Genomic DNA, 139,488 nt, shown 5'->3' with positions numbered 1-139,488 from the left:
CGTAACCCGGATAAATTTCATCTCAATGGTAATGTCAACATCTATAAACTAAATTTACCTATTAGAGCAATTATATCCGGCATACGAGTTCTGGTTCACCAAGTCACGCATGACCTGTCAATTCTTATTTCGAATGATATCCGTCAAATGCAATATCGTTCTAGTTGTATGTGACCACCGTCTCAACCTTCGTCCTGCACCGACCACCTCCCTCCTCTATATCGAGGCCTCCCTCTCGCTTTCAATACTCAGTCAGAACTCCCTGGTTTAACCCTCCCCTCCCGAACGAAATTCTTGGCTACCTTCCTGGAAGGGTCCATGTATTTTGCGTAGCATTTCAAGAGTAATACAATGAGAATAGAAACCTTAATTATTGAAAGGCACGAGCATACTATGAAAAGAGACAGAGAGAAGGCGTCCATTTTGATTATGGGGAGCAGACATGAAATACTGATTATGTTTATAACTGATGACTTCAGACTTAACTATGTGAGACCTTTCCATCATGGAAAATGAAATAAAAAACGTTTTTCGGTCCCCTAATATATTTCATAAGACACGACCGGTTTTCATAACAATTTAACATGACGATGTCACTATGTCATGAAAACCGGCTCGTGTTTTCTCAAATATATTAGTGAACCTAACAAAGTAAATTCTTTCATTATCAATGGACTCATAAAGTTTTTCAACGGAGATATGTAACGGAGGGCCATTGATACGAGGCCGAATGAGACCGAAGGTTCCTAACTTCGCGCCAAGTTTGAGTGGCGTCACCTATGCTGAAGAGAATTTTGGAGTAATAGAGGCGATTTTCAAAGCACTGAAGGAACAAGTGACTTTGTACGCAGTCACGCGCACGGGTGCAAAGTTAAATACACCAAAGGATGAAGTTCGCCATGAAAAAATATTTGACTTAGCCGGGATTCGAACCCGGATCTCCCGATTGCCGGTCAGGTCAACCGGTCAATACCTGACCGGCAATCGGGAGATCCGGGTTCGAATCCCGGCTAAGTCAAATATTTTTTCATGGCGAACTTCATCCTTTGGTGTATTTAACTTTGTAATAGAGGCGGCCTAGCCCCAAAACCCGTGCCTTAACTAAACTGGCGCTCCCATAATAACAAAAATATCTTAGGTTCCACTGTCCGAAAGAATGATCGGTGGAGTCGATTTTTATCCGATATGACCCTCATAGTAACGGGGCTGAACTATGGGGTTTAGGACGATTTGGCGTCAAAGCCCAAAGAAGGGTAACCATAATTATATTACTTTTGCTATGAGAATTTAAAAAATGTAGTTTGACATCGATATAAATTTTGTTAAATACTTTATCCCAATCACAAGAGGAAAGTCCGTCGTGGAACCTAACAGCATTTAAGTTTTCCACATACCGAAATTTGAAAGTAGGCAACTGAAAATGCGGGAATTTAAAGTGATAGCATTGGTATGGCAATCAAATCGTGGGCAGAAAGCAATGTCATTAGTGGTAGAATTCGAAATATGATGCTACCGAAGAATGATAAAGAGAAAGTGGTTCGCTCGAATAAGAAATTCGGAAGTGGTAAGAAGAGTGGGGGAAAAGATAAAATATTTAAATAATCATCCGAAGAAGGTGTAACAACGAAATCTATCGCGTCATGACGTCTACGTAATGGTGTGCAGTCAAGCCTATAACATACTAGAGAATAATATCATCCGTTACACTGAGGCCAAAAGAAGGACATCGTTAGCCAAGAATACCTTTCAATTAAAAAAAAAGTCTCTTCGTAAAGTTCCGGGTTAATGGTACTTTGCTGGGTTCCCCTAAGGAGGAGAGTTATAATAAATTGGTTGAGCGACAGAATATTAATTTAGAAATTACCGCAAGAAGGCCAATAGGAAAAAGAACTAACGCAAAAAATCAAAACAAGAAAGCTAGTCGTTACTTACTGAGGCAACACAACTTCATACAGAATATTACAATTGGAAAAACTTTTGGCAAAAGACAAACGATGACATGAAATATGTAGAAAGAAAAGGTATAAAATGGAGTAATGTTGTAAATTGTGGCTGCAGCAATGAGGAACAGCATATCCATGATATAATATAAACTACAAATGGTAATTTCCAATACTTAAATATAAATTCCATTACCTAATAACTACGTAATACTAGTAAGGCAGTTAAGATTACGTTACCCATATTTTAAATTTTCTATCAAATTTCGCGTAGCCAATCTCAACGCATATTTCAATAACCAGTGCTTAAAGTTCCTAAGTACGTTAATCTGTGCCGTAAATCACCCTCTAGGCAGTAGAGTTTTAAGTTGAAGTGTTGAAATTAACATTTGTAGTTTATATTTTACCATGGATATATCGTATTTCCACCATGTGAGGCCTGAAAAGATTACATACGAGGTACAACATCTCCAGAAAAGAAATTCTGCAAAATCTGCAGAAATATATGTGGAATGTAGAAAGTTTTACCATTTCTTTACGAACAGTAAAGGTTGTCAAGGTTTCGCTGAAAAGCACGCCCTTCTTGGCCATCGGAGTAAGCCTGTACCCTCCCCTTCATTCTCCCATTCCCTTCCCCTCGAGAGTTCAGCATAAAAAATACCACGGATATAAGGCGCCGCTGCTCAAAGGGTACCGGCCGAAGAACATTCGACTGGAGCAACGAGGGAAACATTTGAAACAAGAAGGATCCAACAAACCCGTCTTTCGAGCTGTCAAAGCTTTTCAGAAGACTAAATGACCACGTCAATTACTCTGATGGTCACCTTCTCTCTTCGGTAAAATTCAGGAAGCAAAGATGTGAGCAAGTAAGTTACGATTATTTAATCGCATTTACTACCAAATTTTTCAGATCATTAAGTTTTATTTTCAAATTGTGGAGGCAATGCCTATTTAAACCTAAAAAATGGATGTATGTGACACCAAAATTCCTATTTAAATATCTTTTGAAAACAATAAAGTGACCATAGGTACTATAAACATACTATGAAGTGACTACAGGCTTAAAAAAACAGCCAGATATGTTATGTAGCTGCGACACGAAAATACCTATAGCAAGGATCTCTTAAATATACAGAATCCTCAACTGAACTAATATCTTAATGCATTCGGAAGAATTGAATGATTAAGGTAGGAGTCATTACCATAACTTTAACCATACCGTAGTTATTAACGCAAGAAAATATCCAAAGCTGTTGGAACTGCAAAGAATGGAGCTCATTTCAATAGAGTTTCCGTCAGTTTCCACAAGACAAAAAATATTAAGATTATTTTATTAGGTTTAAATGTTGTCGAAAGCCGTAGAACCGTAGAACAATAAGTAGCATTGGGACATAAACGTCTTAATGTTTCAAAGGAACCAATCTACTGATTCACCAAGTGTCAACATACTTAGAAGATCACTCGTCAAGCGTATTCAGAAGACGTTGCTATTAATAACGAATACACAAGTGTAGTTAAAATTCGAAAGCCACTTTTGAAACAAGTTAACTATGCAAAGGAAATCCGTCGCCTATATCTATAGAATTGCATCAAAAAACCTAAGCGCACAAATTCCCACGTATCTGTTCAGGTATGTTCCCTGGAATTTGAAATGTTTAAGAACTCTTTTCAAGGCGGAATAAGTCAAATAAAAAATACTATTTGCCCTAGACTTAAGTATATAACCCCGTGAAGAAATATTCTAACTCAAGTAAAGACTAAGGATTAGCAATGGCAACAATTTGGCATAGAACTTAATAAAATGTGTAATATTGAAAATTGAAGTTAGCTCACCATTTATTCCTCAGGATCACTCTCCAATGTACAAGAATTCCAAGAAATATCACTCGCATAATTGACAGACCAAAACTTGGACATGGACGTGTTATACTGAAAATAATGAGAGAAAGAGACATGTTAACACAATGCTGTTATCATGCACGAACAGAGAGTACGAAATGCATAAAATTTGAATTCTGAAATATTACCGCGGCCATCATCCGGCTATTACGATGATGGAAAATTTTAGATAAGAAAAGAATTTGGTGAAAAATGATAGTTAATTAACTAATTTATTCGATAATACTCCCTTTGTTATAGTTAAGGCCAAGTAAATTAATGGTCGGGAAGAGAAATTTTAAGAAAAAACAGAAAGGTCTTGGTTGGTAAATTCCGAGGAAACTCCCCGAAAAGTAAAGCAATTACAACCACTTGCCAATTTCAACAAAGGAGACACGTCTATTTCAACTCTGAAACGAAATATTAAGCAATATATCTTGAAGTATCTACGAATAATGCCATGCCACTGATAACTGAAAGGTTAGGCAATCTGCGGTAAAATGGTACAACCTCACAAATATTCAACTATCTTGGTGACGAAGTCCCAAAAAATTCTTTCACTATTTTCTTGCGACAAAAACTTCTTCGTTTCAGAAATATTAAGCAATATATCTTGAAGTACCTACGAATAATGCCATGCCACTGATAACTGAAAGGTTAGGCAATCTGCGGTAAAATGGTACAACCTCACAAATATTCAACTATCTTGGTGACGAAGTCCCAAAAAATTCTTTCACTATTTTTTTGTCGCAAGAAAATAGTGAAAGAATTTTTTGGGACTTCGTCACCAAGATAGTTGAATATTTGTGAGGTTGTACCATTTTACCGCAGATTGCCTAACCTTTCAGTTATCAGTGGCATGGCATTATTCGTAGATACTTCAAGATATATCTTGGTGACGAAGTCCCAAAAATTCTTTCACTATTTTCTTGCGACAAGAGCTCCGACGACGTGACAACTCGCTCACATTCACCTCTAGCCAACGATGGGAAACAAATAATATTTTAGCTGTTCACAAAACCCTTAAAAAATCACTTAAGAAGCACGTACGATGACCTTCAAGCACTTCGTCGACGATACACAAATACTCAATTCAGATAAAATTAAACAGAGTAAACATTAGTAATTAAATTATCACAATATGACCACTGTATCGCTGCAATGGACAATTTTCCGTGATCTGATACATGCAGAAAGCATTACTGAAACTAGATTACTAGATATCGTTCTCGATGAACATTTTAGACATATCCCGTATCACAATAGCAATTGGACCGTGAAAGTGAATAAGCGATAACAATAAGGCACGCATAGGAAAAATATTCCCACTATCCTGGCATCTTAGGCAGGAACAATGAAACATACAAATCACTGGCGAGGATATCACGAAAACACTTCCTTCTAATCTTGAGGCTCTTTGCTAGTGTAATACATGTTCTTAAGCGATATAGAGCTTAATAACGCAAACAGCTCACGTATAATTATCGGTATAAATCACAGTAAATTCACTGATATCTTAAACACCAACATAAAAAAGTAACGGCGTATATGAAAAACCGGAAATTTAAACATGGCTTGCGCACTTACCTCTTAACTCGAAGACGACTATCACCAAACTGAGACGGGTCGAGGCTCCCGGGGATTCGCAGTTCGAACTGGCACGTGATTGGATGATAGCTATGACATCAAGAAAATAAGGTTGATGTATTCTCGTAAATATATTATAATAGACTTTCAGTTTTAAATAAATAAATTGGCAATCATTGAAATTAATTTTAATATGCAATGTTTTATATTAATACATTTTAAATAATTTATTTTTCCAAAGAACTAGTATCCTTTCCTTGCGTTGCGTAATAAGTTCGCTGGTTTCATTGCTTGGCCGCTTTTGACTCCCCAACGGTTTTAGTGCTCTATTCAACCAGACGTCGCTAAATTCCATTATCGATCCTCCCCACTCCCTAGCTTAGGAGGAATTTCTTGTCTTGTTAACCGTCAGAAGACTATGAATCATTCTCTCGTGTCATTTCAAAAACTACTTCCACACTGTCAGTGTTGCAGTGTCTACACCAACGGACCACCGGGCTTCATCTACATAAGCGTGCATACAGGGCCTGCTTGAGAAATTTGAAAGGAGTGAAACAATTTGTGCATGTGAGTTTGGAGCAGGATAACAATCTGTTGCAAACAGCGGCTTGCCGGGAAGAAATTCACGTAATTGACCGTGATTTAGTGAGTGAGTATATTATTATTATTTTGTGGGCCTTTCTTGGTTTCGTAATCTCTTAATTCCATTTCTTAGTGCGACGGTTGTCGGAAAATCACTATCATATTACCAAAAAATATGGTCGATTTTAGCATTTTATGATTTAGTAGCATTATTTACCTATCCACCCCACCAGTGGTGTAACACCCCCCCCCCCCCCCCCCAAAGCCTCAGAGAAATGAAAAAATATTTTAAACCATTGTCTAGATTTGACATGTAATGACTGCATCTTCTTTAAGTTAAATTTTAAGTGCCAAAATTATGTAAAATGTATTTCCAGGCGTCAATTTTTTTTCCGGAACCCCCGTTGCCTGTAGGGGGGGAGGGTGCCACCCCTAGCCCCTTCATCCCCCCAAAGTGTATTCCTAGTTACGCCACTGCTCTAAACAACTCCACCAGGAGTTATACTGGCAAAACTGGTATTGTTTAAAACTTCATTATTTAAAACTTTGTCATTCTCCGATTGACTCAAAGGAAAAAAATCGTCTTAGTTTTTTTTAAATCTCTCTCCTATTTTTTTGTATCTATCTTTTATTTTCTGTGTCTTATGTGCATTTTTGCAGCAACTTCTCTGCAACAGTTGACTCGGCAATGTTCCTCAAGTAACTGCATTAGATCTGTTTTACTGCTCACAGAGAATGTGAGTACGGATTAAGGGGAACATTTGGTAAGGACGTGTTTCAGGAGCAGAAATACACGAGAGGGATCATGATTACGTGAAAATTAGTGTGCGAGCCCTATGAATTAATTACCATCGTCATAGATCAGCAAACCGAAGATGGGTTTGACGCAGCTCTCCACTCAGTTCTCCTATGATCTATCATTTTCATTTACGCCTATCTAAACCAACCTTCGGTCTGAGGCATTGAGTGAGCGATGACAATAATTATATTTTTGTAAACCCCATCAAATACAGTTGTACGCCTCATCCAAAATTTTCAATGGCGAACTACATGCCGTCACCATAGTAATGGGCAACCCCAATTAATATTCCCTGAACTTATCAGGGTGCATTGGATGGATATCTGCATTGTTTTCCACCGCTTAGTCTCATAAGAGTTTTTAATATTACTTCGATTTCTCGGGTTACCTACCTGTTTCTCATAAATATTTAATTAACATCCAACAAATGTGGTCAGTAATTGACATTATCAGTTGTCGTTTTTCGTATTTAATCATGTAATCATAATTGACATAGATATACATGATACTTCAGAACTAATAATTTAATCAAACCATAAAATTCATACTATAATTATCTGGTATACCAACTTCCAAAACCCTTTCTCATATTGTTCTCTTTTGTATGATTTTGCAGCAACGCTGAACCAAGCGTTTTCCTGGGTATTAATCCTAGTGTTCGTCGGGTATACTGTCACAGATATGAGCATGAAGTGAGAAGGAATTTGATGCGAGAAGAACGTATGGTACGAGCAAGCCGGTGGAGCAGAAATTCACTGGAATAATCCTGGATACGTGAGTGAAAACATTAATTTTCACATAAATTCAAGTGACATTGGAGTCGCTAAAGGGCAACCAATCCCATTCCTGGTTCTACGTCTGTATGTATGTACGTACATTTTAGTCACTTCATCTTATCTTCCGCTAGATAAGAATCCACAGTATCAACGGTCCATTGTTTTGACATACGGCTTTTTAATGATCTACTGTACTTCAAATCCCACAAATATTCTCTTAAATCGGGTAGAAAAGTTTATATACAATATTATAAAGTGACAAAGCTCAATCTCATGTATTACAGGCTTTCTATATTGTGACTTAAACAATATGTTTATGTTAGGGATGTAAATTGTAGAAATTGTAATTTCGATATTATGGTTTTCAACAGCTCTTTAAACGGACTTCTATAAAGCAAGTACATAATAGGAATCAAAATACAAAAATTAATATGAATGTATCACATAGTGTGTGAATCAAACATAACCTTATATTTATGAATGTAAGTGAACTTGCTTTTCGTCAAATGTCAATCCGTATTTTCGACGTTCGTATTAGTAATGTGCTGTACTGCAATGCTAAAGTATTTTTCACAAGAAAATAATCAATTAACTAATTATGGATCAAAACAATCATTGACTTGTTCTTTAAATGACAGAAAAAACCGCGCATCAGTCCTGATATTTAATTTAACAGACTTAAGATCATTAAGATTATTTTCATTAGGTAGACACAGCCATCTTACCTGCTACCCGATAAATTCCAGATGGATTTTTGGCTTATATCAACTCATGACTACGCTAAAGCTAAGATACGGAATTTTAAGTTGTTGTGAACCATTAATACCTCCTTTAAGCATCTCATTCCACTGCTATTTCAATGCGCGAAGGAGAATACGCCGAAATTATAAGCAAAATATTACAAGTGGGCCTATTTTTACCTGTAGAGAACCTTTAATGATTAAACATCCAGTAAAAGTCTCTCTGAATTTATGGACGTTTTATAGAAAAAATGTAGGTGTGGATGCATGCGGTGATGACAGCTTGTACTATGTATTTTATAGAAAAATGGAAGCACATATGATCGACGGAATAAGGTTTGGTAGAGTGACGGTTCCGTAACCACTTTTGTTCCAACATACGTCAAGCGTCGACGGTAATTCGTTATTGCATCACGTGACTTCCATGCGATCAGCGAAAGGGTTTATTTATGGCGGATTATTTATGTGTATTTGGGTGCCGAGAAATTTCATTCAAGGTAAGCTTAGTAGCCTTTCATCGGTGAGTCGATTTTAAAATATTTCAGTGTACTGTATTTCATTTTTGTGTGTTCCTAATTTTACCCCGGGCTCATTTTGTTTCAAATTCCCTCGTCACGTTAAATATTCGATAATTACATGGTTTATTAAAGAGATTTCTAGCTATACGACCTCTCCTAATTCTTACTCTAAGACGGGAAGGCAGCATACTTAAAGAATGGAGAAAGTAAAGGGTACGTAAAGGAGGAGGAACGACGAAGTGCTGGAAATGGAGGGTTAGGAGAGAAAGCTTCTAAGTAAATGAAATACGGATCAGGGTATGGATGGGGGAGTACTTAGCGAAGAGGTGATGTCGAAATCAATGTTAGAGGATATAGAATGTTAGGTAAACGGGGGAGAGGAAGGCAGAGATTGGGATTTTTAGATAGAATCCAAGGGAGTAGGCCTTATTGTGAATGGAAGAGGGAAGTTCTTGAAGGAAGGGAAGGCTCCCAGAATGATTTATAAGTGCTCCAGGCAAACCTATCTTAATACTTTAATAATAATAATCCACCAATAACAAAACGATGAACAGATAATAAGTAATTGGATTCGTCTCTGGCATGAACTGAAAGATAGGTGGGAAATAAAACCTAAAAGTCACATATTCGTTCGCTCAGTCGCGGACACAAATATCACTCGGGAAGCGAATAGTTTCATCAGAATTAACTAATTATAGATCAGATCAATCAATGACTTATTCTTTAAAGCATAGAACAAACCGACCATTACTTCTTAAAATTGAATTTAGAGGACTGAAGATCATTAAGATTTTTTTCACTAGGTAGGCACAACAATCTTCGTTAATACCCCACTATTTCAAGAGGAATTTTGACTTATACAAGCTTAATACTATACAAAGCAGAGTAACGGAATTTTAAGTTCTTGCGAACCAACAATACCCTCTATAATGGGGAACATGCACAATTGTTTTAAAGTACTGGAATAAGAAGGCCTCTACCTCAAATGTCCTCGTCGAAAATTTCGCGTATGAATAATGCTTTTTAGCTGAGATATGAGTCTTTAAAAATTGATCTTCATTGGCCGCTTGAAAACACGACGTCATCGGAGCGTGACGTCACGGAACGGTATCCACTGATGACAGACTGAGGAAGTGGATAGAAAATCGAGCTACGAGGGCTCAAATGCGATAATAATTGCAATTTTTACTTTAAATATCTTGCATTCAAGCCTCTAACACTCTACTCTCTAAGCGAAGTGAATGGTGTACCGTGCGATGACGCCAGAAGGCGTTTCAGGTCACGTGACTTCAAGCGATATTCGAGCATTTTTAATTGGCATTTATTGACGTTTGTAGAGTACCAGGAGAGTTTTGGCTTATATATTTGGAATCGTGAGAAAATTTTCTATTCAATGAGACCAACTAGAATGGTGAACAAATTTCATGCATGTTCCCCATTGCAAGGCCGCTGAACCACGCCTCCGCATCGGAGAACAACAAGCCCACTGAGTTGGGGTAATGGTAGGGTCTTTTCTTCGGTATACGGTCTAAAAGGAGTATGTTGCTCATCGAGGAAGGGAATTTGACCATCACAATGATTTTTATGATGGGGCGATTCACGTAAATGCTTTCCGCAGATGAAATGAGGGCTACAGGCGACTTCGTAACTCAACTGCGTGCGGAATTCACGCTTAATAGGAGGCCATGACTATTGCGCACCCCGTCATGACTGTCACTTTGTGGTCAAATTCCATTCCGCGAATAACTACATACTCATTTTCAACTGCACAAAAGAATAGGCTTTCCCTCCCAACTCATAGGGTTTTTCGTTCTCCGATACGAAGGCGTGGTTCAGCGGCATCGCCAATTCGGCGTCTATTCTGGACAACAATTTCGGCTCCTACTTTGGTAGTGTGCACTGCCGCCGGGAAATTTTTGTTTCTGTGGTATATTTTAAGTAAGAGGAACAATGTAAAACATTTTCTTGCATGAAAGGTCTGAAAATATTTTTTTCACATAGCATACGTATCTTCGGTATTCATGTACCCTTCTTCGTCTCAGAAATCAAAATATACCTTTGGGCTATTTAAAAATCAAAGAACGGGTGAAATTTAATTTTAAAAATATATTTTTAATGCAATGATATCGTTCTTTCTATAAAAAATGCGATGAAATATAACAATCAAATATTTTGCCCGTGGCGAGATGAAGAAGACACCGTTTCGCCGTTCTCATAGCATTTCGCGTGTTCTTCTGCACTCTTTCGACCGTAGAAGTTAACATTTAATGATTCATTGTATCAATCAATAAACAGTATGCAAACCGATACATCACGCAACCCTCCAGAGCTTCGGCAGAATTTCATACAAATGCTTAAAGTTCAGCTTTCTACCTTTTTTGTGGCGATAGTAGGTGATTTTTGTGTCCGGGATGTACTAATGCTACACCGTGAAGGTGAAGAGTTCTAAATACTCCGAAAGTGATAATAAAGGCAAATTAATTGTTTTCTCCCAAACAAATGTAAAAAATATAATAATTACCAGTAGTTTTCAAAGGTGAAAATTATAGTTACTTGGTTGTTTCTTTTGATCAGGAGTCAGTTGACTCTTTCCAGGAGAATGAAGCCAAATCCTAAGATCCTAGTAACATTATTCCTCTTCTGTAACCCTAATGGTAACACGAGAAACTGCACATTGTAACTACACATTCACCACAAGATGCTTCCAAACGTACACCATCCAACATGCTTAACAATATATCATGCACTGAACCAGTGATTTCCGAATTCAGATATTTTCGTACTCCACACAAACCAATGCACTTCATAGTGCCTAACGAACGATTTGCGTGTTTTAGATGCACACATTACTTCCTTCACGTTATTGGAAATAAGAACTAATCACTTCATAAGACGGAAAAGGCAAACCACTCAGAAATGAATTCCAACACTATCGTACTATGGTTACCCAGCAACTGAACTATTTTCTGAGTGGCTTCGCACTGATTCCAAATTTTTTTCACCCTCAACACTGAACTGCGTCATGCTGAAAGCCCAAAGATACGACCTCTTTCTACGGGTGGTATAAGACGGCAGTTCACAACCTTTTTAAACCCTAAGCAAGAAAGCAAATATTACGGTTGAGCAGAAGTGATGCGTCGTTTTAACCGCATGAGTAAATGCTAGCGATTATCCATGATGGCTTTTTACGGAATCCAGGGTGATTTTTTCCCTTCGAGAGCATTTCCAATTATAATATGAAGCGAGGGATGAAAGACTAGCCCTCACCGCGGCATACGATAGAGTAAACTCAAAATTGAAGGCGTACGGTGAGACGGGGACTCCCATACAAAGGAATAACGAGCGCCATATTTCACCATCAACAGAAGCATGGTCACCCATGAGACGTAAAGTAAGTCAGGCAGTTCACCAGCTGTTGTTTCCACTTAAAATAAAGGAAAGACAGGAATTTAACCGCACGTGCAAACGCTTGCGACTACTCATGAAGCTTTACACATTGCATGATGACCCTCCATAACGAACTTCTTCTTGACCAAGGGCGGGCACACAACACACTTGGTTAGATAGTAAAAGAGCTGAACAAAAGTGAAAATATGGAGCTTACGGGGTAGAGTTTGGTCTAATTTTGAAAGGGAAGCAGCCCATCTTTCTCAAGAAGGAAGAAGAGCCGATAGAGAACTTTTTCCTTCAGCAGCTACACGTCTGCTAAGAAGACCACTAGCCCAGAGGCAACCGTCCTCTGACCCTCCATTTTTCGATATATTGATACATGTCATAATTTCGGCCAATAGCCAACGATGAATTTAACTTCAGGTATTATTCAAGCGAAACATACAGCCGAATTAATGAAATTTTTTGCCTCCCAAAAGACGCAAATTACCAACAAAATAACAGTATATGCAACCAAGGGCGGATCCAGGATTTTTTAGTGGGGGGTTTAGTTCCAGGGTCTGACTAGCAAATGATCTTCGCATATTTGAGATTAAAAACTGCATGCAACAATTACTCACGATTTATATTACTCACGAAAAGTTATTAATATGCATATAAATGTAACTTTTACATTAAGATATAAAATATGGTAATATTTGTTTAAAAAATATCGTCTACTTTTTAAGCGTATGGGGTTGGGCACGTGACCCCCCCCTCTAAATCCATTATCACATCGTTAAAAAGCAGATCACGCATCAGAAGTGAATATCTCTCGCAATGGGGATAGGGACCAGTCTTCATATATAGCTATACGTTACTGAGTGGAAACTACCTTCAAACACTTGAAGGCATGCTTATTTCCGAGAATTTGCCTCGATCTTAGGTAAATTAAAGCTTGGTGCATCATTATCTACCAAGACTTGAACTTTTAAACTGTTCTGCTATCACCCTAGAGACCAATTTGACATTATGTCACCTGCGTTACATTATACTTCGTATAGATAAATGCATGTCTAAAATATCAATACAATAAGCCATTCCTCTTGGGATTGAGGATGTAAACAGATCTTATCTACTCGTGTTATCTTTATAAAACTGGTTTTATTTTAATTTTTTCCTCCATGAATCCACAGTCCATATCCTTACTTGCCGATAACTTCTTTGCCTCTTTTAGATATGACTGAAATAAATCGAAACAATGATAAATTTGCAAATGGTTCCCTCTGAGTGCATATACAGACTGTCCCAAGGGTCGTGTGTCATTTTTGACCTGTAATTTTAGTATCTTTCCATAGAGCAATGTTCATGAAAATTGGCACACTTATGGGGAAAGGTCCTAAGTTTTGTTGAATGTAAGCGAAATTTTACAATTTTGACCTTTTGACCTCACAATTTGGGTCCAAACCAAAATTTTGAATCTGCCTTATGGGGTTTCAATGTTAAAAAAATCGAGATAGAAAAATGTCTGAATTTCATTGACCAAGATGTCAATTCTTAGGGTTTCGGACCCGAGAAACCCGAAAATAACACTTTTATTGACAAAAATTCAACCGTTGACCCAGTAAGGTCACCATCAAGGTCATAAGGGTGGCAAAAAGAATAGCATACCGACAAAGGTGTCGATCTATGGGTTTTATAGGGTGCCCAAGTCATTGGTATTGTCCAAATACCCGAATTATTCACTAATTGACCTCCGAGGGTCACAATGGGGGTCAAAGGTCATAGCGTTAAACGTTGGGCCATCATGGCAACCAACGTGTCAAACCATAGGTTTTGAAGGGTGCCAAAGTCGGTTAGGCAGTTCATAGATCGATAGTGTTGGTTTTTTGACCTCTGAGGGTCACAATGGGGGTCAAAGGTCATAGAGTTAAACTTCGGGCCATCATGACAACCGACGTGTCAAACCATAGGTTTTGAAGGGTGCCAAAGTCAGCTAGGAAGTTCATAGATCCGTATTGTTAGTTTTTTCCCGCGCAAAAGGAAATATTTGCGATTCGTAGCCAATGACAGCAAACGTAGTAAGGGAAACTAAATTTCCTCGAGAATTATAAGTGGCCCCACAAACTTTGTCCTAAAACTTTTGAAAGTGACTGTAACTTGTTTATACAACATGTTACTCATTGGAAACGGAGCTTTACTAACTATTAATTTTATTTTCATGATTGCGCCTTCATGTCTCTCTTGGGCATTCTCCTTGTATCTGGTCTGACCCCGTGTTTTTATCCTGAACGCTTGGCCTGTGTCTAGCGAACGAGAGCGTTTCTGAGTGTTGCATACCTAGTGTGATACCACCCCGTGCCACACACCCTGGTCGAGGCTTGCAAGGTACCTCGTAGATGTAGACGTACCTCGATGATATTTTCTCTCTCAAACCACAGGATAATAGGGTAGTTTCTTTCATCAAAGAAAATGAAATAATAATAATAATATGTACGTCTTTATTGGGCGAGATTGGGACTAGAAAGTCCCATCTTCCATCTAACCCCTAGGCATTGATTACGATTCGTTACCCACAATTAGTGTATTCATAATAAACAAATTATTTGGTTTTAGAAACCCAAGTGTAGACGAATGTTAATGGTCAATTTTAACCTCAAAAAGGCCAGATTGACGCCCATGCGATGCCACTCCAAGTGACGTCACAGGGGCCAAGATGCTATACGAGTAGTCAGGAGTTTTACACCGTCTGAGATTACCAATGCATGCATGCGGCACAGAGCTCAGGAAAACATCTCTTAATGATCACCTATTAAAATGAAATTGCCTATGATCGGAAAGTTTACTTCGTTTGATAGGGTATTAATAATCCTTTTTTAAGCCAAGCGCTACGTGCTAGCAGAGTACTCTGCTACCTGCTAGCAGCCTACATCGTAGCGGCGCTCATAGCATCGCACCAAGATGGCCTCACACAGCGGCAACCGGAACCAGAATGACGTCACACGGGCTTTTCCCAGCATTCATACTTAGCCGTCGCATTTTCGCGCGCTTGAAAATTGACACTTTTCATTAAATTGCGAAAAATAGATATTGTCATCTAAAAATCTAAAAACTTGAAATACGTACTCCAGGAGTAATAATATTTCCATTTAGGCAGTAAAAAAAGAATAGGAAACCACCTTCACTACCACCTATTCTATTTCAACGTAGGATGATGACAATCGCCATGAAGTAAAAACGACAAGGAGTACGAGAAAGGCTCTTATATAAACACAGATAGCTGGAATGGGCTTCATCATTTCCTGCGTGAGGAGGATAAGAAAATCTTAGGGTATAATTGCGAAAGTTCACTCGCGCAGTCCGAAGGTTTCATAAGGAGCTACTAGGAACAGTGGCGTAACTATGGGGTGGATGAGGTGAGGTGGATGAGATAGATCAACCCCAAAAGCATTAGAGAAATAAAAAAATATTAAAAAATATTGTCTAGTTTAGGCGTATAATAGGGTAGTTTCCTTCATCAAAGAAAACGAAAGGCATTGATTGCGATTCGTTACCCACCATTAGTGTATTCATAATATACAAATTATTTCGTTTTAGAAATACCGGTTTAGACGAATGGCTATGGTCCATTTTTATCCTCATTTGAAAAGGGCCAGATTGGCGCCCATGCGATGCCACTTCACGTGACGTCACAGGGACCTAGCTTCTATACGAGAACATCTATGCATGCATGAGGCCCAGAGCTCAGGAAAACATGTCTTAATAATCACTTATTAAAACTGGCTAAGGTCGGAAAGTTTTCTTCATTTGATAAGGTATTAATAATCCTTATTGAGGCCAAGCGCTACCAGCCAGCAGGGTACTCAGCTACCCGCTAGCAGCCTGCGTCGTATCAGCACTCAACTCGCCTCAAGGTCACCTCACAGGGCGGCAGCGGGAACCAGAAATACGCCACATGGAAAGATCTCCCGGCATTCATACTTACGCGTCGCGTTTTCGCGCGTTTGAAAATTTTCACTTTTCATTTAATCGCGAAAAATAGATATCGTCATTTAAAAATCTAAAAGCGTGAAATACGTACTCCAGGAGTAATAATCTTTCGATTTAGGCAATAAAAAAATAATAGGAAACCACCCTATTACAGCATCTGCTTAAAGTTCAATTTTTAGGGGCAAAATGATGCAAAAGGTATTTCCAAGCATGTCATTTTTTTTATGTTACCAGATTTCGTCACCCCAGACCATATTTATTTATTTATTTATTTATTTATTATGTTTAATGTTCGCCCAACATGTACATAATTATAGGGCGAACAATACATGATTATAACTACAAAAAATAGAAAATAAATTGGTCACAGCCACAAAAAAGTAACAATCATGATAACAAATGGTAAAAATATTAACTAAATACTATCACAGTCGCGAAACACATTCTTAACATCTTTTAAAAAGCAGTTTTTCTTTTGATACAGGTCTAAATAATTGAAGTTTTTGTTATATAGTACACAGATCCTTCGTATTGGCGTATTGGAACAATAATTTGTTTTAACCTTAGATATGTAAAATGTTCTTTTGAACCGGCTATTAACATTTGGTACTATTATTTTTATTTCCTTAAGCAATTCATAACATAGGCCCTTATTAATGACATCATGCAGAAATAGCAGGTCGTTTATGGTTCTTCTATTTTGCAGGGTATGGAGACCAAACACTCTTAACAAATCACTATAACAAACATAATTCTCGAAAAGCGGATACACATGATATAATACAAAATATAGAAATCTTAAAAATCTCTTTTGAACTTGCTCTAGCAGTACAATATGTTTCTTTAAATAGGGATTCCAAATAACTGACCCATATTCCAACTTACTTCTTACATAAGAGTAGTACAATGTCTTAAGTACCATCTCAGAGTCAAAATATTTTGACATACGGTGTATAAAGCCCAAAAGTTTACATGCAGTTATGCTAATATTCAATATATGTGTGGTGAAATACATTTTGCTATCAAAGGTGACCCCTAGATCCTTCCATTCATTAGTCCTATTCAATTTGGATTCTTCCATATGGTAATTGCATTTGATTACATTTTTTCTCCGTGAAAAAGATAAAACAATACACTTATCAACATTAAAAAATAAACCATTTTCATGAGACCAGGTGACCAGACTGTTTAAATCTGACTGTATCTGGAGACAATGTTGTAAGTTGTTCACCTTTCTATATATTTTAACATCATCTGCAAACAATAGACATCTTGAATGATGGATACATTGTGGCAAGTCATTAACAAATATCAAAAACAGAAGTGGACCCAGGTTCGAGCCTTGAGGCACACCAGACACAACAGAGTATTTGTCAGACACCACGTTTCGATGCACTACGTATTGTTTTCTTTCATTTAGAAATGAACTCAAAAGAGTTAACAAAGAGCCTGCAATGCCAATACTTTTCAGTTTGCTTAGCAATATGTTATGTTGTACAGTATCAAAGGCTTTTTTAAAGTCTAGGTAGACTGCATCCACCTGAGAACCGCTATGCATGGAATTCATAACATAATCAGTTAAGATAGCTAGGTTGGTCGTTACTGACCTATTAGCTATAAAGCCGTGTTGTGTATCACTTATCCGATTTTTTAATAGAAAGTTAATACGCTTACATAAAATACCCTCAAATATTTTTGAAAAAACAGACAATATACTTATAGGCCTATAATTTTTTATGTCGTTTCGTTCTCCCTTTTTAAAAATAGGACACACCTTGGCAGTTTTCCATTTTGTGGGAAATACTCCACTTTTTAAAGAGTTATTAAACAACTGACATAAAGGTTGAGCTAAGATCTCTTTACAGCCTTTTACAATATACGTAGGGATATTGTCAGGACCAATAGATTTTTTGGTATCTAAACTTTGGATTGCTTCAAGCACTTCATCCATGCTAATACTAATAATGATTATATTATCATTGTTTTGGGCAAGGGTTTCATTAGCATACTTTATCTTAGAGGGATCTACTTGAGTAACATAAACAGACATAAAATATTCTTTAAATGCATTAACTATTTCTCTTGGTGAGGCAAATTCACAACCATTTAGTGTAAGCACTTCAGGGATATGACCACTAGCCTTATTTTTTCTCACAAATTTCCAAAAACTACTATAGTTCCCGTTGACAACTTCATATTTGATATTTTCCAAGTGAACACTTAAAGCTTTATTAATATCTTCTCTAACTTCTATTCTCAAAGTATTGTATTTTGATTTGTGATAACTTGACCCAGTTTTCTTGAACAGTAGTCTATGTCTATCTTTCTTCTTTATTTTTTTAATTACCTCGTAATTGTACCACGAAGGATACTTGTACTTTAATATTTTACATTTTGGAATAGATATATCAATCGCTTCATTTAGGTAACTGTAAAACATTTCCAAACCAATATTGACATCATTAGTAGATGAAATTGCGTTCCAATCTTTACTCCGCAGCTCCTCGTATAATTTCAAGTAGTTACCTCTTTTAAAGTTATATGAATTGGCAAAATCATCTTTTGTTTTTTTTGTAATACCACAGACATAATGAGCGGTTACTGCTGGGTGATAGTGATCTTCTTTAATCACTGGCAACGTACAGCGAATCACCTCAATATTACTCTCGACCACATTAGTAAGAACAAGATCAAGAAATTTTCCGTAACTGTTTTCCACATTGTTCTTCTGTTTCAGACCCAATAAGTTCATGAACATCAACAACCCAATACATAATGGCGTTTTCGTCTCAATAGATGACATGAATGAGGGGCAATTAAAGTCACCAAGGATAAATATTTCATTATTAATAATTTCACTATAGGTCAATTTGTCAAAAAAGTTAGTATATACTTCAAGCATAGCATCTGGAGGGAAATAGACAACACATAAATACACCCATTTATTATTTTTCACCTGCACCTTGATCCAAATATTTTCATCACATGTCTCTAATTCTCTTAACCTCATTGACTTATACGTATCCTTCACCATTACCATTACTCCACCACCTAGTTTTTTTCCAGTCAAAGTCTCATTTCTGTCTTTCCGATGTAATTTGTATCTGCCACTCATGCATACTTCTGAATCACTTATGTAATTATTTAACCATGTCTCACTTATACATATTATATCATGGTCAAGATCACCTAACGAGATGTTGAACATTTTTAACTTACTTCTCAAACCTCTCACATTCTGATAATAGATCGAAAGTTGTTGATTCAATGCACAAATTGTTCCATTCCGATGTTCCATCCCTGGTAAACAAGGATCGCTTCCTCATTGTAAGGTTTCTATATCAGAATCACTTCGAATGTTTATTCTATCCCCGCCTTCACTTTTGCGAACAAATATACGACCTCCGCGCACCCATAAGTACTTTACCTTACCATTTCTTTTAAGGTCTCTTGCTAGGGCATACAACCTTTTGTTTGCTTGTGTTAAAGCTTCATCTACAAAAATTGGGCAGGCCGCGTTAACATTCCCTGTGTTCAGGTGAAGGTCCGAGAGTGAAAGATTTCTCTTCACCCTCCTGGATCGAACAAATTCTTCCGCTATGCTTGACTGGGCAAAACGTACAACTAGCGGCGGATGCTTAGACCGGGTGGAATGCTTCTTCCCTACCCTATACGCAGCTTCAATATCACTCCCATCGAGTTTAATACCCAAGGCAAGACCTGTTTTACACACGATTGCTGAAGGAGCATCGTCATTTGACATCGGAACACCATGTATTTCGATAGTATTCCTGAGTGACTCTTGCTCCAAAGTATTCAACTTGTCCTCAAGGTCACAAACTCGTTTACTCAAGGCAACGTTTTCCCCAAATAATTTATCTAATTCATCACTCACTTTACTAAGGTTACATTGGACTGCTTCTATAGCTTTTGTTTGCTCACTTAGCGTCTTAGTGTGATCATGAATGACGCTATTCCACGAATTAATTAATTGTTTTAACTCACTCTGCTCATTCTGCATCACCGATATCTTCTCCAACAGTTCACGCAGCAGGATCACAAATCAAGTTTTGCGACATCATTTATAAGTATGGGAGTTTTCTACTAGCTTTTCTTTACCCCGTGAATGCTACTGTAACAAATAGATAATTCGACATATCACCACACCTACCCACCCTTCCCCAATGCTTATTCCTAGTTACGCCACTGACTAGGAACACAAATGAGTCGCTTCAATCGAGCACGTAAAGTTATGCACTGAACATATCCAATGAGAGTCAATGGCAAAGTATAAAAAAAGGGTTCGTCATCATTATCACCATGAGTAATCAATTCGGATATTGGTTTGTCGCAGCTCTCCGCTAACTTCTCCAATCAGTTCATCTTTTTACACTAACATAAATCTTTTTTTCATATCCTTCACCACCGGCTTCATATATCCCTTTCGAGGCCATCCTTTCCTCTTCTTACCGTCCATTTGTCTTAACGCTTGTTTTCAACACACCATCTTCTTTCATGATCCGGCTGATTAAGCTGTCCTGGTTTTCACGACACTTCCCTCCCATTAGTCTTAAAACTTCCATACTACTCAACGATCTATCGATTTGATGTTCAGCGCCCTTTCCTACCACCATATTTCGAAGGCTTCAAACTGAACTTAGCTACTGTTTCGTCAACTTTATATTGTAATTGTAATTATAGTAAATGTCAAATCAATACCTCACTATCCTTTTTAACGTTTGGCTACATACGCATAATTCATTTAGCTAATTCATTTTACTATAATATTTTGGCAAAGGAAAAAACAGACACAAATCCGCACCTCAGTCCGGAGTTTGGTCTGGATAGTTGTGGACAGGACTCACCTATGGCTACGCCACAAAAATGAATATCTCTGAGGCAGGGTATAAGGGGCCAATCTTAAAACCCGGATAGCCTGTCCAGGAGAGCACATATAAGAAACATTAGCGGCTAAGCCCTGAAGAAGCAAAAATAGCAACTTTTCAGGAGAGCAAAAAAAAAGATTTATTTTTTTAATTGCATATAATTTTAATTAAAATAAAAAAAAAACAAAAAAGATAAAACTGAAAAAGAAGCGTTTTTTTGCAAATAAAGATTTGATTTTTGCTTCACTTTTATTCTTTATTAACAGTATTAGCAGTATTAACTCAGATCGGCCAAATTTTGAGATAAGTACGTGTAGTTAGAATTTAGCCATCGATATGCTCGCTGGATATTCAAGGTGTGATCGGACGAGTGTGAAATATCGCCTTTCTTTTATTTTCTCATCCGAAAAACTTCCCACAACATGCTTAATGAATGCAGGCCGGTGCAGAAATAGGGGTATATAGGGCGGATATAGGGCTGGGGGGCCGCGTGGCCCCCCCACCCATATATCCGTCTATGACGCTTAAAAAATAGACAAGATTTTAATACGGTTACCGTTACGTTCGTTTTGTTTCGTGTATTACGGAGTCATTAAACTTAATAATAACAACTTCCATATCAATATAAAGAGAATATTCTCTACAGTAATTGTTGTATTTTGTTTTCAATCTAAAATATGAGAAGACCTGTTAGACCCTTGCAGGGGCGCAACGAGGCGGGGGGGAGTTTTGGGGGATAAATCCCCCCCGCAAGCAGATAAATTTTAAAATTTAAATCATTTCACTTAATCGGAAAAAATATTACTCATATGTAGAATAGTATAAGGTTTAAAAAACAATATCCCTCAGAAAGCCGTAAAACTCACCATTTTGAATCATTTCTATAAAAATTTCTGGGGGAGGGTACCCGCACTTCCCGTATTCCATACCCCTCAGTATTAGTTGCTCCTCAAACCCCCCTTAACCTTAATTCCTAGCTGCGCGCCTGGAACCTTGAGGCCCCCAGGAAAAACCCTGGATCCGCCCCTGAACCCCACCACACATCTACTGGGGCTTGCGGGGTAGTCAGTAAGTGTAGAATTCTATTCCCGAGCCCTAAAGTTAACAAGACACTTAAGTTATATGATGAAAAAAGCGGAAAATATAGTAATTAATCCATATATGTAACCCCGAAAGACGCCTGAATAGGCGTGAGGAGTTGGGAGACCGAACGTTGAGGATAATCAACCCTCGTAGTGGTAATAGCCCATGTGCCTACAATAAGCCCCATTCATACTATCCACGACCTTCATATGTACTACACAAACAAAATGTTTATTTGTTTAAACGAAGCTTTCTTTACATGAGGCCAAAAATTTACAGCTGTTTCAACAAATCCAATCCCATTATTTTTCTTCCCGGCATCACTGCTGAACATTGCTTGCATACCAAAAAAATACCAAAACTCATCTAAAAGACATTCTTGTTATAAAATCATGTAAACAGTGTTACGATTGTTTCCTGAAGGTGTTCCCGCGAACAGGCAAAAGTCCCTGGAATCGCTTTTCGGATTTCGACTACGTTCCAGGGCTTCACCTGGGGTTTGAACCCCGAACCCTGCGTCCCCCAGCCAACCTCTCATTCCAGTAGGCTACAACGCTCTTTGAAACTCGTACCCCACTCGTAAAATAAAAGATGTTTTAATGAAAGTCAGTAACTCCCTGAGAACTCTATGGAATTATTTCCTAGAAAAACAGGCATTAGGTTTAATGAGTTACATTGGATTTTCAACGCTTTTAGCCGATACGCAGTTAACAAGTACAAATTAAATGGTCTCATAATCAAAATTAGTATCAGGGATTAGTATCAAAATTAGTGTAGGTAGTGAAAATACTAATTAGATGATAATAAGGCGCCCGAGTCAGTTTTCCTACATTTCATTCACGAGAAGACTTCTTAAAAATCAAGCCTTTGCTTAGATACGAGAGATGAATTGCTATTTTTTGGGAAAGAAGAATATAGGACCCACGTCGGCCGGGCTCCATCGGGCAAGCAAAACAATCACTGATAAGCACGTCAATCACAATCCATCGACAAACAAAAGAACACGATTCCCGAATCATTCCTCTTTTATTCACCCTAAGAGCAGAGTCTCCATCTCTCAGCATTTGCCGGAGTCAAGAGCAATGTTTGCCTCCAGCACAGCCTTTCCCCTTTAACGACGTTCAAGGACATTCAACTGGGAGCGCTGTGGCTCTTCGACGACGGAGCGCTGCTGCGGACTACGCGACCGTTTCATAACTTGAATTTATTTTTCACTCGTCCCGACCTTGCGAAGGAACTAGGAAGCGCGGAGGGGAGCGGTTGTTTGATGCTCTACTGCTGCTGGCGGTGCGAAGCCGGGAAGCAGACATCACGACAAGTAATTGGCCTGCCTCACCCTCGGGGAAAAATGAAACGTAAGTCCTGCATACGTAATAACATTTATGCCATTTCGATATATCGAGTGTTCGAAAACAATATCGAAGTCTTGGACCAAGGGGACTGCGTAGAGGAGGCCCAATTCCATCCCATTGAAGGCTGATTTCTGTTGCCAATTCGGTTGGATTGTTATCGGTTTTCAAAAATGTCCGCGGCGCGGTGATGAGTGCAATGCGATCCTTTTTTCCCAATAATTTTCAGTACGATGTTGGTAATTGGAAGGAATGACAATGAATTTAATCAGTCACATCATCATGAATGTAAATTTCTATTAACACCCCTAATTGTACCTCATTTCCCATTGAATCTCGGATCACTTTGTCCGTCAGCGACGCGAGTGGCGACTTTTGTAAGCCCATTTAAATGCACGGTGGGTGACAGCCAAGGAGGTTTAAATATAGTGGAGGGGGCACCACAGGTTCCGTGGGTGGAGCGGAGTGTGGCATGAATGGGGGTGCTTGAGTAGGTTAAGCCACCTACTTTGACCAAAACATTGGCAATCCCATATCTGTAAATGGTTACCATTAGGTGAATTTTTGGCCACAAGTCGTAAATATATTAAGATAAACTGTGGAACGCACAATGTAAACCTTTTTTTCTTGCTTCATAGGTAGGCTAAGTGAAGGAATTTCTCAAACATTTTTTTCCGAGGGAAAAGTTATTATCAATCACCACGGTTACGTTCTACAGTGGAAACGAGACTCCAGGGCGGGCTCGCAAGGTTACACTCCTGGGGCAGGGCCTGTAGGCGCGAGCTTTTTACCTCTGCATTCAGAAGGGGAGGGACGGGAAGGAACAAAGAAGGAGGCGCCGCCGCGATAGGAGCCCGACGACGCCTCCTGGGAGTTTTACGAGAGTTAACTAGTTATTTAACTGCACTTATACTGTTATTTAATTATATTATAGCCAACGAAAATCTAACAATTACAGTAAAAAAGTATATTTTCAAGGTTATTCCCACCAGCAAAGTTGTAACCGGACACAGAGTTTATACATTATTAGAAGTACCGCGAATGATGGAAAAACTCCGTTAACAGTCAGCGCATAAATGCTAACAATTATGGTAGCATTTTTCACTTAATATTGCGCATTTACAGAGCAAAACTCAGCCACCTCAAAATATCAGTCGGATACTAATTGTTAGACCAAAAATTGTCAGACTAAAATGGCGGAACTTTGACCACGCCAAAAACTCGGAGACAGCGCCTCCAGATATCTATTTACAACCTCCTTAGTGACAGCACATTTAGAGGCCGGCTTGAGGATCCTCAAAATATAATTACGGTTATAAAATTTGTACAAACTTTAGGATTTAAATAAGAGCTATACAGACGGTGAGTCAACTGAAACGCGTGAGTCATAATTAAGTCCTAGTAAGTGCTATTTTTTCTATTAATATCGAGGTTTCGATGCTCATTATGTAATATTCGTGAGTTGTACAATGTTATAGTCGCTGATGGCTCCCCAGGTTAATGGTGCAACACGAGTGCTTTATTGTCGGCTTCGAGTGGTAAAGCATGAATTCCAAGTTCATTTTTTCCGTCTATAGCTACAGCGATCGCTCCAATTATGACGGAAAAATGACCGTTACACTCATTCATTTTCCACGATAGTTCCAGGGATGGAGATCTCGTCCATCTTTTCATCATTCAGCACGTCCCTTTTCCGTAGCTTGCATACCTGGTGCAGTCACTGGTGCCTGCCGTCTTTCAGCCAATCAGAACGCACGGCTGCCAACAACGATTGTAACGCCACGCTTGGCTTTTAATTGAATGACAGTTGTAAATACGGAAAATGAACGGAATAAGCTTGGAAAAAGGGACGGTGGCAATGACCTTGTGATTCAGAAAATGATGGCTCAAGCGATCACTGTTTTGGTCCCTGAAAACCTATCGCTTGAGCTATCATTGTAAGGGATGGAAAAACCGCTAGAGTGATTGAGGCTTTATCTATTATCGACAGCTGCTAATTTTCGATGATAATCATTTACTTTCATATAGGTGTCGATTTTTGTCAGACAGTCGGCGAGCATAAATAAAACGAAGACAAAGATACGAAGTTAACAACTGATTATCCGCAGGTCACCGACATCAACAACTATAGATAACCATAATCTCCATACCTACTTTATAACTTCAAATAAATATCTAGGTACTATATAATGACAATCGCCGTATACTTGGCTGTAAATCAGCAGATCAGCTGATGATATCTGCCATATTTGAAATGACCTCGGCCGGTATGTTTTACCTATGAAATTGTCGATTAGACTCATAAAAACTTCGTGTGTAAGCAAAAGATAAAATTTCGGCTAAAGTACTGTCGCAGACGAGTTCAATAACCGATTCACTAAATTGCTAAAAGTTAGTAATCGGTCAAATAAATGGTTCAAATCTGATTGTATTCGAATATCCATCGAGATCTGTAGGATTGCGGGTTCTCAATATTTTGTTTACGATTAGAGATAGAGTACTGTATTCTGCATACCGTAGTGAGAGAGGGTTCAATTAACTGATAACTTAAATCTTCAGTCAACAATATAGCCCATCGATTGTTTGTTGTCGTCGACAATCGGCGGCAAGAATTGCCCATCGAACTAACGTAGGTGGCTATGGAATCAAAACAATGGAGTGAAAATTCGGAAACACGATTGTTGGTTGTTATGCACCACTCTAGGGAGCAATGTATCTAGATTGCAGCCCGTGTGACCTTGCAAATACGTACTACTCTCCAAGGACGTGCCCAGGATCATAACTATGGGGGGGAGGGGACAAGCCATGCTCTAGGGGGTGGGCAAGGAAAGTTGTGACATTTTAGCATGGAAAAGGTGAACGGAATCAACATTGTAAGAAAATTATAACAGCGCTTTATTAGTTTATGAATTAATTCCTTGAAAAAATAGTTTTATTTTAGTTACATATCTTATACTAATACATATCATTTTTCGTGGGTTTAAAGAAAATTTGTTTAACACTTTCGTTTCAATTCGGTACTGATTTTGCTAAAAAAAAACTGTGATTTTTGCTTTTAGGGGGGCGGAGTAGCTGCCCCCCCCACCCCCCCCGCCCCTCGCTGGGTACGGTCATGCTACTCTCATGTATTTTAGTTGAGAATGTGTGAATACTTCAATTGAAATATATGAGAATTTTAGTTGAAAAAACTTCTCGTCAGGCACATAGGAAATTGATATTCTAAGTCGCAATCCCATGTTATGAGATGAGAAAAATATTTTAATAAAATTTAATAAATCATTAATGACAATTAAAGTTTTTGTTACACATCATTACTACAAAAAATTTTATTAATTTTGATATGAGTATTTGCAAAAAATCAATACGGGAGTAGTATGGGAACTTAATTTATGTACATTTAAAAACATTAAAATGGCCAATAAAATAACATGTACATCATATGGACTAATGTCTTGACTTCAACTGTGCCAAGTTTGAACTTCCGCAGCAAAAAAAAAGCAATAGGAAGGTTTTGGCTACGTTTTTTTCCACGCCATACTACAGTGTACACTGTCGTTTATAACCAATAAGCAAATGCACCTCAATAGGGTGGTTTCCTATTATTTTTTTATTGCTTTAATCGAAAGATTATTACTCCTGGAGTACGTATTTCACGGTTTTAGATTTTTAAACGACAGCATCTATTTTTCGCGATTAAATGAAAAGTGAAAATTTTCAAGCGCGCGAAAACGCGACGCTTAAGTATGAATGTCGGGAAATATCCCCGTACGTCGTATTTCTGGTTCCCCCTCCCGCCCGGTGAGGTGACCTTGAGGCGAGGCTTAGCGCTGATACGTCGCAGGATGCTAGCGGATAGCTGAGTACCTTGCTGAAAGGTAGCGCTTGGCTTAAAAAAGGTTTATTAATACCTTATCAAACGAAGAAAACTTTCCGAACTTAGCCAGTTTTAATAGGTGATTATTAAGACACGTTTCCCTGAGCTCTGTGCCTCATGCATGCATTGGTAACCTCAGACGATGTATAACTCCTATCCTCTCGTGTAGAAACTAGGTCCCTGTGACGTCATGCGGAGTGGAATCGCATGGGCGCCAATCTGGCCTTTTTCAAATGAGGATAAAATTTGACCCTTGCCATTCGTCTAAACCGGTATTTCAAAAGCCAAATAATTTGTGTATTATGAATACACTAATGGTGGGTAATGAATCGCAATCAATGCCTTTCGTTTTCTTTGATGAAGGAAACTACCCTATTACAATTGTCTCGCCAATAGTTGTCGAGGTTTTTTAGGGTATAGTCCATGTAACTTATATTCTAAAAATCGCAATTTTGTTGTCGGAATTTCATCCAAAATGTATGAGTTGAGGAAAAAAAATCGAAGTTGTGCGATTTTCAATGTATTTAAAAGTAGCGCTATTTTAGAGGTCCTTCTCAATATGGCAAAATGCGCAATTTCTGGACTTAAGTTGGGGCGGGCGTATCAGTATTCCATTGTTTAGAGTTCAGTGGTAGCAGGACTTCCATTCCTTAGGAGAGCGAAGGATGCAATGAACGATGCAACGAGACAAACCAGACTCTTGGCGCAACAAGGACACGACGTGATGTCACCGACGTGGCATCCTGTGATTCAAAATTGCGAACACATATATTCTTTCAACTGAGACCCAATACGAATCCGTGCAATATGATTATTATCTAAAATAGATAAGCTCCTAAATTCCTATATTATTATCTCAAATAGATAAGCTCCTAAATGCCAATACATACCTAGTACTTAATATTTTTTTAACTGGCGACCGCAAACTATTTTCATACTGATACCAGGTACTGTTTAGATATCGGATGACGCCTTCACACATTCCAAAATGAAATATTCGAAATGCGTGGTGGCCCCAAAAAAGGAACCGCCCCCCCTTCTCTGAATTAGTGAAATTCACTAGCCTGTGGCCAAGAAAATTAATCTTGACTAAAATCAAATTAGAAACTTATTAATCCTGACTTAAATTAAATTAGCAATTTAATCCTGACATATAAATTATCAATTTCTAACTTGCATAAATTAAATTATTTTGAAACTTAATCTCGACTTGAATTGAATTATCAAATAAATCCAGAATAAAACGATCATTTTTCCCGAGCTATTTCAAGCATACCTACAATGACAAGTTGGGTGCGCTGTTTGGTATATCGATGTTTGAGTGTCGACTATTCGTGTTTGAGGAATAGAATAAACCATGATTCCCATATCTAAACGATTCAAAGAAGTAAATTTAGCATATTCATGTTCGACAGTAATCGGGTAAACTCTCATTCAGCTGTTTCCAGCTTGCCCATCAACACATCCTCCCATAATCGTCCCGGGGGCGAACAGGAGGGGAGTAACAGGGATCATTAACACCCCAATGTTACCAATCAAAAAGTTTTATTTATATAAGCGATTGTAAAAATTATATATATATTATACTTCATTAGTTTAATAGTTTATGTGTCCTTGTAAAGGAGTAGAGGGAGAGTTAATGAATGTGCATGGCTGCAAGTCCCAAAGATGAGGGAAGTTTGATTTGGTTTTATCGTATAGCATAGCTCTCCCTACTGTAAACTCGCCTCTCTGCCGGTGGGGGGGGGGGGTATTCCACGCTCCCCAGACCCTGGTCATGACACCCTCCCCCAAATTTGAGGCTGAATCCGACCCTGAAGCTAAACTCACCATTGAGCATACAGAGATTTTCTCTTAGATACCATCCATAGGAGGACGAGCGTCAATGACAGAAAATTCTTACCGATTTCCCATTATTTGTGAAAGTCGTGTTTTCCTCCCTGACCACCTGTCGCCAACAATAAATCTCAGTTCTACATCTACATCTACATAATACCCCGCAAGCCGCCTAAAAGGCGTGTGGCTGGGAGTGTTGGGACACCAGCCGTTTACAGCTAAAAAAATGAAGTGCTCGAAGGAAGTTGGGACTAGCGTTTATTTAAGTCCTTTATGGTTCGGGGGAAAAACGAATTCCCATATCTATCCGTTCGGCAAAACATCTCTCTTAATTTATCGCTTCTCTCAGACCTGGAAATATAGTGTGGCTCTAATATTATGTTCTCTGTGTCGCTCTTAAAGATATCCATTCTCAATTGTTCAAGCAATCTAAGCCTAGCGCGCAGCCTCCGAGTCTCCAGCGGCTCCCAGCCTAATTCGCTTAACATCTGGGTAACACTCTACGCCCGCAGCAGTTTTTGACGAAACGCGCAGCCTTCCTTTGTATTTTATTCAGTTCGCGGATTAAGTCTTTCTACACCGGATCCCATACGCTCGCTGCATATTCAAGGTGTGGTCGGACGAGAGCGAAATAGCACCTTTCTTTTACTTTCTCATCCGAAAATCTTCCCACAATACGCTTGACGAATCCTAATTTCTTCAGGGCTATGCCGCAAATATTCTTTATATGTGTTCCCCACGTGAGGTTCGACGTTATCGTAACTCCCAGTTGCTGAACAATTACTCAGTGAATCAACTCGAAGGGTGGTTTGTTGGACCATCATACTTGCGACAGTTTACCTCTAGGATAAATATGCATAGACTTGGTAAAATACCCTCTGCATGCGTTTTTTAATAACTTATTACACAAATACATATGTAAATACAATGTATATGGAAATATAAACTATCTGCATGAGTTATTTGGCATGTTACGACTTACTACGATACTTTTCTTACTAAGTTAATAAGACACTTATTACGATAAATTTACGTTTTTCTATTGCTAACTAGTAGTTTCATTATGGTTGCATGTTCGTTACCTTAGAATTTACCTCATTTCTGGCCTACCCGCACGTCGTTGTCCTGTTTGGTTGGCCTATGTCCAGCGAACAAGCGCGTATCCGATTAAGGCTAGGAAGAGTTCTGCATGCCTGGTGCGGAATCAGCCCATGCAAGACACCCTGGTGGTATATGTAAGCAAAGTAAAAAAAAGCACTGCAGAAACAAGTGACTTTGTACGCTGTAACACGCACGGGAGCAAAGATATATGCACCTAAGGATGAAGTTTGCCATGAAAAAATATATGAGTATATACTTCTATAATATAAGTAAAGTATATGAATGCATGATAGTTGTGTGGTAACCCCAAATTCTCGCCATTTTGAACAAAATTTCCGAAAACTGAATCCCTCTTTTAAAGAACTCAACTGAAAACTTGAAAATGGGGTCACTCAAAAAACATAAAATATGCCTCAACATGAATAGATAGCCATTTCCACAAATTTCACGTCATTGCGCTCCTATTTTTCGCATACGTCAGATTCCTTCGAATAACAACCGGGTATCTGGATATGGACGATGTCGGTGGACAACTGACCAGTTGGCGCCGCCTGGCTTCCTTAACGTTCGTAATGTATTGACGGAATTTTCTTGGAAATGCGTTGAGCTGCTTGTTTTGGACTAGCGACGGCTCCGACCAGAATAGGTCAGCTGCATGGCTCGAGAAACTGATAACAGCCAAAACAACGCACGCGAAGGATTCCTTAGGTAATGCATCATCCGCTATCTGAACTGCTATTCAGGGAACGGTTATAAAATTTGTACACACTATGCGATTTAAATAAGATCTATACAGACTGTGAGTCAACTGAAACGCGTGAGTCGTAATTAAGTCCTAGTAAGTGCTATTTTTCTGTTAATATCGAGGTTTCGATGCTCAGCCAACATTTTATATAAGCGGATAACACATTTATTTTATATGTAATTATTTTTTTTTCAAAATCCGCGTTTTTCGGGGATTTGCAATGGCACATAAAATTTACATCGGAAGACATGGCTGCACAACTATTAGGGTGGCTAATTTGGGTCCAACGAGTAGCATGACGCTCTATTGAGGAAGGGACCGAAAGATGCCACGTTATAGTGGCTGTTCTGCATTTTGAATAATAGGTCGCGACAAAATTGCTTTTTAATCGTATTCTAACGATGTAGTACCCAATGAACCTCTAGTTCCCAATGAACCTCATAAAAATGCCTCCCGCAGAGGAACTGATGCGTCGTTTAGACGTCCAAACAATTTTCTGAATTTAGCACTTATGAGAATTGACTTTTTACACTTGAGAATTTTTCCGAAACCCATTTATATTGCTCCGTATGTTCAGTGAAAAAGTTAATTTCCTTTCAAATAGAATTATGTACACTCATTTTGCTGATTCTTTTCTGGTGTTAGTGTATGGGACATTCCATCTCATATCACTCAATATAAATAAAATATGTTGCTCAGCTTTTTTAATTTTTCTGATTTTTTTATCATTGATTCCACATAAGTAGAAAATCGCAAAACACTATTTGAAAAAAATTTACAAGCCATCCTTTTTTTTGGCGGCCATTTTTAAAAGGGCGGCTGCGCAAATTTTGATGAAAAACTTGATTTGCATAAAGTTTAATTTCGAAGCTATTTCAAAAGATATCAGAATAATTGAAAAACCAGTGTGTTCAGCATGAAAATAAATTTAGAAAACCATTTTTAATGTTTATCTATCATAACAGAAAATCAGTCAAAATTTTCCTATAGAAATTCAGGAAAAATTTGTCAATGCTAACATTTTAACGCCATACATTTTTATGAAGGAAACGAGGCTCACTAATAAATGTTGAATAGTTAGAAAACTACTTGCAGTATAAGGTTTAGTACAGAGAATGCACTCGATTTTCTGTAGAGGTTGTCAAACAATGCCGACAGTCGTTTAAGTCGTTTTTCGCAGGTCAATATCTAAAAAGGGACTGAATGAAAACAGGTGAAAATTTTACACATGAAAATATCTCACAAAAAATTATGACTGAGACTGTACTACATTTAGAGTAGTGGAGTCGTGAATTTCAGAAAAATCGCAACCATTCTACATGCTCCTGCAGTGCAAACAAGGGCTCGGGCAGTGCAAGATAGCGCTCAATGGCTTGATTAAATAATTACATAAACAATAAGTTTTTACTAAAACATTAAAATTACATTTAAAATTGTATCAGGAAAATTAAAAATGTAGAGCAACATTGCCTGGGTGATTTGATATGTATTGACCCGTATGCAACCTAACAACTCCTTAATGTATCATAATCTAAACCTAATTGAAAAATTTGGAAATTGCAATTCCACCTTATTCCACAAAGCACACCATATTTAATATGATCATAGGCTTTCCCAGGGAGCTAGTTACGGGAATTCTTCCGGGGTTCTCCAACGAGTCAAGTTTTCCAAGGGCGACGTTCAAACGATAGAATCGCGTATCGTCAATATCATTCATGCTTGCACTGCCCTCATCAACTCATCCGTCCCGATGACGAAGCACGTATCGAACTTATCGAGACGTCGCGTCGGCCGTGGAAAACTTGAACCGGTGTAAAGCCCGTTCAGAATTCCTCCCCCTCATTTGTTACTAGTAAATAATAAATACGCAAACGTTTATTATCGTGGACTCATTAGTCCTTAAGACATTGATGAATGAAAAACCAAAATAATTCTTGCATTTATATATCCAACGAATGAATAAATCAATAAGAAATACAACTCAAAAATATTGAATAATGTGAATAGATAATATAACAATACATAGAGTGAATGATTAGTCGTAGCAGTATTGTGATTTAGGGTGCGTCGACGGCTAGGTCATTTCGCACCGCTACTATATCATTTAATTCTGATGTTTCAATGGAATTATAATAAAAAGATAGCCACTGTACATTTTGACTTCGTTAAAGGGTGAGTAAGCTTAAAGTTTATTAAGAAGACTTACTTCCTTGAGGAAACGAAGGGTATTATTGAAATTGGTAGGGTGGTCCCCTAGAAGGGATTTTAGGTCTCCACCTAGATCAATCCGTTTCCGCGCGTCGCGGTACTTATCACATTCTATGAGGATATATCGAATACCTAATGGGCATCTATAATCATTGCATTGGGGAGGTTCCTTATCTTCAGTAAATAGATATGTATGAGTCAGAGGGCAGTGCCCTATTCTCAACCGTGTGATTACTACCTCCTCTCTCCGAAAGACCAGAGAAACCAGACCAGTAGGTGTCCGGTTTAACGATTTGATTCTCGGGTGCGATTTCAGGCTGCGTAAAGTGTATCCTGTTTCGTACTCGGTACACCCCCCTTGGATGACTCCCACTCTGGTTGTTAATATGTTTTACGAACTCAATCGAAGAGTGAATGATAGTACAAAAATATAAAATGTACAACAATCGATTTCTCTTTTCACTTCAGCATGTTGGACTTTATTAAATTGTAAACTTTTCTTTTAAAACTTGCCATGGATTTAAGCCATCATGTAAAAACTTGTCTTGCAGTGATGTGCTGCACGATTCGGAGCATCGCCTGGGCTGCGGTCCTCATGGTTGCCCTTCTAAAGGCAGAAGATACAAGGGCAGCGAACATCCTGGGTCTCTTCCCCATCAGCAGCCGGAGTCACAACAATGTCTACAGCACCATAACAAGGGCGCTGGCTCAGAGGGGACACCGTTTCACCGTGGTGACGTCCCAACCTCTTGACTCGCCACCACCCAACTACCAACAGATAGACGTAGGCCATCTGGTGAACCACCTCATCGGATTCAACGACACCAAAGAAACGGGACCCTTGAAACTCTTCAGCAAGCTCGGGGACATGATTGACGACATTTGTGGAGTGTTGAAGTACGAAAAGGTGCACGATCTTATCAAAAATGGAGGCGAAAAGAATTTCGATCTCATTATAATGAGCAATTTCTTTTCCGAGTGTTTTTATCCTTTCGGGCACATCTACAAGGTTCCCATCGTCATGATCTCGCCGTCCGGAGCGATGCCTTCGACGTACAGCGCGATCGGGAACTTCAGGCTGCCCTCTTTCTACGCCGAGCCTTTGATAGGGTACAGTGACACGATGAACTTTAAGGAGAGGCTCCTGAACACGATGCTCTTCGTCGGTTTCTCTGGCTTTTACAAATACTACATCCAAGGCAAGATGGAGATTGTGATGCGGGAGGCGTTCGGCGAGGACACACCGTCGATTTCTGAGCTTGAGCAGCACGTCAGTCTCGCCCTCCTGAACAACCACTTCGCCCTCAACCAAGCAAGGTCAACTGTACCGAGCATGGTCGAGGTTGGGGGACTGCATATCAAGCCACCGAAAGAACTGCCAAAGGTGAGGTATTTTGTTATCCCTTAACCAGTGACGCGAAACATTTGTTACACTACCAGTGACGTGCGGTCTTGGAGACCGCAATAAATCAAATATTCATAAAATGTTGCAACGCCATTGCTATTGTTTTGTTTAATTTTTGTTTGAATGATCAACTATTCTTAAACTAATATTAAAATTTTTACACTCCCAATACGAACCAATTTGTCATTAAAAATTGTGATTTGAAGCAGGCTCAACTGAAAACTGATGCCCAAAACACTTGAGTTATAATTATTCTATTTATGCATCAATATGTTGCCAAATTAAAAAAAAGTCTTTAATGCTAAAGTTGGAAGGCTAAGTAGTAAGTGGCTATGGAATTTATCCAGCTTATTCCTTTCTTGATGCTTTCTTATGCTAGCGACGTACGGTCTCACAGACCGCTAATCGAATTGAAATTCAAATTTACATAATTTAATAAAATGAACATTAATTTTTAAGAGTGGGATGTCCTTTTTATGCAAAAATATGAAGCTAACGAGAATTATAGATATTTTGAAATATTAATTTTGAAAATATTCATAATTTTAGAAACGCAGCGGTCTCTCAGACCGCACGTCACCGGTTAAGGGTTAAGTATCATAAGCATATATCTACATAATCTCCTGCGAGACAATTTCTACATTTATATACTACCTCGCAAGCCGCCACACAATGGGCGTATAGCGAGGGGGGTGGGGGGTGTTAGGACACAATCAGATAACAAAGAAAGAGGAACCGCTGTAACGAAGTTCCACCTAAAATTTCTTTAAGTCCTTACGCTATGCTGCGCTGAAATTTCGCGGGCTTTGATTGTAGGTATTTAGTCCCCAGCTGTTTTAGATGTCTACTGAGAAATTCTGCACTTTCGATGGTTTCAATTGATTAATTTTCTCGGTATGATTATGGCATAGCGTCGTAAGCTAGATAAAATGGGGGTGGGAAGGGATAAGGGCAGTCTTGCGGACTTTGTGCTTGGCGGATGGTGATGGGGTATAATCCCAAAGGGATGTTAGGAGTTCATTGTTCGTAGCACGGAAGGATTTCTCGAACCGGGGAAGATATGATTTCAAAATGTCTTTAAGTCCTTAATTTTTCGGGGGGGAAAACGAATTACCATGGCTATACGTTCGGTAAAATATTTGTTCGCCTTTATGGCTTCGTTGGACGTTTAACATACATCCATGTAAAGCTTTCTCTAGATCCATATCAGTTTTTGACATAATGCGCAGCTTTCCATTGTATTATTTTAAGTTCACGGATAAAGCCTTTCTGCACCCGATCCCATACGCTCGCTGCATATTCAAGGTGCGGCCAGACTAGTGTGAAATAGCACTTCTCTTTTACTTTCTCGACCGGAAGTCTTCCCACTTACCGAAGGGCGTATCCAGGATCAAAGCTAGGGGGGGGCAGGCAGCCATGGTTGTTCAAGTTGTAGGTAAGATTTAAGCAAGGGAAAGGTGAATGAAATCAACATATCAAAGAAACTGTAACAGCTCTATATTATTTTTTCAAATTATTTTCTTGAAAAAGCATTATTTTCCTTAAGAACATTTGCGATTTTTGTTTCTAGGGAGGGGGACAGCCCCTCGCCGAGTACACCCGTGCCCCTGACGAATCCCACCTTCTTTAGGGCTCTGCAACATATATTTCTTATGTATTTTCCATTGTGTTGATACGGTCGAAGTTATCGTAACTCCTAGGTACTTCAGTTCATCTGTCACCTTTATGTTTATACCATCCACAGTACACGGGGATATTTGGACACACTCATGGAATCCCGAGAAAGTGTTATGCAGTCTATTCTCAAGGAAAGAAACATTTTTTTCGTGTTATTTCTTTCCAATTTGTGTAATTTTATGTCATATTATCAACATTAATCCGCCGATATTCGTCTTTTTCCCTATCATGCAGGACCTCAAAACGTATTTAGACGGAGCCGGAAAGGAAGGTGTGTTGTATTTCAGCCTGGGATCTGTGTTGAAGAGCGCTAACCTCGCTGACGAAAAGCGGAATGCGTTCGTCACCGCATTCTCGAAACTTAAGCAGAAAGTGCTGTGGAAGTGGGAGGGGAAGAGCCCGATTCCGGGGCAATCGAAAAATGTGAGGACCGAGAAATGGTTGCCTCAACAGGATGTTCTCGGTGAGTTGAAAGGAGGGATTATTATTATTAATGCTATTTTTTCATTAAATTTTCTTCATTTTTCACTCAGTTTTATGCTAATAGAACTGGCTCTCACCAAATTAACTCTTAACTGTTGCGTTGGCTTGAGAAATGTTCTCGTGATGTAGCGTTTTGAAATTATTAAGGCCTTTTGCAGTTTTATTTATGTATTAGGATTAAAACTGAGTATTATTTTTATTGTCATCGTTATTTTCATTAAAATAATCTCGCGATTCAGGTAGCTTTCTATGGAGTAGGAAAGAAATCCCTTACCTTCGTGGACTTCCCTGTTAAATTCACATAAGACCATCATTAAATCTAAAAAAATCGTATTCTTTTCCTACCTCACCCTCGTTAACCCAAAATTCAACCCTCCCACACTGTTTTACAATATCTCCTCCCTGCTCATCACTCACCCCATGCATACCCTCTATCTCCTCCGTATCTCATATATCCTCGCCCACCATGTCCAGCACTTCGTCGTTCCTCCTCCTCTCCGTCCAATTCATCTTATCCACTCTTCTCTATGCCCACATCTGGAGCCTCCAGATCTCCAGTCTTATATCGATCTCCTTCCCAAGTGTCCGTGTTTCCGTTCCGCAAAGCGCTGCACTCCAGATCAGGCTCTTCATTAGCCTTTACTTTTTACTTTAACATAACGGTCCTCTCATAAAATTCTTCTTGGCCATGAACATCCTTTTTAATGCAATTCTCCTCCTGATAGTTTAAATAATTTATCTCTTACAGGTTAAGTAAGCATTAAGTATTTCTCCATTCACCATTTTAATGATCAGCAAAAAAATCTGAGATAGATTTTATGGAAAATCCTCTCTTTTTCTGCACAGCAACACTATTATTCTCCTAATTAATTTTTGCCTTACGCATGACCTTTACATGTTGTTTACATGCCTGAGTAATTACCATGTCTTTTTCAAACCGCGGTATGTGTTCTTGGCCGAAGGTACTTACTCCTAAAGCCTACTATTTCATGTAAATGATGATTTTTCCGATATAAAAATTCGAAAAATACTAGTACACAGGGCACAAATTTGTCACATAACTTTCCTTATCCTAATATCTTCACATTTAAATCCAGAATTTCTAATGGTATGCGGTATTAACAAAATGAGTTTAGTTTCATGCATGGATATATAATGTGATGACAGCACCTGGGTGGAGTTCGAAAAAGGGTTGCGTTTTTTTGTGTCTGGCCAGTGGTTGTTAATGTACACTGGTCAATGGTCAGTGACCAGTGTACATAATCAACCGCTATAAAGTGATTATAAAATTTTTTGAGTGAGCTAACAGAATTAAACATAGCTACGTGGTTTTCACAGAGATGATTACATATTTGGGTCATAAATGACATATTTTCCAGCCCATCCTAACGTGAAGGCGTTCATGACCCACGGAGGACTCCTAAGCTTCCAAGAGGCGTCGAACAGGGGTGTGCCGCTCATCGGAATCCCGCACTTTGCAGACCAACAGGCCAACATGCAGAGAGTGGCCGACCTTCAAGTGGGAGTGAAGCTCGATGCTAACAACTTGACCGCTGACAACATCCTAAGCGCCATCAACGAAGTCCTAGGAAATCCCGCGTAAGTATCGATTTTAGAACATTGACCGAGGTAATTTTAAATATTTATATCTATTTACTGCAAATTTCGACGGAGGCTTCCGCAGAGTGGTTCAGAAGCCGCAGATAGGCTTCCGGGTTGTCCTCTTCGTCGATTTATTTTCATAATGACAGTTTCACCGGCGTTGCAGACCTGAAGACGCCTGCAGCGGAATAAAAATCTGAAGACGTTTGCTGCAACGCTGGCGAAACTGTCCCCAAGAAGATGAATTGACGTGGAGTGCAATCCGAAAGTATAGCTCCGACTCTTTTATGTAACAATGCAAGCCACGCTGGTTTTTTTTTTTAGAGAATCCAAATGTCTTATCTCGTAAATAACTAAAGTGGATAGGTATGACATTACCAAACATTAATCTGTACAGTTTACACGGCGGATCTTTATGCTATAAGGAAAACTCTAGAAGCCCTAGGTGACGACGCGACGGTGGCTCCTTCGTCATATGAACTGATTCCCTGAGCTCGCTACAAGCCATCCCTGGCTGCTCACCCGTGCACCCGATAATACAAGAAATACTCTCCCTGCTGCTGACCCTTACGAGAAAGGGTTTCAATATCCGTTTTTTGTGGGTACCGGGACATGAGGGTATAGCCGGGAATGAGAAAGCAGATGCTATGGCCAAGGAAGCTCTGAGTGACGAAGAGTTTGCCTCAACGCTGGTTCCCTACGAGGACCTAAGAGCATCACTAAGAAATGCGGTATTAGAACAATGGAGGCCGTCGTGGAGGACTCTGAACAACAATAAGCTCCGTGGCTTCAAGGACGTAATAGCAGCGTGGCCCTCCTCTTCCCGTAGCAATCGGAGAGAGGAGGTGGTACTCACATGGCTGAGGATAGGGCACAGCCCTTTGACCCGTACGTATCTCTTTACTGAAGAGGAAGAACCTCCCCAATGTGGTGATTGTAGGTACCCGTTAAATATTAGACATATCCTGATAGATTATGTTTAGTACCGCGACGCGCGAAGACGGATTAATATAGGGGGAGACTTAGAAGCCCTTTTAGGAGACCACCCTGCCAACTTAAATTATACATTTCAGTTCCTCAAAGAAATAAATATATTTAATAAATTCTAATTATGCTCACTCTTTGTGCGAAGACATCATATGCAGTGCCTCTCTTTCTACATAAGTTTTGGAATTAAATGACACAGTAGTGGTGCAAAATGACCTAGCCGTCGACGCACCCTCAATTTAAATACTACTACTATTAATGCTTGCTCAATTTTTTCTCTCTAGCTATTCAAAGAACATGAAGAAGCTACAGTCGATAGTGGCGGACCAGAAGGACGATCCATTGGAGAGAGCCATCTACTGGATAGAGTATGTGATGAGGCACAACGGAGCAAAGCACTTAAAGCCAGCCGTCTTCTACCTCCACTGGACCCAAGCCTATATGCTGGACGTCTTGCTCGTGATTGCTGCGGTGGTTTCGTTAGTTACGATATCCTCCCTCTGGATCTTATCGAAACTGCTCAAGAAATTATGCTCGTGCAAAGGAAAAGAACAAAAGTCCGAGAAAAAGACTCAATAACAATATGTTTATGTGGAAAACAATGGCCATATCGTGTTTTCCCTTTCATTATGTTAATGTATCATTCTTTTCTATGCTTTTTTAATAAAATTGAGAAACATCACGCTTACTTACCCCTCCAAAATAGTAATAATGCCACGTAACACTGCTAAAATATTTTGATAAAATATGTAGAATGCAATCTTAGTAAGAGTGAGGAAAACCTGTGAGTTGGATATCGGTCAATTTTAATGTTAACAGCAACGTGTTACGTGAAGATGTGCGTTGGCTGTAATCATTGGAGAGGAACTACGTTCATTTAGTAATTTTTTCCTCCACTTAAGTCAACAAATACAGATCCAAATAAGTGCCTGAAACGATGCGATGCCTTGAATGATTACCTCATAATGGAATTGAAAACTGTAAAGAGAAATTTTGAGAAATAATTCACACGCCTGCAATAATTAATGACTTATTGAAAGCCATTCGATACAACCATATAAAGTAGATACACTGATATGGGATACAAAAAAATTGTGTTTGTATAAAATGTATTTTGAAATCAAAGTAATACACAAAAGCGCTGTACATATATACGTTTTTGTGAGATAGTGGTTTGGTTTAACCCATTATAACCCAATGCTGCTTCTAAGTAACATCAAAAAAGTATATATTTTCTGCTCTAATCAGAAAATATTTTAACTTTGTGTTATCTAGTGCTCTAAAGTTCATTGGCGTAATATGTAGCTGCCACAATAATTATGATTGAGAAGAAAATTTCCACATTTTTAAAATGAGAAGCCTTAAAATTTCATTTCTCCCAGAAGCAGCTTCGGATTAGAAAGGGTGAATGACGAGATTATTAGATTCGAAGAGGAATAAAAATAATTTTCAAGCCATGCCGAGGTTAGTTGGTGGAGGATAATGTGTTATAGAGTAAGTTCCCTCGAATGGGACATAGAGGTAATCTAACTTATTGAGATACCTTTCAACAAAAACCTTAAATGCTATCTCACTATAAACATCATAACTTCATACGACAGTTTTTAGGTGATGCGCGATATCTCCGGCTGGAATCAAGGACAATATATTGTCAACGGACCGAGTAAGAAGAAGAAAATGAGAAGAGCCACTTCCCATTCAAGATTACGTAACACTTGTCAGCGCAAAGGTTTTTTTTTATATCCGTGACTTGACTTTGAACTCGATCGAAAGCGATAACACATTCTACTCCACCGCGACTATCACACTCCTGATGACTGCAACCAGAATCGCTTCTCTTCACAAAGGTATGTGGTGTACTCTTAAAATAAATCATTCATTGAACTATTCTCACTCTTAGCTACGACGGCGTCATGTGTTAGGCGACGTTATCCACTACACATTTAGGTGTATCGAAAAATCTCCTTTATTACACTTAAATTAATAACCCTGATTTTATTAGCCGTCATTTCTAAATAATTAAGCATCTTTTCTTACTCTTATTTCCCACGGATATTCATAAGTATTGCGTAACTTATTTTGAAAGCCCTTAGAAAAGAACAGAATCGCTTAGTACGGCACGCGGGAAAACCTCTAGATTTCTGTGACAACATCGAGGATCCATTCTTTGCTAACACACGCGAATATGAGATGTTATATCGTATTATTGGAATCATAGATGAACGAATGTGCTTAATATTTACTATAATCCTACCCTTCACCGTTTCGATAATTAGAAATGAGAATCAATAACTGGATCAAGGTCAGAGTTCAAGGTTCCGTGATTGATATGGGCCGCAGTGATGGCAAACACGATATTTCTCAATTTGAAATTGAGTTTAGCAGTAATAGGCGAAAAAATGAATATAAGAAGAAGATACAATAATATGACCAATGGTATGGTGGCTTCCGTAGTTGTTTAATGACCGTACTGTGGTCTCTTCGGGTTTTATTCTCAAAAATGAATCTACGCGGAAATAACAAATAGAACGCGATAAAAATGACGAACTATTTTAACAATTTTAGCTGGAGAACTTCAGGAAATAATCAATATTTTTCTATCGAGCTGTACTGTTGCTTACGAAAAAGTAAATTCCCAAATTCATAACCGCCCGTATTTGCGAGAAATTCATTTTTAGTGAGAAGTTACTTTGGTGTTTTATGAATGTTTGAAAAATATTTCCACGGGATCGTGTTTCAATGATACTTGAGCTCATGAGATTTGTACACATTCAATAACATTAATAGTATTACATATTTTTGATATATTTTCTACGGTATTGGTCACCGAAAGAGGATGCACCAAAGTTTAAAAAAGAATTAGATTACACTTTATTTTAATCTGAACTTCCGAAATTTTTTAGCGTATCCGGCTTGCAGAAATACTTAGTAGGAAACGCTTTATGTTCCACGCTGACAATATATTACCGATTATGGAGACTAATTTCACTATCAAAGTACCTTGATAATGGCATATGTGTCGATAGCGTGGTCATTAATTGTCAAGTGTGAAAAGTACGAAGAGAATAGGGTGATTTCCTATTATTTTTTTATTGCCTAAATCGAAAGATTATTACTCCTGGAGTACGTATTTCACGCTTTTAGATTTTTACATGACGATATCTATTTTTCGCGATTAAATGAAAAGTGAAAATTTTCAAGCGCGCGAAAACGCGACGCGTAAGTAATAATGCCGGGAAAACTCTCCGTGTGACGTATTTCTGGTTCCCGCTGCCGCCCTCTGAGATGCCCTTGAGGCGAGTTGAGCGTTGATACGACGCAGGCTGCTAGCGGGTAGCTGAGTACCCTGCTGGCTGGTAGCGCTTGGCTTAAATAAGGATTATTAATACCTTATCAAATGAAGAAAACTTTCCGACCGTAGCCAGTTTTAATAAGTGATTTTTAAGACATGTTTCCCTGAGCTCTGCGCCTCATGCATGCATTGGTAATCTCAGACGATATAAAACTCCTATCTTCTCGTATAGAAACTAGGTCCCTGTGACGTCACGTGGAGTAGCATCGCATGGGCTCCAATCTGGCCCTTTTCAAATGAGGATAAAAATGGACCATTGCCATTCGTCTAAACCGGTATTTCTAAAACGAAATAATTTGTATATTATGAATACTGTAATGGTGGGTAACGAATCGCAATCAATGCCTTTCGTTTTCTTTGATGAAGGAAACTACCCTATTTTACTCTTCGAAACTGACCTGAATGTATGGCACGTGAACCTTAAGTCCATTTTCGATGCAACCATAAGTCCTGACGTAAGGGTAATCCAAGCACCAAAAATGTAACACCACTGGTTTAAATCGATAGACTTTGGGCAAAACGGGCTAAAAAAACATTTCTCTCTATTGAGCCGGTTCATCGTATATGAATCACGTGTTTCTCGCGTATTCCTTTTAACTTCAATTATCAATCAAGACTTGTGCCGTAGAAAAGATATTAGATAATAATATTCCCATAAATAGCATTGAAAGTCTGGCATACACATCTGATAAGCTCACGTATCAGTGAAACACGATGCCGAGGAAACATGTTTCAAACATCCATGAGACACCACAGTAACTTCTCACATAAAATGAAATTCTCACAAAAAAATTTAATTTGCGCTATAACGTTTCTTTGTCGTTAGCATATAACAGAGGAAAAGAAGAACTGAATTCTTTGAACACTAAGGATAAATGAGGCCGATATGCGCTGCATTGATAGTAGGAAAAACGGTAGTGATAAAAAATTATCAACTTATCTTGGATATCTTATCGCGGGTTTTGTATGAAGCTGGAAAATCATGTTCCATGCACTTTTACAGTCAGAGCGCGCATGCAGTATATCATATTTAATGCAAATACAATAAAAAATATCCAAGCAAATAAAAAATATAAACGTAATATTAACTACTGGAGGACGTCTTTGATGGTACATTATTTAGGTACAAAATTTAACCATGGTGCTCAAACATTGGATCCTTGAAGTTCTCATATGCAAAAACCAATTGCCCATTTGTCAAAAAGTTAAAAAAACATGCAAATGAGTAACCAAATTCACTCTCTCAGCGGCTTCTTCTGCCTTGCGTGTACTTTCCAAATCTGGTGAATCGAAAAGACAATTTTACGCATTATTTCCAAATGTTAAGAAAGCTTTCGATGCGGTACCTGACAAAGAAACTTTTACACAAATTACAGTCGTGCGGGTTAAAGGAAACAGTAGTAACCTGGATACGCAACTTTCTGAATACTAATAAGGATACAGTAAATCTTAAGGTAATTAGCTGTGATGTAGCAAATTGTCATCAGGTGTCCCACAAGGAAGCGTAATCGGCCCCCATTCAATCATTATATACATTAATGACCTTTGCTTCCGAATTAGCTGTAAAATACGTTTATTTGCTGACGACGCTGTCATCAGGTATCTTGAAATTATTGATCACTACGTCCTTGAATTTAATCACCGGATTTAAACAACTGTGGTAGTACATTTCTTGCGTATGCCGTCCAACTATCCCATGTATAGGTTGTGGATGGTGATAACAAAAAAGTAAACAATGAAGTGAAGTATCTGGGAGTTACGATAACTTCGAAACTGTCGTGGGGAACATATACAAGAAATATTATCGGCAGAGCCCTAAAGAAACTAGGATTCGTCAAGCGTGTTGTGGTAAGATTTTCGGATGAAAAAGTAAGAGAGAGGTGCTATTTCGCACTCGTCCGGCCATACCTTGAATATGCATCGACCAGATGAGATCGGGTGCAGAATGACTTAATCTGTGAACTTAATAAAATACGAAGGAAAGCTTCACATATCGTCAACAAAGGAAACGGGCGCATAGAAAACGTTGCACAGATGTTAAACGTTAGTTAGGGAGCAGCTAGAGACTCGGATAAGGATAAGACTGCGTGGGCAATTAATTATTGAACTTTCAGAGCGACACGGAGAAATTCATATTCGTACTCCATTATATATCCAGGTCCAACAGAAGCGATAAATTGAGAGAGATATTATACCGATCGGATGGGTATAGGAATCCGTTTTCCCCCAAATAATTATTGGACTTAACTTAAAGCTTGGCGGAACTTCGTATGCGCATATCTTTTTATTTGTTAACGGTTGGTGTCCAAACACCCCCTGCAATACGCCTATTGAGGCGGCTTACGTGGATATATGTAGGTGTGGATGAATTGCTGCCACAGGATTCACTGAATTAATAATCTGAATATGTAGCAAAAACGAAATATCACATTGCTCCAAAGGCTTCCACCATGTAGTGAATATGAATTCTCGATAATTTAGGGTATTTCACATTCTTTGGTATTCTTTACATTTGCGCTAAATTTACCCCTATATGAATTATGATAGGAGAGCTAAGACTCAACAGTACATTAAACTTGAACCCTTTCGCCATAAAATCATCGTACACATTTTTTATAATGTTTCTCCGTAATTATTCAAAGTCCTTGAGAAAAAAGGTATTCTTTCAGTGATATTAAATTGAGTTAGTTTTACTTTCGTAGAAAAATCTGCATAACATGTTAATATAATGCAAAGTATGACACAGCAGGCTGAAACAATAATAATGTTATGGTTACAGACATGAAGGCGAAGAGATGGCTGTGCAACTCGGCTTTGGCCATCCTGTTTATCTTCCTAAACGTGGACTTTGCAAGCTCCGCCAACATCCTTGCATTGTTTCCAGTGTGCAGCAGAAGCCAGACCCAAGTCTACACAAAAATAACCACATCACTAGCTGCACGAGGACATAGTATCACCGTGGTAACGTCTCAACCTCTAGCTTCGCCACCCCAAAATTACCGCCAGATTGACGTGCTGGACATAGTGGCACCGCATTTCAATGTGTTCAATGTTGCAAGCGACGTAGGCATCCTAGAGTCCATAGGAAAGCTCAAGAAAATATCCGTGGACGTTTGTAGGGATGTTTTACAGAGGGAAGAGATCAAGGAATTAAAAACATATAATGGAAAGAAGAAATTTGACTTGATCTTAATCAGCAGTTTTTTCGGCGAGTGCTACTACTCTTTCGCGCACATCCACGACGCGCCTATAGTGCTTATATCCCCAGGAGGACCAATTGGCAACACCCACGTTGCCGTCGGTACTGCTCCACTACCCTCATACTTTGCCGAGCCCTTCATCGGGTACAACGACAGGATGAACCTGAAGGAAAGGATCGTGAACACTCTGGGTCACTTCGCATTCTCTCTGTTCTACAAAAATTTCTTCCAGAGGCAACTCGAGCAAGAGATGCGAGCTGCATTCGGTGAGGATACGCCGTCCATTTCGGAGCTGGAGGAGAGAGTCAGTCTGGTGGTGCTGAACCACCACTTCTCCCTGAACCAGGCCCGAACGATCGTGCCTTGCCTGGTAGAGGCTGGCGGTTTGCATATCGAGGCACCGAAAGAGCTTCCCAAAGTAAGTGCAAAATAGTGTATCGCTTGGAACGTAGGCTTTGTCTGCGAGATTCATTGATGTCGACGACTTTCGGGTGCAGCTGCGTATTGCAAGTTGTCGTGCAAGCTTTCGCAGCCATTGCAGGTGCCTCAAGCCTCATTCATCGCCTGATGATGTGACCTGCAATGGCCGCGAAAGCTTGCATGACTACGCGAAACACGCAGCTTCACCCGAAATTCGTCGGCATAAAAATATTATAAAGTTGTATTAATCCTTAGTTGCTATTTGACAAAAAGCTTGCAAAGTCATATTACTAAAGCTTTCCCGGTCCATGTTCGTCAATAGTGATGGCTTTTGCGGATACCTCCGTTAACCCCTTGGGCTGTAATGACGAGTCTAGCTCGTCATAAAGTTTTGACGCCAAACCGCGCAATGACGAGTGTATCTCATCATCGACTTGGAAGGATTTAAATGATTTTATTAGAGTAGCGATAGGTGTCTTCTCCATGTTTAATAATCACATTTCATTTCACGGTTCTACATTTATTACAAATTACTAAATATCAGTTCATTACCTACCATTTAAAAGAGAACCACAGAAAAATAAATAGAGAATAGGAGCACGATATTCGGAAAATTAATCGAATTGGAAGGGGTTAAGACTTAAAAATGGCCGACGTTTTCTATGCCAGGGACTTCATCAGGGCGTGCGAAATTATCCCTGCTGAGATGTCCGGCAAAGAAGAGTGAACGTTGGCCATTTAAGTCTTGACGCGGGTTATCTAAAAGCCGTTAATATTGAATTGCTTACGAAGTCAACAACATTAAATAAAATATTTCGCTCGATATGGTCATTACTAAATTTTGATGCTGTCATTTGTTTTTTTCCAAGACAAGCTTTCCCATAGTTATCACGAAGCAATGATGGGAGATCGCAATGACATTTCCATTCGCCATAGGAAAAAAATCCTCTTGACCGGAAAGTATAAGGTTTAATTCCCTGTCCAGGAGAATATTTCCTCGTACCAGTTAATGTAAATTTAGGCCAAATTGAAAAATGCCGTATTTGTCAATCATTAAAGTATTCTATCGATTAAGGTTGGTTTCCATAAAGTACTTAAGAATTATTCTGGCAGTCTCCTCTCCCTTTATGGAGTTACCCCGTCAATTCACAATAAGCCCTACTTCCTTTCATTCTATCTAAAAATCCTAATCTCTACCTTCCTCTCCCTCGTTTACCCAACGTTCTACCAACAAACACCGTTTTCAACCTCCCTCCCCACTCAGCACTCTGTCCATCCATACCTTCTATCTCCTCCGTATCTTATCTAGAAGCTGCCTGTCCTCACCCACCATGTCAAGCACTTCCTCGTTCCTCCTCCTCTCCGTCCACTTCACCTTCTCTATTCTTCCCCAGACCCACATCTCGATCACCTCTTGTCTTCTCTCGTCCTCCTCCCTATGTGTCAATTTTTCCACGCCGTAAAGAGCAACACTTCACACCTGGCTCTTCTACCAAGTGTCGAAAAGCCTGGTTACACGATACATCTACACACACGATTTATGCCTAAATGTATGAACGCGTAAATGAACACAAAGATACGCAGTGTAACCACTCACAGCGCAACTCGTACGTGTTAATGTATCGTGTAACCAGGCATCAAGGAGAATCCAATTTTACATTATCCTCCTTTCTGTATAGTATGCAATATATTGCTCAAGCTTAGAAGACACTATTTTGCAGGATCTCAAGGATTTCTTGGACGGAGCCGGAAAGGAAGGAGCCATATACTTCAGCCTCGGTTCACATCTAAGGAGCTCCAATTTCTCTAAAGAGACCACGGCTGAACTAATAGCCGCGTTCTCATCACTCAAACAAACAGTCCTGTGGAAATGGGAAGGCGATGGCCCTCTTCCGGGACAACCAGAAAATTTGAAAGTCGAGAAATGGTTGCCTCAACAAGACGTCTTAGGTCAGTCTCTCAAGAAAACTCCTTCACCTCTTCAACCTTATACTTTCCTACGTTAATGTTTTTCTTAGCCTCCTCTCTTTTGCTGCAAAAATCTCAATTCATATTCATTTGAAATACGCAAAAACTGGGAATTCCTAAAAATGTTTACGGCATGCCATCTTATTTGTCAACTCTTCCCAGCCACTCACGATAGGACTAACTAAAGACCAGAATTTCCTTTTAACCGTTTACAGCTCAATGTTCCCAATTGGGAACAAATTTATAAAAATTCAGTAAAATTATATTCCGAATCTGATTATTTTTATTACTTTTGTTATGTAAGTTAATTATAGAAGTATTTTTTAATGTGAATCGTATGACTTGTGTATACATTGGTGGTTAATTATGCCTTTTCAAAATTGGTTATGTTCGTCACCTCTGTAGTGAGTATGCGATATATTCGATATTATCCCCTACACTTGTTCTCCTTTCGCAAATGCTCATTAATTCAAACGATCACAAAATTTTGCCTTGTTAAATTTAGTTTTTTTTTGGTCGAGTGTATATTTATTTTTCAATCAATAGCAAAACTTTGTCTCGTATTCTCATTTGGGAACATGCTTGAAAACGCTTATAAATTTTTTTTCGTGTTTTCTTTCATAATAGCTCTTAATTATTTGTGAAACAAATAGGATATGCAAAAAATGATAAAAATCAGTTGGCATGTTAGTTCGGTCTTTGAAGGGTTAAAATTATGAATAGGAATGTAACTGATAACTTCAGGCTTAGCAATGTGAAACATTTCACTATGGATAATAAATCAATATAATTTTGTTAGATTCATAGGAGAGGTTTATGGGATTTAAATCGCGTGCGTCCATCAGTGTAAACGATTATTTCGCCGGCATTTGCTTCTTCAGGTCACTGAAGCAGGATTTACACCGCTTGCGTCCAGCAGTGTAGACGACTGTTTCGCCGGAATTGCGGCTGGCTTCTTCTAAATATGCCAAATTGACACACAAGGTGTAAATCCTGTAAGCCTCTCCACTGAATCTCCGTCACATCGCGAAAGCCGACACAAGGGCTATTTTTGTTCGGTTCACTAGTAAATTTTATCAGGCACGATCCGAGTTTCACACCATATTTACATCTTCAGTTATAAACGCCATGCGGAAACGAACGGCTTCCGTAAAATGAACGCGCTGGGAAAACGAACAGGTTCAGAAAAATGAACAAAAGTTCGAAACATTAGAGCATTCGTACAGCTCAGCAGCTAAACTGTTCGTTTTCGTGGACGAAGGGGAATTGTAGGTAGGTAAGGGAAGGTGGTCGGTCGTCTATGACGCACTTCGGCGGAATTGGATGGTATGCATCGTAACTCCCATCAGTCGTGACCACTACGCACTTGTTGGAGTAAGCTGCAGATCAAAATACCTCGTCGTGAGCATACCTGTTGGACCGAATACGTCGCACTTTTGCAGCGTAGATATGAACAGTGAACAGGGATTTTTAGAGAACTGTTCGTTTTCTAACCGGTTCATTTCAGTGAATAGTTCGTTTTGGCAGTTAGGTTCTTTTTGACCCATCCCTACACCCAATACTAAGTCTAAACTCACCCCACTCCTTTCCGATGGTTACTAGTCCTTACAGTCCCACCCGACAAGTTATAAAAGGAGATGCATAAATGATCAGTCCCATGAAGATGTAACTATGTCATGAAACTCCGATCGTGCCAGTTAAAGTGTACTAGTGAACCAAACGAAATTGTACTGTTTTCTTTGTGTATGAATAAGAATTTTTCGTCCAGAGCACCTTAAATAACAAAAAAACACGCTTCTGGTGAGGTGAAGACCATTTGAGGAAACATTTAAAGCATCAAATAACACATTAGATGAGTACGGTTGGCATAAACGTGGTATTTGTTCTTAGGAATTTAATACTAGGGACTACGAGAGAAATCAGCTAAATATCAGCTAAAAGAAAAAAAATGTCGACATGTGAATGGTATCTTCCACTTGTTTTTTGTCTTCTTTATCTATTATCCCCGAAATATAAAAATAGATTCGATAAGACACCGCAACACCTTCCACTATGAGTCTTCCAATGGAAAGGGATTATATTTTGCTGGTATCGCATGAATGAATATGCGGTTTTCTCGGTGGATGATGAAAGTGAGCCATAAGTAAGCTCTCCTCGTTCATGAGCGTGAGAAAATACCCACAAGTAGTTGGCCAGCACTGCCACATATTTCAGATCGTGAACTGATTATAGATTTTAAATCCATCGATTATAAAAGATTTCATTGGTAAGGCGAAATTTTTTCTTCGATACATGAGCAAATATCTAAACATTCAGCCTCTTTCAACGTCAAAAAATAAGCTTTTAATGAGAAGGGAAAAGTTCCTAATCTCGTCACACATATATTTTTAACCTGGATGATTTAGTATTTAGTGATTCCTGAAGGTCAAGTAGTAAGTGTAAGGGTAAACCACACGATAAAAGTAAATTAAGTACCTCAAAATCAAAATTAATTATACGAAATGAATACATATTTATATTAATATGGTTCTGATTTGAAATTTCAAATCCTTTCTGTGATTTTTTCTTCACATAAACATTTCAGCTCACCCAAACGTGAGGCTGTTCATAACTCATGGAGGACTATTGAGTTTCCAAGAAGCCGCCAATAGGGGAGTTCCTCTCATTGGAATACCTTATTACGGAGACCAGGTCATGAACGTTAACCGAATGCTTGACCTCAAAGTCGGGGTGAAGCTTGAACCTAAGAACATAACGACGAGCAGTCTTCTCGATGCAATCGACCAAGTCTTAGGAAATCCTGAGTAAGTATACATACACAAAATTGATAATTTCTTGGTAAACTTTAGGTAAACTGCTTTTCTTACCTTTTAAAATTCAATCCTCGGTAAGTTCGTACGCATTTAGACACGAGAGAGCTTGGTTGAAGGGGTAACAGTCAGTTTGACCACTCGTCGTTTCTCCATTGATAATGTTTCGCCAACTTTTCTGGAAGCGTCTTAGGTTCCAATTTTCCTCCTTTAGGTAAATTTGGTGGCTAACTAGAGTAACAGAAGAAGAGTGTCTTCTTCAAATAAAACAGATTCAAATAACTTCATAAATCAATTGCGTTTCCGCCATTAAATTATTTTATAAACGATAGTACTTCCAAACTCTCTCTCCTCACAATATAAATGCTACCTGTGAATTCTTGGGTGCAATGTATGATGTGTTCAAAAAATCAATAAAAGCATTCACGAGTGGATTGGGACATATCAGAACAAAGTCAAGCTCCCGCTGACCAATACCTCGTGATAATTCTGGTCGAAGTAATTCTGCGGAAACAGATTGGGCTCTTAGTATCGATCCAAATTTCCAGGAGCACAATAACTAACTTCTTGATTAAAAATAATAAATAAATAATAATAATAAATAATAAAAACATACAACGATATATATTAAAGAGGATATTACGGAATTATTTTCTGTATTTCATTTCAGATATCTGAAAACTATATTGCAATTGAAATACATAAAAAAACTTTATTTTTAGAAAAATCCTTCCCAAATCATAGAAATGGAATATAATGTTATACCTTCTGTAGCTTCTGGGCGAACTCACTTAAGGGTTTTCCCGATATAAATCGGATTGAGCTGCATTAAGAGCAAAATTCAACAATGTTGTTGTCATCATTCAACAAACGACGATTAAGCTGCGAAAGCCGATATACCCTTTACCTGAAAACTTTCGTCACAAAATATACGAACTGACTAACTACGCTGGCTTAGTGAGGCGTTATACTCCTCTTAGTTTATACTCATTATTTCCAAGGTTTTTCGGTTAGAAAACTTGGCACGGAGGTGAATAAAATAAGTAAAGTTCTGACCAAACTCATCGGCCGCCCATATTAACAAAATGTTTCGAACCGAAGGAAGGGTTGCATTAATTTGAATAGAGCTCACCCCGAACCTTATAAATGTGGAATATGGTGGTTTCCTTTTATTTTTTTATTGCCTAAATCGAAAGGTTATTACTCTTGGAGTACGCATTTCACGCTTTTAGATTTAAAAATGACGATATCTATTTTTCGCGATTAAATGAAACGTGAAAATTTTCAAGCGCACGAAAACGCGACGGCTAACTATGAATGCTGGGAAAACCCCGTGTGACGCCATTCTGGTTCCCGCTGTCGCCGTGTGAGGTGACTTCTGGGCGAGGATATGTGCGCCGGTGCGATAAAGGCTGCTAGAAGGTAGCGCTTGGCTTAAATAAGCATTATTAATACCTTATCAAGCGAAGGAAACTCTCCGACCATAGGCAGTTTTAATAGGTGATTATTATGACATGTTTCCCTGAGCTCTGCGCCTTATGCATGCATCGGTAATCTCAGACGATGTAAAACTCCTATCTACTCGTATAGAAACTACGTCCTTGTGACATCACGTGGTGTGACATTGCATGGGCGCCAATCTGGCCGTTTTCAAATGAGGTTTAAATTTACCATTAACATTCGTCTAAACTGGGATTTCTAAAAAGCAAATAATTTTTATATTATGAATACACTAATGGTGGGTAACGAATCGCAATCAATGCCTTTCGTTTTCTTTGATGAAGGAAACTTCCCTATTCATTCATTCAGGGCAGGGGGGCCAGTTACTTTCCGCCGCAATTCGAAGATTTGTTTGCGAGTATCCTGAGTCTTCATCCGTGATAAAATTATGCAAGTAAAATGTTTGTTATTGGGACCATGGATATCCGAAGACGTCACTCTAGATTAGAACCCGGCACCCCAAAATCAACAGCCAAGCTCTCTACCCACTAGGTTACACTCTCCCTTTTATGCTTTGTTGATATAGTAAAGGTACTGTAACAAACAACTAATTTTATTTCGATAAATATTTCTCGGGCTTGCTACCGGGTGAGACTATCCTATTCTGCCGATCTTTCAATCGAATACTTTCCCTTCACCTTCGGGCCCGATTGATGCCGAGTGCTCAGATGATAGCCTTATGTACTACCGTGGGTACTTTTTCGAAGGTAAGAATCACTCCTTTTTACCGGAAACTCAAAAGGAAGGCGAGACTCTTTACGAGTGTTGCTTTCTTCCTCATCAGGGCTCATGATCTCGATGCAGAGATTATCCTTTCCTTTACAATTGGAGGGTTCTTTTTGAGATTCCAGGACAACTTGTAGCCAACTGTCAGGATGGCCGAGCGGTCTAAGGCGCCAGACTCAAGATATTCTTGCCCGCTATGCGGGTCTTGTGACTTCTGGTCCTCATATGAGGGCGTGGGTTCGAATCCCACTTCTGACAAACTTTTTTAGGCTCAGATTGCTTGAAAAATTAAGAATGGATTTCTAAGGAGAACATAATATTAGAGGCACACTATATTTTCATGTCCGATAGAAGCGATAAATTAAGAGAGATGTTTTTCCGAACGGATAGATATGGGAATTCGTTTTTTCGCCCGAACCATAAAGGACTTAAATAAACGCTAGTCCCAACTTCGTTCGAGCACTTCATTTTTTATGCGTAGACGGCTAGTGTCCTAACACCCCCTGCCACACGCCTTTTAGTCGGCATGCGGGGTATTATGTAGATGTAGCTGAAATTGAGAAAACCAGCCACATCCTCGAAAATGGATTTTGTTAGTATAGATGATATAGTATAGATACTTTTTTTCAGTTTTCGTCAATACATAAAAGCATTTTAAAGCATACCTTTTTTCAGGGATCACCCTCTTTCAATAATGCATGGCATATGCATCACGAGTAGTCGCTACAAGGCATAAAAAATCGGGGGGGGACTGATGCCCCCAAAGCCCCCCCGCCACCCTGGCTACGTGCCTGACGACAGTATACAATAGTCGTTTTACACAAAGCACGTAATTGCGCAGGTTATAACTGCATTTATTTCATATTATGTCATGAAATGGCGCAAATGCACAAACGAAATTAGAGCCGTGATTATTTTGCCGCCTCACGTCAATGCATTCTCGCATGCGTCCTGGCAATTCACCGCTTTGCACGACGCAATTTTGACTGTGCCTTCGAACACACGTCAAATTGTTTGTCAGAGCTTGGGTGTTGTTGCAATCACGTGCCCCGTGTAAAACGGCCTGAAGGCCATCGCCATCTATCAGCCCTGAAGATGACGGAAAAGAATACCATTGAAAGGTCGGCAAAAATGGAGGGCCTCAACTGAGATTAAGTGCGATAAACATTAATCGCAGGAGTTCACCGGTAAACCATAAAACCATTCTAAACTTTTATTCACCTCAGGTATGCCGAAAATATGAAGAGACTGCAATCTATTGTTACTGACCAGAAGGACCATCCTTTGGATAGGGCCATCTATTGGATAGAGTACGTCCTGAGGCATGACGGTGCTAAGCACTTGAAACCGGCAGCATTCTACCTTCACTGGAGCCAGATCTGCTTGCTGGACGTTTTGTCCGTGATCGTCGTGATACCTTCCATTTTAATGGTTATATTTTTCCTGGTTCTCTCAAAAATCATAAAAAAGTGTCGCACATCCAGAAGAAAAGTGACGAATGCAGAAAAAAAGGCTCAATGATTTGGATGTAGACATTTAAATGGAGAGTAATTACGGCATTGTAATGTTTCACACAACGTTTATTTTACCCAACCCGTTTCAACCCTAACTAGGTTTGAGCCTTAAAAAGCTTTTAGAAGAAATCAAGCGCTCAAACAAAAGCTATCGCTGTAGAATATAACGGTGATCTATAGAATGAAAGAATGGTAATGAATCCATCACACGGAGAAACGGTAGCATATGTGCACAATATCCCAGAAGTAGTCGCATCTGTCCCCAAATATATTTACTTTTCGATAACTCCCTGGCAACCAGTTTTTCCGGCATGAACCTCTCATGGGTCTCATAGCCTCATTTTCGATTCTCAATACTAAATTCTCAAATATTTCCTCGATGGACATAAAAATAAAAAAAATTATTTGGCCTGTTTCATTAATTCCTTACGTAAAAATAATGAACCATAGTTCATCATTGATTTCTATACCAAGAGAAAAATATTGTCTAATGTTGTTACTACAGCTGAACCCAGCTATCTTCATAAATTTGCCAGCCTCGGTGGCGGTGGGGTAAAGTCCTCGCCTGCCAAACCGTAGGTCGTGGGTTCGAATCCCACCCTTGTAGGTGGTCCCTATCCAGGGCATAGATGTTTGTGTTGTGTATTGTTTATCCTCCGTAGTAAAGGCCTTAAAGTGCTGTTTACGGGGAAGTTTGAAATAAATAAATAAATATTTATTGCTCCACAACTTTTCAAAAAATCATAAACCGTTGCCACACCACAAACATAGAGCAGTCTTCTTAAACCAATCTAAGACGATTCATTCTTGCAAAAATTCAGAAAAAATATACTTATTTATAACTAGCCAAACTTAATTGACCACTTCAACACTGTATAATCATGATTTCTGTTTTGCACTGTTGTATAGTTTCCTTAGTAATTGATTTTTTGTAAATTAACTTGTAAATTTAACTTTGTAAATAGTTTAATAGGACATAAAACTGAATTCTGAGCTTTAAAATGTTTAAAATCAATGTTCCTATCGGTTGTAACAATCTGAGGAGAATAAATTATGCTCATTACGTTTTGATAATACGAAGTTAAATACATGTCCACTATTAATTATTATTACTTGTTTCCCGATATCGTCCATATTCTACATTGATTCCAAAAGTGTGACCCTGAATTTCACCTTTAGGCACGATCTTTCCCTCTTTGAAGAGCATTTATTTTTTAAAGATCATAATATTCGAAGAATTTAATTTAGCGCGATTTTTCGTGCTGCAATTACGTATTATGAAAAGTTTAAAGTAACGATGTTTGATCATTTTGTTAGGAGTACCCGTGAATGGATTTTTTAAATTATCGCCAAATGAGGAATACCGATAAACAAGATAATAAGATAAAATAAGATGACATCCATGTAAGTCATAATTTCAATCACCTTGGTGTAATAAATTTTTCTGCATTAGTCTTCTTCATAGTAGCTCTAAATTGTCTGACAATAGTGAAAATTCAAAGGTGCTATTTTTATGGAAAACGGAAGGCCAATGGAAGAAATCGAATAGGTGTGGTATGAAATGACTGAAAAATGAAATTAATTCACTTATTTAACATGAAAGTCATATTCTTTTTTAATTTGCAGCATAATGTAATTTACTCCAATTCCTGGCGTAACTATCATAAAAACGGAAGTTCAATAGTATTAGAGCACGACAAAATATCATCACACTATCGGGAAGTCCCCAGAAACAATAGTTAATCCTTAACTTTCTCTTTTACCGGTTCCTCACGATTACTCACGGTACGTATCAATGATCTACATGCAAATACACCATATGGATAATTTATCTGAAGAAAAATGGCAGGGTAATACCAAAACAAATATTTTACTATCTCTTATTATATCTGTCACCATGGTTCCGGACGATTACGGTAGGACTGGCAACCTTAAGCAGCTTCTTGATATCAATTGTTCACTATGTGATCCTTGGTGACACCTCTTGCACAGGGTACCCACAGCAAGAACTGGTCTCCCGCTTGTGACATCTAACAGGAACGAGCATCAAAAGGTAATGAAAATGTCTACTTTATTTTGTGAGGAATTTAGGCTGTGCAGTCCATTCTTATTTTCAATTCTGATGATCACTCACAAACTTGTGCGAATGCATGCACATAAAATAGAACATGCTCTAATTTGGTTTATGCATTCGTACATGTTCCGTTCCGGTCCACCAAAATCATTCTTGCAAACGTACATTAACTCGTACGTGTTAATTTATCGTGTAAACAGGCCTTTAGCACTTATTGCGTTTTTTACAACTTTTTATCTCTCCAATATGCCGTTCTACGATATGTCTCCAGAAAAAAAGTTGAATTCATATTAATATGGCGTACCGATGACGTTTCCGATATTGCGATACGTCTCCCAGGCGTACTCGCGGTAATTTCTGGTTTCAGCGATGTGGAGGAGCGGTTCGTTCTCCGGAGGCTGTCTACCCCTGTTCGCCCTGGGCGCGTGCCTCCTCCTCTCGGCCGGGGGCTGCGAAGCCGCGCGGATCCTCGGCATGTTCCCATTCTCATCCACCAGCCACCGGAACGTCTTCGGCGCCCTGACCACGGAGCTGGCGAGGAGAGGACACCACGTGACCATTGTCACGCCGCACCCCATCGAATCTCCCCAGGGGAACTTCACGCAGATCAACGTCGCGAGGGCGGTGGCCCCACACTATTCCGCGTACAGCCAAACGAAGATCATAAAGGTGACCGATTTAAATGCATCTCGAATGCGATTCGCGAGTCATAGACTCTTGTTATTAAAAAATTTTATTATGTTGGTATACATGCCCCTGAAGTAATATATAATTGACAATTAGGTCTCCCGACGTTGCTCCAGAAGGATAGTAACCAGAGAAGTGGAAAAATTGAGACTCGTATTTCATGATCATATACATAGTATTTTTATGTTTTCTCCATAAATACTCTACGCTTACGCGCTTCAGCTGCCCACCCCTTCCTCTCGCTGAGCGGTCGTCTCGTTCTGTTCCCGCAACTCGTCGCACGTAACGCTATTGTTGTTCTAAACATTGTTAATTGTGTTGCGGATACCGCAGTTGCAATTTAATTCATTGATATACCGATAAATATGCCTTTCATTGTGTAGAAACATATAAACAGGGGCGCCGACTTATAAAAAATATTGGGAGGGCCCATATCGGGGGTCTTGCCCAGGGAAGAGATTAAATTCAAGTGTGTCACAGCACCGAACACTATCATGATTCCACAACACATAACACAACGTGTTTTCGGTTGACCTGCTTACTACGTCATAATTATTTCATTTGACACATTATTGAACGTATTTGAAAAGGTAACTATCGTCAAACATGGGAAATAAAAAATACCAATATATTTTTGTTATTTCACAAAGCATAATATAACTTTATTATTTTCTTGAATTATTGAGGGGGCTCCGCCCCCCCAAACGAATCTTTGAGGGGGCTCGGGCCCCCTCAGGCCCCATGGAGTCGGCGCCACTGCATATAAACCTTATGGTTTTCTCTTAGAGAGCGTCAACACCTACCCAGCAGGAAGGCCTACCACAGAAGTTGTATGACGTGACGTAACAAACAGTAATGAGTAAACGACGCAATGGACGCATCAGACACAACCAGAAGTAGCACTACGGGGTTTCGGAGTATGAGATGCTTCGCAGCGGAGAAACCACGTGCTTCACTTTCGAGCAGTTAATTTTCGACCCACACACAGAGTACGAAGCATGGTTGAATGAAGTATAGGTTCGATCTACCTGCATTATTGAATGAAAATTAAGCTTTGTTTTTCCACATAAATAGAGCAGAAGTTGCTTATGTGGAAAAGTTGTTTAAATATTTATGTGGAAAAACAAAGTGTAATTTTCATTCAATACGAATAAATTCCACGAAGTAACGCCTCAAACCATCAACTACCGCCATTACATGCATGGGGAACTCACATTTTTACCACTAACAGGAGATCGGTCAACGCAAACTGGCCACTCGATTTTTAAGCTTATTGAATTAACCTCTTCACAGTATGTCAAACGCAGTGGATCCAAACTATTCCCTCGTATCCCCATCCACCCAACTTTTGGGAAAGAAACTTAACTATGAGCAGCGGTGCTTCGATTAATTTAGTTTCGTTCCCGGGAGTAAAGTTTCGTCTCGGGTCGAAACTAAACTCCTAGGTGATTTTAATTTCGTGCGGGAACGAAACTAAACCTAGGCCTCGTATTTTCGTTTCCCTCCGTGCCGAAATAAAACATGTTCGTTTCGTTTCACTTGCCATCCCTGATAAAAGGTTGATTCTTAATAACGTATTGAAAATTGTCGGCACTGGGGAACAGATCTACAGTACTAAAGTCTGATCGGTAAGTGAAAGCTTGCTTCCTCTGTTTGTGTGATTCATCGATGTAATCTTCTAATTGATTTTTAACCCACTTCTCATAGCCAGATCGGCTTGAACTAATGCACACTTGCTTACTTCTGATAACAATTCAATGTTCAATAATCAGATTTTTAAAGTTTCTCTTCATTGCACTCTAATCATTTAACTTAATATCCATGCGAAAAAATATTTTTAAATTTTCTAAAGAGATGACTTTAATTTTACAGTTGTGATAGAAATATCTTTAACAGCTCTGGTTTAATTGATTGCATAATTCCCTACTAAAAAGTAGAAAATTAAAAAAAATAAAACGATATTTAGAATAAACAGGTTTTCACCAAAACAGTATCAATTGTACTAAAAAGTAAATAATAAGGCTTTTGATTCACGTCGATAGCCAAGCAAAAGGAGCGTACAGTCATGCTGTACCAGCGAGCCCTTTCTCACCCCCAACCAGCTGGTTTACTAACATAAGGAACATGAATAAAATAGCGCAATTTATATCGTTTCTGGCGTAAATTGATATTTGTGAGAAATAGAAACTTTAATCTCAAATTTTCAAAAGTTCAGAAGCAATTGTTCAATACAATACAAGCTTAATACATTAATAATTGAAATAGTTATTATTTTTTTAGATTTTGTTTTCATTTTTTATTCTTTTTTGTGCCCATGTTCTGGAAAATTTCTTTTGTATTTTATTTTTTACAATTTTCATGCGAAATTGCAGAACAGATTTAATTGGTTTTCTTCACTTAGGGATAATAAGTGTGGGTGTGGGTGGGAGACCGACTAAAGTTCCCGTTATTTATCCTATTTCAGGTGACTGACGTCTTGTGGAGACTCCATAACACGACCACGCGAACTTGCGAAGACGTCCTGGACCTCCCCGAGATGAGGCAGTTGATGGACCCCAAGTCATACGGACATGGTTTCGACGTGTTACTGACCAGCGCCTTGTTCAGCGACTGCTTCTACCCGTTCGCTCACGTTTACGACGTCCCGATCATCCTGTTCAGCCCAAACGGACCCCTGCCTAACACGGACCGCATCGTGGGAAACCTGGCTCTACCCTCCTTCGTCCCAAGCCTGTTTCTGCCCTTCTCCGACCGCATGAACTTCGTCGAGAGGGTCGTTAATTTCGTGAGCGTGCTCTTTTACGAGTACTTCTTCACGTACGACCTGGATCCGAGCTTCGAGGAGATCTCCAGGAGGTTTTTCGGCGACCATCCACCGCTGTTCGAACTGCGGCGCCGCATAAGCCTGGTCTTGGTCAACAGCCATTTCGCCTACGGCTATCCGCGCACCCTGACACCGAACGTAGTGGAGGTCGGAGGACTCCACATCAATCCGCCTAAGCCATTACCGAAGGTGAGTAAATAACCTGACCTTAATAACCCTAGTACACACCGAAAGGAATATACATCTACATAATACCCTGCAATCCGCCTCAATGGACTTGTGACGGGGGGTGCAAGGACATCAGACGTTAAAAAAATAATAAGTAAATGCTCTAGCGTAGTTACGCATAGTATTTCCTCCTAATTTTTGAACGCATTAAAGTCCTTAATTGTTCGGAGGAAAAACGAATTCCCGTACCTATCCGTTCGGTAAAATATTTCTCTTGATTTATAAGACGGCCGTTTTTTTCAACCTTCAATGTATCATAATCAGAGCCCGAAGTGATTGATTAAAAATTATTTCACTGCTAAATGTTGAGAACACTTGTGGTATCCTTTCGGTATAATCGCCTCACCGATTGAGGAATTGATTATGCCTGTGGCCAAGCTTTATCTTACTTTCTTCATGGAACATTGCCGCCAATGACTTACAATGAATTATGCCTATGCCCTGAAGCTCATCGCCCGTTTTAAAAGCGCCTGGCATCTAGCCACATCTTCATTTCAGCGAAAATATGGAAGCTCCCCGGCACTAGGTCGGCATTGCACAGCGGGTGATCGAAAATGCCCCATTGATTTTCTCAAGGAGGAGTTGGGCTGCATCAGCGCTGAGATGACGGGCGTTGTCACTTCCATAAGTCAGCATGTTTGTTTTGAATGGGAATGAACGTAATTTTTCACAATATTTCACACTCTAGCCACATTGCAGTTTTTAAAAATCTCTTTTATCAGCAAGAAGGTCAAGGCATGTTATCATATTTAGCTGCAAGGAAGGTCAAGGCTGAAGCCATTCGGCAAGTCTTTTGGCTGTCTCCCCGCAGTGCACACTTGATGGGAAAAAAAGCAGTGTAGTTAATGAGATTCCGATTTACCTTATACTAGCACTTACGGTCAGAAATGACTTGAGCGTGTGGTCCGGAGGACGTGCATTTTCCCTGCCTGCGCAGTACACGCTTGTCGCTTGCATGATGATTTTGATGAGCTGTAGGAGGTTGAAAAAAAACTCACTCGTAGTGTCTCTAGGATCTGGAAGTGTAGTGAGGTTACATTATGATGTTTTCATTGCCGCTCTGAAAGATATCCATTCTCATATGCTCAAGCAACCTAACCGTAGTACGCACCCTCCGAGTCTCCAGCGGCTCCCAGCCTAATTCGTTTAGCATATGTGTAACGCTTTCTGTACGCTCGAAGGAATTTATAACGAATCACGGAGATTTCTGGTATTTTACTAAATTCACGGATTAAGTCGGTGGGTCGGGTTCAATCACTAAGTGAGAGATATAAAATATCAAGTAATTGGCTTCGGAACCTTGGCATAAAGTAATTACTTTTCACTTTTGCCCTTTTCTTTTCTCAGATTTCAACATACATAAGTCAATTGTGTCGGGTCTACGTCAAACCAAGTTAATCTTCATGTTATTTTTAGTTATTTCGCCCTCATAGTTTTGTATTTCTTTACCATAGGACATTTTGGTTGGAATTTGGTTGATATTTTACGGTATTCTCGATTATTATATTTTTTCGTCCTACAATAGTTTTTACCGTAATTAGGCTTTTGGAAAGTGATTCTGTTACTATGTCTGTTATTCTTAAAATCTTGGGTACAATGTAAACTAGGTTCATTTTCCGGATACACGAATTTTATTATTATCTTCTCTTCAAGGGAATAAGATAGGTAAGCATGGTAATTTCCATGATGTGAGAATTCACTTCAGTGTATATACTGTCGCCAGGACAATTTCTTGCGCAAATTACCTTATGAATGGCGACTAAATTTGCTAATCAGAACAGAAATTTCTACTGATCTTTAAAAATTTGACTTTCTCAAAAAGCTAATCTGAAAATAATGCTGACTTGTTTCTTTAGCCCTTTTGTGAGCATATTCAATCGATATGTCTCTAACCACATAATATATTGCCAACTCGCGCAGTTTTTGAAGTACGAGTCCGATTGTTTACAATCTTCATGGTGTAATATCTCTAATATGTGGTCACTTGTTCTTATAGAATCTCCAAATGTACATGGACGAAGCGACCGACGGGGTGATATACTTCAGCATGGGTACCAACCTGAAAAGTGTTAACTTCCCCGATGCAAAGAGGAATGCCATCCTATCAGCCTTCTCTGAGCTCAGGCAGAGGGTGATCATCAAATGGGAGGGAGATGGACCATTGCCAGGACAACCGCCCAACGTCAGGCTGGAGAAGTGGGTGCCTCAAACGGATTTGCTCGGTAAAAAACACCAAATGGCCATTCACAATCACGCTTCCCTTCGAGATGTATATTTTCCAAGGCATTGATTACCAAATTCTTATATCCACCGTGAAAAAACCACTCGTATTGTCATAAATTTTGGGGCGGAGGAATTAATTGGAAGCTTAGATAACATGCTAGTTTTTATGTTAGACTGTTTTTTATTTAGTTAGCGATATTAGGACTACACAATTCCTATCTTACATTCCACAAGTTTGATAGTCTCAGCATCAAAAAAATCACATACATCATGTAAAACTAATGAGGTGCGGAATGAATAGCTCACGTCTCCTGTCCGTTTGCTATCTCTTCCATTGCGCAAACAACTCTTGGACTACAATTGAACACTCCAGGACTGTCAAAAGGAATTTTAATTTACCATGCATCTTTAACAAAAAAAATCACATTCACACATAGCAAAGTCCAAGCCTTTTGCCACAAATATGAGTTTTACCTAATTACAATGAAATATATGCTTGTCGGTAACCGGTTGTAAGGCGTAACAAACCTCTACAGGGATAAAACTTTGCGAGACGAATTTTGTGGTATTGAATTAATTTTGCATTACCTCAAAATAGTTTCTCCAGCTTTCTTCACCACGGAGTTACATTGTTCTCTTGTATAATAAATGACATTTACTTCGCTTATCTGGGAATGAAAAAAAAGTGATAGAAAATCCAATATCATCCTTTTTGCTACTTTAACTTCGGACTTAATATAGGCACTGCGGAAGGACATGAAAAAATTTAATAATAACATAGAAATATGCTCAGTATTTTGCTGATCGCAGCGATTTTTTAACTGCAAATTTTCGAACACATATCTTAAATGCCTCTACTTAACATATATGTATAGGTGTATAGTCAATAGAAAAAGAAATTTAGCGCACTTTGAAAAAATAAAATGAGCGGCCTCTAAGGAATTAGTTTTCTCGCAATCCAGAACTAATCCACGAGGAATCTTGAGACCTTTAGCAGCTTGACGAGCTTCAACATCTCCTTTTCGATTAAGCAAAATGTGAATAGCATTGATTCATCGATCCCGTCCTCGTGAAATATTGTAATTGGAATGATCTAGCGAATATGAATCATTCACTGTGTAAAACGGAAATTTCCTGTCGTTCGAATGAAATTAGAACTTGTTCTAATTTGCTTGAATGATTCCGTGACTGATATGAGCGCGCGATGTCCACCTTATGCACTGCCACCACCTCGGAATTTTAAGACCATATTTAACAACTTTGGAAGCCTATTAACGCAAATGATGGCTCAAATAATTAATACATATGTGCTTTGGGAGCACGCAAATTTCCGCACATCAATTTTCTAGAGTTGGTCGGAAAAAATATGGTATTTTTAAAGAGTGAAAACGTCGTTTTTCTTCAAGGTTGTACCGACATTATTTAAAATTTGCAATTTTAAAGGTTTGAAATATTTATCGAACGATTAATATTAGAGTACAAAGTGAATTAATTTGTTTATCGTGTTTCCACGCAGGGAGGTTATGGCGAGTTACTTTAGGCTGCGTGAAACTGACAGCTATCTTTGCCTATCTTCAGAAAAAATCAAGCCTTATTCTCTTCGCCGTACGTGATTGAAAGGTTTATGTCAGACCGATGGACAGAGGAGTGGAGAGAGGGAGGGACGTTAACCGCCCCTAGGGGCATCATGTCATAAAAAATCGCGAGTAAATATGTCATCCTCCGCGGGCTTCAAAATTCTCATTGACCGGCAGGGAAGGACCTCGCTCGGCACTTGTTGTGATTGTCGCAATTTGCAACGGAAGCGTGGTTCACCGGCATTGCAGACTCGACGTCAAGTCGGGAGTTAGAAAATCTTTGGCTCCTGAGTGGTAAAAGTTCTCTTTCTGGGACCGTACATTACTTTAAATACGGAATGAAAATAAACCAAATAAAATCATAAAATGATCAGTTTTTCTTAGTTTATGAAAATGAGGTTAAACATAAACAAGCAGGTTTACTCAGGTTCAGTACAATCAATTAATATATATCTAAATAACACGTAAAAGGAGAACGTACATACTGCCTCATCAAGTTACTCTTCTACGATTCTTTCCTTCGCCTTTCCTTCTTCTAGATATTTTCAGTTTTAAATCGTTACATAAGAGAATTGTTTGATGAATGTTTTTGACGTTTTCGGGGAAAAGGGGTTGATTATCTCCCCGCATTGTCTTAAATGCGTGAAGAGGGATCCGAAAAAAAACTTACGTTAGATTTGTTCTCGCTGAGAGACATTTCAGATGCTTTTGAATGAAATCGAGTAGATACATCCTCTCGCCCAGTGGCGTAACTATGGGGGGGATAAGGGGATAGATCTCATCCCCCTCCCACAAAGCCTCAAAGAAATTTTTAAAAATATATAAAGATATTGTTTAGTTATGGCAAGTAATAACATCATCTGCTTACAGTTAAATCCTTAGTGCCGAAATTATGTAAAAATGTATTTCCAGGCAAGCCATTTTTCAATAATTTGCCGTCGATCCCTTCCTCCCCACCCCCGTCGCCACCCCTGGCCATGCCATCCCCCCAAAGCATTTTCCTATTTACACCGCTGCTCTTGTCAATGATATATATTACCACAAGCATTACTTAATCACATCAGCACACTATGGACGCATTTTGCCACTAAACCAGCTAGCTACAATGTCACCGAGGTTTGAATGAAGCTTCCTTAAGCTTCTGAAATTAAATGACCCTATAGCTTCGCAATGATCAAATTCAGGTTTTAAATGAGATAGCACGGAGAGCCGGAACTGCCAAAACTGAGATTGAATTAAAAGTGGTAACACACATATGATGTCTTGTATATGAATGAGAGGGAAGGAGTTAGCTATAATCTGAATCTATGAGAACAGCAGCATTGCGTCCAACGAAAAAAATAAACTGTAGTTACTGATAATTAATATTAATCTCCTGATTCATAGTACTGTTTTTCGTTACCCTACCTCAATTTCATGTGAAATTGTACGAGTAAAACCTATTACATGACCATGCAAGCACATCATTTTTCTCTACCTACAACCAGCAAATACCATACATTACTCTTGAGTACCCTCATAAACGTTGTAGGGTAGGGTTTGGCTAGTCTCTCTTGCTTTCAAAGCTATTGAACTGATTTCCAATTACTTGTAAAAACTAAGAGAGATTCATGATTTATTCCAGCCCACCCAAGCGTGAAGCTGTTTATCACACATGGCGGTCTCCTAAGTTTCCAAGAGGCTGTCGCCAGGGGCATCCCAGTCATCGGAATTCCTTTTTATGGTGATCAAGAGCTAAACATGAAGAAAGTGGTGCAGATGAGGGTTGGGATAAGGCTTTCATACACGGATCTGACCAAAGATACTTTATTAGAAGCCATAAAGGAGGCCCTTGAGGACACAAGGTGAGTTCTATAAAAGTAAAAGTGTATCTGTATTAAATATAGTAGAGCGTTTATAATCGTCTCGATTTAGAGTTAATTTGTAATTTCTATTTTGGTAGATTCTCAAATATTTTGGTAGGCCACGTAAACTATCACAAATGCTAGCAAATTCAAGCACCTTTGTATTTTATTCAGTTCGCGGATTGAGTCTTTCTGAACCAGATCCCATTCGCTCGCTGCATATTCAAGGTGCGGTCGGGCGAGTGCGAAATAGCTCCTTTCTTTTACTTTCTCATCCGAAATTCTTCCCACAATACGCTTGACGAATCCTAATTTCTTCAGGGCTATGCCGCAAATATTCTTTATATGTGTTCCCCACGAGAGGTTCGAGGTTATCGTTACTCCCAGGTTCTTCACTTCGTCTGTTGCCTTTATGTTAATACCATCCACAGTATATACATGATAATAGTTGTACGAACTCCGCAAGAAATGAACTGGCATGCATTTGCTCAGATTAAGTTGGAGTCCACACCCTTGGCTCCACAAATGAACTTTGTTTAAATCCGATGATAGATTTCCATAGTCAGAGTGATCACTAATTTCGCGATAGATGACAGCGTCGTCAGCAAATAAACGTATTTTACTGCTTATTCGGAATACTGCTAATTTGTTTGAGAGTGACCAAGAACCTAAACAGGGATTTGCACCCTTGATACTTTGATAGGTAATCCAATGCTCTAATTAATTGACTACCTCCCGAACTGTCATGAAATATCGATTAGGTAGCTATCATTATATACAGCAGTATAAAATACATCCTGCCATTCCCGCATCATTTTCAGTGAAGGCCAACGGTGAGAATTTTCCCATCCATCCATTTTTTGCTATGCCATAAGTCAACAATTACGATTGTTGTACTTTTACGTGTACGTGGAACGCTTTACGTTGTACGTGTGCAATAATTACGATTGTTACAACCACTAAGATTGGTTTGACGCACCTTTCCTCTCCGTCCTCCTTTCTGCCCTTTCTCCTAACCTTATCGTATTTTCGTGTTTGCCCCTTCCAAATACACACACACACACAATCATATCAAGAAAACTAACAGATATTCTAGCTAAAAACGTTTTTCTAAAATATATGAAGAAGTTTCTAACATGTAGAAGTTTCAGACTCAATGTTTGGTTGATCAGTTTCAATAACACATAACGGCCCGCTCGCGTTAAAATACGTGTTTCCGCGTCGAATATGAAGAAAATAATTTTAGAGGACTCTATCATGCTCATATGAAATTGTTTGTATTCCTTTTAGTTCACTATAAAAACGTCGTTTTTTAATTTATTTTTGTTTTGTATTATTATTTTCCGATGACTAAGAAGGCGTACTGCAAATTAGTGTGTACTCACCCCCAGCCAAACTCCCTTGGAGTGACACGCAGGGTATTACGTAGATGTAGCTATCCAATTCTGATAAATATCTCATTTCAGCTATAGGAATAATATGCAGCGTCTGAAGGAGGTGGCGATGGACCAACCGGAACACCCCCTCAAGCGGGCAGTGTTCTGGACCGAATACGTCATCAGGCACAAAGGAGCCAAGCACATTCAGCCCGCGTCGAGGGACCTGCCTTGGTACCAACTCTACTCGGTCGACGTCGCATTGGCGCTGGCTTCCATTCCAATCCTATCCTTATTGATAGTCTTCTGTTTTCTGAGGGCGTTGTGCAGTGGACGTAAATATGGAATCGAGGAACCAACGCAGAAAACGAAAGTGAAAACTAAGAAACAATGAACAGACATCAGATGTTGATTTAAGATGACGAAGCGACTGCGGCGAAACAATACATGAATTTTTTACGTTCATCGTAATGATAACCAAGGAATTATTTTATTTTTATTTTTTTATTTTATTCTCAAACCACCGGAAACAGCTTTTAATGGCTATTTTACACCGGGGTGTTCAACAAATGTAATAAGTAAACGTACACAAACGACCATGCCCTGGACCGGTGAAACCTACCCAGGCGGGAATCGAACCCGCGATCTCTTGTTTGGCAGGCGAGAACGTTTCCCCGCCGCCACCGAGGCCGGCAAATCAACAAAAGATACAAACTCCTCGTCAAAATTTACGTTTTTCAAGGAACATAATGGCTTACCAAAAAATACAAGACCATTCTAGGTATCAAAATATATCCTATTGCAATAAAAAGCGAGAGGTTTTTTATATCCATTCATTTTCACGTTACATACTTGGCACATGTGTCAAAGTCAATGTCAGTAGCTATCATAGTTTCAAAACGACTTTTATTTTTATACACCACGTCAAATAACTCATACCTCCAAATTCCCATACCCAAAAACATTTTTTTACATTATTACATGTTCAGCAGAAAACAACACAACGGAATATATGCCATCATGCTGACATTTCAGAATTTGTTTTCCCCAAAAACAAAAAATTACTGCGGTAAATGTAGGGACAAAAACAACGCTTTTAAAGTAAACTCTAACCTACATCATGGATCGACAAAGTTTCAGTGCAGTTTACTACGCCTGGTACGTTTTTGTTTATATTGTAGGAAATGGGGCTTGATATTTTGTCGAAGACGACAGTCAGTTTTATCCTTTAAATAATACGCACATGAGTCGTGAAAATATTATAAACAAATTACGAGACTTCACCAATTTCTGTTGAAATTTTAGCATTCCAATCCGGGAGGCGATGACTCTGAAGAACGATCAAATTTTGTGGTAAACGTATTATAATCAAAGAGATGTTTCGTTACGATACTTCACTTGGAATGTAATTGCATATGCAGAGTTGTAATAGTTGTTGGAATAAAAATTGAATTATCCTATAAATTATTCACCAATGACATGTATTCACAGCAGTGACGTAACTATGGAAGGGATAGATCCCCCCCTCCCCCCAAGGCCTCAGAGAAATAAAAAAATATTTATAACTATTTTCTAGTTTCCAAGTATAATAACTGCATCTGTTCAAAGTAAAATTTTAAGTGCCAAAATGGTGAAAATTGTATTCCCTGGCATGCCATTTTTCTAAAATTTTCCCGGACCCCCGTTGCTTGGGGTGAGGGGGTCGCCATCCCAGGCCATTCCACACCCCCCCCCCCAAATATATTCCTAGTTACGTCACTGATTCACATCCGTCATCAACATTGTCATGAATCTTAATTCGAGTGTTTTTGGTTAACACCGGAGGCAAAACAGATATTATTTTCAGCACTGACGTTGAACTTCAAAAAACGCCAAAGACTGTTTTGTTTTACCTAAACGCAGATTTTTAAGAAGGGGTGAAAAATGAGAGAATTTATGTAAAATCACCTCTGGAGCTACCCGCCCGCATGATTAGAGGCAAGTACCTGATACCAAAAAGTCATTGAATGAAAGTATGTTATTGGCTGCACGCTTAAATGACCAAGTGCCAACTTATAATTGCCATAGTATCATTGCTTTTGGTTGTATTAATTTCAAATTAAAATAACCAGTTGCTGGTAACTATAACTCTTAAAACTGTGTTCATGAAATTTAGAAAATAAATTTAAAATAAGGAGTTCTATTATAAAATTAATCATTTAGTGTGCGTACAGGCAATGAAAAAAGCTGAGTCCACGAACAGGTTTGAAATACTTATTGACCTTCCTTTTAAGTAATTGTCAACATAAAGGGAAATATTGAGCGTGTTCTCAGAGTAATTATTAACAACAGAGTTAGCTTTCGGCTTCTGCGCATGCGTCCAGGACTAAAACTGACTAACCTCAGATCACGTGGTCTCTGATTTGTTTGATTGGGCGATTGTGAAGATAGCGTTCGTTGAAATATTATTTATTTCGATTGCATATTTCATTAACATTTAAGTAAACACTCAGCAGGAAAGGGAAGTATCAGATTTTAGTTAATTATATTCGGCGCTAAACTATGCGGTAACCGTATTCTTCTCTAAGAGAGATTTCGTTGCAATACTTCACTGGAAATATAAATGCATATACATGTACAAAATCCACAGTTATGATAGCTGATTACATAAAAATTGAATTATGTCATAAGTTATTCGACGAGGTTTATTCACGACCAATCAACATTGTCATGAATTGTATTTCGAGTCTCAATGGTTTGCGCTGGAAGCAAAGAGAAATTTTTTAACTGATGACGATACCTCCTCGCGGCTGAGCTTTAAGCCACCGAGTGCGTCCACCGGGTTGCGGATGGTGGGTCAACCTCTAGATATAGAGTTTATAGCTGCGATATAAGCAAGTTTACTTGTCGAATAAGCAGTCGTGGACAAAAAGCGGCGGTAATCCGAGGTGGTATGGGTCTATCCCTGGGTGAGATAGGCCATCTAAATGATACACTGAACCTGTGAAGATACCGTGACTTGGCGATGAGAGGCCGCCAATAATTATGCCTCACATCACCCGGAGGAGAGGGCAGCAGATCTTCTTCATATGAGTGAAGGTGGAGATCACGATGGTCAGTACAGCGACACTCATTGCACTTCAGGCGTGGTAACATTTACTTTAACGGCTGTAGTACTGCGATGTGGAAGGCAAGGGGAAACCTACACATTATTATCCCGAGGAGGCGCAGCTACTCCAACTTTAAATTGTCTGACATGATGGAATTCTCTCAGGCAAAAAATTCCGGAGGTAAACTAGTCCCCCATTCGGATCTCCGGGCGGGGACTACCCGAGAGGGTACATCGGTCAATTGTGATAAAGTTATGAGGATAGGTACATGGAACGTGAGATCACTCAGGACTTGCGGTAAGCTAGAAAATCTTAAAGTGGAAATGAAAAGACTGAATATCGACGTGCTAGGAATCAGCGAAATGAAATGGCCTGAGGAGGGAGACTTTTGGAGTGGAAGCTATAGGATTATACACACAGGATCCCTGAACGGTAATGCTGGGGTTGGGATAATGCTCAGAAAGAGCGCCGGAATGCGTGTGAAAAGCTTCCTACAGTACAATGAAAGGATAGTTATGGTGAAGATAGAGACTAAGCCGGTAGATACCGTAGTGGTACAGGTCTACATGCCCACGACAGACTACGAGGATGAAGAAGTTGAAGACGTCTACGATGATATAAAGGAAGTAATCAAAAAGGTAAGGGGTGAAGAAAACCTAATTGTTTTAGGTGATTGGAACGCTGTCGTCGGCGAAGGCCAGGATGGAAGAATAACCGGAAAATATGGATTAGGAAATAGAAATGAAAGAGGAGAAAGGCTGTTAGAGTTCTGCACAGAACACAAATTAGTGGTTGCCAACACTCTATTTAAGAATCACATACGAAGAAGATACATATGGAAAATGCCAGGAGACAAAAGAAGATTTCAACTAGACTATATTTTAGTGAAGCAGAGGTTTAGAAACCAGATAAAGGACTGTAAAAGCTACCCGAGGGCAGATATCGACAGTGATCATAATCTAGTGATGATGAAATGCCATCTGAAATTCAAGAAATTGAAGAAATCAACAAAGAAAACCTGTCAATTAGAGAAACTTAAGGAGCCGAAAAATCAGCAGGCCTTTCAAGAAGTAGTGGAGTGCAAGATAGGACTAGATCAGTCTGAAAACTCAGTTGAGAATAACTGGATCACCATAAAAAGTGGATTTCAGGAGGCCGCTAGAGAAGTTCTAGGGAGAAGAAAATGTGTTAAGAAAAAGCCATGGATCACGGATGAAATCCTAGACCTCATTGAAGAACGGAGAAAGTATAAGAATACGAATACTGAGGAAGGACAGGCTTGCTGCAAGAGGATAAGGAACGAGATTTGCCGCCAAACGAGGAAAGCCAGAGAAGCGTGGATGAGGAACATATGTGAGGACGTACAAAATAACCTCGTAAAAGGGAAAGTGGAAGCGGCCTATAGAATAGTGAGGAACCATTTCAAGGAACGAAACACAAAATGTAATAGCATAAGCGACAGGAATGGAAACATTCTAATTGAAAACGAAAACGAAGCCGAGAGATGGAAGGAATACCTGGAGGAATTATACAACGGGAGCAAACTTAGCTCAAAGGTTCTCGAAGAGGAAAGTGAAGTTGAAAAGGATGACATTGGAGCAAGCATCTTAAGATAGGAATTTGACGCTGCAGTAAGAGACCTGCGAAAGAATAAGGCCCCAGGAATAGATGACATTCCAGCAGAGTTAATAAAAAATGCAGGAGAAAAGGTCTTAACTCAACTGTATAAAACTATCTGCGATATGTACTCAACAGGAGATTTACCTAGTGATTTCGAGAAGAACATCATCATTCCCATACCCAAAAAGAAGAGAGCTGAGAAGTGCGAAGAATTTAGGACCATAAGTCTGACGATACATGCGTCGAAGATTCTGACAAGAATCATTTACAGGAGAATTGGACGAAGAGCAGAAGAATTCCTGGATGAGGATTTAGGAAAAGCAGGGGCACAAGGGAAGCAATTTTGGCTCTTAGGATGATCATAGAGAAGAGAATGGAGAAAAACAAACCAACCTTCATAGCATTTGTCGATTTAGAGAAGGCCTTTGATAACGTGGAATGGAATTCAATGCTTAGAATTTTGAAAGAAATGGGCGTACTCTACAATGATCGTGGAATTATTTATAGTTTGTATAAAAACCAAGTAGCTGTGATCAAATGTGGACCAAACGGTGCAGAAGCAAGAATAAGAAAAGGGGTGAGACAAGGCTGTGCGCTTTCCCCCTTAATTTTTAATGTTTACATAGAGAAAGCCATCAACGAAATCAAGCAGAAAGCTTCGGGTGTCAATATCCACGGAGAAAAAAATAGTATGCTGCGATTTGCTGACGACATAGCAGTCATAGCCGAGACAGAGAAGGATTTGAAGAAGACGTTGACAAACATGGAAAGGACAATGGCCAGATATCAGCTGAAAATCAACAAAAAGAAGACTAAGATATTAGTTTGCAGCAAAAGAGGGGAGGCTAAAACAAACATCAACCTAGGACAGCATAAGCTTGAAGAGGTGAACGAGTTCTCTTACCTGGGAAGCCGAATTACCAGCGATGGACGGAGCAAGAAAGAAATACACAGTAGAATAGCGTAGGCGAAGAGGGCTTTCTACAAAACGAAGAATCTTCTTACAGCTGAAAATACCAGCATAGAAGTAAGGAAACAATTCATGAGATGCTACATATGGAGTATGTTCCTCTATGGAAGCGAGGCTTGGACGTTGACAGCAGCAGAGAAGTCAAGAGTGGAAGCATTCGAAATGTGGTGCTACCGAAGAATGATGAAGATAAAATGGATTGACCGTGTGAGTAACCAGGAAGTGCTAAGGAGAGTGGGAGAAAACAGAAGCCTCCTAAAAACATTAAGCAGAAAAAGGGACAACTTATTTGGCCACATTTTGAGGTACGATGGTCTGATGAAGACAATCGTTGAAGGACAAGTGGAAGGGAAAAAGGGCAAGGGACGGCCCCGAATGAGTTATATAGGACAGGTTATAAAGGATGTTAAAGAGAATAAATATGTAGCTATGAAGATATTAGAGGATAGGAGAGAGAAATGGAGAGCTGCGTCAAACCAATCTTAGGATTGTTGACTAATGATGATGATGACGATACCTCAAAGAACATGGTGGCATTTCCTAGAGATATCATGCTCAAGTGTTTTTTTTTAAGTTCAATTATTATATTCAAACCACTTGCAATCAGTTTTGGAGGATTCATTCAAATATGAAGTAGCAATAATTATGTTCCCGGGTAATAAATTGTTAGCCCGGAAGATGGAATAGAGTAATTTCCGATAGGTTGAAAAAGGATTATTGCTTTAATCGCCGTGACTGGCGAGCGACGCTCGCTATTTTTATATATATTTATGATTTAGTAAACGTTTTACGCCTTATATTTATAATATTCCGGCGTTTCGATGGATAATGCAATTAGAAGCGCCTTTTTTCGCGAATAGGTACTATGAGTACAGTTTATTTCAACAGCATCTGTATCCATAGTGGTGAAAAAAACTGAACACTTTGCCAACATAAAACGTAGGTACAACGTTTCCATATAGGTAGACTATACCATTATCATGTCGAGAAAAATCGCTTAAATGGATACAGAGACTTCGCTATTCAAGAAAATTTGGCACCTTAGCAATCATCTATCGCCATAATGGCATTTTACTAAATCAAACGCTTGGACGGCGATAAATAATTGACCCTGAGAAATTCGTAGCTTTGGCGGCGAAAAGCCGAACCCGAGAAATTCCTAAGATAATGTAAGAAATTGAAATAATGTCGCGACCTAGATATCTGATACGTATTATGCGACATTTGGGTTGAACGCCCTTGCTGGTGAACAGGGCTGGAAAAAACAGGCCTAGGAACGTTTGGGATACAAAAAACCTTCGTATTATGTATTTGAAATGCAAAATACAAGTTACCTTGGAAATGGGTATTTGAGAAACAAAAAACAAAATAAGTAGTGTTTTAAATACCATTCAAAATAGAAAATATATTTGTAAAGAAACTGAGAGATTGTTAAAAAAAATTAACCTGCCTTGACACGTTATGGATAGCTGCAAACATGAAGAAAACGATTTTAACGAAAACGGAGTAATCCCTGAAGCATAATGTTACAGAATTTTTATCAGAGCTACTTCAAAAGTATTTCAAAAATGTATTTTTGACTTTAGAATGGGAAAATACCAAAAATCTGTATTTGAAATAAAAAATACTAATTACGAATGTATTTCAAATACGTATTTTAAAATACTAACATTATTAGTAAACACTTATTCCTAACTCCGAGGACGGTGGTATTGTTACCGGAAATTTAGTCGTGTGAGTCTTTTATAGTTCTCTACACTGCGTACCCAAACTGGGCTATATTTGTGTTAAATACCTCATCGAGAATCATCTTCAAGTCCTTTAAAATACTTGCGGTTGAAATACTGCCCAGTCCTACTAATGAATAAGTCGATACCTCGACTGCATAAACGCTCAACAATCGCCCACCGAATCAAATCCGCTCATCTAGTACTATTAAGGCCGATTTACACGGTACACATGCGAGAATGCGTGGATGCGAGACGGCAAAATAGCCTCTGTTCTAATTTCGTTCATGCATTCGCGCAATTCCACGCCATTTTAGAAATAAATGCAGCTCTAACCTGCGCAATTCCGTGCCCCGTGTAAAACGGCCTTTAGGGCTATCTAGATGAGCGGATTTGATTAGGTGGGCGATTGCTGAGCGTTTATGCAGTGGAGATATCGAAAGTCACTGAGCATGTAGAGGGCCACCGATTTCGGCCGCGCGAGTCAGAACGTAAATCTGTGGCCAGGAGACGAGCGTTGACGCGGCCGCGCGGTCGGGCCAAACTCGAGTCATTATCAGGCGGTCCTCCGCGCGGTGAACATCTCTCCGCCTCTCCACACGAGGTAAGTCAATCTGCCGTTATCCCAAGCGACTGCTTCCATGTCCGGGAGTGCTTTGATATCCATTCTTGGATCGGAGTGCGTGCTGTTAGCGTCAGGCTGTGTAAACTTGAGGTCTGAACGCGAGGAATCCGTGTGTGCAAATAACGACGCAGTTCATGTGGTTTAACAGGTACTTTTTCACCGGAAGTGGACAAAGAAACAACGATCTCAGAGCGCATAATACGTCTGCACAATTGTGAATCGGGAATACTGTTCAGGACTTGGTTGGTGATCCATGAATTTAACTCGTAACAACTTCGCACCAGCCATCGTTTCAGCGAATCATGAGTGTTATAAATGCCCTTGACAGTGAGAAACAGCGATGTCAGAAATAAACTCGTTTGCACAATTAGGAATCAGGAATATTATTCAGGACTCAGATGGTGGCACCTTGTTCCATGAATTTCACTAGTAATAACTTCGCACCAGCCATCATTTCAGCAAATCATCAATGTTACGGAAGGCCTTGACAGTGAAGTTGTGAAGGAGGTATGAAATTACGTGTGAAAGTAAGAAAATTACTGTTGTTTACCTTCACAGCTTGAATTTTCATTAATAAGTAGTGATAAGTGTTCAACGACCTGACTACCGCGAAAGTCGGAGGTTTTTTTTAGTTTTCCACCGGTTTTTGTTTTTTACATGTCGACGTTTCGATACACAGAGCAATTTGAGGCACCGAATTTTTGTGAATAGCAATTGTGAGTACAGTTTATTCCATCAACAGTCGTGTCCATAGTTGTGATAAAAGTAAAAACAATGCCAAAATAGTGCGAATAACGGTACCATGAAGCCTATCCCATTATCATACCAGAAAAATCATTTAAAGGAATTCAGAGATTTCGCTATTCACGAAATTCCGCGCCTCCACAAATCACCTATCGTCATTATGACAGTTTTATTAAATCCAACGCTCGAAGTATGACAAACTGTTATCCCACAGTAATTCGCAGATTCGGTAGGGGAACGTCGAACACGTGCCACACCTAAGATCAGGCCCGGAACTACGGCGGGGTAATGCCCTTAAAGACGCGTGCCCCCGATGGCATATTTCAGAGGCGGTAAAATTGGAAAAGTGAATTCTTTTAAGTTATTTAATTTTTAAAATTAAATTATTTATCAATAATTATCAATTGATAAATTATTAAAGATTATTATTAATAAAAACTTTTTCATAGCAAAAAACTGTGTTTAATATCAAATACCGCATCTCAAAAAATAGCTTACAGAGGTATTATATTTTAATGCTGGGGGAGGTTTGGTGAGGGTTCAGGAGAGGGATGCAAACTTTTCTTTGCCCCCCCCCCCTTTAAAAACTCTTAATTTCGGCTCAAAAGTGATATCCTCCTGCATAAAAATTATTACGTCAAAATATTTTAGATTAGACGCCTAGTCAGTTGCCTCATAGCGATAGGATGGTGCATAGAAATAACTTCGCACCAGCCATAGTTTCAGTGAAGTTTCGGTTTCATCTATGTTACAAGTATGGTATTTGAAGTAGGCGACCGACAGCTGAGATCATTTGCGCCATGAGGGAAGGGTGGAGAGAAACCCGGCGTCTGCATTATCCTACTCTTAACGAAAGGCGCCAAGGGAACCACGGCTTAACGTCCCATCCGACGGACGAAGTGTTGCGCTTGAATTGTCCTCATACGCCGCTGCCCCATACCATCCAAGCTCTGCCACCGAATTTCTGGCTACATGCCTGCTTTTATAGAAGTCTTCTTTACGGGCATATTACATGATATCGAAAGTTCCATTGAATAAGATGGGTGATTAATCTAACCCTGCATATTTTCCCTTCCTCGCGAACTGCACACACATATAAAGAAATTAATTTTTAAGCGTAGGAAATTATTCCTTTACTGTTATCACGCACTCAAAAATTTGCATCAATACCATATACTTATGCGTCGACAATATCATCTTAAAATACAATGTGTATTTGGAGCAGAAAATAATCCGAATTTGTGGTCGTTTTGAAAATATCTGTTAAGGTAAAGTTTTAATTTTATATATACGAGTTATTGTTGAAAACAGTTAACTCTGTCTGTACAGAGAATTTCAAGATAATAATATAATATTTAACATAATTGGTTGTGTTGGAGCCGCTTGCTGTGCCCATTCATACAGGCAGCAACCTTACGGCGGAGGTCGGTTACTATTTCCCACACCTATGGTTAACTCGCGCGGCAGAGCAAGAAAATACATAGTCAAAGCAAAATGCCATTTTTCGGGGTCCAATCTCGGGGAGAAAACCGGTAAAAAATAATAGCCAATTATATCTCCGTAGTAGAGGCGGACAATTGAATTGCGGAAATCTGCAATAAAACACGTTTTTACGAAACAAATTATTTCGACCTATTTTTAGCTTGCAGAAACATTGTTGAGTGCGTGGGAACTGGTAAGGAATAATTTCCTACACTAAAAAATTAATTTTATTACATGTATTTGTAGTTTACGAGTGAGGGAAAATATTCAGAGATAGAACCGAAATGCCTATCTTAATCGATAGACGAAGTTAGCCCCAAGAAATAGCTTTATTTCAAACATTTACGATTTAATACAAAATGTGTGTAAAAAGTTAGTAGGTAAGAAAAAGATGTTAAGTAAAAAGAGCACATCACTGCCTAACCCGCTGTCTGTGTATCTCTCTCAACCCTTACTATGCATCTCGATCCTTCTACACAAATTCGGATTAAATTTATTAATTCACGTGTATGGGGACTAGCCACGGTGATAACTTTATGGAGTCACCCACAATGCACAATATCTGCGAAAGTTCCTCATTACCTCGCGACGTGGCAAAAAAGTATTACTTTTGGGGTATTTTATATTTGTTTAAAATGAAACACATTTTCCGTCTCATAATGCAGTCATTTGCCTTGCTGAGCCCAGCTTAAATGAATGATATAATTTAAAGAATCGATCTTTTGATCAGGTTCTCGTGTACCATCTCCACTTGCGTCTTAATGACATCCATCAACGCGGACGACACCATGAAAACTGCATGTTAGATATTTAAAATCCCACGACAACTCGTAAATGAATACGAAGATACGATGCTCCCTGGTGCGCAGCTGACTTCACTTTATTAACTTCCCGATCGTGAAGGGGGCAGGGAGCCACTTACGGTCTCTGATATAACCACCTCGATGCCCTGCTACTGTTGGTCCATCAGACGCGAGATAATGAGGTCAAGGACGCGCGTACGTAACGACCAAGACCAAGCAGCATCTCGTTATCTCGCTCACTTGTCCACAACTCTTTCATGCAGTTCAAACATACATCCTCCATTACCATGTACCAGTGTCAAATACAGATAATATTTTTGGTGGGGTTAATAACAATAATAAGTTATTAGTAGAGATGCGTGAAAATCGCAAATGCGATATAGATGCTATGTGTGCAAATAAAAGCGACATAGATGCGATGACTGGACTTTTATGATATTTTTACGCAAATTTACCTTTTCGACGGAAATATTCGTACATTTTGTCCCGAGCGCAGTTTAAATGCTCCGCCGACACTCACCGCTTAAAGCATGTGAGCGACTGGCCAGCTGGTAGTTGACTGGGACTCTACAAGTGGGCCGCGAACTACAAGTGGGCGCGGGCAAGCTACACCTCCACCACTATATGTCTTATTCCATAAGTTATTATTGTTCTACAACATAATTATTTAAAATATTCTGTATTTTGTCATACAACTGAGTTTCACTACATTTTATCCTCACCCACCTCATAATGAAAATAAAAAATAGACGCTACAAAATGCGATAAACTGTTATTGAAAGTGCGATAAAATAAAAATGAAAGTGCGATTTTCACGTATCTCTAGTTATTAGTTATCACAATAAATGTTTTACATTAGTTTTTTGGTGGATAAATTCAGAAAGTAAATATAAATAAATGGTATTATATTGATTCTTTAAATACTATCGTTTTAAAAAGGCTTAACCAAATGAAAAGATGTGTTTTTTTGGAGTTCCTCTGGTTAGTTGTGTGAGGTTGGCAACATTCGAATCGAAACAATAAGATTGGCAAACAATGAGCATTGGCTGATAGCACTACGCGGCACCTAGAGCATGTGCTTTGGACGTGCGGAGTGACTTATCTCCTCTTCTATTTTACAAATAGGGTTGTTTCCTTCATCAAAGAAAACGAAAGACATTGATTGCGATTCGTTACCCACCATTAGTGTATTCATAATATAAAAATTAGTTGGTTTTAGAAATACCGGTTTAGACGAATGGCAATGGTCAATTTTAACCTCATTTGAAAAAGGCCAGATTGGCGCCCATGCGATGCCACTCCACGTGACGTCACAGAGACCTAGTTTCTATACGAGTTGATAGGAGTTTTACATCGTCTGAGATTACCAATGCATGAATGAGGCACAGCGCTCAGGGAAACATCTCTCGATAATCACATATTAAAACAGGCTAAGGTTGGAAAGTTTTCTTCGTTTGATAGGGTATTAATAATCCTTATTTAAGCCAAGCGCTCCCTGCTATCAGGGTACTCTGCTACCTGCTAGCATCCTGCGTCGCATCAGCGCTCAAAGCCTCGCCCCAAGGTCTCCTCACTCGCGGCAGCGGGTACCAGAACGACGTCACACGGAGTTTTCCCGGCATTCATACCTAGCCGTCGCGTTTTTACGCGCGCTTGAAAATTTTCACTTTTCATTTAATCGCGAAAAATAGATATCGTCATTTAAAAATCTAAAAGCGTGAAATACGTACTCCAGGAGTAATAATCTTTCGATTTAGGCAATAAAAAAATAATATGAAACCACCCTATTGAGATAAGGATAGGTTCATAAATGTCTATACATAAGATCACTGCATCATACCCTTTAAAAAACCTCGTTTCGCATGCCGAAATCAGTTTATTCTTCTTTTGTTCAGGGCAACATTCAGTTACTGTTGATTTTAGTCTATTTTACCTCCTGCCAAACACACTAGAGGTGGCTCGCAGGGTATTATGTAGATGTACCTCTATTCGTTTGGGGGGGGGCAGATCCCATGGGCCCCTCCATTATGCGATGGGCCTCTCGTATTCGCCCCTGCCATGTACAATGCTTCACTCAAACAAGTGTCTCATCGATAACAAAAATATTTTCATCCATGTATGACAAATTTGAGCGCCGTGGCAGATTGAGGGGAGGGTGAAAATCACAGCTCAGGGACCAGTTTCAGGATTTAACGAGACCCTTAATTTATGGAAAAATTGAAAAGATAATTGCTAACATTTAAGGTGGCTCTCCAATATAAGCAACTCCTCGTGCATTTTGTGATGTTTACAGTCCCTGTAAACCCAGAAGATCGTGGGTTACAAGAATCGGAACGGCTGTCAACAGTTTTCACCAACTTCACAAATAATGTTAAAAAATAAATTATAAATGTTTAAAAGCCACTGGGTACATATATCAGGCCTAAAAGACTAGTTAATTCATACATTAACCAGTACGAGCTAATGTCTAAATGTATGAACGCGTGAATGAACACGAAAATGCAACGTATAACCACCCAACTCGTGCGAACGCATGAATAGAAAACAGAACCTGTTCTAATTTGGTTCGTGCATTCGCAAATGTCCGTTCCGATCCACAGATTTGTTCACGCACTCACACATTCACTCGTGCGTGCTATGTACCGTGTAAACAGGCCTGAAGACGCAATATCGCCTTGAGTTTTTGCATACCACGCTTAGTAAGACCACTTGCTCGACCTATTCCCCATAGAGCTTAAGTATGCTCTATGCTATCCCCTGACACTCCATACTTCAATATAGTTAAATTTCATCATGTCTGCCAGTAACCAACGATCAATTAAACTTCCAGCATCATCGTCATTAGTCACGAATCATAAGATTGGTTTGACGCAGCTCTCAATTCCGCTCAGCTATCCGCTAGCCTTTTCATAGTAACGTATCTCTTCTCTTTTACGTCATTTATGACTTGTTCTTTGTAACACATTGGGGGCCTCCCCTCGCCCTTCTTCCCTTCAACTATTGTTTTCGTCAGGCCATCATGCCTCATAATGTGGCCAACTAAGTTGTCTCGTCTTCTGCTTAAGGTTTTCAGAAGACTACTCTTTTCTCCTACTCTCCTTAGCACTTCCTGGTTACTCACACGGTCAATCGACTGTCTCTTCAACATTCTTAGGTAGAACCACATTTCGATTACTTACACTCTTGACTTCTCTGCTACTGTCAACGTCCAAGCTTAGCTTCATGAAGACCAAATATATTGCCGATTTATTGAAAGATATGATTTTCCGATGGGCGAGTTGAAAACGAAATATCAGTATTGGCAATCCGCAAACCACAGATTCTGCCCCGAAGCAAAGTTCACGGCCGAATTTTATCTCCGTCGAGAACTCGACCTCACAATCACCACCATCTCGATCGCACGTTTACTCCACTAGTCCACCGCAACTGCTCGCAGCAGAATTATTATTATAGGGATGATATAAATCAACAGTGAGAACTGGGTCAAGTACTCAGTAAATTCATACGAAATAATCATTAAATCCTACATAAATCGAAACAATGATTAATTTGCAAGTAACATCTCCGTCTCCATGAATTTATCTTCATGGGCAAACAAATATCTCCGGTGAGCGACCAAGATAAACAAAGAGAGCAAGAGAAACTAAAATTTCTCTAGAAGCAGAAGTGGTGCCACAAATTTTGCCCTAAAACATTTGAAAGTGACTGCACAATGTGGAATGTGTGTACAGTGCACATAAAATGTGGAAGGTCCAAATCTTACATTTTTAAGTAAAAATCAGCCAACCGTAACGTTATTTCCAGTGACAACTGTGATATGACATCGATTACATTATTAATTGGATAATAATTCTAGTATAGTCGAATAGAAGTCACATGGTGACCTGCCTACATATTATTAACGAAGATTACAACAGTATTTTGACGAATCAACGCATATATTTCGGCAACAGTCAGCATTTTAGAATTCCTTAGACGTAAGTCGTCATCAGAATTTGTATAAAACGTACATTTTCAAACGTGATTTCCAAAATACACAGCTCAGGGACGATTTTTTTGGCTGTCACTTGATGAGGTACAATTAGAAAAGGATATCTTGAAAATTTTCACGATAATGACGTGTGATTCGTTTCTCGGAACATTCATCTTCACGTTGGAAAGAAATACCTATTGCCACAGCAGTTTCTCACGCCTACATTTAGACCAAAAATAACCTGGAATAACTTTATGCAAACAGGTCACACTTTCCACTTTCCACACGCGACGTTCCCGAGGACAAAAGAGTGCCGCTGCCGCTGAAGTACCATAAATTGAAAACCGGCGGCGATAACTACCATTCAGTCGACTATACTTCACATCTTAAGGTGCGTTTACCTTGTGTAACATGTTATATAAACAAGTTACATATAACATGTTTTACGAAAAATATTTATGTTATATAACAAGTTTTTGGTTTCCCGCACGAATTGGGAAAATGTGTAACATGTTACAGAAAAGAGGTGAGGCACATGGTGGGGATAGCCAGTTGACGGGTGGACTGCGACCGAATCAGTAACATGTTATTTGTGCATTTTGGTCCCCGCTGGACTCTTGTTATAAAACAAATGTTACACAAAACAACATAGGCGGATCTAGGGGGGGTACGGGGGCACGTGCCCCCCCCCCCAGAACCTTAAAAAATATGGAAGATTTTAATAAAGTCCAATTATCATTGCGTTCGTTTTGTATTACGAGGTATCCTTGTGTCCCCCCCTATAACAAAATCCTGGACACGTCCTTGCTAGTGCCCCCCCCCCCCCAAGAAAGAAATCCTGGATCTACCCCTGCAAAACAAATGTTCGAGTAACTTGTTGCATATAACATGTTATATAATATGTTACACAGTGTAAACGCACCTTTACGAATTCACGAGATAATTTGTTTGACCATAGAGTAAGTATATAATAAACCTTACACTATTCTATTAGTAATATCATAGAGTAAGTATATATAATATACTTACTCTAGAGTAGAGTAAGTATATATAATATGCTTACTCTATGGTTTAACCCATTAAAGCGTATCGTCCGATGTATCGGTCGCGAGTATTTTATTTTTTTCTGGGCTCAAGCTGACTCTGTGATGCTATATTACGTTCAAATGGCAGTCTGTCTTCATCGCTGTGATAGTATTTTAGTTGCATTCTTGAATTTATCGTGTTAAGAAGCTTTTCTGTGAGACATGGCATTGAAAGAATTTTCAGTCACACACACGCGAAAAGAAAAAACATTTTACTGAAGCATTTTTCTCAATACCTTATGTCGATAATTTCTATCTCATTTTTCATTCCTACGTTTTCAAATTTTTTCTTTTTATTTCTATCTGCTATGAACACTAAAAATTGACCGTCCGATTTATCGGACGCCATGCACAATGGACATTTCTCGTTCCTAATCTAATTATGGCTGTTCTTATATTTTAAAAATAAATTTTTATTTTAGTATTGTATATTTAATTATAAAATTTAATTCATTTTATTTAACGACAAATACAAGCATATTGTAAGCAAATATCCATTAAAAGATTTATTGGCCGAGGCAATAAATAAATATAAACACACAATGGCACCTCTGAAGGTGACTAATGATGCAAGCTTACCCTCAAATGTAAAAACATAAAAACTATGTGAGTGGAGAAAGAGAATTGTTTTATAAAATTAACTTGATGCTCTAATGGGTAAAGACAAGTAAAGTTGATAAAATATTTTAATTAGTAGAAATTTTTAATGAGAAAGTTGGCAATTCAATAAATACAAATCAATGTGTTGAAAGATAAAAAATGGAGGCGTTTTCGACGGCTACCCATGGCAGTGGCGCAGCAGCGGGGTTTTGGGGGATTAAACCCCCCCCCCCCCCCCAGAGCTCAAAGAAGTTTTTAAGTTTATTCCATTTTACTTATTTGGATTGATATTACTAATAGAATAGTGTAAATATTAATATAATATCCCTCAGAAAGCCGTAAAACTCACCATTTTGAACCATTTATTTTAAAATTCCGCCATTTATTAATCTCGCACCTACCGCTTATCCTGGTGGGTATTCCATACCCCCACACACCCCGGTATTAGTTGCAACTAAACCCCCCCCCCCCCCAGCCTTAATTCCTAGCTGCGCCCCTGACCCAAGGTATTCGAAAGGCATGAAAGAGGAAACGACGAGAAAACGTCGCAACTGATACTTCTCTCTCCGTTCTTAACTGCGATTCGAAATTGAAATTTCATCGCGGTGGATTCAGTTTTTTTCAAACGCATTTGCATTTATTCACAGATTATTCAATAGGATAAAATTCGTTCACAAACTTCACTTTAATCTCAGGAAGAGATGAATCAATCAAAGCTTTCACTTCGATTATAGCACTCCAAGGATTCCTCGAAAAGGCCTGTTTACACGGTACATTAACCCGTACGAGTACGATGTCTACATGAACGCATGAATGAACACGAAAATGCACCGAGTAACCACCCAACTTGTACGAATGCATGTATGGAAAATAGAACCTGTTCTAATTTAGTTAATGCATTCGTACATCTTCTGTTCTGGCTCATAAAAATCATTCATACAAACAGACATTAACTCGTACGTGACTCGATTCAGTGATGATCACTGGGTCAACTTTTCCCTTGAATGCAAATGAAAACTAGTAGTGGAGCTGGTGAACTTATTTTTGATGTTTTCTTATGATTTAAATACTTTTGTTAATTTATAATGGCTCATACATAATTTCTTCATCATGTTTTCCATTGCATTTTCAAAATTTAAAATGCTTGCTAGGTGATTTCTGATGAGTGTTATACCAGAAAAAATGATGACACAAAGTTCAACTATTAATTAACTACTACTTTTGTCTTGAAATGCAGATTTCGGCTCTCCCACAGAATTTTTTTCATCACGTTCTATTTTATTGCTTCTTTTCGTCGGTGTTAATATAAAAATACTTCTAGCTGTAACCCAAGTAACCATTGCTTTTCGCATCCAAGTGTGATTTTCAAGCAAACTAGCTCACATATATTGTTACATTTTATTAATAATTAATTTTGTTAGTTGAATATATTTCACGTAAATATATATCAATGAGAAACCTCTCCATTTTTCGTTTGCTACCCGTTTTTCCCTTCCGTTTCGAAAACTGCGAGCGATGATATCTTCATTGCGTTAAAAGACTCCACATTCCTTTAAAATAACATCATAAACCACAATTCAATGCTGAAATTTTATTTTTTAATTTTTTTTAATTCCCAAACTACCAAATACAGCTCAAATTGAGCCATTTTATTTTGAGTAATCAAAAAATTTACCAATTATTTACACGAAAACCGAGCCCTGGATAGGGGAAACCTACCCATGCGGGACTCGAACCCGCGATTTCCTGTTTCATAGGCGAGGGCATTACCCAGCCGCCACCGAGGTGGGCGACGTGATGTTGACGAAATGCCTGTTTACATAATGAAGATATCATCGCCAACAATTTCGGAAAAAGTGTAAACTCAAAAGGACCTACGCATTCACAGGCCTAATTTTTTCAGCGCATGAGAGAGGAACCAGAAATTTGCTTCTGCTATTTTTAATTGTTCCAGCGATCCCTGTTCCAGCGACCCGTATCTACTTTATCATGAGTATCAAATTTCTAGGAGTCGTCGCGGGCGAAGTTGGGAGGGGAGTTGCCTTCCCCCCCTCTTTCTCTCCCTCGAGGCGCTACGGCTTCCGTCTCCATGTTCCGGCGCTGCGGCCAGAGGGCTTCGTAAGCCGCTAAATTGGGAAATTCAAACGCTAGGGTGCCCCCTTAATGCATCGTGTAAACAGGCCTTTAGGCTCTATTAAAGAATAAATAGTAATAATTCATAATCCCCACAAAAATATATGCATAAGATTTTGAGATACATCAATGCATTTACCTTAAGAGAATTTTATGGAAGCCTTTACGCACAAAAGCTTTGGACATAATGCATAAATTCATGTTTAAAATACCCGAAGGCAGCCGAAATCCCATGCAAGACAACGTATAGCAATCGGAGAACTACCTTTCTAAAAAGTCCCCCACTTCTTTCATCTAAGCATCACTTTTGGACCGTTAGCTTCTCTCCACTCAACCCCACGGTAACAATCCCAATGTGTGCTTGGCCCACCCAAAATTCCTCCGTTTCCTTCGCCAATTATCGTCTTCCAAAGTTATGCCATTATCCAAATTGCCATCCTGAAATGCAAGCGTTTTCGACGACTGTCCACGGCGTTCGAAAGCCACGAAAAGGAAATTACGAGACAACATCGCTACTGAGACTACTCTCTTGAGTTCTTTGCTGCGATGCGAAATCGTCATTTCTTCGCGGTGGATTCCTTTTTTTCAAACACATTTACGGCTTAACTCAACGTTCGGTGATTGAACCCGAAGGTTGGTTCGGTCAGGTTAGGTTAGAGATCAACTCAGACAAGGTCACAGGCGTTTTAACTTAACACATTCAGTGTAAGGGGCCAATACCTTTCTCTGAAACATTTACCTCGCATTTCAAGTTATAGTTTGGCTGTGTCCAAAGGCTTCACTCGCGATTCGAACCGAGACCACTCGATCAGCAATCAAGCCATCTACCCACGAGACCACCACGCTCAGCACATTTATATTCATTCACAGATAATTCCATAAAGTAATTACGTGCATAAAGTTTAGTTCAATTAAAAATTTACTGTAGTTGCTTATGGAAAAATACCAATACTGTGAAGCTAATGCTTTCACTTGTCTTAGGATCTCTTTTTGTACCTTTATGTCCGCCGGATAAGGAAATGATGGGGAAATAAAATTTTGCCCAATTAATTTGTTTTTACAACGGAAATTTGACGTAAAATGAAAAAGTAACTATAGCACTTCATTACACAAGTAAATTTGTATCGAGTAATTTATATCGTAATGAATACGAATTAATTCGGAAAATTTGTGCGTAAAATAAGAAAGTAAGTTATAGCACTGCATGAAAAAACAACGTTTCTTGTTTTATGCAGTGCTGTCAAATGCATATGTCCGTCGGTGAAAAGTGACTAAATATGGTTTATTTCTCCGACAGTGGCTTAGTAAGCACTTCCACAATCTTCTGGGCTACGGAGTGGACTTGAGAAGTTAACACAATGTACGGTAAACACAGTCTGAGATTCGCCTAGGAATAAAATGGCTTGATCTTGCAACTGGTAGCATAGCAGAACGTCAATCGGGATATCCGGGTTCGAATCGCGGTAAAGCCAAATGATTTTTTCATGGCGAATTTCTCCCTTGCTGTGTATAAAAATTGAGTTCAAGTTGCTATACCCTTAAAAGCTCCCGAAGTCTTCTGAGAATTTAATTAGTTCACAAGATAATTGCAAATCAGTGTGAAAGACGTAAACTTCCGCGTGAACAATAGCCCGTGATGGGCTATCCCCTTCAACGTGGCGATCAGAAATATAGCAACGCGAGTCACATTATCGTGGGTTTTCATAGCGACGAACATAATTCGCCAATGACATTTTTCTTTAAACGTAGAGAGAATAGTTCTGTTGAAAACAAGCCCATATTGTGATCAATGTATCACCCAACCTATAAAATTACACTTCCCAGCTCAAAGCTTCACAAATACCCCATTTTTAGTATTTCCCAAGGAATGTATAACTAAGAGTTCGTAAATACCTGGCGTTAATTTTTTAGGACCTGTTTAATCCAGCAGGTGTTATTTCGTGGTCGTAATGAACTCGTTAAATGGGAGTAGAAATTTTATTTAGTTATTAAAAGTTCGACACAAAACGTAACGTTACGAAATGTTCCACTTATCCAGGTGCTACGTAGGTAGCTAATGGAAACTTTATGCAATCCGTCGACTATCGTTGTGCGTCGCAAGAAGGAAAAATGAAGGTCGCCAAGAGAAGAACAAAGCTTGGAAGGGAACCAAAAACGACTCGGCCGTGTCCAACATAAAGTATGCCTCAGTACACCAACCCCGTCCAACTTCGCCATACCTAATATTCACCATTAAAAAATAGTTAAAATCTCGATGAAAGTAATTGAGAGTCGTTACGTTATTCACTCAAATTAGAGGTTACTGTAGTTAACTTTCCTTCAGGGCTCTTATTAATGCGATGGAGTTTAGCGCGGGACTATCCACTTCACGGAATTTTTGAATGGCGGAATCAAAGCCCTTCTTACTTTGATGGATTAAATTTTTAACAGCCCCATAATCGGTGACCTATTCGTACCATTCTCGGATACACATACCACTACCGATAGTAGTCCCAACCAACAGCAGTACTTTAAGAGTAAGAAAAAAAGAGTTTAGACAGAAATGGAGTAGATCGATTATGTTCTAATACATGCATTATCTTCCCGAAATACGAGAAACCCGAAAGAGAAGACAGATTTCTTGGAATATATAAATAACACCGCTGAAGTACGTCAATAATCTCAAAAATAAATTTGATGAAGTTACCTATATTCCGCGACGGACATTTTCCAAAGCATTGGATAATTGAAATAAGATGGCTCGGTGTTGTAACTGGTAGCGTACCTCAGTGGCGTAACTAGGAATATGCTTTGGAAAGGCTACCCAACGAGGAAATGGGGAGCTCAGGAAATTTTTTGAAAAAAAAAACGCCTGAAATGCATTTGACATCACTTTGGAACTTAAAATTCAGCTTTAAGCAGATGCAGTTATTCGGATTATTAAAACCACTTGCCTGTTTCCACACACTTTTATTTACACCGACCATGGTTTCGGCAACTTGTGCCATTATCAAGGTGCCATAAGTTGCCGAAACCATGGACGGTGTAAATAAAAGCTGTGGAAACAGACAAATGGTTTTGATAAGCTGAATATCAAAGATTTCCACCGTATCACGCCGGACACTGTATCTTTTATTGATGCAGTTATTATTTATCAAATCAGGACAAGATTTGTATATATTTTTTTCTCTGAGGCTCTCTTAGAATCCGTTTCCCAACGTTAAGCACTCGCTGTAAGTCCGTTCTCCGCCGTAGTATATGGAATGCACTCAAAAAAAGAAAGCCTTACAGCGTACCTCTTGCAGTGTCTGATGGAAATCAGTTTTTCTTTGCTGGGCATACACGTGTCGCGACAAACCGGATAATGCATGTACAATGTACATGCATTATCCGGCTTGCCGTCGCGTGTCGCGAACATAACACCATTTTTACACGAGGTTTACTCAATTTTTAAGCTGGTAATAACAGTTTTTACCCAAGATATAGCACGTGTAATACACGCCCCGTATGCTAGTCAGCGACCGTTTGTGCTGCACGGGTTTGTGGCTTCTTCCATTCCGAATCGTGGCCGCCTAAGATATTTACGTAATGCTCCTTGAACGTGTCCTCACGGGAGAAGAACAAGCATTCGCGATGAAGTTATAGCCGTCTCGCCGACGTCTTTCGATAATGCGTTGGGGAAGAAGAAATGTGTTTGAATAGGAGATGCTCATGGTGACGAAAAGGTCGATAACCTCATCTATCGGGAGTTCCATACGCTGAGTCACCGCCAGCTGAAAACTTGGGAGATATCGCCGCGATTTGCTGCAAATCACGGTATGATTATACACTCTCGTCACATATTTATCGATAAAACCACACAGTAAAACCCACTTTCGATCACTGACTGATTGATTGATGTCTAGGGTGATTGGGGGCAGGGGCGGATCCAGGACTTTTTTTATGTGGGGACACAAGCGTCTTACGATTCTTCTCATTTTTGAGATTAAAAACAAAATACAATAATTACTGTAGAAAATATTCTCTTTATTTTAACATGAATTAATATAAACAATAAAAGTAGGTACCATAACTTTTTATTGTTTACAATGAATTTTCACAAAGTTAAGCCTGAAACAATTGAGTTAATGAATTAATATATTAAACTAAGCGATTGAGACTACATAATACACAGAATAAAACGAACGTAATGATAGCCGCATTAAAAATCTTTTCTACTTTTTAAGCGCCTGGGGGGGACGTGCCTCCCAAATAAATCCGACTGTGATTGGGGGCTCTCATCTGGGGCTCATGAAGGGGCTCTCCATAGCGAAGGATCGGGGATCCGAAATTGCATGACCGCAAATGGATGGTGACGCTCTTCCGGCTCTTTGACACTAGAGTGCCGGGAAATTGGCATACCCCAAGAATGCCGGGAGGGTGTCATTATGACACCCATGTTCTTAAAGCCGTGTTATGTGGCAGATTATTTTTTTCATAGTCGCTAGCGTCATCTTCATTGTAATATTTGTTTTTGGTTCCTTAATATTTTAATAAAAATAATGTTTTTTGTGTGTCGTCGTGCGTAGTGCATAAAAAAATAAGTGTCGTCGCGGTAAAATTTGGCTGGTTTCAAGGTAAATCATTCGCAAATAGAGAGGAATATACTTATCTCATGAGCTAATAAATTTTCGAAAAAACGATTAACAGCTGATATTTATTGAAAGTATGTAAAACATAAACAATCATGAAGGTAATATACTAGCTACATCCTACCACTACATACTAATCAAACTGCATCCCACGAAGCACCTAAACCGAATGAAGAAATGATAAAATATACTGGGTGTCAAAATGACACCCTCCGGCATTCAAGGCAAATTTAATTTTTTAGGCCGGAAAAAAGAGAGGGGGTATCCCTAACACTGGCGTCTTATTGAGCCTTAAAAATGATTAAAAGTCACAAAATATTTCATTCTACAACAATATTTAAAGGCCAGCTTTGAAAAAAATGTTCGCGTAGGGTGTCAAAATGACACCCTTCGGCATTCTAGTGTTAAAACGAGATAAAGGTTAATAAAAAGTACTGATGAGGTACTAATGCAGTAGCATAGTCCTACGTTATACAATAAATACAACTCAAACTTCTCTCACCTTAGGGACTTGTACGGTGGGGGGCAGTGCCGCCGACTCCATGGGGCCTGAGGGGGCCCAAGCCTCCCCAAAAATTCGTTATGGGTGTGATGAAAAAATGTGCCACGCTTGTCGATTTTCCCCGGAATATCCAGATTCGAGTTATCAGGGTTCTAATGTCGACCATATGACTCTCCTATTAATGCTTAAAAAACTTAAAACTCGCGACTAATAAAATTTCCCGGGGCAAGATCACCCACGGTTTGGGCCCCCTAAATATTTTTTGTAAGTCAGCATCCCTAGTGGGGGGGAGGGTCCAAGACCAGGAGAGAAAATTTCTTGAAAGAGGGTACTAAGTAGACGGTATTAAAACTAATTTTAACACTTTTCAAAATATAAAAAACTACATTTGTTAAAGAAACATTTTGTAAATTCATATTTCAATATTTTGTTTACTTTTATGAAGGAAAATATTTGTACTTTTATGTTTCGGACCCCTTGGACCCTCCTTGGCTACACCACTACCTAACAAGGATTAAAAAACTAATGAAAATTAGAAATTTTTTATAAAATTGGGGGAGGGTCATGACCCCTGTGACTTCCCCTAGATTTGTCCCTGCCTTTGCTAGTTATAGGCAAGCATCATGAAACTCAACTTTATTGAAGAATTGGGTGTCAGAGGATATATGCCCCTGGCCTTGTGGTCTCTTCAGCTGATGAATGCCAGAAAGAAAAAAAAATTCGGGGAAGGCTGAAGCCCTCAAAGACATCTAAGCACCCAGCAGTATGTTGTTCAAATCTTAGGTGGTGGCAAGCAGCTTAGCATTAAAATCTCTCAAGTTTTTCAGATTTCTCAACAATATGAGTTCTTGCTTTCTGACTTCGAGGTCCCCAGTGCGAATCTCACATGAAGCTTTCGACACTCCAAAAAATACCCCTTTAAATATGAGGTGACCCAAGGTAATAAACTGACCACATAAACTACATGTGTATTCTTCATATGATTTTGGTCTATTCTGAAATGAACTCTACTCTCAAATATGCAAACAAACCTCTGTAAAGAAAAAAATTAGTGTACTCAGTATGTACATATAAATGAGAAAAATTCATAGTTTTGCAACTGCGGATGAATCTCAAACTAATTGCCTTCACCCCATCATCACATGTTCACTTTGAGAGAATGAAGGAGATGGCAGGATAGTCACCACTTGCAAATAGACTTAGTCTCCCTGCCACCAAAATATCATGTTTAATGCTTGTGGTCTAGACAAAAGATAGTTAAATTTCATTGCCTACAAAATACTTATACTCTGTACTGATAATGCCATTTTAATTTTCAGAGGCAGGATGCATTATGATTCATGTTATGATATCGGCCCACAGAATTTCAGCAAATACATTTTTAAAATGTTATCATATTACCAATAATAGTTTACTAATAGATAATGGAACAATTATTAATTGAATCAGTCTACTTTGTTCCATTCCAATGTCACAGTATTAATATTCATGCAAAGCTCCAAATTACTGGGACAGCTGCTTCTTTGGGGCAAAGAGTTCTGCTTTTTGATGTGTCCCAGAATGTGCAGCACAATAATTTTGCTAGCCCTCATGCACTCATAGAAGGAAAATTTCTTTTCAGAGCTATGGCTAACAGAATGACATCCAACACAGGCCTCCTGATCCTGGTCATACTTGGTGTAGTAATGCTGCAAGTTGAAAATACCCAGTCAGCCAATATTCTGGGAATGTTCCCCCTGTCTGCTACTAGTCACAACAATGTCTTCAGTGCCCTCACCAAGGAACTAGCTGCCCGTGGACACCATCTGACTATCGTCACACCACATCCTATCAAGAATCCTCCTGCCAACTACACTCATATCGATGTATCCAGGGCTGTAGCTCCACATTTTAAAGCTTTTGGCAAAATTTCTGTGGTGAAAGTCCTGGATATGCACGTAAAACTTTTGGATGTGACTGTTAGTGTATGTGAGGATGTGCTCTCACTCCCCGAAATGAAGGAGCTCATGGACCCAAAAAAATATGGAAAGAAGTTCGATTTGATGCTAATCAGTCATTTCTTCTCCGAGTGCTTTTACCCTTACGCTGAGATATATGATGTTCCCGTGGTGACCATGTCACCTGCTGGGGCATTCCCCACAACAGATATGATGTTTGGGAACATAGCACTCCCTTCTTTTGTTCCCAACGCGTTCTTCTCCTTCTCAGACCAAATGACATTTCTCGAAAGGAGCATGAACTTTGTCAGCTACTTGGGGTCAAGTATCTACATGAAGTACTTCATCATTCCAGCTGAAGAAAAAGTGGCAAAGAAGCACTTCAAAGAAATTTCTCCTCTCACAGAGACACTCAAGAGGAACAGCATTATCCTCCTCAACAATCACTTCACCTATAACTACCCCAGGCCATTGACTCCAAATATGATTGAAGTGGGAGGTATACACGTGAAGTCTCCAAATCCATTGCCAAAGGTATGAAGCCGTTAACGGCTTTATTCGTAAAATATGTCAAGTCGATTCTTGAGTCATATATTCTACAGAATAATAACTATATACTTGGAAATCAACAAATTTTAAATTTTCAAAATGGAGAATTATTTTGATGGTTCATTTAATTCAATGTAAAGATCCCCATCCCTTCACCATCACCATCCTCCACCTCAATCAATTAATTTCAGATATATTTTTCAACATCAAGCTCATGAGTTTTCTTGGTGGTGCGTTTCCTTATTTAATCTTTTGAAAACTTTATTCATCAATTTTTACTATCAATGGCAAAATACGAATGGGTTTCAGCAAAAACAAATTACAAAAACATTTTAAACAAATTAACTGGTAAATGCATAATTTTGTCGTATTTAAAACTCAGTCTTGGCCAGTGGGAACCTATAATGTGTCCCCTGAGTTTAATTAGGGAAAATTTGTTCTGTCATAATGAAAGATGAACAAATGCCAAGTAGTGAAAGTGTGAACGAGTCTTAATCAAGACTCACATTCATTATCCCATGTACATTGATTTCCTATGGATCAGTGACGTCATGGCAAAATTAGCAGCACCGGAAAGCACTTCCCTTAACTTTCTTTAGAAGTGAAATATTACTTTGTAAATTTTTTTATTACAAGTAATTATTTAATAAATTTATTATTTTAATATATAATAATTTATTAAATTATTTTTATGTATATGTAATACATTAATTATTATTAAATGTTTTGTTTTGGTTACGAATGTTTGTATAAGAAATTTTGAAGTACCAAAATTGATAAAAGTGTTATTTGACTATTATGTCTTTTATTAACCAGTGCCGGTATGGAATTTTGGCAAGTTCCAGTACCATGACACCACTGCTTTAGATGTAACTTCTAAGCACATGTTGTGCTCAGAGCCAATTACAATCTGTGCGTTTCGTATTTTATATTGAAATGACATATCCAATGAATAGAGCTTAGGTCATACAATACAATTAACATACTTGTAGGGTATTCCATTGGCATATATTACTAAAAGGATCAACTCTTTTTATGCGAATAAGATGAGATATTACATGGAGCAACACCATTTTATCATTACTGTGGATTTCAAAGGTATATACCTACATATATAGTTCATTTTACAAGTATGTTATGGTGATTACGTTTTCATTTGACCCTTAAATTCTAATTGTGCCTGATTCAGTTAACTAGGAATATGCTTTGGGGAGGGGTTGGGCCAGGATGGTGGGTGGGTGTGGGGGGTGAAACGACAAAATTTTGAAAAATGGCATGCCTGGAAACACATAGGTACACTTTTAATAATTTTGGCACATAAAATTTAACTTAAAGTAGATGCAGTTATTACATGTCAAAACAATATAATATCTTTAAATATTTTTTTAATCTCTGGGGCTTTATGGGGGGTCTACCCCTCATAGTTAAGCCACTGGTCTGACTTTAGCCTCTGGTTTCCTGTATTTACAGGCATGATGACGAATGTATTTACATAATTCCAAAACATTGGTGGAGAATAGTTTTTTTTATGGCACCTGACCTAAATTCAAAATAATGATTGTGTAATTAATATCAAGAGATTGAGAATACTTAATAATACCACAAATGCTGAAAGTCATGCAAAGATAATTGTTGAAAAACTTCCTAAAAGTCAAAATATTCCTGATGACGCATGCCTATTTGTATTTCACAGGACCTGCAGAAATTCATGGATGATGCTAAGGATGGAGTAATATACTTTAGCATGGGCTCGAACCTGAAAAGTTCAACTTTCTCCCCGGCATTACAAAGTGCATTAATGAGTGCATTCTCGGAGCTGAGACAAAGAGTGCTCATGAAATACGAGGCTGACACTCCCATCCCTGGACAACCTCCTAACGTGAGACTAGAAAAGTGGTTGCCTCAAAGTGACCTCTTAGGTAATTTAATATACAATTTACTATCTTTCACTGAGTACTATAATTTAGGGAATAGGAGGGTTATTGTTTATGTTTCTGCTTTTCTACAAGAGTCACTCCTTGGGATGGAAAATTTGACCAAAATTTTGTGATCAAGTGGTAAATTTTTAATGTGGGAATGCTGAAAAACTTCATGATTATGTAAGAAAAGTACTACATACCTATTTAGTTGGTTGGTGATGATATCCTATAAATGCCTAAGGCCCCAGATATCAGAGTTCACTCAAATAAGAGTTTGCTGTGAAGTATGTAACGATGCATTGTGAATCATACCCAAAGAGCCAGGGGCCAACTCCATAAGTGTTCTCCTTTTCCTGGAACTCTATATTTCTACAACATCCTTGTAAATTACCCCTCTTATCAATGGCAACCCCTTTCTACAGCCAACGATCATAACTTTTCCAGCTAATGATAATAATTTAATAATTAACTCATTTATTGCTCCTGGAGTTTTAACTCCTTTGGAAAATAGAAATTGTTAAAGTGGTGAGCAGTACAAATAACATAGTAAACTGGAATTAACCTAGTAAAACTGGAAAAGAATAATTTCTTTTTCTAACAGAAAAACGAACATTAAACTTTCCAAGAAATAAATAACACAACCTTAAAAAAGGAAATTTAGCTTAACAAATGAAACAAGAACTAGATTACTACTTCTAACAGTGTTCATGGGTAGCAAGAAAGTAGGTGGGTGACAATCCGTTTCTTAAATATTTCCGGTGATGCACTGTCTTCTACATGTCTCAGCGAATCGTTCCACAGCTTTGAGGCAACAACAGTAAATGACTTCTGAACTGTAGCTGTGCGGAACTGTGGGGCATACAAAAAACAGGGGTCTTGTCTTGTAACAACATTAGTGATTTTGCTACTGGAGAGAAAAAGATCCTTTAAATACAGAGGGCTATGATGTTTAAAGAGATTGAATATAAAACAAGCTATGCTATATTTTCTCCTTGATTCATGATCAAACCTGGACAGGCAATCCTTTGAAGCGACTTGCTCCCAGACATTCATATCCCCTAAAAACTTTGTAAAATCACCTAAAATTTACTATCTTCTTTTCTATAAAAAATTATTTTTCTGAAAAGCATCCTGTGAGTGGTATATCCTTCCTTTAGAGAGTCATTTACTTCAATGACTACATCTTCGAGGCTTGCAACAAGTATTTGTGGTGGATTATGAAGCCTAATCTTACATCTCTTACCTCGGGTCAACTATATTTTACTGCGGAAGAAGCATATTCTGGAAATAACAGATCATGCTAATCATAAATTGGGTTTTGTTAATAAAATACTAGTAGGGGTAAGGGGGAAAGGGGCAGCCTTGATTTGGGACGAGGGTTTTTCCTGTGAGGATAGGTATCTGACCAGCCAGGGGAGGGCTTAAAATTTCCAAGAACGAATACTATGCAGTGCTTTTTCCAAAATTCCCCCAGTGACCCATATCCTTTGGGGAAATCATTAACCCATACCAGCACCTTCCACAGCCGGACTCAACGACCTTCTATAGACTATTGTGATTTAGATAACTCAATGTACCCCGCTAATCCTCTCTTTCTTCCCCAACACCGCCACCTTCTTCAGCTCTCGTCTCCTCACCCACTTTAACCCCGCCCTCCCCTGGCTGGTCAGATACCTATCCTCACAGGAAAAACCCTCGTCCCAAATCAAGGCTGGCCCTTTCCCCCTTACCATAGGCGGATCCAGGGGGGGGGCACGGGGGCACGTGCCCCCCCCAGACCCTTAAAAATATGCTAGATTTTAAATACGGTCCCATTATCATTTCGTTCGTTTTGTATAACAAGGTATCCTTGTGCCCCCCCCTGAGCAAAATTCTGGATACGGCCTTGCTTGTGCCCCTCCCAGAAAGAAATCCTGGATCCGCCCCTGCCCCTTACCCCCCCTCTCCTTATTCCATTCTGTGTTTAACCCTCACCCCCGCCCTTTCAACCAGTCCTTTTCATTTCCGATAGATGTCCTCACTGTCACTTGTGTACTTTGTGTATAAATGTATGATGCATGCAAGATCAGTCACCTGACGATGTCACCAAGTTATGAAACCCAGGTCGTGCCCATAATTAAATAACAGTGAACCTTACAAAGTTTTATTTCCTTACTTCCAATATGGAGAGGTTTCACAAAGTAAAGCCTGAAGTTATTAGTTATACGTACATAGTTTTCAATTGTGTGTATACATGGATTTTCTTGTTCAGTGACTGATTAGGGTTTCATGGAAATGAAATTTTATCCTTGCAGCTCATCCAAATATGAAGTTATTCATCACCCATGGAGGCCTGCTGAGCTTCCAAGAGGCTGTGGCAAGGGGAGTTCCAGTGATTGGTATTCCTATTTTTGGAGATCAAGAGATGAATATGCAGAAAGTAGTCAAACTGGGAGTTGGAATGCAAGTGCCTTTTGCTGAACTGTCCAAGGAGAAACTTCTGAAAGCAATGAAGGAAGTCTTGGGCGATGCAAAGTAAGGAAAATTATAGAGGTTTCTTGTAAGGTTCGGTATCATAATTATGATCACTGGTCCATCTATCGTAGGATTACTTTCACAGCTATCCAATCAGTTCTCCAATGATTTACTTTATTTATTTACATGCCAATGAAAGCAGCACTGTACTATTTTTTTCATAAGGTTTGTAAAATGCTAACAATATTCATTCATAAACATCCACGCCTTGGATGGAGTTTAGACGTTTATGTTGGGGGATCCAATAACCCTGCTATGGGTTTTGGGACTATGGATTACCCCATGAAACAGGGGAGTCCCCAGGGCTTTCCCTTGGAAATTTGTTTAAATTAGTCTCTGAAAACAGCCATTAAAGCACTATTTAAGACTAAAATTAATTTAAACTTTTGATGTTTTTGTTTTCACTGTGTAGCCTTTATGACATTATATACTTTTTTCAGACAAATTACCATTAAGTTAGGCTCCCCTTGGCCCCATGAAAACTGATAATCCATGCCCAGAATAGGGGCAACCTTCTCAGACAGGACTCGAACTCATGACCTTCAGTTAGGCAGGAGAGGGGTTTACCACATGGCCACCAAGGCTAGCAAATAAGCCTATCTATTGCCACTAACCTATGACTCTTATTTCATATCCTTCACCACCCTTTCCATATATTCCATTCAAGTCCTTCTCACTATTCTCTCCATCCTATGGTCTACCATTATTTTCCACAGAGGTACAGAGTAGATGGAAATAATACGTGGAGGATCTCTATGAAGGAAGGAACAGACCGGAGAGATTGACTCTAGATCATGAAAGTGGAGTAAGATAATCTTGGGCCGGGGATATTAGATTCGGAAATAGAGTAATCACTTCGTGATATGAAGGCCAGGAAAGCAGTAGGCGTGGACAATATCCCGTGTGAGCTTCTGAAGAATCTAGGGAAGGAAGGTAAGAAAAGATTTTTCGAACTAGTACGCAGGATCTATGAGGAGGGATGTTGGCCGGAGGATTTTGTGAAGATGGTTTTAATTCCACTACCGAAAAAGAAGAAAGCTGTGGAATGTGGAGATTACAGGACTATTAGCACGCGGCGAAATTGGTACTGAGGATATTGAACAGACGAATGGAGGCGAGGGCAAACAAGTATTTGGGCGAAGATCAGTTTGGTTTCAGAAAAGGGAAGTCAACTCGTGATGCAATAGCAGTAATGAGGTCCCTCGTCGAGAGGAACATAGAATATGACCAGGACGTGTATGCCTGCTTTGTGGATTTTGAAAAAGCATTTGATAGAGTGAACTGGGTAAAGTTATTGGATATTCTCAAGAAAATAGGAGTAGATTGGAGGGATAGACGACTGATTCGTAATCTGTATATGGCCCAGACTGCGCAAGTGAGGGTAGAGGACGGAGAATCTGGGTGGGCAAGCATTGGCCGAGGTGTGAGGCAAGGATGTCCTCTATCGCCGCTGCTCTTTAACGTGTACGCTGAAGAGATGGTAAGGGAAGCGTGGGATGAGTTAGAAGCTGGGATAAAAGTGGGAGGAATGATTTTCAAATCAGTGAGATTCGTGGATGATCGGGCATTGATTAGCCAGTCAGCGCTGGCTGCAGGCTCTAGTGGATGCGTTATACGAGCGTTGCGAGGAGTATGGGATGAGGATTAATCACAAGAAAACAAGGGTTATGCAGTTTTGTAAAGCATCATGAGCGAGGAATGTTAGACTTAAGATAAACATGGGTGGTGAAAAACTTGAGCAGGTTGAGCAGTTTGGCAGTTATTTAGGCAGTACGTTAGAGGAAAACGGATACAGTAGTAAGGACATTAGGAAGAGAATTGCACTAGCAAAGTAGGCGTTCATGTACAGAAAGGAGCTTCTGAGAGGATCGTTATGTAATAGATTAAAGAAAAGGTTAGTAAAGAGTTTGATCTGGAGTGTAGCGCTCTACGGTGCGGAAACGTGGAAATTGAGGAAGGCCGACGAGAGAAGATTGGAGGCACTCGAGATGTGGGTATGGAGAAGAATGGAGGAGGTGAAATGGACGGAGAGGAAAAGGAACGACGAAGTGCTGGATATGATTGGCGAGGAGAGGCAGCTTTTAGATGAGATACGGAAGAGACAGAATGTATGGATGGATCGAGTACTTGGTGGGCAGGGAATGTTGAAAATGGAGTTAGAGGGTAGAATGTTAGGGAAACAAGGGAGGGGAAGGAAAAGAATAGGATTTTTAGATAGATTGAAAGGGAGTAGGCCTTACAGTGAATTGAAGAAGGTAGTGCTGCAAGGAAAGGGAGGCTCCCAGATCACTTCTTTAGTACTCCATGGAAACCTACCTTAATCAGTAAAATACTGTAAAAATAATCATGTCTCCTAATGTGGTGCATAAAGTTCTTTGCACATTATGCAGTTCTGCTGCTTCTCACACCTCTATTTAGGATGTTCAGACTACCTAAGAATGAAAGTATGTAATGTAATGAAGAAAGTAAATAATATAAATAGGTAAGCTCTCTTTTTTTCCACCCTTAATTACCCTTCCTCATCACTAACGTAGCGAATCCATTGGATCTTCATGATTCTTCCGTGTCACCACATTTTGAATATTTGCACCCTTGACTTCTCTGCTGCTATATCTTCAATTCCTCTGAATGCCAGCCATGCCCAAGCTTGTTCCAACTATCTAATTTAAAAAGTTGATCTGAATTTTATTCATCAAAATATGAAGAGTTAAACCTCTGCTGGGCACACCCGCAGAAATTTGCTTCATGTACATATTAGTATCCGAGCTGCAGACAAAAAACGGACAAGATTTTTAATACAACAATCATTACGTTCGTTTTGTTTTGTGCATTACATCAAAAAATATCGTCAACTGAACAACCAAAATGCAATGCAACAGTGAAACCTGGCAGGCCTATTTGTGAGAGTGAATTTTACATATGTGTGGTGACATATTTGACCTCCAGTGGTTACATAACCACTAGAGGATAAAACACAATGCAAGTCTCCATAGTCTCCAAATATGGTAGCCTCATTTCATATACAAGATGCATGGGATATATATTCTTTTAAATCACCTCTCCATTGCTTTGATAATGCTTTCCTCAACTCTCTCAACAATAAATATGTTTTCCAAGAATGAAATATGTATCCCTAGAATAAGAGTCAAATTACACATGACTGAGATGACTTTTTGAAACGCCACTCACTGCGGCATATGGAGTGTGCTGGTACCTATGGCAGCTTGGGTAGGGATGTATTAGAATTGTTTTTTTTTTGTCAATTTTTATACTGCATAATTTAAACAGAAAATTGTGAGAAAAAACTCTATATATTACTTTATGTTGAGTTACCCTTATTAAAAATCGATTCAGTGATTAGAAGGTCCACAAATTTCTTATTTAATGGGCTCTTCCACAAAATTTTCAGTATCATTGATTGTGATGCTGGCTTAAAAATAAAAGTACTTGCATTTTCCCAATATTTTGATCTGTAACCAACTTTTTCAACAATTATGAGCAAAATAATTTATGGCCTTAACCCTTTTGCTAATAACTTGATGATGTTATGGCATCATTTCCAGTGGTTTCCAGACTCTGTGTTACCTCTTCACCTTGGTCATAGGACTTGCATGGTTCACTGTTTTCTATATATACTCTCAATGTATTTGTTTTACTATATTTCATAAACTTTAGCTTACATTAAAAAGAAGAGATGTTCAGAGTGGAAAAAAATTAAGTCACAAAATTTTAAACCTGGGTATCTGATGCCAGTACATAGTACCCAAAATTAGTAGTGATTTTTAGGTCCAAAACACACCATTTTCAAACTACAGAAACCTTGAATTAACCAATCCGTTTGGCCGCAAGTTTCTGCAGTTTCTGAATGCTGTGGACAACTAATGACTTGAAATGCTTTGCCTGCTCAAGATTGCGATGTAGCCAAGGCATCCGGCCACAGGACAAAACCCACAGCCAATCATAGTGCTTGGCTCAAAGTTTCTGTAGTTTAAAAATAATGTGTTCTCGACATAAGCATCTTTAGTAATTTTGGTTCCTTCTAGCATCGGCTAACCAGGGTTAAAATTTCATGACACAATTTATTTCCACCCCATATGCAAGAGATAGAAAACCAGTTACAAGAGATAAACATGTGTTTCTAAAAAAATTAATACTTATCAAATTTCTAATAAAACCCCATGATATTACACTTTAAGCTATTGGATCCAGGTAGAGGCGGATCCAGGATTTCTTTCTGGGGGGCGCACAAGCAAGGCCGTATCCAGGATTTTGTTCTGGGAGGGGCACAAGGATACCTCGTAATATAAAACGAACGCAATGATAGTGGGACCTTATTAGCAATCTTGCATATTTCTTAAGGGTCTGGGGGGGGCATGAGCCCCCGTGATCTGCCTATGGATCCAGGCATATTAAATACCTCCACAAATTTCTTGATTTTGTGACATAATGTGTCAATAACTGAAGTATGTATAAATTATTTCCAGGTACAGGAACAATATGAAGGCCTTATCCAATAGAGCAATGGACCAACCTGAGCATCCACTCCAAAGAGCTGTTTTCTGGACGGAATACGTGATGAGGCATAAGGGAGCTGGGCATTTAAAGCCTGCATCTCTGGACCTCGACTGGTGCCAGTTGTTCATGGTGGATGTTATATTAGTGCTAGTTTCAATTCCTACCGTGCTCCTCTTTGGACTCTATTACTTTGTGTGTAGATGTTGTTGTGGAAGAAAACGCCAGCCTGCTCAAGTGCCTAAATCCAAAAACAAAGACAAAAGACAATGAGTGAGCAGAGGATATGAACGACCTTCATTTTCAAGCTCCAAAAAAAATCCTAGCAAGAGAGGTACCTGATAACAATCAGTCATTTTATTTGACTGGCCTAACTGTAAAATGAAAACCAAATATGATCAACCACAAAATGGTTTTAGAGGAGAATATTTTTACATGAGGATTTGCTTAAAATATTAGACATACCTATATGAAGATAAACCTAGAGAATCAGTTCAAATACAGCAATGAATCCTTTTTCTTCCACCAGCGAAACACTCCATGTGATCCACAAGAAACAACATGATGGTAACTTTCTATGTAATAATAACTAAGGTATCAGAAACTGTTGTGAATCATCAAGACAATGGTTAAAACCATGGCTTTAATTGACATTTTTGTCAGTTAGAGGAAACACACTCGTGTTTGGACTTTTACCATGGAAGAAAAGAATTTTCACAATATCCAGTTTATTTTTCTTTTATACTTCATGTGCTGTTCAAAATTTTGGCTCTATTGAGAATGTTGGAAAAAGTCACTTGGAGATGAAAAATATGGTCACTTTTTAAAAATGCGCTGCTCAAAATTAATCTAACATAAGCATTTTATTCTTTTAAATACTCAGGAAAATTTAAAGTTCTCCTCTTTGTTCTTGAATGTAATGAAACAAGAATGAGAAAAAATTCTTGACTGATAAAACTTTTCATAGATTTTTAATAAACATTTCCATAAAAAAAACATTTCTTCTGCATACATACATTGAAACCAATTCCCTGAATGTTAGTCATGCAACTGAAAGATTATCATGTACATTACTGATAAATGATACATTATGTATTCTCAATGAGAAAAAGTGTACCAAGATGAAATCTTCACACTTTCAACCCAGGTAGGGTAATTCTTCCTGATTTGATTTAAAATATGTAAACCGCTCTTCAAACTCATACAATGATCATTTTAAGGAGAGGTATCTAAATGAGTATGACGGAGCTTCAAAAAAGTATTTGAAATTCTAGTGGAGAAATCGGACCTCTTTGGGTTGAGTTCTACCATTGACTTTCCAAGTCAACCTTCGTGCTGATACACCCAGTGAATATAATAAGGGCCAGATATAGGTAATGAAATCAAGCAACTTCTTTGCATTGTTTGTTGCTCCATAAATTCAAGCAAAGTCATCAAGAATCTTGTTGACCATTTTTTCTCATGAAATCCAATGCACTTGCTGGAAAAAAATGAAATCACGGAGACAGGGGCAGATCCAGGATTTCTTTCTGGGGAGGGCACAAACAAGGCCGTATCCAGAATTTTGTTCTGGGGGGGGCACAAGGATACCTCATAATACAAAACAAACGCAATGATAATGGGACCTCATTAACAATGTTACATAATTTTTAAGGGTCTCGGGGGGCACATGCCCCCCCCCCCCTAGATCCGCCTATGCACAGAGAACTACTGCTGAAAATAAGAGTAAGGGCAACGATTGGCTTCGTGTTGCTGATTATGTACTAGGGTGACTCGCTTTGCCACTTATTTTAGGAGCAAATCGTAATACCCGGAAAAATTTGCGTGCCCGGGTGGGTATTACAGATATAATTTTTTTTTCAAAATCGGTTAATATCTTCTGTTCACCATTTTGTCTTGAAATTTCGAAATTTTAAACAAAAAACGTTAACAATGTAAATAACTTAAATTTGGTTTAACCTAGCACTCATTTTTTCCAATAAAGTATATCATTGGTCTTTCCTTGATATTTCATACCAAATGCGTCGGCTCTATTGCTTTTAATTATCGAAAAAGTGGCCTTTTATCGTGTTCCCGAAAGCAGTTTTTGTGATAGGCAACCCGCTACACTCCTCCGCCGCCTCATTTTACGCAATGCATGCGATGAATGACGTGAAATAGAGATGTTTTTCAGTCAAAAACGTGGAAATAATGTCTGAAGTTGTCAAGGGTAGTCACTAGGATGAGAGTATGCTCTTTCATGCCATATTATGCAGGGGCGCAGGTAGGAATTAAGGCTGGGGGCGGGGGGGCGGGGGGTTTAGGTGCAACTAATACCGGGGTGTGTCGGGGTATGGAATACTCACTAGGATAAGCGGTAGGTGCGAGATTAATAAATTGTGGAATTGTGGAAGAAAATGGTTCAAAATGGTGAGTTTTACGGCTTTCTGAGGGATATTTTATTCATCCATACACTATCCCTATTAGTAATATCAATCAAATTAAGTAAAATGGATTAAGCTTAAATATTTCTTTGAGCTCTGGGGGGGGGGGGGTTTATCCCTCAAAACCCCCCCATGCTGCGCCACTGAGGAGGTAGAATGGTATGTATGTATTGGTATATGGGGAATTTACTCGAGCTGAGAAGTTCGAACCTGGGTCTGATCAGACCCAGTTGAGTCTACAGGCCCTGATTCGCCCCAAAAAGAGGTAATGCGAAGTTGGGCCTAACCGGTCACACCAACGGGTGAAAAATAGCTGGAGACTGAATGGTAAATAGGTCTAACGCCTCAACAGTTGAAAGTAAACAGGAAATAAGTTACAATTATGCAAACCGAAGATTTTTATTGAGGAAAATTGGCCACTACATTCCCCTGCAGTTAATGATATGCCATAGAGAAACATTTACGCCCCTCAACATTTACGGAAATGGCAATTAATACGCCATGAATTTTTCTCGGACATCCGACTTAATGTTAGTTAGAAGCGTCCATCGAAACGTCGACAGAAATTAGGGAGCCTAGCCCGGACGGAAACCGAGAGAGAAAAAGCCATCGCAGCAGCTCAACGGGAAATCAGCAGCAGAGAAGGGCACCATAAATTTCATCATTTCGCTTAACTTGTTGAAATCGTTGCGGTCTCGAAAATATTCACGCAAATGGTAGAAAATGATCATGAAGGTGGACAGAAAATTTTGAGTGATTTTAGGAATTTTATGAGACTTGGCACGGAAAATGGAGTAATTCGACTCTTGAATGATACATGAAGAGGCGTCGCACTAATGTTTGTCAGCGTGTGAGTGGGTTACTTCACTACCTTTATCGTTATTAAAATCAGGGCCGCAGTCGTAACGTAGTGGGGATGGAATCACCCACGTAATTTATTGAAAAATTGAAAATATTGCAACTTTTTAGGTGGCTTAACAATGAAAGTTTTCGTTTGAACAGATTAACGAAAAATGTTTAAAAATAATTTATGAAAACCACAAAGTCACTCGTCAACGTATATCAGGCTTCAGATGTAGTGTCGCTGACAAGTATTATGCACACCACCAAGGCGGCATGGAAATTAATGAACCACTTAAACATCGATGAGCAACGACTACTCCTGCCACAGAGAGAAAATGTCCGGGTAGCGGGGGTTCATTATGAGGGATTTCGCATTTGATCATCCTCTCTAGAATTTCAATAGGACTAGACTTGAGACCGCCCTGACTTCCTCACCGCTGCCATGACAATGATCTCAAGCTATTACCTTTATTTCAATGAAAAACCATTACGAAAATACACGCTCGAATACGCAGATCATGTGATCTTAAACACTAAGCTCTTAATGCACTATGTAGAACTACCGAAACCATAAATATATGGAAAGTGATAAGCAGCAAAAAAAACAGCAATCCAGCTGAATCTTAACGTACAACTCAACCACCAGTGGCGCCGACTCCATGGGGCCTGAGGGGGCCCGAGCCCCCTCAAAAATTCGTTATGGGTGTGAGGAAAAAATGTGTCAGGCTTGTCGATTTTCCCCGGAGCGTCCAGATATCGAGATTCGAGTTATCAGGGTTCTAATGTTGATCATATGACTCTTCTAAAATGCTTAAAGAAAACTTAAAACTCACTTCTTATAAAATTCCCCTGTTTGGCCCCCCCGATATTTTTTGTAAGTCGGCATCCCTGTCAACCACCCACTTAAAGGTGCAGCAAATAAACTCGTTTAAATATTAATAATTTTGATGCTTTCCACACTGATATGGAGAGCAGTTAGTGACCGATTTTTGCGTCCTTTAATTGCACTGCTATTTTGATGAAAAAATCACATCTCAAATACCGAGATTTTACAAATACCTATTACTTTTTTCGATTCTTCCCACCTTACTGATACAACCAGTAAAAATCAGGGACATTATCATAAAATAACCCGCATGGCCTTTTCAAAGTAAGTTAATCGTAGCAATTGTTATACCACTTGTAAAAAAATTCTTACTCACGTAAATGGCCATCCGAAGAGTTTTTATGTTTCTTTCGTAGCCTCCTTCGCAACTGTCTTCTTACACCAGCTCCGTAACTGCTGAGGTAGAAGGTGATCTTGACGAAGAGAGTTGGTTTGTTTATCAGCTGTCTAATCAAGAAATAAGTTGCTTGAAATGACACCAAGGTTCGTGACTGTTAGACTAGAGGGGGTGAGACTTGTGAGGAGGTGGGATAGGGCAGTTACTGAGGCCGTCGAATGGCTAATTGACGTCAAGGCGCGACGTCAACTAGCCATGACTTCTGCCCAATTTTACGACGACGAACAGACTGTTACAAGAGGCAATGGAATAATGCAATACTTGCGTGAAATACTGATAATCTTACGGATGACGTCTTTGAATGACCTTTGAAGCAGATTTTCCCCCTCCCACAATGGAATGATTTTTCTAGAAAGTCTATGCGCGAAAACGGGCGGAAAAATTGCGCCTCGTGACCCTCGCGTAAGGATACTGTTTTCCGTTAAAGTTAATCAATTTTCTTATCGCACCTAAACGTATTATGAAATTAACAAGCTACATTAAAATAAATAGATTAAAATTTTTATTAGTATTCATTTAATGCTGTTGCTTGCTCTGTAGTGTTATTTTAAATTAATCGGAACTATTTATTGTGGCGGCCAGATGTCACGTGACACTCGAAGAGGCCCACGATGCGTCTCCTAACAATCTTTCATCAGTCTGGCGGCAACTTGCATGGAATTAAGAGGTGAGTACGGAAGTGTTCCCAAAAAAGTTAACAACTTGCATTTTCTAAGTTGTTCTTCAGTGTTGATTGTGTGTCATTTCGAATTTAAGAATGTGAAAATAATTGTTGTAGCGAGTGAATATGGAACCCGTAAAGTGAATTTATTTTGCGGAAAATCGTGTTCAACGAGGTGATGAGAACCATTGACCCCATATAGTCTACAAGCTTTTCAAGTTATTCTCATATTTTATTCGATGTCTGAGGCCACGTAATGTGATCGTTATCGATGTGATGATCGTGAATATATTTTTCGGAGGGAAGTTTCCAACGTTCGTTTACATGAACCGTTCTCGTTTGGTCATGTTTTGGGACTCGCAAAATACTTGCAATGTATGAAATATCCATTTTTGTGTGCGGTGAATTTCTCTCGCCTCCCAAACATTCACTATTTCTCGGCAAACGTGAACCAAGGTCGTAAGCCTTGCTTTAGAAATTTTTTGACCTGGGTTTCAATGTAAGCTTTTGTATCGGCGATTCTCGGGACAGTATATTGCTCTATACCGTCATAATCAGTAGGTACTGGCTTTACAAGTTTTCACCAGTGTATTATTTTGGTTGCGTCAAACATTGTTAATCAAAGAATTCGTATATTCCATAATTATGTAGTGATGTGAATCAGAATCTGTAACATCATATCTTTTGTCATTATTCATTCCACCTTGCAGCCACCTATTCCACGGATTGGTCTAGGAAATGAGTACATCGGTACTTAATATGAAACGCCTCTTTGAAACAAAGGTTGGGCCATAATTCTGATGGTGATAGAAATTAGAATTAGAAATTAGATAACAAAAAGTTAGAAATTCTTTCCCTGTATGATTGGTTCCACCTGAACAGTTAAATTTACCGGAGCTGTAATGACGTCATCAACTCGTGAAATGTGGGCGGTACCTTCGACGTTTTTTTTTTATTTTAAACGGAGAATAGCTGAATTAGGGAGCTTATTTTACCTCGTAACTTATATTCCCACTTCCATCTACCGAATTCCCATAATGAATTGCGGTTTCTTGTCTCATAAATCTACCCTACTGTGACATTTTGCCTCCTAAACACTGTAGCGAAATACATAGCAGCGTGGGTTACTACTAGTAGTGCTTGGTTCAGTAGGCTCTCCTCTCACTCACGAAAATTTTAAAAATTCTCAGTCGGTAGGGATGGAATTCCAATAACATTCTCTAGAGCCGTTTAATTTTATTTTTCCAATCCCTAAATTTTGCTCACTCATAGATTCTCGCATATTTTAATTCTCTTTATAGTGATAACATTCATAGTATAACTAGGGGTTTACAAAGGATAGTAATCGTTTTAATTGTGCAATAAATTGAGGCGAAATTTAATTTGTTATTTTTATTTCTTTACAGCAATGCAAATCCGTTGTCGCTGACGATTGCGTGAAGTGAAATCCGATTTTGCGGGGAAATCCTTACAAGGTCACATGGGAGAGGTATGCTGATTAAAATATGGTAAGTCACTCAAATTTTCGTTCATTTTAATTTTATATATCCTTGGTGGTTCATTCGCTTCCTTTAGCCTTTGCTTCATTTAGCTTTTGCTCTTACTTCACATTATCCGAGTGTAATTGCAAAGTAGAACTATTTCGTGACATAGTGACCATTCATTTGGTGATTCACGCAGTGCTCTAGTTGGAAAAAAATTAGGCGGTACTCACCAAATATTCCAACAGCTGAACATGTATTATACATCCGGCCGCGAAGATATTTTAGCCGGTACGCTTATAGCGAGTTTGGATTTTAGGGGGTACGCCATACCGGCCCAACTACTGCACTGGATTCACGGGCATTGTAAACTTTTTCTCGACGTAGTTTTCTCTGTCTGCTTTGTTCCTCCGAGAGAGAGACTCTCGAGGAAAAAATATCCAAAATATGATTAAAATTTAAATGCAATGAGATGGCATTAGGTACAGTCGTGTATCATGAGAACATTCAAGAAACTTTTTTAGAATTACGTATTACTTCGCAAATTTAAGCCTCACAGTGATAGCAGTTAACAGTCGTCATGTTAATCCATTGCGAGGATTTACAGTTTTGTTCAGCTTCATTAAGATAAATAAGCATACCCATAACCATGTGTAATCATCGTTATAACTTAATTTGAATGACTTGCGTACTGCGATTTACCCAGCCAACTTGTCTCCTTTGCCTCCTATGCACCATTCTTATTTCGATCTATTTCTCAGCTCGAGTGATACGTCTTTAATTGAGCACATACTTGTTTTTGACACAATAGGACAGTTCAGGACTTTCTTTTATCGTCGATTTTGATAATAAAACTGACACATTTTTCTGTTTACAACCCGTCGTCCACTTATCGAGCAATTCTCGGTGAAAAATCGAAGGTTTCGAGACTTAGGCAGAAAATTTGATACCGTCACAAATTAATGCGGAGCGAGTCACCGCCCTTTGATGCTCCCAAGCATCGCTCGTGCAACTAGCGAAGTTGATCGTTGCTTATTTCATTCATTTGTTCCGACGATAATACTTTAATTACATGAATGAAAATAGTAGAAATATAGTAAGATGCGCAAATTAAAACATAACTGCTTACAAAGTAAGTACAGCAATTATTAGTCTAGGAAGTTTATGCTATTATTATGAGAGAGCAACAAGAGGGTTCTCTATAGTTAGAAATATTTTCCATCTCTTAATCGGTTCTGATTTATCAGAAATGTAATGCCGTCATCTACTCGTGAAATGTGGGCGGTACTTTCTCGTGTCTTTTCATTTTAAACAGAAATAGGCTGAATGAAGACGATCATTTTTCCTCGTAACTAATCTTCCCACTTCATCTACCGAATTCTCATAATGAATTGCGGTTTCTTGTCTGAGAAATTGATCCTATTGTGACATTTTGCCTTCTAAGGAATTCAGCGAAATACTTAGCGGGGTGGGTGACTAGTGATTGGTTCACTGTTGGGCAGTCAAGCCTCTCCTTTCACTTCGTGATAAATTTTTCAATGTCTCAGTTGGTAGACATTGAAGTCAAATAATTTTATTTATAAACGTTTATTTTTACTAGCTCAATTCATCATTTTAGCTTACTTCGACTGACTAGCGAACCCGGCCTATTCTCGTATTTCCCATAATGGCTAAAACTTACTTTCTTGATATCATATAGATGAGTCGGGTGCCTTTCCCCCAAATGAGGCGTGAAAATCCTGAAGACATCTTGCCATGGGAGCAGAAGGCAATCTATAACAATGTCTGTAAGAAGTATAAATTCTTCATATTGATATAGATTCATTGATCTAGGATTCACATAATATCAAGTATACTTCTTCCACATTTATGCTAGGATGCACAATAGTTTCCACTCATTTCGAGCATGTTTCAAACAATTACAGGTGAGCATTGACTGATGATAATGACTCGTAATTTTGATTTGTTATAAAATATGATTTTGATTCATTTTTAATTTATTTTCTTTCCCAAGCATGAAATTATAACTAGGAATTATTTCGCTGAACCAACCGCAACTCAAATTTCGTTCTTTCATTAAATGCTCTCATAACTTTAGTTTTGAAAGAGATATCAAATGAACATCGTTTCAAAATCATGAAGGGGAAGTTCCATGACTTACAGGATTCAATATGGAATAAGAACTGAAGATAGGTGGTTTGATGACAAGGGAGACCTTAAAGGTCTGGCTTTGATCCTTTGAAACCAATCCAGTGTATTCCTGTGAAAAAATTGGCGCTAATAGATCGGTTACTTTGCGAATTATTTCCAATGAACTCCCACATAGGCTCTAGACTACGAGTAGACTCTTATGCACAATATTTTTAGACGCAGCTTCCCTCTTATTACTTCTTCCCAGGACCTACTCTTCTACATTTGTATACTACGCAGCAAGCCGCCTCAATAGGCGTAGGGCAGGGGGTGTCAGGGCAACAGCCGTTAACGAATAAAAAGGAAAGGCTGTAACGAAGTTCTACCCAGAATTTATTAAATTATTTTATCGTGCGGGAGGAAAACGAATTCAAATATCCATCCGTTCGGAAAAATGTCTCTAATTATCGTTTCTGTTGGACCTGGAAATATAGTGCGGTTCTAATATGATTTTCTCTGAGTCTTTCTCTGCTTGTGTCCGTTTTCCAAAGCGGAAAAATGTCAAGCGAATTATGCCTATTCATCTGTGTCCTGCTGCGACTAGACATTTACTTCTGAAGCCCATTGTATAATAGTGAGTCGATTATTCAGTCATCACTTTCTCCTACGGTTTTATTCCTACCTGTCGCCGTATTAATGCAAGCGTATAAAACCCAAATTTAATAAAACGTGTTTATCGTTTTAAGTTTCCCGTTGATTTTAATCATTGGCTTTGACTTGCGATGGTGAAATGCCTACCTTCTATTTTTATCATCAGTCCTCCATAATAGTAATATTTATTTCTCCTTAAAAAATTTAAAAAGTTAAATATCATACATATATAACCAATTTTGGAGCTTTTGTTGACCTCAGAATCTATTGTCTGTTGGAGGTATAACCTTCAGAAATACAATCGTAATTTTGTGCATATTGTTGAAAAACAAGAAATTCCTTCCAGATGAACTTTTTATGTATTAGGAACACACAATAAATATAAATAAAAGAAAAAATTAAAATTGACAATAAAAAGGAATATGGTTTGAAAATACTTCCTTATAATATCCCCTAAAATATTTTTTGGTATGCAGCCAGATTCACCTGCTTAAGAATGGTATACATGTTGTTACTACCTTTAATTGTTTTTGGCAAACTGTTGTAAATTTTCGGTCCCAAGAAAAGAAAGCTTTTTTTTAAATAACATTCGGTTTGGGCAATTCATATGAAGTATTTGTTTGCAGATGGTATTATTGGGTCTTATCCAAGACTTTTGGGCTACGTACACCGAATAGGTAGAATAACCTTAACACGTTACAGATACATCAATGACTCAGGGGTAGTAGGTATTCGCAGTGTTACAAATTAGGAAGGGAGAGTTAACCGCGATCTGCTCCGGCTACAGGAGAACGTGTAATTGCTTTTAGAGCTATACCTGTACGTTTGAAAGAATTTTTAATTTCAAAAACCAGCTCAACAAAACATTATTTACCCTAGAATATACAAAAGCATAATAAATATTGTAAATTAAAGTTAAATAACACTTATTACGAATAAAGTAGTTTCATTCTACATTTGTTCAAACTATTTGCAATATTAAATATGATTTTAAGCTTTCCCGGCGAATAATGTGAAACAAAAATAAAAATTATTATAATTAAAATTATATTTGGCCGTTATAAAAACATTAACCCAGTGGGAATCCTGAGAAAAGTTTACCCTTATTTGCAATATTACTAATATGATGCTTCCATTTTAGATGCTCATCAAACCCAAGATATTTGTGTTCCTCAACTCGCTCCATTGTGAAACAGTCACAGAATCTCATTTTCGTACACTTGGAAGAATGGTAGACACCATTAGTCCACGGGGAAACTGATGCATAAATTGAAACATTATTTGTGTTTTCTCGCTTAATTTAAGTTTGTTCGATGCAAATCATTTGCTGATTTGATTATTACATTTTATGTATTGCTGTGCTATCCAGTTCATACCTGAGTAAGACAGGACTATGTGATCTACAAAGGCAGTTAGTTTACCACTGAATTTTAGATTACACGGATGATTTATTGATAATAAAAATCGTATAGGACCTAACACTGATCCTTGATCCATTCCGGAACAAACATTTTCGGAACTGCTGTGGCTATTGTAATACCTTGCAAACTTGAAGCGCCAAGTCAGGAAACTTTCGAAATGAATTCATAGAAATGCCATGAATTTCCGCCAGATGTAATTTATCCAATAACGTCTGGTGTTTTATTGTATCAAATGCTTTTTTTTATATCTATACATAACAGCGGCGGTTTATTTGTTACAATTAATGGACTGAAAAATCGGGGTGATAAATCGTACATTTGCAATGTCTTATATGATAATTTTATTATACCAGCATTTAGTTGATCTGGACGTGCAGCTATTTTAAAGATTGGCTATTGGCAATTTTCGCAGTAGGAGTCTAGGCTTAAATGATTTTTACTATTTCATGAATTATCAATTATTGAATTATTTTTTACAAATGGATACAATTTAGGAGACTCAAATGTGCTTATGAACTCCTCCTTGAATTCAATATCAATAACAACTGGGTCGTTTAAGGTCCGATTTCCTTGTATTAGTTCATGTAAGTATCTGAAGTTTGTTTCGCTCCCGTTAATTCCTTGAAGATATTCCACTGGTTCTGTTCATTTCGATTTACTTTGTCCAATTGTTCCATGTAACAGGAGTTAGCTGCATTACGGATACATATACACAGCTTATTTCTTAACTTTACGTACTCTACTCTCAAGCCGTCACTGTGCGGGTGATGACGTAGTTTTTGAAAGAGAGATTTTTACGCGCAACTTTATTCATTGAGGAGTCAGTCATCCAGGGCTTTAGTTTTACGGCACATTCATTCCTATACTTAAGACTCATTTACATATGTCAACCGTATGTTTAAAATGTAATAAAAGTTTAGTAAATTTCATGTTCTTCGTACAATTCTTCCCAAGAATACTGTCGAACATTTTCCTTTAATGATTTACGGCATCAATACTTTAGCAAAGTGACAATAGATGGTGTAGTTTCGTTTTCTTCGCGAGCAGAAAGATTGGATATTGAGTTGGACTGAAGAGTGAATACCTAAATGCATAACCTTGGCTTGGAGGTCTACATTAACTATGTTGAAGAATCGAGAGAATGCATGATCTAAACAGGTAGCTGATCGTGTAGTAATTCTGGTTGGTTCATTGATAAAGCAAGTCAAGCCATATGAACCCATGAGGTTTGTAAACTGCCAGGAATCGCAGTTGGACAGTAGCAACTGAACATTCATGTCACTGACCATTACTAACTTTTGAGATATGTCCTTTATTGAGGGCTCAAACTCTAAAACAAATTTATTAATAGAAATATTTTGGTCCGTGTAGACATCAATGAGATCAAATATACAAAGTGTGCATTAAACATTGATTAACAAGCAATCAGAGGAGTCTATATGAAAAGGCCTCAGTGCGGTTGTAATATCCTGTCTTATTAACACTACCGCACACCCTGCTCTTTCAGAAGTATTACAAGGAGGGTACCCACTTAATGTACATAAATTAATTTCATCAGATTTTATCCATATTTCACTTAGGGCTGTAACATCGGGTAATTGTGACATGCTATTTAACAGTGAAAGTAGTAAATTAAAATTGCGTCCAGCACTTCGGATACTTTGGTGGACTATCAATAGGAAATTCATTTAATTAAACGCGTTGACAGTAATATTTGTATCCATATAATTGGCTTATAGTCTAGGTATACCTTCTATACGATTGAAGTATGAATCACAAAAGCAATGATCAAAGATATAGGCATATGATATAAGATAGGCAATGCGGGCGGTCTCCATATGTATCCGCAACTGCTACTGTTGAAGATATATATATTTTTGTCTGAAATAGTAATTTGTTTGTACCCGATTATGACTGTATAGCAGCGGTTCCCAAAGTGGGGGTCGCGACCCCCAAGGGGGTCGTAGGCCGTTCGGAAAGGGGTCGCGAGATACTAATAATATGGTGAACAACGTACTTAAACTTGGACGACCATTTTTAGGGGGTCGCGGCTAAAAAGAATGAGCTAAAATGGGTCGCGGAAAGAAAAAGTTTGGGAACCGCTGCTGTATAGGAATCGAAACGCGTGCAGTGAGGAGTTGAATGAAATTAGTGGGCAGTACGATATCTTTGCATTAATTCGATATAGTGTTCCGCGATATTTTCCCGGAAAAAAGTTGACTTTGTGGAAAGGTATATCCTCTCTTCATATTGATACTTGGACTCAGCGTTTCTGAATTACGAAGATGTGACTCCATAGCTTAGTAGGGTCCTTACATTTGTTTGTTGCGGTGAAATATGGGAGGGTTTAAATTCGAAGTAATTATTCTCATTTTAATTTTATAAAAGTATAGAATATACTAGAGTCAATACTAAATTTATAAAAATAATGGCTCTATCTACCTTAACTCATTTTATATATTTCTTTCTAAACAGATTAAATGACTGAGGTGAAATAAATGGGGGAAGTGGCAGTGGTTGTATCTTAATTTCTTTGCGGCTAATTACTGTCAAATATCCGTTGAGTAAAATCTCAACTTATAGTATCGACAATACTCAATAAATAACCAGATACATTCGTAGTTGAAATCATTTTTAGCCCTAGGGTATGAGAAATTATTTTAACTCAGTAAAATGGGACACGTGGATGTCAACATATTATTGAAAAAACGATTGTCTATTCACTTTCAAAAGTCGGTCTCCATACCCGGCGTCTACGTTATTCTCTGGAGTCGACCTTCGCGTATTGCTTACACGTTCCTTGTCCACTGGGGATCGATTCTACTTGATCAGGTAGTACAAATGGTGCAACTTGACTATTTAACCGTCGTCAAGAGCCCCAAGCACGATTTCAGAGGCAGGGACACCCGTAAACTTTCCTTCCCACACAGCCAAACAATTCCACCATCGAAGAAAGCGGAAATGGATTTTTCCGGCAAGTAACCCATCGCTCGAGGAAGAGAGGAGACATCTGAGTCATTTGGTAAACTTATACAAAACATGTGGTACAAATAAAATTTTTTGGAGCATTTCGAGCATATAACTCCAATATTTTTTTCTCCGCGTGGCCTTGTGAAAAATGCGTAAATATATACGCCAATGTAAATATTGTCATTGTCGTCACGGTTACCATCCGTGATCGCGTTCATCCGTGTCAGCGGTTAAGGATTTTGTCATTTTTTCAATGTTTACAAGTGAAATAGCAGTTAATCCGCAAGTAATGGGTTATTCGGACTACAAGTAGTGCCTACATTTTGAATACCGCAACTTATTCCCATACAGTGAATAGAAAATCAGAAGTAGTATTTTAATTTTTTACTGGTCAAAACTACCGGTATGGCAATTTTTTTATGGGAGAAGATAATTTTGCATTATTTTTTCGGATGAGCAATTGGATTGCCTTTAAATTTTATTGAACCCTTTTTAAGATAAATATAAATTTTCACTGAAAGAAGCAGCAAAATATTAATTGGAATCGAGTAAAATGGCAGGCTTTTAGACCGTAATGCGTCGTAGGAAGTGTTGTCCTTTTATTTCTGGGGAATACTCTTACATTAATATAGTTCACAGTTTTTTTTTGTTAAGAAAAATAGTACAACATGAGCGTGGAATCATGATGGTGAGTCAGCCAGTTATGTTGGTCATAGAAATACATCATTTACCTGCCCTTCTGAAATGAAGATTTTACGAATCACCCTGCCTGCGCCCCTCCCAACTTGAACTTACCCCTATAATTAAAAATAACGCCCATTCGTATTAGGTCCTTTCATTCTAATCATATCCTTACTCTCATTCTTCCCCTCCTTTCTTACCTCAAATCTCTCCACCATGGATAGCACTTCATTTCTTTTCCTCTCCATCCTGCGCACGTTAGTATTTTTGATTTCTCGTGTGATGAGACACGTAGAAAACTGTAGTATAAACCACAGTAAACCTATGTATCCTAAGAAAATGCTTAGGAATAATGAATACGCCAAAGAGAGTGTTTAAAATACTTAAACATAGAGCAGTATGTATGGATGGTGTTGGTAATAATGTGTTAGAGGTATAATCTAGAAGGTTATTTTGTGGGAAACTTTTTGAATACTCTTTCTGACGTGAGTTCTAATTTTCGTTTCTTCCTCATATGTGCGTTGCGACGCAGATACGCTCGTTATTTTTTAGTACAAGCCAGACTACTTGAAATATCTATCTCAGAATACTATCAGGGTGGAGATCCCATGACTGAGAACATATTCTTTGCCTTGTGTTCTGGCACTGGGAGTCGGGGAAGTCGCGAAGAATTTAGGAATATTGAAGAATGCCTCGGGAAGACTTACGCGGACGGTGAGAGTAAGTCAAACCGGCCCTTTCAATGCACAGAAGGCATAGGCAATAGCCGAAGTTCGACCTCCGAGGAAAACGTAGTTGCTCGCGCTTGCCGTGAGGATCGACTTATGAAAGTGACTGTACATCTCTAGGAGGTACGGATTACAAGGTCAAGTGTCGAATAGAAAAAAGTTATTTTTACTTGGCACTTTGCTAACAGGTTATCATTTACGTGCTGATTCAGAAGTCGGAGTTGAATTACTCTTGTTTCCCAACTAGATTTCTTCATAACCCGGTAGAAGTAGACAATTTGGGTGTCAATTACTTCTAAATCTAATGCAGAACAAACTTCACTCGCTACTACTCTCATATTTTCGTCACATTGGCTGGGGATGCCATGAATTCCACTTTGCAATTTGGACATTTTATCTAAACATTTCTCTAATATTACACCTTGCGATTCAATTAACTCCCAGGTAACTATCTTACGATTTATCGTATGACTTATGAACAGTGTTCCCAAGTACCCGTTATCTTTAGTTATTTTATAATCTCTACGGACAAATAAAATATTTTATGAAGGGATTTACCTTCCGATTACTTCTGTCCATCCGTGATGTCCTATGTTAATTTCGGCAGTCCACACATTTCCAGGATTGCCCTCTTGCTTCAATCCCTTCGATGTTAGTGACTCTTCTAGACAAAATCCATGAAAGGTTTTTCTGCAGGTATCGCTATTGATGGAAGTTGTATTCCGTGTAGATGTGTTACGCTTTGCACACGAATTAATGCCAGAAAGATGTTGTAAGCCTGGCGGATATAACTCCTGTAAGCTCGTTGTAGCACACTTTTCTTTACACAAATAAGGCTTCCACTCCATGAAGGCAACTACTTTCACACAGGTAGCCGGAAACTAAATGGCTCACAACCGACAATGCATAGCGTTGAGTCAACCACGCGGAGTGAGAACACATCCATACCCGACGGGAGTGGAACACGAACTGAATGTAGCCAATGATAACACCGGACCTCGTTGCACTCACTGCCCTTTAGTTTACATCTATATGCTACCCTGAAATCCGCTTAAAAAGGCGTGTGGCAGGGGGTGTTAAGACACCAGCCGTATATAAAGGAAATGCTCACACAAAATTACGACGTTAAGCATTTATCAAAGTCCTTTATGGTTTGGGGGAAAAACTATTTTCCTAACGTGAGAACTTGGGAAGGAGAATTAGAAAAGATTGGAGACATTCGAGACGTGGGTGTGGTGAAGAATGGAGAAGGTGAAGTGGACGGAAAGGAGGGACGACGGAGTGCTGGACATGGTGGATGGCATTTATTAAAGACCTTTACCTTTCGTGGGGAAAAACTAATTCCCATATCTATCCATTAGGAAAAATATCTCTATGAATTTATCTCTTCTTTAGGGCCTGTAAATATAGTGTTTTTCTAATATGATGTTCCCCGTGTCGCTCTTAAAGATATCCATTTTCAATTGTTCAAGCAATCTAAGCCTAGCGCGCCGCTTAACATCTCTCGGCGTAATTCGTTTAACATCTGTGTGACGCTTTCTTTCTTTCGAATCAATTTTTTACGAATCGCTCAGCTTTTCTTTGTACTTAATTCAGTTCGCGGATTAAGTCTTCCTGCACCGGATCCCATATGCTCGCTGCATATTCAAGGTGTGTCAGCACGAGTGTAAAATAGCAGCTCTCTATCACTTTTTCATCCGAAAATCTTCCCACAATATGGTTCAAGAATCTTAACTTCTACGGGGCTTTGTCAGAAATACGCCTTATATGTGTTCCCCACGGTTGAATATAAGTTATCATAATTCCCAGGTACTTCATATTGTCCGTTGCCTTTATGTTAGTGCCGTATTAACAATAACAGACACGTTGTTACTTCCAAAAAATATTTATAAAAATTTCTATGACCGGTTTCGGCTGTTACCACATTATCAAATACAGAACGTTCAAAAAATATGGTGGGAGCAGGTTTGTATATATACTACGGAATTGGAAATTAATGGAATGGGGTGGGTTCCGAGCTTCCAGGAATTTACCAACCCCACCCAATAATATGTATTAACCTGTTCCCACCATATTTTTATATATTTTTGGTTTTTGACAATGATGTAACAGCCGAAATCGGTCGTAGAAAATTTTATAAATATTTTTTGGAAGTAACAAAGTGTCTTTTATTGTTCATATGGAGCCCTTCCACAACGTACAAGCTTCAAGTTTCGATTAAATTAATACCATAGTTTAATCAAGTGAAGGGGCAACACGAAGTTTTCAGACACAGAAGAGAGCCTTTGATTACCGGAGTAAATAAAAAAATCGAACGTAATTAATTCCGTTACACAAAATGAAGGGAGTCATATCAATATTACTTGGAGACCGTAGAATCTCACCTGGTTACGAAGCTTGGCTGCACAAATCTAGCTCCAAATGACAATCATCATGATGGAAAATGCAGGCAGGTCTCACCAGATGTCAAATATTTCATATTGCTCCTTGGCAATCAATCTCCTCCTCGGGTAACATGAAATTAAGCTTCCACCGTACGCTCGTCATAGCATGTATATCCGATGAGCAGTGTTAGTAAAAGTGCTGAGAAAAAGAAACTGGGCTCAATTTAAGTTGCTTTGCAAAAAAGAAAACGATTACGAGTACAAATAACTGATTTTTCAAAGTAATCAGTAAAATTAAATTTTCAATTACTTCTTGTAAGATTGCTTACTCAAGAGACCACCTGGCGATTGTCGAATATTGAAGTTAAATATTGAGTACAACAGTCAGAAAAATAGCTACAGTTGCGATTTCACATACGATACATTTGGTTATAACTTCTGGATCAAACAAAATGGGTACCATATTTTGTGCCCATCATCAGTAGGCTACTACATAAGAGTGTCCGAGCCAAGCAAATTATCTTAAATTACTCGGGGAATCGAAGTTATCTGTAGGCCTAGGTAACTCAGTGAAATCTGTAAAGTAATCGTAAATTATGAGCAATTAACAATTATAACAATTTCTCTTTCACTGTAAGTAGTAAATTACAAATAAAAATTGCATTTCGTAAAAAGTAATCGTTACGAGTAGAGATGCGTGAAAATCGCAAAAATGCGATAAATGCGATATAGATGCGATGTGCGCAAATAAATGCGACATAGATGCGATTACTGGGCTTTTATGGTATTTTTACGCAAATTTGCCTTTTCGACTGCAAAATTCGTACATTTTGTGCCGAGCGCAGTTTAAATGCTCCACCGACACTCACCGCATAAAGGATGTGAGCGACTGGCCAGCTGCTAGTTGGCTGGGACTCTACGTGGCCGCGAGCTACAAGTGGCCGCGAGCTACAAGTGGCCGCGGGCAAGCTTAACCTCCGCCACTATGTCTTATTTCTTAATTTATTGTTCTTCTACAACATAATTATTTAAAATATTCTGTATTTTGTCATGTAACTGTGTTTCACTACATTCCATCGTCATCTACCTCATTATGAAAATAAAAAAGAGACGCTTCAAAATGCGATAAACTGTTATTGAAAGTGCGATAAAATAAAAAAGGAAGTGCGATTTTCACGTATCTCTAGTTGTGAGTAATCCGATTAGTTTTACTCGATTACCAGTCAATACTGCTGATGGGGTACACTTTGGTAATTATTCCATATTGGGTTATTCTTCCATAGAGGAGCCATCGGTTGAGATGAGACACATTTTGTACTACCGTTCCAAGCACTCCAGTACTCAAAATCCTAGCCGTGAAACACAACTAAAGTATTCTGTTAACATGAAATAGATTAGCTTAAAGCCAGAGGCAGCTCGCTGAAATATTTTTGAAAATGGAAGACGATATTCGCATACGACATACTTATAAAAATTCACTCGCACGCAACAGGCTAATTTTGATTTTATTTGTCGAATGAAGAGATATTTACAATGGGAATTGTCAAATAGAAGAATTCTCGTGCCTTCGTCCATACGGTCCCTTAAATATTTCCGGAATATTATATGCAATCTCTAGAAATGCTGATTAGAAAAATCAACCTTTTTTAACAAAGTTCCATGACATACAGTAAAAACATGTTTTTTGACGATAAAGATAGAGAAAATTAAAATATTATTTTATATTCATATAAGTATTTCAAAGGAAATAATTCTTCACGTAAACGACTTATTCCGTTATCCGAAATTTCACATTCGGGGACGTCCCTTGCCCTTCTTTCCTTCCACCTGACCTTCTAAGATTGTTTTCATCAGATTATCATAGCTCATATTGTTGCCAACTCAATTTTCACCCGTCTTATCATAAGGATTTCAGAATAATTATCTTTTCTCCCACTTTTCTTGGCACTTCCACATAATACTTCCTCGGTCGATCCATTTCATAATCATCATTCGTCTATAGCACCTATTCGCTTCAACCACTTCGTCTTTATCAATCTTCGGTAGCACCACATTTCGCATGCTTCCACTCTTGACTTGTCAGCTGATGTCAGCATATAAGACTCACAACACGCCATAGTGACACAAATTTGAAATATTTCACGATTATTGTCAATCGCCGGTTGATAAATGGAATAGGTATCTACATCAACGTTGCCATATCTGTAGATAAGCTACACCAATAGAATTCCGAAAAATAGATATCACAACTAGCTTCACATATTAATATATTTTTAGTAAAGTGAATGCTACAGTGAGAGTAATTTAAGATTTTTATTGATTGATAAATACCGCAGGAATTTCTATCAACGCCGTCATATACATAGCCAAGTCCCAGCATTTTCAATACACACGCGAAAAATCGTGAGATAAATCTATACATTGCACAGAAAATGTTAGAGACGGTTTCATGACATTAGGATTCATTTGGTTGTCACACAATTACCTACTTCTCGTAAAGTTTCCCATTCTTCACTCATATACATACAGAAGGTACAATAGTTTTAAATTACGTGCATCCTCTTTCATCCGAACGTATGATCTACAGTGTGCGGTACCTAAAGTCCGCTACAGAGTGTAGTATTCCTGCTATTTGCAGTTTCTTTTTTTGAAATCCCTGAGGATAACCGTCGTCCAGAAAATAGCCGAGAACTCATTATAACCTGAGCATGTCATTTAGCCAGCCGGTTAAAGCAAGAAGCATAACTGAGCTCATCAGAGACTCCGAAGAATTGTACAGCAAAAAGTTTTCGGTCTGGTTATTCTTCTGTTAACTTGAGTCGCGTTGAGTAATCGGAGCTGACAGCTGTTGTTGAGTCCTAGATTATAACCGATTATTTTATACGGATGTCAGTACTCCATTTAAAAACCTTATTGAGGCTTTGTATGACAGTTATTACATTTCTTATAAGGTCTTCAAGTAGTCGTGGAATGCACATACGCTGTAGTAAATATATTGCTGATGATTTAGTGTAATGTAAATAATACTACCGCACTATGGACGAGCATTAGGGAACCATTGAACTAGATAAGAAATACGGGAAGGACAGGAAGGGGTATATGTCATTACAAAACTTAAAACATGTACAGCGAAAATAAAATAATATTTGTGTGAAACATTATAAATGTCATAACTAGATGATTAAAGAGGCATCAATAAACTTTGAGGAGCCACCTGCCTACAATAGGGTAGTTTCCTTCATCAAAGAAAACGAAAGGCATTGATTGCGATTCGTTACCCACCATTAGTGTATTCATAATATACAAATTATTTGGCATTATTAAATCCCAGTTTAGACGAATGGCAACGGTCAATTTTAACCTCATTTGAAAAAGGCCAGGTTGGCGCCCATGCGATGCCACTCCACATGACGTCACAGGGACCTAGATTCTACACGAAAGGATAGGAATTTTACATCGTCTGAGATTACCAATGCATGCATGAGGCACAGAGCTCAGGGAAACATCTCTTAATAATCACACGTTAAAAATACCTAATTTCGGAAAGTTTCCTTCGTTTGATAGGGGAATAATAATCCTTATTTAAGCCAAGCGCTACCAGCTAGCAGGGTACTCAGCTACCAGCTAGCAGCCTGCGCCGTATCAGCGCTCAAAGCCTCGCCCTAAGGTCACCTCACTTGCGGCAGCGGGAACCAGAACGACGTCACACGGGAGTTTTCCCGGCATTCATACTTACCCGTCGCGTTTTCACGCGCTTGAAAATTTTCACTTTTCATTTAATCGCAAAAAATAGATATCGTCATTTAAAAATCTAAAAGCGTGAAATACGTATTAAAAATCTTTCGATTTAGGCAATACAAAATAATAGGAAACCACCCTATTTGTCCTGAACCCCTTCACAGGGGGAATACGATTAAATAAATCCTTTTACCTTATGACTGAAAAAAAGTTTTCGATATGCATGACTTCCGTAAAGGTAAATCATACGAAACACAGCTCGCGATCCTTTTTCACTATGTCCTTAAATCTGATGAATCGAAAAGACATGCTGACGCATTATTCATAGAATTTAAGACAGCATTTGACCTAATACCTCACAAAAAACTTTTATACAAATTAAAATCATGCGGATTAAACGAAACAACGGTAAACTGGATACGCGGCTTTCTGAATGACCGTGAATAAAAAGTAGTTCTTGATGTAATTAGCCCTGATGTAGTTTAAGTGGCATCAAGTGTTCCACAAGGAAGCGTGATTGCCCTCCTTTTGTTTATTATAAGCATTAATGACCTCTTCTCCCGGATTTGCAGTCAAATACGTTTATTTGCTGAGGACGCTGTCACCTCTCGTGAAATTTGCAATCGTTGTGATTAGTGATTAGTTAGTGATGGAATTCTATCATCGGATTTAAACAATGTTCATTTGTGGAGGCAAGGGTGGGGACTCGAACTTAATCTGATCAAATGCACGATGGTACATTTTTTGCTGGGGTCGTGCGACTATCCCCATGTGGGGGAGACCGGGGTAATACTGTACGGCGGGGCAATACCGTGCCCCATAATTTTAGATCCACAGGAGTATGTAGTAAGCACTGGGAAGTACTGCTCATAGCGGAAGGAAAGCGAAGCCGATAAAGGCAATCTGGGAGCGTCTGCCTTTACGCACGTGCATGTGACGATAGTTTTTCTGTTTTGTCAACTTTTCTAATAATTTTTAAGACTAACTCGAGCATGTAATTAGTGAGTAAATTATATTATGTAAGGGAAACGTGTTATTAGTGACTAAATTCAAACTAGTAGTTTTGAATAGCCAATATCATGTGCTACTTTTTAATACCTAACAGAAGTCCTATATAGTTCTTATTTTAGGTTTAAGTTGAAAATGTTGCATCATGTCGATTTTACGGGAATTCCGTACACCTTGCAAGGTACAATACCGTGCAAGTCGCAAGGTAGCTATACGGAATTGCCCCGTGTTGAACGATGATACCCCTTATAGTATTAAAACATTTCTGAGCAACTTAAAAATTAAAATGCTTACTATGTGAATTATGGAGGACCTTTGAATGTGTGAGTTGCCAATCCTCCCATGTACAGGCGAACATCGATGGTCCGAATACACGATAGTCGGAACACCTCCATATAATCCGAACGACCTTCATCCGTCGTGTCGTCAATTTGTTTCCACTAATTATGGATTTCCATATTTTGACGCTACAATAAAACATTTAATCGTAAAAAGAAAAGGGTTTTCATAAATTTCAGTTTTATGTTAGCTCACATTCATCACAACTAAGATAGGGGGTTGGTATTATTTTAATTTTAATGTAAGCTAATATGCTATGTTTTACTTATTTCGGTGATGGGATAATACTTTAAATTACATTCTCCATCTTTGTTTTTCCTCCACAGTCTCTGCAATATCATTAATTATCTCCAGTTAGGGGCAATATCACACAGCGGTATTTCCCCAACTGTTGTACGGTATTGCCCTGGCACTCGGGACAATACTGTGCAGTGTGAGGGTTGTGTAAAATAGATGTAACACTCAAAGGAAGTTAAATTTTCCAAATATGAAGCAAATATATGGTGGGAAATCAAATTTTATTCAAATTAATATGATTGCCTCTTTCCTTGAAGTTATCAATTGAAAGATATCAAATAAAAATGCTTAAGTGTACGCTATCACCCCGCTTTCCACTATATTCCTTGAATGGTCTTAACATTATGGCGACAGATGACGCGAAGTACCTGGGAGTTAAAAAAACCTCGAACCTCTCGTGGGGAATACATATAAGGAATATTTGCGGTGTAGCCTTGAAGAAATTAGGATTCTTCAGGCGTGTTGTGGGAAGATTTTCGGGTGAGAAAGTAAAAGAAAGGTGCTATTTCGCACTCGTCCGACCGCGCCTTGATTATGCAGCGAGCGTATGGGATCCGGTGCAGAAAGACTTAGTACGTGAATTTTAATAAAATACACTGGTTAGCTGCGCGATTCGTCATAAACCTGCTTCCGGCGTGCAGAAAGCGCTACACAGGTGTTAAACGAATTAGGTTGGGAACCGCTATAGACTCGGAGGCTGCGCATTAGACTTAGAATGCTTGAGCATTTGACGATTGATATCTTTCGAAGCGAAAACGGAGAACATCATATAAGAGCCCCACTATATTTCAAGGTCCGGCATAAGGGACATTTTGCCAAACAAATATGTTTAGGAATTAGTTTTTCTCCCGTCGACAAAAAAGGACTTCACTAAATGCTGGGCGTAATTTCGTTAGAGCATATCCTTCTTATTTGTAAACGGAAGGTGCACTGACACCCCCTGCCAAACGCCTATTGAGGCGGCTTGCGGGTTAGTATGTAGATGTAGATATAGGCGATCAAAACAATTTTTTAATAATTTAAATTATGTTATTGATTAGTTCTGTAAAAGGTTAGCGCACCATCTAAGTAACGCCCGGATGACGAGTAATGATCAGTTAATGATAAAATGCGTTTGTGTATAAATTTTTACAAATGTGTTCGTAAACATTTTGTGCGCTGTCGATTTAATTCTTTTCTTTACGCTGACAACAATGAATGTAATCTTCATTCTTCATTCCGTTAGAATTTTTCACACTGCCCTCTTGTCGAGAGTCAAACATGTTGAAACTTTTACTTTGCGGTGTTCGAAGTTCAGGATATTAGCTCTGAAGAATTTCACAATACAGAGATTAATAATGGTTGCCGAAGAGAAGCAAGTTGAGTAAAATAACGTTATATGTTATGCACTGAGAACAATGATAGGAAAACTACATATTAGTTGTGGTTCTGTTTGGTTAAAATTCGCTTTTTAATAGTCCGAAGAAAACTGAATTATTCGTTTACGCGAGTATATGTGGAAAAAATTGAAAGGGGCTTCTTAGTTTAAAGCTGATACAATAATATAAAGCTCTTAATTCGAATAATTTCATTGGGAATCGGGAAGTACTCATCATTGCCCAGGAAAATTACTGGAATATTAGTTGGAACATTGCCACACGACAAAATTGATTCTATATACCGCCAATAAATAAATTCAGATTAATTTTATGGTGTACGTGTGCGATAAATCTTGCAAAGCAAAGAAGTTAGGACGCAAGGAAAGCAGTAAATTGCATGTTCAACGATAGTTTCATTTGAAATCACGGACCAAACTCCTCTTTCATTACCATTACGTTCCGTAAAAAATTATGGACGGTAGCTTACATGCTTGTGATAAGCTACCTCAGCCGAACACCGTTTCAAGTTGCTGACTTGATAAGTTTTTCTTTTTTTTTTACAAGTATACCTGGACTAGCCACGGTGATAACTATAACGCAGTTACCCGCAATGCACAAATTATGGGAAAATCCACAGAGAAAAAAATCATCCGGATTCGAATCCTGGTCAAGGCGAATGATTTTCTCTCCGTGGATTTTTCGCACAATGCTGGCTGGATATTATGCTGAGGTAGCATTTGACATCGGGATACATGTCTCGTTCTCATTGGCGCTAATTTAACTAATCCTTCAAAGGGCATCGGAAAAAATGTCACATGAAACATGAAAAAGTAAAGAAGCTGATTTAGTGTAGAAATAGTCTCTCGCGTACAGCTACGCTATGGTATGTGATTCAATTCAGTGGATGAGACTCATCATTTATGACGTGATTTACATGATAGGACTGCGCTATTAAATTATTTTTTATTCATATACTTCACCACTTAAGTTGTAAGATTTGAAATTTTCAATTTAATAATTCAATTTCTTGCGTTTCATACTTTGAATTTTATTATTTTTTCGGAGGTGAAGTTTTCACGCTTACCGTTTACATCTCCGTACTCAACGCTAAATCCTTTATACCGATGATAAATAGGGGTACCGAATGATTTCATATTATTCTCAAATTTCCTCTCATTATAAATTGACAAGCGTGCTGCGCCCGCTCCAAGCGGGCTTCCCCCGCTCTTTTCAATGCAGGTCCACGGAGGGATAGGCGCGTTTCTAATTTTAAAATATAGAAAAAAAAGGCAGGGTCTTATGTAAAAATTTAATTAGAATGTTCATGTACAAATTGAGGTCAGAGGACCTCTTTAAACACAACATTGGAAGTAATTACAATATCCTCTGTTAAACGCACATGATGACTCATACTTACGTATCAACAGGAGACTTGAATGTGGAATCAGCCGCATTTTGATAAAAGTTATTTAAAGAATGCGAGATATTGTTGCAAATGAAAAAATGTATCAGTTTGTGCGCCGTTAAAGTCAGGAATATTTACCGGTTTTTGTTTTTTTGTTTTGTTTTGTTTTTTTTTAAATTATTTAAAAGCCAATTTTAGGAAACAATAGCAATAATTAGGAAGTAAGATATGCCGTCGCATGTTCTCTGATAAATTCTGTGCATTTTGGTACCTCATTTGTAGAGTTTGGTTGCGTATAAGTTGAGAAAAAGGTATCTATACAGTAGAAATAATATAGAAGATAGACCCTTCACTTTCCACTTGACTTGTAGGCATCTCAGAGCCATATTTTTCGGACATTAATGTAACGTAATGCTTCGTTGGTTTACTACTCCACCTTTCTTGTCTCCTGAAAGGATTTTATTTCCTTATTTTTTTTCAACATTCAAGCAAAATATATCACTTTCGTCCGTCAACTACATATTAACTCAGTATCATACTAGCCAATTCTTACGAATATTACAACTTAGGGGGTATCCATTAACCCTTTCGACACGGTGGTGTTTTTTCCTTAGCATGACTGCTATACTGAGCCCCGTGAGATTCTTCCGTCCCCTCTGTATGGAGCATTTTTGCAGGACAATGGTTAAGAAGGGTTTCGGGGATAATCACACACTCTCAGCGCCAACCTTTTTCGACTTTCCCTGGCGGGGAGTCCGCATTATCTTGGACTCATAGGGTAGTTGGGCTTCCTCGTTTTTGGTTTGATAACCCTAACAGCGGCATTGGTTCCGGGTCGACTCATGACTTGTTTATATGAAGTAGCCACAAGGATAATTGTTGCTTGCACGTATATTGCAGACTTCGAATTCAATTCCTCGTTTTCTTTGTGAGCATTTTCATATTTTGAACGAAGCTATACCGTCATTATTAACGGATTTAATGCATCAACAATTTCGACGTTGATGTTTACATTGAAATCGTTATATAAGTTATTATTTATGGTAGAATTTCATTTAAAAATTGTAAAAGGTACTCATAAGACAAAGAATTCAATTCTTAGTTTATATTTTTTTGAGAAAGGAACAAAATAACGAATTACATACACTCATTGAACATGAGTAACGTGAAATGTTATCAGGAATATTTATTTATATAACTGTTGTTCAAAGAGGTGGTCCTAGTCGAGTTATCTAAATAGCTCCAACTGAGCAGATCATGAGGGCACAATTATAAAATATCAATTGGAATTAAAACGACCGCAGTCACCAACGAGGAGCTCTCACGCTGTATTTCGCTTGTGATACCATTGACGGGTATGTGTTACACTAATCTATGCACCTCAGTGATTGTAATCTAATTTAGGGCAACATTTGTTTAAGTTAAGAAATATCTATACTTAAAACTTGAAAATAATAGTTTATAATGAAATAAATAGCATTTGTCACTCCCATTAAAGCTAATATTGCATATCTGTATACCTATGCTTCCCACAAACTAATACCAATTCGAAATCGTCGGCGTATTGCCGCCTTCACGCAGAGAAAATCCGACAGGTCCAATTTTTCTGCGACGCAGCAGCGAGCTGGATACGTGACGTCATCAATTCTTAAAGACGAGCTCTGATTGGCTCGCTAGCCGCGGCGTCAACGCAACGCCGAACTGTGAAGGCACCTTAAGGCTTCGCGTACCCGCGACCGTCATAAAAGGAGAAGAGCAAGGAGTCGGATATTTTCGTGATTCATGCGCCTGCGCAGGAAAATCTCCGACGAAAATTTGCGGCTTTCGTCTCCCGGGTCAAAAACCGTCCGGGCGAATATTTACGTTGTTAGTAGCAAAAGGGTTAATTGGACAAGACGTTTAGGAGGGGCGAGGGGGTCAAGCCGAATCTAGCCTAATTTCACGTGGGGTCAAATAGGGGTGCTGGCGAGTATCACGTAATAATTTCATTTAAAAAATTAAAAAATAAATCGCCTTTTAAATAAATCTAACGAGTGCAGATTGGATAAACGTATATACACTGAAAACACGCATTAATTTCTGTCGCTATAACAACGCATGGTTATGGGTCATGATTTTAAGTTATCGATTTTTCATTTTACCTTTGTGGTGACCCGTGAAATATAGAAATAAGGTTCACTTGACTGCCACCTTTGTTTCCAGTATCAATTTCAACGATTTATGTGAAGAGAGAAGAAAATTTTACAAAGGCGGAGACTTATATTATGTTCCGAGCTGCTGAATCAGGATTTCTTACCGGGAAAAATATTGACTCTTGTTATTGATTAAAAATGACCTTTCGTACTAATTTATCCAAAATAAACGTTCGAGATATATAGTTAAATCGTTACCTCGGTGGAACAAAGCAACTTTGAATTCCAATTTGTACAAATCCGATATAATTAAAGAATCTTGCTTGTTATTTATATTTGAATTTTGTTCTCTATCTATTTTTTAAAGCAAAATAGTTATCACGATGTAATATTTCCCAAAATATTTATTTTACTATGTATTTCTTTGGGTACTGCTTATTCTACGAATTCTATAGCTGTTGCTATTATAATAATTAATGTTATATATTTCTACATCAGATTACATAATGATACTAATTTTTTACTGCTAAAATCAAGTGAATATAATGAATTCCAAATTAAATTACAGTAATTTCATTTGTTTACGACATTTTAATATACCCATACAATATCACTTTAGCAAGCTCCCTAGAATGTAGCCTATTGTTAAAAAGTCATTTAATAAATATTTGAATTGCTAGAGAATTTTTTGGGTGTCCTTTTTAAATAAATAGCCTTTGTTTTAGCATCCACTTCCGCGATCTTTAAATACAGACGGCTATGAAGGTATATGTGGGTCATTCCACCTCATGCGCATGTCCCGTAGGGTCTCAGATTTTGATGAATTCATGGTTGATAGTTTATAGTTGAAGCTGTTGGTCATACTACTATGATGTTGAGTAGTCATCACGTCCATAGAATAAAAAACGAACCAAATTTGAATAAATAGTATGTAATCATACCGCTCCTTATCTGCTGCAAATCATGTAGAGCCATAAGAATCCGGCCCTGTAAGGTGCACCATCCCATCTTCTTCCAAGTGTCTTCTTTCTTCCTATCATCATGTCCAGCGATGGCTTGCGGACCTAGGGAGAGAGCGGGTTAGTGCATACACAAATAAATAACCCTTCCGAGGAGTTATTTAAGATGGGTCGAAAACCGCACGGGAGAAAAAGTGAACGTTAAAATATTTTCAAAAAATATCTTTCAGGAGTTAACACTAAATTTATTTTTTTACAATTCTAAGGTTATGTGCCTACATTATAAAAAATAAATGCTTGGGCCAATTCTGAGATGGATTATTTGAGAAAAGTTGACTAACAATTTTTAAACATTTAAATATGACAATTATAGGAGAGTGCATTTTATAAATATTTCACTCAGTGACTTCCGAAAGGCCTCAGCTGTAAAATAAGAAATTAATAATGTCTCTACGACAATTTGATATTGAAATTAAGGGATTTATACGATTTAACGCACTTTTTTGGATAAAAAATCGAAAAAAATTACGAAACGTAGTAAAACCACATTAAAAAAGAGCTCAGGGCATTTAATTTGAGGTGAATGTAGACCCAGATACAGATATCAAAATCTAAGTCCCTAAGGGACAAACTTTTGTTGAATTAAGGTGGATTGACCCATATTTAATCATTTATATCTCCGAATTTCATTTCATTTTTCTCTCTCCCTAGGTGCAAGCCATCCCCGGATATGAGGGAAAGAATGTAGAATGGAGGAGAAAGAATGAAGAAGAGAAGAAGACGATGGCCTCGCGGGACACCCTTGCTTATTCCTTTTATGTTATTCGGAGAGATTTGACTCGAATTTTAATCCACATTTTTACTTTTTCAATTTCAGAATGAATATTGAAGAAATTAGAACACCATACATCGACTTGAGTTGAAGCCTGGGAAGAGTGCAGTTTTCCTCGGATTCTATGCATTTCCGTACATTTTCATCAGGTTTACATCAGGTTATCTTGAACGTGAAATGGTAAATTAGGGTCGACCTGAAAGACACAACTGGAGTTATGAGAGACTCCTGGTGGAAAGTCTGGTACATCAAAGCACGAGCTCTAGGTAGCAACAGTGCACGAAAGGTAGCTGCTCAAAGGTGCAAGTTTATAAAGGTTTCGAAACATCGCTGAAATGAAGGTACCAGAAAGTACACTTTAAAAGGTATTTACTACGAATGAGCCCGGTCCTAGGAGACAGAGAATGCATTCTTAGGCAGGACACATCTGGGTATTTTCGTGTCCTTATTTTTTTTTTAAGGTATTTGGGTGGGTTTTGTACTAACACCATTTATTGCAGGAGTGAAGAATGAAGACAGAAGACGTAGCTGAGGCCCCGAAGATTGAAGACATCGCAGGGGGCCTCGAAGAATGAAGAGTGAAGATGTGTGTGTGTTTCGGGAATGAGTGGAAATTGATAATCCCTCCCCGGAACTGAGTGTTTTTTGTACTTAATTGTAACATGTCTGTAACTCTTTCCCTTCCAGCCATGAAGATTGAAGACATCAAATTGAGCTCGAAGAACGGCAAGAATCCGAATGCGAGTTTTTTATCTATCGTGTGATTTCGTGTGTTTTTTATCTATCGTGTGATTTCGCGTGATATTTTCCTGCGTGTGATTATTTATATTTGCGTGTGCTGCGAGTATTGTTCCGTTGCGTCCCGTTAGGGCTTGCATGTTAGTATTATTTATTTATTTGTTTGTGTATGCACTAATCTTACCTCTTCACAGATTCAAGCCATCGCTGGACTTCAAGGAAGGAAGAGTGAAGACTTCACAAAGAAGAGGGGATTGAAGACGCAAGTATTCACAGAAGAAAGAAGAGGAGCATCGCAAGATGACGTGTGCGATATATGCGGCTTAGTTTTGGGCCCTTCTGGCCAATGAACATAAGTTTGCGTAATGCTAGGCGTTTTTTCCGTGCGTTAGTTTTAGTTATTTTGTGCCGCGGTTTTGCATAACGGGTTCCATTGCATGATGCAAGAACGGGGCTGTGGCTAGGTAGGAAATTTATGATTTCCTATCGATGCCATTGTCACGTTCTTGTGTGCTGCTTTGGAGTGGTGCAAATCCTCGGAAGGGTTATTTATTTGTGTATGCACTAACCCGCTCTCTCCCTAGGTCTGGAAGCCATCGCTGGATGAGAAGAGAAGAATGAAGATTCATCGGAAGAAGAGAAGAGAGAAGAGGACGGCATCGCGGGACCAGAAGAAGGCGACATCTTAGCTTTGGGCCCTTCTGGCCAACGAACATAAATTTGCGTAAGGCTATGCGTTTTTTCCGTGCGTTAGTTTTAGTCATTTTGTGCCGTGGTTTTGCATTACGGATTCCATTGCGTCATGCAGGATTGTGGCTGTGGCTAGGTAGGAAATTTATGATTTCCTATCGATGCCATTGTCACGTTCTTGTGTGCTGCTTTGGAGTGGTGCAAATCCTCGGAAGGGTTATTTATTTGTGTATGCACTAACCCGCTCTCTCCCTAGGTCTGGAAGCCATCGCTGGATGAGAAGAGAAGAATGAAGATTCATCGGAAGAAGAGAGAAGAGGACGGCATCGCGGGACCAGAAGAAGGCGACATCTTAGCTTTGGGCCCTTCTGGCCAACGAACATAAATTTGCGTAAGGCTAGGCGTTTTTTCCGTGCGTTAGTTTTAGTTATTTTGTGCCGCGGTTTTGTATTACGGATTCCATTGCGTCATGCAGGAATGTGGCTGTGGCTAGGTAGGAAATTTATGATTTCCTATCGATGCCATTGTCACGTTCTTGTGTGCTGCTTTGGAGTGGTGCAACTCCTCGGAAGGGTTATTTATTTGTGTATGCACTAACCCGCTCTCTCCCTAGGTCCGCAAGCCATCGCTGGACATGATGATAGGAAGAAAGAAGACACTTGGAAGAAGATGGGATGGTGCACCTTACAGGGCCGGATTCTTATGGCTCTACATGATTTGCAGCAGATAAGGAGCGGTATGATTACATACTATTTATTCAAATTTGGTTCGTTTTTTCCCAAATAAATTTTTAAATTAACGAGTTGCATGAGTATGTTAAATTTTAATTCATTAATGGAACTCTAATTTGCCCATCATGCCCTTAAACTTAACAAATATACTTAATGTCCCACTCAATGTAGTTATTTACTACTTAGTTTAAAAATTGTACACGGTACTTAGTGAGTGGAGGAAATATTTCTAAGACCTATTAACTTTGAATTGAAAAGTTATGAAAAAATGTTCGAATGGGCAAAATATTTTTATTTTTTGTGCTTATATTTTTCTGGATGACTCATAATCACGCATCAACATATTTTCTTTATAAATGCTTTTTGAATCAAATTCACTTGAAAATATCACCTGCGTAACATATTATATCATATTATAAAGCAGTCCGAATAACGTTTATTTACAATTAGTTTTGAAATATCTGCTTATTCATTACAAATAATTTATTTTCCATCATGGTTTTTCATTCTGAATCAGAATTATTAAACAACTTTCTGTTCTGTGAATGGATACCCGCTTCATAATCAATCCTAAATATTTCCTATTTAAAACAAAGATATAGTCCCATTTAATTGGAATTATTTTATTACAACAAGTATTATTAATTAATAGAATATTATTTTAATTTCCTCTGCAATACGGGAAATTTTATTTTCTACTCTTTTCGAAGTTTTTTAATTAAAGGTGAGCCTATTCACTCTGTAATGTCCATTCGCCATATGGAAATGAATTGCTTCGTCCATGACGCCAATTTTCTAGGAAAATGCTTTGTATCTTGAGTGTTCGTTTTTTTTTAATTGCAGAGTTCGTTGCATCGTATTGTGTGAGTGACTACTCGAGGCGTCGATGAAAGCACGTGCAAAGAGATCGAAATAATGCAGATCGTTGCCGCAGGCAGACGGTAAGATTTCATTCCATTCCTATTCCAATTGTGTGCCTCAATTTACTTCTGTTATTTCATTATTTTGATATTATAAAAATTTGTCGAAGCTTTGAGTTCAGTTCAGAACCATTATTTAGTGATCACATACAATATAATTTTTTCATTAAGGAACCTCGATGATAAAAGTAATGATTGCGTGAGAAAATAAATAAATACTTTCACATTTCCAACGGGAAAATATTTATTTAAACCGCAACCAAAATTAAGATCTCGCGCTTTTTTGTAAAACTCACAAAACTAAAATTCCGTGCTGAGTCTCAAGGCATTGATTGGCTGACGACGACGATAGCGTTTGCTTTTTATATTTCGATTTGAAGCTTCATATCCATTACATTACATTACATACTCCTATTGAAGGACAGTTACGAGGAATTTCGTAAATCTATCATAAGTATTTGCTTTGCTGCTTCATTTTCCCATTGTAATGTAGAGGTAATTTTCATATTGGCCTCGCTTTTGGTTACTCAGCAACCGTCATGCGCGCTCAATTCGTTTCTTCCTCGGCAAAGTCTAACCATGGGGGGTGAGGTCCGGGGGGTCCGGACGCCCCCCCCTGAAATATAAGAACACAATTATTGTCAATCATAAAAGAAAACAAAATATTGGAAAATCAGGAATTTACAAAATGGTTCCTTAAAAAATTATGCTTTTTCGATTATGAAAAGTGTTAAAATTAGTTTAACACCAATAACTTATTGTAATTGCCCGGTTTTCAAAAAGTTTCCCCCCTGGTCTTGGACCCCCCCCCCCCCCGAACGAAATTCCTGGCTACGCCACTGTTCCTCGGAGACCCTACCTGAGGGAAACATGACATTCGAAAATCATCTTTCCCTGAGGTAGGGTCATATTTTCCATCTATTATATTTTCTACCTTTATGAATTATGTCCGTGACATTGAGGAGTATTCGTGGCATGATTTCAAAAAGTCGCATTAATAATGTAACAATGATGGATAAAAATTCATTTTCATTTCATTTTTGGTAATTAATTTCCGGTGACGCTTTTTACCTTGCTGTTAAATATTTATTAAGCCAATAATATCGAAAAAATCAGCATATATTTTTCATTTTTTTCGAATGTTGCTCCTGTAGTGATACTTTGACCTCTGGCTCTTTGCATGATCTTGAGAATTACCTTATATTATTTCTTTCGTATCAGAAAATGTAATTATTAAATTACACCCTACAAGAAATTATTAAAATACATCCTCCTGGATAGGTGTGGTGTCCTTAATATGGATGCCATAATTTTAGCTTCTGTTTTCGCCTTTTTGAATAATAACATCTTATAGATTATTATAATTACATTTTTGTTTTCTAGTTCATGTATTAAATGCGGAAGGGTATATATTTCCTATCAATTTTTAGTAATACCTATGAAGTCGTAAAAAAAGCTTATATAAATAGTATACTCATCTCCATAATGTTTTCCAGCAAATTTTCAATAATGCCTAATCATATCTTTCAAATGTTTAAAGAATAATTAAAACACATGGAAATATCGCCGATTAGATCAGCGTTGAATAATTTGGTATTACACACTCTTGCAATTTTTTTATTTTAAAAATTTCTAGACAGTTAAAAAGTTAATATTTTCTGAATATCTTCCTCGAAATGATATTTCTGAGATGCGAGTTAACTTTTTACGTGTCCCCTTCGTTGGATTATGAGAATTTTTTGTTATATTACTACAGGTCAAGCTTGTGGACAACGATAGGGATTGCTTCTGGAGACAATTGTGGAGATCCATGAAATGGACACCTGAAGGTTATTGCGCCGACAACTAGATACTATGGGATTTTTTCGTGAAGAAAGGAAGAATGAAGATGGGAAGAAAGATGACACCGGACCTGAAGATCGTTGTTTTTTTTGCATTTTTTTGTTGCTATTATTGTACAGGGTCTGTTTGTATTATTTTTATTAATGCATGTATTTTTTTCAGCTATAGTTTAGATTTGCGGCAGGAGAGTAGGGATTTTATATTGCGTTCTACCGTCGATTAGAAATAACTCACGTTAGGCAGGTCTTCGTATATCGTGGCCACGATTCCGTATTTAGGCGTTAAATCAATTCAGGCGTATATACAGCAGTATTTATTTAGGCAGGGTTGTATGAGTGGATGAATGTGATTTTATGAATGAGTGAATGGAGTGTGGTTTGATGAATGAGTGAATGGAATGTGATTTTATGAATGAGAGAGTAGAATGTGGCTTGATGAAAGAGTGAATGGAATGTGATTTTATGAATGAGTGAATGGAATGTGGTTAATGAATGAATGATATTGGTAGTAGTAGTGCTTGATTGTTATGAATTGCTAATTATATTTTGTGTAGTTTTTTATTCTTATTAATTTTGGTCGTAGAGTAGTGCATGCCCCCCTCAAATCCAAACTGTTCCCTCATCGTGGGGAGGGGGTGTAACAGGGATAAGTCATTAATTTGCACCAAATGCTTACAAAATTGCACTATTATTGGAGATGTTATGGAATAATTTTTCTTCCAGTTTGTCGTTTTTCCGCAAGAGTTGCTAATTGTAAAGGCTATTTCATAACATGCAAATATGACTTATCCCTGGCTAAAACAGTTGGTGCATCTGTGATTTTTTATTGAAATATGTGAAACCATTGAATATAATGTATTATATATTACTGTGATCTTTACTTTAGTGCTTAATACTATTTGCATTAGTGTTTTTGTGACGTTTTTCGATAACATTGTGCAGAGCCTTTTTTATTTTTGTTACTAATGCATGTATTTTTTTCCAGCTTTAGTGTATACTTGGGGAAGGAGAGTAGGGATTTAATATTGCATCTTACGATTGATAAGAAATTACTCAGAATATCACTCAACTCAGGCACGTCTTCGTATATTGCGACTATGAAAATATAATTAACACCCTCACCAGAATAAATTGTACCCATTGCTAAGGTCGATTTGTATTATTTTTGTTGATATTTTTAATGATATTATTTTAATAGCATTTGATATTATTAATTTAATAATTTTAAATGCTTTAAAATGGTGCGCATGTAATTTATCCCCACTAATTTGTAAAAGTAAAGGCAATAAAACTATTTTCTATATACCTTTGCATATGTCACTAAGGAGATGTTGTAAAAATAAAATATTTTAATATCTTTGTGATTTATGACATAAAATAAAACATTTTACCTGTAATTTTTGTTAAAATTAAAGTGCTGGTACAAATCCAGTAAAATGGAATGTCGATTAGGTATCGACAAAATTTTACATTCGTCAGTTGACAATTAACCTAAATAAAGTGAACATATCCAGAAAGCATCCATCAAGGTGCAATTACATTGGGAATATATTATGTGCATAAAATGTTTTAATTCATTCCATCCATTTTTGGTTATGATAATATGACATTGTTTCACAAAAAGATTAGGAACATGTATTTTTTCCGGCTACAAATTAGATGTGGAACCGGAGAATATGGGTTATATATTAATTATATTATGCTATCGATTA

At 38.5% G+C, this 139,488-nt stretch overlaps 3 protein-coding genes and 1 non-coding gene across 4 annotated transcripts; all 4 read left to right on the top strand.

Moving 5' to 3' along the window:
* The first annotated feature begins 23,200 nt into the window (after positions 1 to 23,200).
* On the top strand, positions 23,201 to 55,464 carry LOC124168427. The gene is made up of 10 exons (XM_046546648.1): positions 23,201 to 23,503; positions 33,813 to 34,645; positions 36,578 to 36,806; positions 38,206 to 38,425; positions 39,700 to 39,991; positions 41,145 to 41,262; positions 45,547 to 46,385; positions 48,109 to 48,337; positions 50,940 to 51,159; positions 54,618 to 55,464. Exons 1-10 carry the CDS (start codon positions 23,416 to 23,418, stop codon positions 54,910 to 54,912), a joined length of 3,363 nt encoding a protein of 1,120 aa, XP_046402604.1. The 5' UTR covers positions 23,201 to 23,415; the 3' UTR covers positions 54,913 to 55,464.
* On the top strand, positions 53,535 to 53,649 carry Trnal-caa. Its single transcript has 2 exons — positions 53,535 to 53,572; positions 53,604 to 53,649. It is a non-coding gene; the product is annotated as a tRNA-Leu (tRNA).
* Positions 55,465 to 57,130: 1,666 nt separating the features above from the next.
* Positions 57,131 to 68,263, top strand: LOC124167770 (UDP-glycosyltransferase UGT5-like). Its single transcript, XM_046545785.1, has 5 exons — positions 57,131 to 57,648; positions 60,131 to 60,679; positions 62,715 to 62,940; positions 66,143 to 66,362; positions 67,829 to 68,263. Exons 1-5 carry the CDS (start codon positions 57,349 to 57,351, stop codon positions 68,130 to 68,132), a joined length of 1,599 nt encoding a protein of 532 aa, XP_046401741.1. The 5' UTR covers positions 57,131 to 57,348; the 3' UTR covers positions 68,133 to 68,263.
* A 7,398-nt stretch (positions 68,264 to 75,661) lies between these two features.
* Positions 75,662 to 103,949, top strand: LOC124168016 (UDP-glucosyltransferase 2-like). Its single transcript, XM_046546097.1, has 5 exons — positions 75,662 to 75,748; positions 93,323 to 94,172; positions 95,881 to 96,106; positions 98,401 to 98,620; positions 103,105 to 103,949. The coding sequence occupies exons 2-5, from the start codon at positions 93,327 to 93,329 to the stop codon at positions 103,403 to 103,405; spliced, it is 1,593 nt and encodes a 530-aa protein (XP_046402053.1). The 5' UTR covers positions 75,662 to 75,748; positions 93,323 to 93,326; the 3' UTR covers positions 103,406 to 103,949.
* The last annotated feature ends 35,539 nt before the right edge of the window (positions 103,950 to 139,488 follow it).

The sequence above is a fragment of the Ischnura elegans genome, chromosome 11, assembly GCF_921293095.1.
Source record: "Ischnura elegans chromosome 11, ioIscEleg1.1, whole genome shotgun sequence".
NCBI lineage: Eukaryota > Metazoa > Arthropoda > Insecta > Odonata > Coenagrionidae > Ischnura > Ischnura elegans.
This window is presented reverse-complemented; position numbering and strand designations above follow the sequence as displayed.

Coding starts and splice junctions, on each gene's coding strand:
- LOC124168427 (XM_046546648.1), top strand. CDS start 23,416: ATGCTCTACTGCTGCTGGCGGTGCGAAGCCGGGAAGCAGACATCACGA. Junction 36,807..38,205: donor GCCTCAACAGGATGTTCTCG/GTGAGTTGAAAG, acceptor CATATTTTCCAG/CCCATCCTAACGTGAAGGCG. Junction 48,338..50,939: donor GCCTCAACAAGACGTCTTAG/GTCAGTCTCTCA, acceptor TAAACATTTCAG/CTCACCCAAACGTGAGGCTG.
- LOC124167770 (XM_046545785.1), top strand. CDS start 57,349: ATGTGGAGGAGCGGTTCGTTCTCCGGAGGCTGTCTACCCCTGTTCGCC. Junction 60,680..62,714: donor CGCCTAAGCCATTACCGAAG/GTGAGTAAATAA, acceptor TTGTTCTTATAG/AATCTCCAAATGTACATGGA. Junction 62,941..66,142: donor GCCTCAAACGGATTTGCTCG/GTAAAAAACACC, acceptor GATTTATTCCAG/CCCACCCAAGCGTGAAGCTG.
- LOC124168016 (XM_046546097.1), top strand. CDS start 93,327: ATGGCTAACAGAATGACATCCAACACAGGCCTCCTGATCCTGGTCATA. Junction 96,107..98,400: donor GCCTCAAAGTGACCTCTTAG/GTAATTTAATAT, acceptor TTATCCTTGCAG/CTCATCCAAATATGAAGTTA. Junction 98,621..103,104: donor GAAGTCTTGGGCGATGCAAA/GTAAGGAAAATT, acceptor AATTATTTCCAG/GTACAGGAACAATATGAAGG.